Genomic DNA, 144,179 nt, shown 5'->3' with positions numbered 1-144,179 from the left:
TAGTAAATAATGACTATCCCACCAGAGTTTTTTGAGATACCAGAAAAGCTCTGCTCTAGTTAAGATTAAAGAAAAGTTAAAAGTATCTCTCCAGCAGTTTGTGCCATCCTGTTGTTAGTTAATTGTCCGTTTGCATTGTAAATGACCAGCTTGTGTGTGGTAACTGTAGACCTAAGTTCCTATTTCTCTGGGCACCTATGCCTCTGCTTTGAGTTTCAGTATCCAACTACTATCCAATTTAAATGTTTTCATAGAAGAGAATATAAATCAGAAAAGCCAAAAAGCTCACTTAAGATAATTGTTTATTTATAGACACCATTGTCCCATATTGAATGTGACACAGCAGTTTCCTTTAGTCAGAGTATATGGCATAAATCAATCTGTCTGGGTATGTTTGTGTTCTCTGATACACAATCTCTTTTAGATATCTCTGGAATGGATCAGGCATGTCCATACTGCAGCAATGCAAAACTGTGTCTAAATAACACAATCTGCCCCGGAGAACTTGGTGTTACACTGTTACTCCCTGAGCTAGTCTGTGTTTGGAGAAGTCTTTTTATTTTTTATAATAAAAGAGCTTATGCATACAAGACTGACTTTGAAAAGGCTTTAAGGATTTAGAAATACTAAGTTTAATTTTACAGGGCCAAATTAGATAAGATAAAATTATAAAGAGGTATATCACATGTACAATATAATAAATAACAATTTATAGAAAATAAAAACAACTTCAGTTTTAAAAATGAAATTTTTGTTTTTACCTCAATAAAAATGCTTGTTTTCTGTAAATACCTCATCTCTCTTTTGACAAAACTGTCTGAAACTTTAAATTGCCATGTGTAGTCTATTCCTCTGTCTAGAGGGGATTCTGACTTTGAAAGTAAAAGACCAATTGAAATTAGTGTCATGTTTCCATTGACAGGTATAGAAGGTAGATAAAAGCCAATTTTGGGGTTGCAATTCATGTGTTGCCAAAGATTCATTGTCTGAATTAGGGGCAGTGCATAGGCTTGTGAGGGACAACTATCCTTAAAGAGTGACAGAACAGTGCTCCCAGAGTGACACTTAGACAAGGTGAACAGCTCTGAAAGTCCTCTGCTTCTGGGTTCCTTCAGAGTTCTTCAAAAATTTGCTGCTTCAGTGCTCTTTTGTGTTAACCTGCTTTTTCCCCTGTAAGTCGTCTTAATATATCTAATAAAGTTAAAACATGTGAAGTGATTTTTCAGTAAATGTCTTGGGGCTAAAATCTTCAAGAATTGAATACCACTTTTCTTTAGGGCATAGTTGTGCTAGGTTGCAACAAAAATTTTTCCTTCACTTGGAATTGCCTTGGGATTCCCATCCCACAAATTAGGTGCCTACATTTTTCTTCAGAAAAGATACACAGCTCTTCTGTTCTCTTTGTGGGTTGATTCTTTCTGTTTGATTGGTGGGTTTTGTTGCTTTCTTTATTTCTTATAAAAATGCCCCTGGAGAGGAGATAATGTCAGCCATCCTCACTGAAATTGAGCAGGGCTTTCCCCCAGATGGTAGATATGCAGGTACGAGATCCTCTGGTTTTCAGGCATTAGTCCCCTCTCTTGTCACAGGAATATGTTTTCAGTAGAGGACAAGGGACTGCTCAGTGGAGAAAAAGGGAGAGATCAGGTTTAATGCCTTCTACTGAAATTCTTCCACTCACTGTGGAAACATGAAATTCCTGGGAGAAGTGGGGGTACTTGAATCTCTGGGTTGACAGAAAGGGTTTCTGTCTGCTGTGGAAAATACGGGTTTAATATTTTGATTTCTCAGGTCTACAGAAGGAATCTGGTGGCAGGCTCCTGCCAGGTCACTCTTGGATCCTCTGGCTAAAAGTGAACCTCTGTCCCATCTATTTCTGACCATGTTTTATGTAGACGCTCATTTTCTGCTGTGTTCAGAGATGAGTAACTTGGTGTCTGTGCATGAAAGAAATGTATGCTCATGGGGAAGGTAGTGTGCTGAATTACTCGAGCTGGTTGAGATAAGTGTTTTTAGACATGTTGAAAAGCAGAACTCTAATTGCCTGGAGTGCATCAGTGTGAGAAACTAGATTAATTACAGATTTTAGATAGTTCTTCTTTTGGCAGCAACTAAATATGGATTTTGAGGAAACCAGTTTTGGCATTGGAGGTTCTCTCTGCAGAGAAGAAAGTGCAAAGCAGATTTCCTGCACATTAGCTAGTGGCTCCACTCTGACTTCTGAGATAGATACAGCTGGCACATTGGAAGCTGACTCAAAAATTTTTATACAGGGCTTCCACTCTCTCCGGGAGTTTCCAAATTGGTTGCTGTTTATGGACACAGTAGAATGTGCAGCGAGTCCCATATTTTGTGAAGACCCTTGCAAAGCCACAGGAAGAAACGGGAAGGGGAAGTGGCACTTTTTAGTTTTGTTGGTGTGAGTGTTTCCTGTCAAACTTCTCTTATTGCTGCCTTTGTCTTGGGACACCAGGCTCATGCCAGTTGTGTGGGGAGCACAGAGGTGGTCTGGCACCTCCTGGAACACAGGTCCAGGGCTGTTGTTGGAAGTAACTCAGGCCTCAGCTGTGCCTCTTGCTTGCAGCCTGGTTGATCTGCACAGCTGTGTGTATGCATCCAGGGCTTATGTGCCACGCAGACGAGGTAAATAAAAAAAATCTGCAGATTCTGTCAGCCAATCTGCCAGCTGCAGAGGTAATTCAGGCATTTTAAGTTCACTTTGTAACAAAGGTGCTACGAAGCTACAAATGTTTGCAGTTGTCATGAACTAACAGTCTTTGGCGAGGCTTAAGTTCACTTCAGTACACGCTTCCATGACATTTTTCCATTCAAATTATTCCATAGAGAAATACACTGCTGGGCTATTTTAGGACTGGCTGCTAGACTCAAACTACAAAAATCATTCAATAACTAGAGCACAGTATGATGTACTCCATCCAATTAGCATTGTCATTAGCAAAATATAACCAATGAGTTCTAGAGCAATTCTGTGGGTTTTGACTGAGAAAATTCCTCCTAAACGTAAAAGCATGAATTCAGCTCAGAATATTACCACTTATTGTCTGTTAGGATAAATAAACATTAATTAAAGGTTACGTGGATATGGGCCCAAGCTGCCTGAATTTCTATACACAAATATAGACTAAAATTTTTGTTATTTTAAGAAAAACAACAAACTCTTTCTCGAGTGATTGCTTGAAACTTTAAATGTGCCCTTGTCAAACACAATTATTCCTGAAGCAGCAAAAATAAATTATTTGTAAGAAGTAATCAAACTAGTAAAAAAATCCATTAACATCGTGTAGCTTATATTTGCACAAAACACCTTAAAAGAACCCTTCCAAAAACAAATGTATTCTGCAAAAAGGAAACGGCAGAAGCATCCTGTGTTTCTCAGCAGTTCAGCAATACTCATTGCCAACACCAACATCATATACTTTCAGGACTATGTTTTTCTCATTCTTATGCTGTGCCTTTTGAGGTTACTCGTCGGGCAAACTAGTTTGGTGTCAAAGTCCTCCATACACGTTGGTGATGTGAATTTGGATGTTTTTTCTTCCTTGTTTGTCCTTGGAAAAGCAGTTGCAAAACCTTTATCAAGTTATCAGTCTCACATGTAAAGAAAGGGACATAATAAACCCTCTTTTACATCTTTTCAGGAACTGAGGAGAGCACCATAACATTCAGGTAGTAGAATAACAGTGTAAGAAATCATTTACACACAGAAATGCCTAATGGCTGAGAAGTGACAATAAAATGGTTCTGCCATGTGTGTGCTGCTTGTTTTGGTGAGAACATATTTTGAAATACTTTAAAGATCCCTCAAGGATGGATTTATTTTTAATGTTGCAAGAGTCCTCCGTGGATGCCCTTTGCACAAGAACCTGATGTATCGATGATGGGAAATCCTTGCTTCTGAGAAAGTCTTGAAAGGGCACTTAAAGTGTTTGGGTTGGGTTTTTTTTCTGTTTTGTTTTGTGAAATTAGGGTTTATGTCACATGACCTGGTGATTGTTTCTGGCAGAAAAGCAAACTTCAGAAAAGAGTTGAGCTTGCTTCATTTGCAATGGCATTTTTCCATTGTCTTGCTAGTTTAGTTCAGTTGAAATCATCCATATGGCATTGAAGTAAAAAAATAGCTAATCAGATTGGGTAATTATAACAGATCTACATTTATACTAATGCAAGTAAAATTATCACTAGTCATGAGATGGAAAAGGCCAGATGGAAAGCTCTTCAAAATTACAATTCTACATTTTTTACGTGAGTTTGGTGGGATTATTCTCAGGGCCCAATCATATAAAAATTCAATGCAAGTTTTGTTTATTCAAACTATTAGGTCGTTTATTTCACTTGGACTACAAATTAATATATTTCATTTTGGCTGCTATCTCAGAATTGAAAAAGAAATTTCACTGCGTTTATTCTTCAGTCATGTCACACTGTAGTAGATCTACTTCGATATTTTCTCTTTCTATTTAATGTTGCCTACTATAAGACTCAGGATTTTAAGAGCCTTCAAAAATTATACCCACAATATGAGGCAATTGTTTTGAGGAAAAAGAGAAAATATGTTAAGACTAATATGAACTTCTCTTCAAACTGGTAAAACTGTGTTTACTTCACAGACTAGTAATGTATTAATACCACTAATCTGGAGTTTTAGATGCCTGGGTTAAGTTGAAATTTTGTCAGTCACCAAAATTCATTGTCCCTTGGGGCAAAAATTAACCTTGCCTTCATCCTGCACCAATATTTACTTTTTAATCTATAAACCTTGATGTTTATTCACTCCTGTTAAGCCAGCGTCTGTTTAGTATCTCATAAAACATACTACTACTGACAAGAGTAAATTTAAAATCTCCTTTTTACTGAAATGCTGTGGTGAGGTGTTTTTCTGTGATGTTAAAGAATATTTGGATAGCTTATTTACAATTGCTCTCCAAGTGGATGCTACAGGTTTATAATTAGAAGCCTTCGTTAGTGATATGATTATTGTCCTGCCAGCTTTCTTTTTCTACAAGTGATGGAGCATGATGTAAAGATATCCGGAGAGGACTCTTGCTGTGCTCTACCGCTCCACGTGCCTGTCTGAGGGGCATTTTCTAAGGCCAATCTCACTTTAATGTCTACAGCCTCTGTAAGTTTTTGCAGTCTGTGGGGGCAGACACTCCTTGAAATGGAGAGATGGACCCTGAATGTGGAACTCAGATGGAACCACAGCAGCTTTGCTCTCACTCGTGGATATGGAGGGCACAGTGTGAGCTGAGCATCTCAGGCTGTCCCTAGCCTTTGGAACATCCCCTCCCTGGAGACACCATCATGAATACCCATTCTAAAACTACTAAACAAGGGCCCAAGCCTGTAAAGATTCGTATTCTTCCATCACATCTGTAAGCAGCTCTGTTCAGCCATCAGCCCTGTTGCCCTTAATTAAGTGCAATTAAAAAAAGGAGTTAATGGAAGAAGGGAACTAAGAAGGCAGTCACAGTTTAGGTTAACTGGATAAATACAACAGGAATTAAGGCATTTATAGGGATGGAAATATGAAAGAAAACTGATTGGAGACTTTTACAGGAATGTAAGTATGCTTTATTCTTTAAAGTCTTGATTCTGCTTTATCTCCTGTGGGGTCTCTCTATTAGTCTCTTAAATACAGAACAATAAAAGCTAACAAAATAATTTAACATTTTATACAGTTCCCCACCATTGTATGTTTGGTATTGTATGTTTGGGAACAAAAATCTGTCTACATAAAGCATATTTTAATGAAACATATTGTACCCATAGATATAGAAAATATTTGTTCAACCACAGATAACTCTGGAAAGGGTTTATTTTGTGACAGTAGTAATGGAAACATATGGAGCCACACTTGCAGTGTGAATCAGCTCTATCTACTCAGCCATGGATTTCCATAAAATCTGGCGCAATTTCTGCCCTTGTGAAAATTGTATTTTTATTCAGGCTGCAGGGAGGAATTCTGTTGAAATCAGGTGTAAACTTTCCATCTTTAAAATCCAAAGTGATATTTCAAAGAAGACAAGTATACATACATTTCCTGAATGGGAAAATGGAGGAAAATCAATTAAATTATCCAAAGACTCATGTGAGCACATCACCGAGAGCATTTCTTGCCCTCCAGGTATAGACTCAAAGCCACAGAACATTACTGTACTCATGTTTGCTGTTTGAAGCCCCAGCCTTGTTTTTCTCAGGTCTTGAACCATTTCTCTCCTGTTTTTAAGTTATTTCTCCTGAGATGTGAATGATTTGTGTCCTAAAGTTATTTGTACCCTAGCTGACTTTTTCACCATCACATTATTGAGAAGCATGGTAAAATGTGAAAAAACCCACACAAGCAATCTTGATCTTCTTTTAACTTTTTCTCTTTTTTCTTAAATGTTTTCTTAGTTTGATTTTTAATTTTTTATCTTTTGTTCTATCCATCTTTATATCTTTCCCCTTTTTGCTCTTGCCTTCTCTCTTGAGGCTAGCTTAACTACAGCTGTTAATAATACAAGATTTGTTCTTCTAAATATTTAAACAGGGATTCTTTCCAGTAGACAGGAGGAAGAACACTGCCTACAGGGCATGTTGTGCCAGCTCTCCTAAGACATTCCTTGTTATTTTTCAGCAGCCAGCATAATGATGTGGCTGAACAACATCAAATGAAATAAGACAAATATCCCTGTCTTGCACGCCTTTGGCTGAGTCATAGGATCCTTTTCATGACAGCAAAGGCATTTTATAAAAAATCCTTTTACTCGTTTAAAATAACATGTCTAGCTGGTGACTATCTGTACTTTTTTGATAGGTTTTTCTAAGTTTAGCTGTTTATTAATCCTTAAGGATTCTGCACATAAAGTTAAAAATTCCTTGCAGAATCAGCAAACAGAAAAAGCAGCAAAATAACAAAGTGCAAACTGCTATTTTTAAGAGGAAATGACTGCAGATATCAATGTAATTTTTTTTCAGTATTAGAAAAAATACTAATGGTATCTCCCTTAATAAAATACTTGCTTTAGTCTTTCAGTAGCTTACTTCTCTTCTGTTAAGTTACACTACTATGGGTGGACAAAAGAAAGTCCTGGGAACTTTTGAAACCTCTGTCATTTAACACATGATTAAATGATGATTAAAGGGGAAGATACATGGATTTATTCCTCATTTTAGAGCCTCCAGCTAGCATTCCAGCTCTAACCTCTTGGTTGCCTCTGTTTCTTCAATACCATGCTAAACTGGGAGCTCACCCTGCTGTGAGAGACATCTCTTGAGGTAATGTCTGTGTCCTGCTCTTGCCAGGAAGGAAGAGGAGCAAAGCACTTGCTTCCTTGTGTGCCTTGCTGTGTGCTGGGAGAGAGCTGTGTACTGCAAGGGTGACCACGTGCTGCCAGGCCTGGACAGCATTCCTTCATCCTGTCTCCATCAGAGAGATGCCTTACCCTTTCTGCTCTCCACGTTTCGTGACTCAGGATTTATTCTGGCTCATCACAGAAGACGAAGTCTCCTTTGTTTTATGACATCAAAGGGTACTTTAGACATTTCATGCCTGTTGTAATAACATTCCCCTTGCAGAAAACAGTGGAGACTTTTGTCAATGTAAGTAAGAGAAGGCTTGGGCAGTGAGTTTCCTTCTGCACTTCTGTTTTGTTGTTTTGGCCAGTTACTTTTTACTTTTCCTCTGACTGAAAATGTTCCAGACCACTGTAGTAACCTCAAAAGCTTTTTCACCACTGGGTGATACCAGTACCTGCTTTCTGTATCTGTCACTTTAAATGAGAATGTTATTTAGCAAAAAGGAAGCATGATAGCCTCTTCATTCCTGTCATTTTCCACTGATTGGATGACTGCAGTATGAAGGCCTGGAAGTGTTGCAACATCCTGGTTGCAGAAGGCTAAAGGCGACTTTGATGACTCAGTGTTTGGGGTGGACTGGACAGTGGGACTGGTGAGGACTGAGAATCATGGCTCTGGCTCAAGCCCCATTCTTTGGATGGAGTTGACTTTATATTTTGCTGTAATTAGCCCTAGGGGGATGGGATTGGGTAACACTGCCTATCTCAGCACCACTACAAGTTCTTTCCAGGTCCTGCAGAACCCTGAGGAATTTCAGTATTGATTTCTGTGGCATGTTCACATATGTCAATGATTGTTTCCAAAACTAACAAAAGGGGAGTCAGGGCAGGGAGGTGGAGGAGGAAAAGACAAGCAAGAGAGCCAGCTGAATATTACTGCCAAGATTTTCTGGAGCTATGTGACTGGGTCTGTTATCCAGGTCCCATGGCATTTGCCAGTGGGCTGTAAGAATACAGGGGTTTAATTATTAGCACTGAAGGCATACGGTTGTTGCATGACCATCTGGGAAATGTAAATGAAATACTAAAAATATATAATTTAGTACTTTTTTCTCACCATGGGGTTCTCTGACAGATATGGCTTGTATTATGGATGGGAATCAGAGCAGGCTGTGACGTCCTCAGTAAGAGAAAGACAAGAAGGAGAAAAGAATGGGAAAGTGGTGGCCATATAATTCAATGAACAGCATTTGGGTTCAGCAAAAATAGCCACATTCACTAAGGGAAGGAGGTGATAAATATCAGAAAATCTGTCTGAGTTGTCTATTTCCATTGCCACCAGCCAAGGTGAGGTCCTGAAAGGCCTATGGGGGTAGTGGCTGGAAGAACTAAGTGCCAGGCAACTGTCAGGAGTTGGACAATAGGAGAGTCCTCAGGAGCTGGAAGGAGCCCAGGAGACACAGGAGCCTGGAAGGGCTATGGGCTGCACTGGGAGAAGGTGCTGTGACAGAATTTAAACTCTGAAAGTAGTCTCACAGTCCACCCTCTCCCACCCCATTCCCTACATAAGCAGGTAGAAGCCTACTTTTTTCTGTCCTGATCTCCAGTGTGCAAAGCTTTTCTTGGCTGGATATACCTGTACATGGTCAGACCTGTTAGGCCACCTGGACTCTGGGGAGGGGTTTCTAGTGCATAGGCTTTTCTCAGTCCTTGTCACAAATCATTACATTTTGAACCTGGTGCCTTGGCACATGTCTTACCTTGGTTTGCAAAGTTCTGATAGATATGTAGTTAACACATGAAAGAGAACATGTTCAAATTTGTTTATGTAGATCTGAACAGATTTTTTTTTTTGATAAGTGAGGTACTTTTCCTGTGTCTGGAAAACTATTTTCCTCCATATCTTAGTGTCCTTTAACTATCTCAGTTTACTTTATAATTCAAATGCAGAAGCACTAGCATGCAGGCAGAAGGATGGCAGGGGAGGGAGCTTCAGGTTTTGACAGCTTCTGAAAAAATATTGATCCCTTCTAGACCATTTTTCTCATCAGAACTCACCACATACCAGTTGTGGTACCACATACCACGCCACAGCTCCCTTGCCTAGGATGTGCCTTGTTGCTACAGCAGAATTAAATGCTGCTGCCTCTGGTATAAAGACAAATTGTGGGTGTTTCAGGCTTACTTTACACAAACTTAGGTACTGTGACTGTTACCCTGCAGTGGGGCAATGAAGTATTTTGCTGCACTTGAAACTGGCTTAAGACCAGTGTCTGCATCTTATAAAAGTCAAAGCCCCCAGGATGAAGTTTGAATGACTGCAAATGATTGCATGTGGGTGAACCTTGCTAATGTGACTCCTCCCAGGAATGACTCCATCCTGGTGTACACAGGAACACAGCTTTCCTTGCTGTTGCCATCTGAAGTTCTGGGTTTCCAGGCAGAAGCACCAGAAGCCATCAAGGCCCCACCACCTTGTCCTGCTATCTCAGCCCCTTCAGCCAACAGAGCTCCCTGCTTGAAGGCCTCCCAGAAAGACTTGGTAGTGTGGTCCTCCTTTCTTCCTATTCTGTGCACTTCAAAATTATCTCCCAGCTGGAATCACTGTGTGGCAATTTAATGGACTGGCAGCTGGGAAGTGCATCTAATTCAATGTGCTTTTGTTTCCAAGATCACATCACTGCTAAATAGACTCAAGAAATAAGTAAATACTACTCCTGATAGGTCCTTGCTGCACTGCAATATTGCACATAATTTTCCTTTGTTGTCTGGCCATTTAATCTTTCTCTTACCCTTTTCCATATTAGTGCTGATCCAGCAAAACAACTCAGACTGTCAGCAAAAGGAAGCCACCATTATTTACATTAAATTTTGACCAAGTGAACACCCTGATAAACCAGGTCAGAAAGGACACAGATCCTTCTTGCTTTTTTGTTGCAGGTTCTCTTCTTTGCTGTACAGGATATTTAGAAATATGCTATTCTTTCTATGTGCAAATGACATTTTAAACATCCAGACAAGACCAAATTAATGTCTGAAATTATTTTAAGAGGAAATATTTGTTACCAGAGAGAGGAGATGGTGAAGATTTAAGTGTTACTTCTTTGTAGCCCATTGGCTGTTAATAATGTTATGGCTTATTCCAAATAACTGCAAGAAACAATAGCAAAGGTGATGAGGACTTCATAGGATGGTGAAAGAAATTGCTGAAGGAATAATAGGCCTTGTTGTGGCAAAATTAAACCCTGTAGATTTTGCAATTAAATACCTTGTGGAACTCTTTTCTTTAAACAAATAATTGCTCCATACATGCCCTGTACAAATACTCAAATGTATCCTAATTACATTTTTGTTTCCTGAATTGATTTAATTTTTTAAAAAATAAGTATTTAATCTTGTACTCTTTCATGCATGGTTACTAAACTTGTACCACATTTCCACCTCTCTTGAGCAAAACTAAGGGCGAGGATCATAGAAGGTCTGGTATCAGCTGCATAACCATGGACTTGCTTGAAGTCCCAAAATCAGTACCAATCTAGAGCACATGGTCTGAGCTGAGGGTCTTAGCTGACCTTTTACTGACAGAACCTTGATGGACAGCAGCATGTATGTAAATAGCATCCCTGCTGCCTCTTCCGTCTCTTAGGAGGGTCTGTTGTAGAGGACTAACTTGATACCAAGCTGAAAAAATCAGAACTGGACTTAGGCAAGGGTATATTTCATGATGAAGGTTTTGTCAGAGGATGTAGGACCCCACGGGAGACTGTGATAAACTGCCCCTTAAATTATATAAACATATAGCTATTGTCCATATTCAGTGGAGAATTATCTTTTTTCTTCTTGCACTCTCTTAGTGCTGGGAAAGGCTTTGGCTTTTCTTAATAAAGAAAATCTCAAGCCTCAGTAAGAGCTGGGACAGTGTGGGTTCCTGGAGGTTTCATCTTGAGGCAGTTCATGAATCCCAGGATTAGACAGGCCATAATCTGTCATTTTTCAAGGTTTCCCAGTGATTAAGGAGATCTCTGGTTGCTGAATACAAAAGACAATGGAAAAAGCAGTGGCATGCAGACTTAAATAAACAAGTATTTTAAGAGAGAGGTCAGCTAAAACCAAAGCCAGAAATCAAAAATACAGAGCATTGTGTGTGCAGTCTGTATGTATGAAAAAAGCATTTTAAGTTTTTTCTGTAATTACATAAGAATAACTTTGTTTTGATCTTCTCTTTACAGAAAACTGCCTTTTAAGGAGTGATCTAAAAAGTGCTCATTGCCATACCTGGATGAGTAGATTGCTGAACAAAAAACCCCATGTGATTAAGCTTCTTTCCACTGCACCTAACTCTGAACATCATAAATCCAAGCAATTTGGGATCACATCATCATTTGGATAAGTAAAAATTTCCTGAAGTAATTCTTGCTTTTGAAATATGTATTATTCAAATACGTTGTTGAGATTTTCTCTTTGTTCTAAAAAAATTTTTCTGATGAAATGCAGAACAGATTCAACAATAATTTCAAAGTTATTCCTTAAACTTTTCTAAGCAGAATAATTCTGAAGGGGTGATGGCAGCCAGAGCAGAAGAACCAACTGAATCAATGTTTGCTACTCGTTTGGCTTAATGAGGTCAGAGTAACCCAGTAGCATTTTTAGTCCTAAATTTATTTCTAGAATAATCCCTATATTTATTTTTCTTGACATTGCAAAATTTGCTGTACATTATATTCCTTGGTGATCAGTGATTCAGAGGGGGTACTCTTTCTAAACCCTGTGTTTCTGCTGCAGCAGGAGTTGTGTCTTTCAGGACTTTAAAGAGAGCATTGACAGTACAATAACATACATGACAGTAAATAAATATATTTCCATATATGTAGAATGCTTGTATTTTGGGTTAGTATTTTCCAGACAGTTCTCAAGGGAGAAATACTAATAAGTTTCTTAGGAGAAAAAAAAAAAAACTGATAATAAACGTAGAAAGCAGGCTGTGACTTCAGAAGATGAAGTCTTTGGCAATTATCCTCATTTAATTATACCAGTTAATGCATCACCCCTTCAGATGTTCCAACAGCATAGTTTGTGCAGCTGTTGATGAATCAGACTGAGGACATCATCAGTTTCAGAAAACATGGGGTTTTGGGAGTGTTTCTAAAAATGAGATCTGTTTGCAAGCTTTTTCACAGTGCCTTATGATATTGCTGCACAAACAGCTGTGCCAGCACAACTGAGGAGAGTGGCAAGGGGTGAGAATCAGAAATGTATGGGAAGGATATGAGTATCTTAGACTGGTGGTGAAGACAACGACTTTGTCTTTTAAAAAATAAAAGTTTGACTTTGTCCTTTAACCGCACAGTAAATTGTATGAGGCACTACAAGGTAGTATGCAGAATATAAAGAAGATCTTACAAACAAAAAGTTGTTGTACTGTCAGTTAATTTGTTATGCTCATTTTCCCTCTTCCACTTTGTAGCTGTTGTGTGTATTTAAATACATTGTTTCAACATCATTTATACCTTTGTACTTCAGCAGAAATACATCTCCCACTGATCTTTGTCCAGAGCTGGTGTTTTATTTTTGACAGCATGTCCTAGACAAGTTCTATTTGTCATTATAGACTGCTAGAAGCTTGCAAAGGTCTCATTTTTTTTCCAGTCCTTTTCTGCATCTTGATGACAGGCAGAGCTATCAGCATTCCACACTCTGGGGTAACAGGTCAGCATAGCTGCTGGTGACAACAGAAATCTGTATTTGAAAAGGAGCAGATATTAGGATCAGCCCATAAAATATTACCAGGTTTTGTGTGAGCCATTCACTCTACTGTGGCCATACAGTCTATTATTTCCTTCCTACAGCACCTCTTGTTGGATCAAGCATTACATTAATGAAAGCTGTCTTCAACAAGTAAGCCTAGAGATGTGACCCTAATACAGTGGAGGAACAATAGCACAGATTTTTAAATCCAGTTTACTATTGTAGGTGCATATATTCCTACATTAAATTGTTGCTTTTATGTACTCAGACTTGTACACAAACATAGGCAATACACTTCATTCTTACTGTATTTGCAATCCAAGTGGCTTGGGTGAAAGAAATTATGTCATATAGGGCCTGTGATAACTACATATCTGATTTCCACACCAGCTACTGAATATGTCTAATAACTGCTGCTCCCAAATTTAGATCTTGATGAACCCTCCTTAGTCATGAACTCTACCTTACTTTTCATCATGTGTGCAGAGACACAGAATATCTTTCATCCATATATATCTGTCCTCCTCACAGTTTTCTCTCCCCTCTCTTTGGCCAAATGTTAGATACTGAATTTTGTCTGGGTTATATACACAGAATAAATCTGCTAGGTCAGGAAGTTTCTCCTTTCAAATAAAAAAATGCATTATGATTCCTTTCTTTATTGCCTGAAGAAGAAGTAAGCATCATTTGGCTTCACCATAGGAGATAAGCAGCTGCAGTACTAAACTGGCCATTTTTTTCTCAGTCTGCTTATGTGCCTTATCTTTAACATGTAAAAAAATTAGCAGAATCACACCAGCTTTCCAGAATGTTTGACCTGTATATGAAGAGAGAAATACAAAGTTTCCAAAGGATATGGAAAAATCCTTTTGGGATTATTGTCTTTAAAAAAATATTAGAACCCTTCCTTAATCAAAATAAATGTTAGTTTTTGTTTTCAATCCTGTATGCATCCATAATATATAGTTTAATTACAGAAAATATCTGTTTCATGCATCCTCACAAATATTTCTGGTTTTGCTCTGGATAAAGTGTCAAGAACTCTAACAAATTGTTTTCTTTTTTTCTCTAGATAGCGTTGGACAGGTTTGTGTTTGCCTGGACTCCCTGTGTGTGGGAGGCTCAGCCACTCAGGTGGTATTTAACTTCTTGCAAGACAGGGGCCCCAACTTCTGCTTTAGATGATAGGTGTGAGCTGCTTTAAAAAATATTTTTATTTTTATGCAAAGCATTCTTTTTGTGAGTCCAGATATGTGTCAGCTTCATTCCCACACACCTCAGACACAAATTACCAGGGCAGCAAATACACATTCAAATTCCAAATATGCTTTAGTAAAGAAAAATGGTTAAGAATGTCTTATTTTCTCTTATTTTCCTTTTTTCTTTCTTTTTTTTTCTTAAAGCTAGTTAGTGCTGTATTAGGTAGGTCACTCTGGCCACATTCCCAGAATTTAACAGTGGGGGCCTTGTGGAATGCTAAACGATGTGTATAACAGCATTCAGGCTCTCTGTGAGCCAATCCGTCAAAACATTTGCTGCTTTGAAAATGTGCTCTTCAAAAAAATGGGCATATGGAACTTATTAGACTATTTGGTGGAGTTCAGGCAGCAGAGCCCAAGAGGAGCATAAAAACATCTGAGGATACAATTCTACCTTAAGGTAATAGGATCTCTAAACTGTTTTTTGCAATCAAATACATACAGAGTACAGGGGACAAACATCCTGAATAGACAACATTATTTATTCCAAGCAATCACAAGACCTTAAGTAAAGAACTTGTAATAGTAGTAAAAAAAAAATAAAAAATAGTGGTTTGATTGCAGCAATTGCTGGTGTATTTGGTTTTGTTTCCTCAGTAGAGTGTATTGATCCTTGGCTCTTTAACAGTTCGAGTTGTATTGAAGAGCTCTGAGTTCAGGCTTCACTGCAGTGGATTTCTGTGCCTCTAGTGCATTGGCAGAGAGGGTCAATCAGTCTCCTTGGAGATGAAAAAAGACAGTGCTGCAGATGGGAAACACAAATGAGCTGCCATTTTCCAGCACCTGTTTGCACCTTCTTCCAAGTGATTCCTTTTCCCTGTTGCACAGTGAGAACAGAATGACCCCAGAATGAGCAGATCTTCCTTCACAGTGCAGAATGACAAACTGAACAAGTAACTCAGATTAAATTTTGGCTTTTGCAGCCATAGCAAGAGATAACACTAGATTTTGCTGCTCCATGGGTATTCCTAGAGCAGACTATTACACGGTGTCCTTCCGTGGGGACAGTTAGAGGATGGACGGCTCTGTGCAACCCCTACACTCTCTCCCTTCCTCTCATCTGCTTTGACAGTCCTCTGACCATGAAACTGTGGCCTGTGCAGGGTATTTACACCATGCTGCTAGCTTTGATCACTCCTGCAAATAATTAAAGGGACATCCTGATCTTGTGTAGCTTCTTTCATACATTTGAGTGTTGTAGGACAGTTTAGGACCTTTGACCATCTTTTTCTGTCCCGTAAGAAGGTGGACATCTACAGTCTGAGACTGCTTTGTTGATATAGCTGTACTCAAGGAGTACAGATACATATTTCTCTTTCTGCATGACTGTAACGCAAGGAGACAAAAAGTCATGCTGAAATATTAAGAATGGATGGTTACCCTTTAAAGTAAGGTAAAGTGGTGACCTGTGTGACCTGTGCTGCTGTGGTATAGAGTGGTCTTCGTTATTGCAGTGTTTGAATCAAGAACTGAGGTGCATAGCAGGTTGTGAGTTGTGGTGCTGTTATACAGAATCTCAGAATTAAGTTCTTAGCAGGTTACCAAGTTTGTGACCTTTACAGGAGTGACGGACTATAACTCCATGCCATACTGTGCTAGCAATTCATGCAGGATCTGTGGGGAAGGATTCTAGTATTGTAAATTCTGCTTTTTTAATAACCTCTGCAATAGAGTAAATGACTCCAGGAATGTCTCTCTCAGACATGAGACATTGTAATGGATGAGGAACAGAGAGCAAGGAGGGAAAATGAAACATCTCTGCCTTCAAGCACAGCTCCCTGGAAACTTCAGTGACCCTTGTCCAACAAGCTTAATATGATACTAGGCAATATCATGAGACTCAATTTGTTATCATTGCTACCAGGAATTCAAATGGCAGTGCCCCTATCTACTCTGAAGATAAGCTGTATTTTTTTGTTATGCAAAAGTCCTTGAAATAAGATGTGTCATCCATGAGAGCTTTTTTTTTTTTTTTTTTTTTTTAACTTTATCCCTGCATTTGGAAGAGGCTGCTGAGACAGAAAGGTTTCCTGGAAACTGGACATTGCTATGTGTGGAAACCTTTGAAAAAGGAAATTGCCTGTAATGGGTTTGTGGTTGCCTCCATTACCAGGCTTCAGTGAATGAGTAAATTGAGTTAAACCCAAATATACTTCCAGATCTCTCTGCCACTGATTTTCCCACCTGAGAAAAATTAGCCCACCACATTCAGGAACTGCCTTTTCATAAAGCAGGAAGATGGCACTGGAGGAACAGCTCTGGAGCCAGGACCAAGTTTTCTCCCAGAATGCAGGCACAAAAGAAAGTAGCCCCAAAGCTGCCTGGACAGAAACTTCAGAAGTGTTGTTCCTTTGGCCTTCTGCCATTCCTTTTGAAGTCAGGGACTTCTCCCATTGTGTTTGATTTTAACAGAGTCAGAACAATTTCAACCTCTTTAAAAACATCTTACCCACTGTTTTCAGTGCATGGTTTTATTGAGTTAGAAGATTTTGGTGTTAGAAATAATTGTGGCATTTCATAAATTCAGGAGGTGGCCTCTCTGATTTCTTCATTCAGGGTGCTCTTGATTCTCTTCCTGACACAGTAAGATGCTACAGCTTGGTGCTTTAAGTTTTAGCTTTCATATTTTCCAGATTCTGTACTGCACTGGTATTTAACTCTGAACTCCATATAAAGTGTTAGCAAGTTCACTTCACAGTTTAGACAAAACAATCCTTTTCCAACCTGAGAACCAAGGTCACCATTGCAGCTTCAGGCCCAAGAAGTATAAACAACAGCAAACTGAAGAGAATAATCTGGGAAGATGGGACTTCATAACCTGTTCTTAATTAAGCTGAAATTATACAATTAAGCCCAATACATAAATGGACCAAAACTTATGTATGAAAACTTATGCTCAGAACCCATCTTGTGTCCATTTTGGGAAGAGCTCTTGTACTGCCCAAGTTGTATCCTTTAAAGGCCTTTTAATAAATATCTAATTTATTCCTTTAACCCTGTCCAGCCTCTGTTCAGGTATCCCACTGGTATTTCCTTATTCTGAATCCCACAATGGTAAAATGTAAGGAGGGACATGTGACAGAAAGACAGAAGCAGGATTACCTCCAGCAGCTGCACTGCCTACAGATCTCCTGGGGTGCCCTGGAGGATGGTCCCTTCCTTTGTGCTGTCTCCCTTCTCCTTTCTGACATGAATCACTGTGCTCACAGTGCTGTGAGAGCACTTCTGGGAAGGTTAGGCATGTAGTACTGGGTTTTGTCCTTATGGATGTGTCTCCAAGAACAAAACTGCTGTTTGCCCCTCCTCACCATGTGTGCTGACTACAGCGTACGGCTTTAGGTCTCTGCCTTATGGACAGGTTTTCTTTTTTACAGTAAATATGGGTTCATGTTCAAGGGATTTGCTTGTCACACTTCTACTTAAATTACCAAGCTTTATGAATACTTTGAACCCAAATAGGATTTTCTTAAGTCACAATGGTTTAGTACTCAAAATTCAATCCTGGAGTAACTAAACAGATGAAATGTTTGATATTGAGATCTGTCTGCATTCTATTCTGTGTTGTGAATGGTATCTATTGAGACATTAAGCTTTGTTCTGCCCAAGATATTTTATTTATATAATTTTAATTTATTTTATATTGGTATTCTGCATCTACTTCCAAAGGAATTTGTGCTGGAAAAAACAGAAAAATGAGCCATGTAAGTCCATGAGAGAGGTTATAAAATAAACATTATACCATGTGTGGGGTAACATTTTTTACTGCAAGTGGCTGCTCTCACTTTTCTGGCACTTATACACACAGCCATCTGTTTGAACACTGTTTGAAGTGGCTATATTCCAGCATTTATGTAACTTGCCTGTAGAAAGGAAATGACATCACTTAGTTTCCTGAAGAATATTACCGATGTCAGAACTGAGGAAATAAAATCTACAATAAATAGAATATGTATTTTTAAATATTTTTTCCCCTTTTGCTGTAGGACACCATTCCATACTGTTCTGCTCATCCCTTCAAAGCCCAGGAAACCCCATTCATTTCACACAGGCTTTCACACACACTGCTAGGAGTGGGCTGCAAGCCACTGTAATTTAAATGTTACATGGATGAAATGAAATCTGACAAGACAGGAATGAACTGATACAATTGAAAGCCTCCAATGTGCCTTCTTGTAAAGATGTAGGCATAAAACAACAACAGCAATTTCATAATTAAACTGGGTGAAGCTTCATTCCTTTCAAGTGACCGCAAAAGTGCAGCAGCTGTTTGTCATGCCTGGTAAAAAAGGGAGTGGAACCATTTTATAGAGGTGTGAACCATATGACAGGACCTGAGAGTCTGGCATGAATTGTGTTAGTGGAAGTTAATTTGGATATCAGGAAAGGGTTTTTTCCCAGAGGGTGGTTGGGCACTGGGACAGGCTCCCCAGGGAAGTGGTCACAGCAGGTCCAGATGCAATTCACACCAGCCTGATCCAATTCAAGGCCTGTTTGGACAGTGCTCTCAGGCACATGGTGTGACTCTTGGTGCAGGGCAGGAATTGGACTCCATAATAATTTTGGGTCTCTTTCAACTCACTGTATTCTGTGATTCTGTGATATTCGGTTTTAAATGGAAAGTTTACATTATTGGAGTCTTAATAAAGGCTGCATGTGTTCTAAGACATTTGTTTTAAATCTTTGCCAAGCTATAAAGTTTCTCAACTTTATAGTGATTTCAACTGAGCCATGTTGAGTTACATCACACAGGAGCTTCCTCCTACTCTGTCTTGCCAGGAACTTTTCAAAATTTGCCTTAGCTGAAAACTTCTGTTTTGCTGTCTGCTTTTTCTACAGTAAATTATCAAGTGAATGAAGGACTGCTCAATCACCTAGCTAGCAGCCCAAATAAAGTAGAAAAGTCTATGGCATTTTAAAGAAAGTTTTGTCTGGAGTTTGTTTTTTTTTAACATCTTTGTGTGACAGATATTGCAAAATAGACAAGTTGTATTCCTAGAAGGCCAACTTTGACTGGAAGAAGCTTTGTATCACTTTTATAATTTTTATGGTACTTCATGTCTAACAAAAGTATGGACTGATGGCAAACAAATTGAAATTTCCAGAAATTGTGTTATTATTTCCTATGCTTGACTGCTGTTTATATAAATACTTATTCAATACTATTCAGTCTGTCCCATAAATTACAGTGTAGCTGGACTTTAATCTGCCTTTATTAACAGATTTAGGCTGCCTATTCTTCACATTCCTATACTTTTGAAAGTTTTCCATAACAAAGTCATTATTTCTCTCAAAAGGAAATAAGAAGAAAAGTTGGCCAATGATGACCCTTAATAATTTATGGAATTCATATAATCTTCTAGTTTATGAGTGGCCTTGGATATTCTCCAGAATATGTTGAAATCTGAGAAGTCACTCCTATCCACTTTAAAGCAATACAAAACAGTACAAAAATATTACTAATCTTTGTGCGTCCACAGAAAAATTAAACATCCTTAATACCAAGGAAGGGATACATTTTATCTGGGGATATTGGTTAGAAAACTATGGCATGATATTATAATAACAATAGGAAAATCTAATGTAGTCAAAGAATGTGAGGAAAAAAAGGAATTTATTTCCACCTGATTATTTGTACAGATTTTCCAGGCTGAATCAATAAAATCTAAGATTAAATGCTGAATGTAATGAATTTTTTTCTTTTAATAGATTAGCTCACAGCAGGACCTGAAACCTCTGACTTAGTGAGAACTCACAAATAAAATTAATTATATGAATGACTCCCTGAATGTAGATATTTACATAGGATAACTGAACATTACTGTGAGAATATACTGAAACTTGCTATTCATTTAGACAGCAGTTGGGCAGTGTATTAAAAAGGAATACTTTTAAATCCATTAGTTAGAACAAATGTGAAAATATAGTGATTGTTACAGTGAATTTGGTCTTACAGACTCCTAGCATAGAAATACTCAGTAAAATCAGCATTCCTTGCAGATTTTCATTGTATACCTATAAACTAGCAGTAAGCCTCTTAAACCACCAAGTGTTCTAAATCCTCTGATTTTGAAAGTGTGATCATATTGTAGTCTTAAGGGAATGCCTGAAAGTATGAACTCTGGTTTAACCAAATCCCCAGAAGTGAATGGCTGGCTAAATACAAATCTCTGCATTTACTCCCAGTTATAAATATTCGTAGGTTGGCCTACTGAGTCTGAAAAAGGTAAACATGGTCAATGAAATAAGATCTAAAAATTCCTTCAAAGACACTGATGCAAATGAGTATAATCTGTAAACAGGTAGACTTTAATAAAAGTAGTGTTAATTAGAGTGAAAACTTTGCTCTTTCCCCTAATATTTACACTTTTCCCCCCTAATTGTCATTTCTTGAAAACCCACATCTTTTTCTAGTGGAAATAATTTGTGCTCAGTCAAAAGATATCTCCTGTGAGTTTTCCAGACGTTGGTTTTAGTTGTGTGCTTGATTTTTAACTGCTCTAAGTACCTGTTTTTGCTATGGAACCACAATGGTGATTCCAGCCTAAAATTGTGTAACCCACTGGGTCTCAGCACATCCATATTGGGTATCTAAGGGTATCGATGTATCTGCTTTTGTAGGCTTGGCTAATTTTACTCAATAACAGAAACAAACAAACAAACAAAAAGAAACAAACCAAAATGAATAAAAATAAACCAACCAGAAAAAACCACAAAACCCCACACACAAAAATTTAAACTAAACCAAACAAAAACCCCCTCCAAATAAACACAAACAAAACTACAACCAACCAAGCAAACAAAACCCCTCAAAAATCTGAAGACTTGCTTGAGGTCTAAAAATATATAAGTTATGAAGAAGTCAATTAGCATCTCTTGACCCCAAGAAGTTATTGTAATTAGAAATATACACATATAATATTCTTGAAATTGTTATAGTCTCTTCAGAAGAAGACTCAGAAATGTCCGAGTTTATAGAAAAAATGTAAAATATTTTTGGTTTTTAGACTTTTTCCCAAAACAAACCAGGAAGAATTGGTGTCCCTCTGGTCTAAATTACTGGTTTTAATTGCAAAAGGACACATATTTAGGATTTTCTGATCGATTCACCTCTGCTCTTATTCTTACGCTTGTGGTCACAAGCTGAACAGACACTTAAGTAAGGCTTTATTCACTCTGAATTCCCATCATGGATATGTTCAAGACATAAAAATCTATCCTACAGGAAAAAGCCTTGCTCTTAACAGTATCAGAGGAGTACTGGTAGAATGAATTAACTGTATATCTAAAAATGGGGAATAAAATATGTTAATATGGTAGAAAATATTAAACGAAAATAACATGGTGTGAGGTGCATTTCCAAGCAGCATGAGCTGCACTCCTACAGTGCTATATAATTTAGAGTTTTCTGGTAAAACATCTGTGGTGTGGAGGACTTAGTATTTGGAAATTTGGTTTAAGCGTGGGATGAAACCACTAAATGCCAAAATTTTCATGAAGGAGAAAGTGCCCTGGACTTCCAGTGCCAGTGCCAGTCCTACCTGACTAATCCAGTTGTGAGGACAACTTGCAAAACCTGCAAAACCATCCAGCTGAAGAAAACATTGTTATGGGAGGATGTTTGTGTCTGGAGGCCTTAGTTTCCTGAATGCACAGGTCCCTTCTCTGTCCATTTTGTTTGTTTACTGTGGCATGGGACAGTTGTTACAAGGCCATGGTCTGTTCTCCCTGCCTTACCATCTCTTCAATTCATCCCTTAGCACAAGGTCACCAGTCTGTCTCAGCTCTTTCTGGAGAGTCAGGGAACTTTTTTAGAAATTTGGCAGCACTAAGGCCCTGGCAAGTGCTTTGCTGGGTTTTTCTGGAGCAGATAGTGATCTGCAAGGAGTTGGGCAAACTCCTCCACTTCTTACCCTAAGGGAAGAACTCTCATGCTCTTATTTGGGTTCCCTTGGAACAGGGAGCAAACTGGGTTTGTAGCGAGCTTCATAAAATCATTTAATCATTTAGGTGAGGAAAGATGACCAAATCCATCTGTTAACACAGCGCTGCTGAGTTCACCCCTAAGCCATGTCCCTTAGCACCACATCTACTGGTCTTTTAAATATTTCCAGGGATGGTACCTCCACCACTTTTGTTGGAGCATCTTGTTCCAACACTTGACAAACCTTTGCATGAAGAAACTGTTTGCAACATCCAAAGTAAACCCACCCTGGAATAACTTGAAGCTGTTTTCCTCCTCACTACCGCCTCACTTCAGGCACTTGTAGAGAGTGACAAGGTCCTCCCTGAGCCTCCTTTTCTCCAGGCTAAACACTCCTATCACCTTCAGCTGCTCCTTATCAAACCTGTGCTCCAGACCCTTTATCAGCTCCACTGCCCTTCTCTGGACTTGCTCCAGCACCTCAATGTCTTTCTTGAATTGAGGGGCCCAGAAATGTACACAATATTGAAAGCACAACCTAACCAGTAGCCAGGATAGGGGGACAATCCCTGCCCTGCTCCTTCTGGCCACACCATTGCTTATCCAGGCCAGGTTCCTTTGGCCTTCTTGGCCACCTGGTCACACCCTGCCTCATGCTCAGCTGCTGTTCTGCTGTTGAACACCACCCCCAAACCACCCCAGAAGGCAAAGGTAACCCACTTTCTTGTTAATAAATCCCTTGAGATGTATTAGTATGAAATGACGCTGAATGATTGCTCTTTACAAATATATATATATATATATATATATATATATATATATATCTTTAGGGTATCTTTAGGGTTTCTTTTGGAACAATTTGGTTGCAAGGAAATGCAGGTATGTGGCCTTCTTGGTTGTTATCTGTAGTGATATAGTAATACAAAAAACATAAAAATAGCACTTAAGGAAATTTTTTGAAGAAAAGGAAGAAAGAAAGAAAGAAAGAAAGAAAGAAAGAAAGAAAGAAAGAAAGAAAGAAAGAAAGAAAGAAAGAAAGAAAGAAAGAAAGAAAGAAAGAAAGAAAGAAAGAAAGAAAGAAAGAAAGAAAGAAAGAAAGAAAGAAAGAAAGAAAGAAAGGTATGCAGTCACCACCTGTGGGTCCAGTGACAGGACTCAGTTGTAGCAATTTCATTGGCTGAAGTGATGGTCACTCTCTTATTGAAGTGATGGTCACTGTCTTATTGCATCAGAAGAGGGGGAACCCCATGAGGCAAAAAGTCCAATGGGATAATATATGCTCAGGTTCAGATGGGAATGCCCATGTAATTCTCCTAGTGGGGCAGGGGACGACCTTTCAGTTCTCTTGTGGAAGTCCTAAAGGATGAATCTGGGCATTCTGGGGGCCTTTGGCCTTTGGTGGTTTGAGTCTAGGACATGACAGCTGCCTCTCAAGTTGATGTAGTTAAGGAAACTATGCCCCATCAGAAAGATGAATGTTCTGAGGCCAGCCTGTGAACGTGAATATCTCCTGTGAATGTGGCCTTCCCCGGGGGCAGGATGGGAGCTTTACAGCTAAGCCTGAGTTTGTGACAGGGAAGGCAGCTGGCGCGATAAAAGGCACCATCCCTTCTCTGCATGGTCTGCCTCTTATCTGGCTTGGAGCCGCTCTTTCTCTTATGTGGACCAGAGGCTTGCCTCTACATGCCCAAAATCTCACCTCCTCCTCCTCAAGGACTGCAAACCTGGCCTCAGCAAAGTGCCCTGCCAGTTCCACAAATAGGCAAGGCTTTCCTGTTATTAACCATTAATTTTTCAGTCTCTCTGAGTCCATTTCCATCAGATGGATTTCCAGCCCCTCTTCCTTGTGTAATTTGGATACAAATAATCAGAAAAATAATCACATTGTAAAATAATCACATTGTAACAATAACAGCAATAACAAACCCCAAACAAAACAAAATGGTTGAGATTTTTCATCTTATCCCTGTGTTTGTTCTCCTTCTTCATTGACTATTTAGAAAAAAAGCAGCAAGAAAATGTGGTAAATATAAATGCAGAAAAAAGGAAGAAATTAAGAACTCTGGTAATTTTTTAGGTTCAATAGGGTTGTCCAGGAACAACATGAAGAAAGCATTTTTAAATACTTCTGAATAATTTATGCAATTTTCTTGAAATAGTGTTTCTCTGAAAAGAGTTTAGGCAGTACTTACTCCACAGAACAGTTTCTGACTTTACGCAACATCTGCTCACTTTGGCAACGCATTTTCCATTGTCAGCCTTTCAAAACCAGCAGCACTGGCTTCCCTTTTGTGCCTGATCTGGTTTTCCTAGGTCATGAGGTACAATTAAACATCCAAATGTATTGCTTTGTGAATTAAGTATATTTTAGTCTGGCAAAGCATGATCAGCTAGACACGGAAGTGCACCTTGCTGTGTTTCTAAGAGGGGTGAGGCATTTCACAGAGTTTTTTTCTGCATTTTCCAAAAGAACAGAAGTTGGCCTACACATAGGGTTGGGAAAGCATTCATGTGATGCCAAAACTTACTGCAAATTCTTATTCAACAGCTTGAATACTGCTTACAGAGTTGAAATATCCTTTACACTAACACCACAGTTCTTTCTATAAATAGCTTTCTCTTAAGCTACTGTTGACTTAACCCATTCCTACTCTTTCTGCAGCCTACGTTCAAGCCCACTTTGGGCTGTCGTTTTGGTAAACTTGACCAAATACTGCATACAGCTGGAAAAATTCACCTCAGATATTAGGGGGAGAACTGTGTGGTGGGTTATCTTTCAGTAGAATCTACTGAAAACAGTTATACAGATGTTTCTGAGGGACAAAGTGGCAGGCAATTATGACAAATGAAACTCCACAAAGACTGGCAGTGAATATTGGCCTCTCATACATATAAAACTTCCGTATCACATTGCTCTTTCCTAAGGCAAAAAAAAGTAGCGGTCTTAGTGGGGGGAAAAAAAATCCCATTTGCAGGGGTCAAATATCATTTATAAATCCCTAGAGGAAGATTGATTGTCACCTCTGGAAGTGCTAGAGTGTTTGGTGGAGCAGCACGTCCCTGTGTTCCTGCTGCCCCCAGCCCCGGCAGTGCTGGCAGCGCACACGCCAGGGCCCCTGGGCTTCACAGCACAGCCCAGAAGGGTATTTATTCTTCTGTAGGCTTCAAAAACAGGAAGTGACATTTCAAGTAATTGCAGATTTACTGTGAGCCCATGGCTGGTCCCTCTGCATTGTCTCTGCTTTCCTGTTTGAGCTTGGAGGAAGTGGCCAGAGGGATAGGGGGAAGGGAAACCTTCCTATGATGCTTCTGCAACTGCAGCCTACATTACTTAGGGGAAGAGTGACAAAAACATACTCAAACCCTTGCCAAAGGCTTGCAAGAAATATTTGACATCTAACCTTTTACAACAAGTGGGAGTTAAAGGTTAAATCACACACAGCCCAAGTGTTTAGGAAAAGGATATGTTTATGTCATCAACTTCTGTTGGGTTGTAAAGGGGCAGTGTATGACAGGAGAATGGGCTCTGGCTATCTGGGAAATACATGATGGCCACTATTTATGAACATGTAAAGGGCCAATTGGTTCTACATATTTATGTTTTCACATCCAAATGCCCATTTCTACTCAGATAGTGCAGGGTGGGCACCACTGGCTACTTGCTTTGCCTCTGTGCATCTAGACATCAATTATCCCCCGAATATTCTAATTTTCCATGTAGTATCACTTCTTTTGGGGAACTGCCACGAAAGAATCTGACTATCAGCATGGCTCTTTGCTCTCATGTAATTTATGGAGTTAAAAATGTGTTTTCTAAAATAATATATTGGTATTCTCCAAACTCAGTGATGGAAACACTGAGTTTTTGTTGTGAAGTGCCAAAAAAATTCCATAGGCTATTTCACTCTATATAATGCTAATACTTCAGTGGTTGTTTTTCAGGAAAAGTGATTTTGCTGGCCATAGCTTCTTCAAACAGCTGAAAAGTAGCTGAATTCAGGAGGATCTGCTCCATGGACTCAAAAACTCTTTTTTTCCCATTTAAATTCTAGCACTCTGTAGGAATTTAGCCAGCAAAGACTGATGACCCTCAAGAAAGAAAATCAGTCATACTCTCTTGAGACAATGAATACATTTTGTATGTTGCAGTGTTGCAGCTTTCTCTTGGTACAGATTACCCAGCCATTGGCTGGGATCTGTCTCACCTAACTTTATCAGTCCAGAACCAGTTGCATCCTCTACATACTGGAGATGCATGAGACCTGTTGGAAAAAATTTCAGCTCATATGCCTTTTTAGACAGAGAAATCACTGATTAGAAAGGGAAACTATACAAATGCCATGTACTAAATTTCTTTAGTATTTTGATAGCTAATGTTTGAGATATTTGTTAGGTAAGCAAAATCCTGTTGTAAAAATGAAATTTCTGGTAGAAATTTTCTGTATTTTGCAGAAATAAAATTAAAAATAACTTTGGGACACAAATTAAAGGTTAGTATTAATCCTCTGTGAATGTGCCCCATTCATTAAGAAAAAATGCAATACTGCATAATCATTCCAAGTACTCGGTATTATATGCCAACAAGTTGTAGCATGAATATAAACATTGTGCTGGCATGGCAAGAGTGACTTTTGGAAATTTTCCTTTTAGAATAAGCAAAGCTGCCAATATCACCTGCAGAAAAAATATTAAGTAGAACAATATATCGAATAAGTATTCCAGCATAGGCTTCCTATTCATAGTCTGTCAGGCTAGAGGTTATCGATGTTTAGTTGCCTCCAGTAGACAGTATGCCTTGAGATGCAGACATTGTGCCAATAGTCTTCATTTATAAAGTAGAAGAGCCTGGAAGTTATTCTAGGATGCTTGATTATTTTATTTTTAGATAAGTCCTTCCTCACTGGTGGTGTTGTGTTCCTTAGATCACTGTTAAAAATATTTTCTGTTAATGATTCTATTTTTCCTACAGTTAAGCAGTTGTGATTTGAGTGTCAAAGGTCAGATGTAAAGACAGAGCTCAAAGACTAGATCCAGATGCTGGACAGAAAGAATGGTCTTCACTAACTGTCTCCTATACACCATTCTTTCCCTATGATGATATCTTTCCCCTATGCCCACTGGGTCACCTCATGAGTAATGTGTTTAAGTGCATGAGTGTCAATGTCACCATGGTGTCAGTTGTCACCTTGCGGTGTTTGCAGCCACATCTTCCACAGAATGGAGGAATTTGAGGTTTTCAGACTGGTCTTTCTATTGTCTTCTCTCATACCTCTTCTGAATTTCATCTGTGCTACTTTAGCCCATTATTTTGCTGTTCCTTTCAGTAGGGAGGACTGGGGTAGGCCTTCCACTTCATACTTAAAATTTAGGAGGCTTGCGTAACAAATAAGATACAAAAACCTTCCTCCAAGCTGGACAAAGGAGTTGTGAATCTCTTGTTCCTCACCCTGGGTGGTACTTTAACCACTGGATTTATGCAGTGTAGAAGAGAGACAATTGGAAGGAGGTATTGGAAGAAAATGTTTTAAGTAATTAAGCAAAAAACAAAATTGAAAGCAGAAAACTAATGTACCTGTTGCCAGACAGAGTCACAAGTCACATAGGGAATATCTCTACCTTTTTCATTATATCACAAACTGACCCTTCAATATCCTTCATCCAGATGTTGGTGTTGTAGTTGTGGTTTTTTTTTTCTTTCCTCTCTTCAATAATCCCTTACAGCCACTCAAAGGAAATGGAAACAAGGTAAGAATGCTTGGCAAAGGACACTGCACTCTGCAGATTTGAGTCTGTGTAGACAGGCATTTAGTATCTGAGAGATGTTGGCTGGATTCAAACTATTCCTGCATGGACCATCTGGCTTCACTGGTTTCTCTGAGTTTCCTTTGCTCTGAGAGGCCTTGAAAAATATTTTATATTGCCAAGAAAGGAATTGTTAATAATCAAATAAATAATTTTTAAGTCTCAAAGAAATAATTAATAATAATAATCAAATAAATATTTTCATCTTTTGCGTTAGGTAGGTTTTCTATTTCTTTCTTTTGCACCAGGTTAAGAGAATAAACTGAATAAGATGAATTGAACTTCCTCTTCCAGTGCTCTGAGATAATGAGTGCTGTGAGATATAAAAGAGGTGACACAGGGAGCAGGGGTCCCCCCAGGCCTTTGCCTTCTCTTTGTGGAATTCCAGAAATAATCATCATGGGTCTTTGGTCAGAAAATTGTGTGCCAGAGACCTCCATATAAATGACCCCACCAGCCATGGATCTGTTGTGCATGATGATTTATTTTTAGTGGAAATATTAATTCTTGTTTACTAAATTTCATAGAGAACATACTGTCATGATTTTACTTTATTATTCAAGTAAATGTTCTATTAAATTATTAAATAACTGATGATAATGCCACATTGTCCTCAGTTTTAATTTTACAATATGTAGTTAAATGAAGATTCAGTGTAATCTAAAATGCATATGGAGGAAATTTTGTGAAATAACTTCTATATTTTTCTCCAATTCTTTCAGACTGCTACTATTTAAAAAGAGTTCTTCAGATTTTTGTAATGATGACACTTGGAACTATTATCCTAACATGCTCTATTTGGAAAAGTGAAAATAAATGTCTCTGAGAGTGCTGTCACAGCCACTTGCACAAATGTTACTCCTGAAAATAATATATTTTAGCTGAAATTTGGGGAAAAAATAATTACTATATTATTAATAATTTGCTTTTTTCAGAAGCAATTTGACATACAAAATGCTTTCTAATTTTCCTTAGTCTTGTGGTCCAATCATGCAGCCACACCTTATCATTGTGGTATAATTTTGGAGTGTCTTATAAGTGCAATTCAAGCTCTCAGTTTTGACTGGATACAGGAATCAACTGCTCTGTCCCTTGAACTGTCCCTTGACCTTAAACAACCAGGCCTTTTCCTTCCCCATGGGAATCATGTGATTGCACTCTCAGCGGATAGTTTTTACAGATTCTTTTATGGTATTTCCTATAGAGGAAAACCATCCTGTTATCTCACTTTAAAAGATTACTAATGAGCATTTTCATGCACAATTTTTTATTTTTTTTTAATAGATGTTTTCTTCCCTTTCAGCTTATCTAAAACCATATGCTTTAGAAGAAGCAAGAAAGGATCACAGATATATGTCCTCCTCCACAGGACAAATATAAACTGTGATAAATATTATAAAAAGCTGTTAATCAAGAAACCTCACTATGTTATAGAATGAGAAATAGTTAATCAGAAAACTTTTCTACCAGTACAGAAATAAGCCATAGTTTAAAGTCATCACAGAAAAGGCTCTGTAGTATCAGACAAGTGATTCCAATTGGATATAATTTTCAGGAAGGATTTATGGTTTTTGTTTGTGCAATCTCTCACAAAGACACAGCTAATATGCTTTCATAGACTCTTATATTTCTACAGTAAGATTTTCTTAAGAAAACATTCAAGGGCGTTTTCAAAGGCTCGTGAGATACAGGAAGTTCTCAGAAACAGAAGCATGATAAACTGAACACTGCTCTCAGTTACTCTGACTTGTAACTGAAGTAATCCAGAATTTAGGCTGCTGTACCTGACAAAAGGCTTTGACTCACCATCACTCACAATTGTTGTGCCATACAAAGCAGGATGCCTTATTGTTGAGAAAAAATCAGTGGCAATGTCAATTCAGATTTTGTCTCAAAAAAACCCATGGATTGTATACAGAGATGTGGTCCATTTGTCATACATAATATGTACTTTTGAATGATATCACATGTTTTACATCTTCCCTGTACTGAAAAAGAATCAACTGCATGAGTCAAATATTTCTGTAGTGAAAACAAGGGCCTCCAATAAATAAAAACTCTTTTAAGCTAATTTGTTGTTCTGAGAATATGTATTTACTACTCTTTTTTTGCTTGTGAAAGTGATTATTAAATGAACAGCTGCTGACATAAATAAGGAAATTCAAACCATTAATTCCTGACTTAGCTTTCAGATCCCCAGAGTGGAAAAATCATGAAAGAAAGTATTTCTTACAAGATTTTCCTTTGTGACATCCACAAAAGACTGCTTTCTCCTGTTTTCCCCCTGTGGATTATGATTACTTATGTTTCCAGGCATCTGACTGCAAATCCAAGATCCTAGGGCTCCTTTACAAGTTCTAAAATGAGTGACTTCATATTCTGCCTGCATACTTTTGCAATTCTTTTGCTATAGGCATTTTAATTCCATTCCAGGGAAAATGAAGGCATTTTTAACAATGGAAGTAAATTTAGCTCACCAAAACTCAGTGAAGTAATGATACAGGTGGGGTGGGACAATTTCATCAATTCAGGAAAGGTGACAGGACTCACTTGGTAAGCAAATGTGCTTTTTCCACCTACTAGTGGCAAATTCTGGAGGACCAGAAGATAAACTATAGGAACTACTTCTCTTTAAATCAGGTAATATGGGGCTTTGTATCTAGAAATTAAAATTCTGAACTAATATAAAGATAATATTCTATTACAGTATAAATTGATTTGTTATACCCCATCTGTTCACTAAAATTTTCCTTCATTTCTCAAGACACATGACTGGTAGAGTGCCTTTTCAAAAGGTAGAGGGTTGGTAGAATTTTGTGTATTTTAAAATCTAGGTAAAAACAAAAAGCTACTTTTTAATTCTAAATCCAAGGATACTTTTTTTTTTTTTTTTTTCCCCAGAGTATCCAAGGATACTTTTTTTTTTTGCAGAGTCACTGTCCGTCAGAAGGATCTTCCTTTGATACTTACATGGAATTGAAGAATTTGCCTCCTGATTAGTTCCAGCCAAAAATTCATAGCTGATTTTGAGTTTCCAATAGAAATTTAGAAAGCAATAGATGGTTCAAAAGTCATGTTTTCACAAGTCTGGAGTTCAAGCAATTTTTCCATGTGCTATAAACCTGGACAGGCTGTATCTTTCATGATGTACCATGCCCTCACATGCTCTGAACTTACTGGAAAGTCTTCTGCCCTGCCTAATTTTACAACATCTTTTGAACAAGCAAAATAAATTGAGCTTCCTCTGTCTCTTATTGTAATTCACTGAATCACTATTTCAGACCTCTCTGTTAATTTTTGAAGTTGTCAGCTTCCTTATTAAAGGAAAGTGTTGACACCAGATCTGGAAAGATTATTGCAGTGAGAGGCTCTGTAATTTCTGCATTAAATTACTTCCCTACTCTCACCTTCAGGTTTCCTGCTAATACATCTGTGAATTGCATTTAGGTTCTTGCACAGGCATCAAATTTCCAGTGTGCTTTCCAGTGTTGCTGCTTTCCAGGATACCATCTCCTACCCTAACTGTGTACCTGGCAGCTGTGTTTCTTGGTGTCTGGCACAGAATTTAGCTGTATTAAAGTGACGCTGCTGAAAGAAATATACCTTAGGAAGTCACACAGCCTAAATAACTGATAAGCTCATATTTCATTTACACCTCCAATGAATTACACTGATAAATGCTAGATATTGCTAGAATTTTTTATATTTTCATCAATAAGGATTAGTTGCATTTAAAACCACCTATTTCCTCTTCTCTGATACTTTTTCAATATATCAGCTACTCAAGTCTCTCATAAGCCGAGATGTTTTTTCATTCATTGAGTTATAACATTGAAATACTTTTCTGATGGAACAGACTTTCCTTGATTTACCTGTGGCTGCTGTTAGCTTGACTTTTTGGAAGTTCACAAAAATGCAAATTTCAGAGTGTATAAGACCATCTTTTGAACAAAAATTATGCATTTTTCAATGGAATATGAACTTACTCCAAACTCAAATTTACTCCAAGCTCAATGCAAAAGATAATAAACTTATACATTCATGTATAAATTATTCTGTTGCTGACTATCACCAGTTATAATGCTCAATAATTTAACCAAATTGATAGCTATTGGATAAACGCTTTTTTGTGTGACAAGTTCAAGTAATTCTATCCTTTTGTCGGTAATTCTAATGGTCGTGGAATTTCACTGACTTCTTTAACTTTCTCCTTCTTTTATCAGTGTTTTTAGCCAATACTATCCTTTCTAGTGGGCAAGTGTTTTCCATACCACATTCAACTCACCATTAAAAATGTCTTCATTCCTCTTAATGTTGTTTTTTATAATTACAGCCACCTTCAGAAATCATTATCAGTTTGGAGCATTTAGGAAAGCCTCGTCTGGCCAATTTCAAGTACTTTTTCCTTCTGGCATCCCAAGGAAGGTTTGAAGGATTCCTGATCAGCATTTGTTCTGGTTATTGAAATGAAGTGTATAAGTCCCAGGATTTCTGGAGGACTTCTACTAATCACCCTGGGATGTAGGAGACAATTCTTTTTTCTTCATCATTTATGAGCTGCAAAAAGAGGCAAAGAGTGCCATCATCTAAATGCTTACTAAATGGCTACAACTACAGGAGTTATATTTGGCAAGGTGCAGTTATTATAGACCTTATAGATGTTTAATATATTCTCAAGCACTAAAAATTAATTTGTCCTCTGGGTGGCCAGTTAAGAAAGAATTTCCATACATATCAGATTGGCAGAAACTTCACTGCCTGTAACATGTAGAGTCGGTGGTATAGACATTTGTGTGAAGCATGTCCAAATAACTCAAGAACTTGGTTGCTGGAAAGACCATGCTGCAGCAAAAGTAATTCCTAACTGTTCTTTATAGTTAAATATCTATTTCTGTTCAATTTTTGTCTTTTGCTTTGAGAGACTGGATCTTTTAAAGCACCCTGTATATAAATTATTCTGTAACTGTATTCTGTTTCCATATGGGGAAAGCATCATTGTAATTACATCTACTTGGTTTACTTGTATTTGTACTTGTAGAACACCAAAACTTCCTAAATTGACGGTCTGTAGCTAAATACATTTTCTCTCAATATTTTAATAAGGAACAGGATTGCTATTTTATTTCTTTAGGCTATTCAATAGTCTGTTATATTGTCTTAGCATTATCCAATTTTGTGATTTATATTTTAGTAGGTGAATTAGTATACAATCAAGGTTCTGTTTTTCTGAACCCTTTGCAGCTCTAAACCATGTAATATCCCCACTGTCTTTCCTAAATAGTCTGTAACCAATGAGTTTAATATCTGGTCACGTGAGTCATACCGCTGCAGTTGAGTCATACTAGCTAGCTCAAATTTATTTTCTTAAATTTGTATTTTGAATTTCCTGGATTCTCAGAATGATTTTAGGAGAAGATTGTTTTTCAACATATTTCAGTCCTTTTATGTTTGTTCATATGTTCTTGCAAGTTCTTATGCACAGACTACATGTTCTTTCTTTATTTACAAAGCTAGAAATAGCCCAAAAGCCACCCTTTCTACCTTCCTAGAAAAATCATCCCTGGTGTCTGTCCTTTATCGTTCTCATTTGTGTTACAGTAGAAATGACCCTGTTGCATGAGTAAGTCCAAGAGAGGATTGAATACAAGTAGGGAAGCTACACATGCCTGTGCCTGACCTCTGTATCTTTCCATTTATAGAAGGTAGTATTCATCTGATATAGAAAAGAAGCTTCCCACCTGGATATAGAGTAAGTAAAACTTCCAATTTATGCCTAAAGTAGATGAAACAGGAGCCTCTTGTGAAAACAGAATTTTGTTATAGTAACAAGGAGACAAACATCTTAAAACAGGCAGACTGATGACTCAGGATTAATAATAGTCTTTTCCCATTTGAGTTTCAGTGAAATGGAGTTCAAATGTGTGCCTGGTCATGTTTCAAATCTCATGTTATTAAATGGACGTTTTCTAATGTCCCAAATAAGAACTCAGAAATTATTATTTTTGAATAAACCAGAGGGTGAGAAGCTGACTTTATCATAGGGAGCTGGTGGAGGGCACCAATAACTGCATTTTCTTTCAGAAACCAGAAAGTGAGCAAGTTTCTTAAAATCGGTAATAACATTAGCACTTTTGCTTCAACAGAAAGTCTAGGTATGCTTTATGTTTCTTACTGATGTATAAAAATAAAAAATTATTTCTTTACTAAGCACTGAACTTCACACTTGGGATATTCTATGTACCAAAGAGGTTTGACTTTGGGAAAGAGAGACTTTCTTTCTTCCTGCTTGTAAGCGTGGTCAGTGAAATCTCTTGAGATTCTTGATTTCCTCCATAGACTCATTTCATACGGGCTGATACTGAATTCAGAACTCTTTCTAGATGTGTTATGATTGTAGGTACAAGCACTGTTGCACTGTTGCAACAGAACTTAAATTTTTCAACCAAACCTACTTACGAAGGAAATTGTCTTTGGTTTGCTACATGGTGAATCATGTATATGTTAAGAATTAAATGCATACAAAGATGAAACTTGTACTGCCCTGCAGCAGGGATTCTGAAGCTAGTGGTGAACAGAAGGAAGAGATGCTCCTGTGGTATTGTGCAGACTCTCTGCAGGCCCAGGGAGGCAGAACGTGTGTGTGTCTGTGTGGTGGGATGGCTGTGACATGTTTTGTCTTTTATGGAACATCATGCAGAAGTTCTGAAGCAGTCTAACTGAAGAATCCCAGTAGCAGCAAAACAAAAATGTGTTTCTGGTCAGCAGCACAGACCACATGCATGGTGTGTTGTTCACTCCTCCTGCATAAATGGAAAGAGGAAGGAACTGGATGTGAAAAAACACCTTGTGCATATAACAGCATTTAAGGAAGATATTTATACAATACAGAAGTACAACACTCTTCTCTGTGTATGTGTTGCTGAATGAAAAGATCTGTTATTTTCATGAGGAAGCTTTCTACGTCGTGTATTAGCTGTGAGGGAGAGAAATGTAACTCCAATGGATCACACAGACAGGATATTAGAGTTATGATCAGAGCTAGTGCTGAGGATCAAAACCTCATTGCATTATGTGCCAGAGGTACCCCAGACATTTGTACAATTGTCAAGACACCCAAAGGGTAGTAGATATGCTTCCTGTTTCCTTCTGTTAATGGAAGAGTTCATGGGAGCCCCTAGTAAGAGAGTTCAACAGTGTTTTCTTGGTCTTGGAGGGTTTTTTTGAAAGGAGATATATTGAAGGTCATCACTTCTTTCTGTGCATATGTGTTGTGACTTTAAAAGCAGGGTTTTCTGGTTTGTTTTACAAAGTAATAGCATCCTTGTAATACAGATGTAATTGCTATACACAAGCCGATATTTGTTTAACAATAATTTATTTCTTGCAGAAAGAACCCATAATTTTTAGTAAAAAAAATTATTTTAGATTTGCCCTTTTATTTGGTTGAGTAACAGTTACATTTGTCAAGACAGTAATTAAACTGTGATAACTTCATAAATCCAGCTGGACTAAGTTGTCCTTTGTATGTGAATGTTATCATGAACCTGCATGAAACTTTTCTTTCTTGATTCCAAGCTCCCTAAAAATATAAGCTAACTGTAAATACATGAGGGCACACCACTGACCCTGCCCTGCTCTTTTTTCACCAATTCCCTGAGAACCTCTTTTCCATCCAGTCAGATCCTCTCCCATGCCACTGTGTGGGCTATTGCATCCTAGCTGCAGGACTTTGCATTTCATTTCATTGAACTTAATGAGGTGAGTTTTCATCGGCTGCTCCCTCCTATCTGTCTAGATCCCACTGAGCAGAAATCTTTTCCTCCAATATCTAAACTGCTCTCCTGAATACACTGTGAGCAATGTCTGAGACTGCTCTTTATCTCACCATCCAGCCCATTAGAAAAATGCTTAACAGTATCAAATGGTAAGGAACTCAACTCCTGGCTGGACACCAGTATGTACTGCTGATCACCCCCAAAAACCTTTGGCCCCAGCAGTGCAGCCAGGTACTAACTCACTGTACTATCCACCTATTCAAACTGTATCTTGAAAGTTTGTTTGCATATTACATGAAAATATGCAGCACCGGCATATTTTAAATCCCTGCCACTCTGTTTCTGTACATCTCATACATTCATGAGAATTTTCTTAATTTGATCATTTGCTTTATGCATGAACTGTGGCAGAGAACAAGACTATGTTCACTTTCTGGTTTTATCAGATTAGTAAGGAAAGCTTGGGTTAAGTGCTTATAGACAAATCTACAGTCAGTGACTGTGATCGCTGACTTGGCTGTTGGCTGCTCACCTAAGACATAGTTAGGGCTGAAGTCAAAATTTTCAGTTGATGTATAGGCCTGTGAGATGGCACAAATTCAACGGCCAGATTTGATTCTATCAAATGCTGATTCTGTTTTGAAAAGAGACATCACTGAGGACCTGGCCTCCCTGAGCTCTGCATTTCCAGTCTTTGCTTAAGATTGCAAAACCATCCTCAATGTTATCTTTGTGGCTTACTTGCAAGAACCATCAGCTTCTTGCAGGAACATTGGAATTGCTTTAATGTCAAGCTGTCTAGACTTGAAAAAAAGTAGAAGTTTCTTTATTAGCTAACCCCCATCCTGTTAACTCAGGTGCTTAAACAGCAGAGGAACTACAAAATATGTGCAAGTTGAAATCAGACTATTATGTTCTGTGTGGATACAGGAGTCACTAAGGTGCTCTACCAAGAGGATAATAGCGTGTTTATGCAGACATAGCCATCTGCAATATGTGGGATCTCCTGAGAGCTTCTGAAGTGAAATAATCTGATTATAAAATAAAAGTATTGGACTATTCCACTAGAAATCAGTGCTGACATTACAATAATAGCTTTCTTTGTTCTAGTGTTTTGTATTAAACCAAGACTGTGGCTTGCTTATCTGTTGGCAGCTGACCTTTAAGGACAAGCCCCTGTATCTACCCACCTCTTACCTGCCCTGTAGCTTACCTGCCTGTCTACAAAGTCCAGCTGCCTCTCCTGCATATTTGGTAAACACTTCCAACTACTGATTTAGGGGATATCCAGTTTCTCAGCAGCAGACAATTGTCACCAAATGGGACATTTGAGTTCTTTGTCTATTGTGCTAACAATGGGGTGAGATTAAATTATCTGGATGCCTGCGCTCAGGGGGAGTTTAAGCATCACTACCTGTCCTTGTCTTTGCAGTGAAAAGATGCTGACCACAAAAGTGTCTGTGGAGAGTAGACAAGAAACCTTGTAACATCTGATAGCTGCATAGTTCTGTGGCAGACAAGTTGCCCTGCACGGTGTGTCTGTATCCTCCATATCCACCTTAACCTCTGTACTTCATTCTGTGATGCCTTCAAACCAGCAAGTGCCACATTGACCCGCACTTGATGTTCCTCCAGCCTTGTCTGAAGCAGTGTGTAGGGGAGGTCATGCATCCATCCGTCCTTCCCAGACCAAACACGAGTGTTTGAAGGCCAAAGATTCTCTGCAAGGCTGTTTTCTGTCTGTTTACTGGGAAGGCTAAGATATGCTACCTCTCTTCTTACTCCCTCAGTTTTGCAGCCCTTAAACTGAGAGTGGTGTAGGGGGATGCTCAGTTATCTCAAGGTTTTTGAGCATTTACCTCATTGTGTATACCTTTAGGTAAATATAACAGTTTCTGTTATTTTGGAGGTTTCTCACAGTCCCTAAATACTCTTACAAGTCTGCCAAGAGTGACACCTGTGAAATAATTAATTTAAAGATTCCAATTGCTGCAGATAGGGATAGTTTTTGTCGTATAATAAAAACACAAAGGCTCTACTATGCTTGCTGTTTTCCCAGGTGATTAAATTCAAGAGAGTGATTTATATGCAGAATGAGACAATGATTTATTAAGGATAGAAGAATTTGTGGTCAGAGTTGATAGTGCCTGAGAAATAACTAGATTATGCTAAGCTGAAAGTCGGGTGTTAACTTATTCAAGAAGTTGGATTTTGAACAATTATGTAAATATCTTGTTTCTATTTCATCTTGACATGCATTCATTTGCAGCAAAAGGAAAGCATGGGATGTGTCACCCAGATGCAGCAGTCCCATCTGTTCCATGCAAAGGGAATGCCTGAGGAAAGACCAGTGTGTTTGAGCCAGTCTTTTCCCATGTGTGTAAAGCTGTCTATGGTTTGGAAGTTTGCCTCAGCAGGTTCAGAGGGAATGTACAGGGCAGTGACCCTGTTAAAGCTGCGTATAGTAGTAGCCATTGTGAACAAATTTGTTGATGTAGTGAGGTTCAGCTCTGCAACAATGAACTATATAATGCTTATAGTGAATTCAGTCAGCTTTTTTCTTTTTTTGCCTTTTTTTTTTTTTTTTTTTTTTTTTTTTTTTAATGTGGACTCCATCACATAAGATTTCATTGATTCCTAGAAGAAATAAAGAACAGCTCTAGTCAAAAAGCTATTTATCCTGGATAGAGTATTTGTGCTGAAATAACTTACTGTTTCATACCATCTTCATTAATTTGTTCCGGATTAGCAGAAATTGCTTTAGAAGCTGTTCGTAGCAGGCTATATTGCTGAAACAGAGAAAGACAACCTACAGGCTGTGCAAAAAAAACAGAGAAGAGGTACTGATACCCTGGCTGAATGAACCAGGAGCCAGAGGGCTGGGGCTAGAGAGGCTTTACTGCTTTTCAGAGAACCACATTAAAACAAATAAACACAAGTATATGTTCAAAAAGTACCTGGCAGAGCCTCTGAAAAGCATTCCCCCTGGTTACACTGTAATAGTTATTAGGAGGTTTGGAGATTCAAACATCGGTTCTTCCTGTGGAGATTCTAGAGAAAGTCTTGGGCTTGGCACAATAGCCCATTAAGTTTCTTTTCTGTTTAATATTCTAAAATATAAGTGGCTCAGGATCTTAATTGAAAAGATTCAGCACTTGGCTCATTTGGAGTAAGTGATGGAAAGAGCTGGAGGGGATACAAGGAAAATGAGCAAATCTCAATCCATTTAGTTTTGTATAAATAAGATACAGCAACATTTCCAATCTAAGTAGTTTTTGGTTAGGGGACACTACTGTAGGTCCAGAATTAAAAATCTTGATACTGATAAATCTGTTCGATCCTCCTCAAAGCAGATTTACAGACTGTAAACTGCAGTAAAATTCCAGCAGCTGGGTTATCCGTGAGTACCCCCTGTGGGTGTCGCCAAGGAACTGCAAAAGGAGGCGCAGCCAGCGCACACATGGAAATGCATCACAAAGGAGTGCATTCCTGGAGCTTGACAGAACTCTTTGTATCCCGCAGATTCAAACGGTGCTCCCCAGGGAAGGGCTGGGAGACGGGTTTTGGCACTTTCAAGGGGCGCTGTCAAGTCACACTTCTATGTGCTTCTGCAGACAGCTCCCACTGCTGGGCTAAAACCGGGTAAACTGTGAGCCTGATGTTTCTATAGTAGCAATTAATGTATACAAAAGAATCCACGAGTGTTCAAACCTACAGACTTTTATTTGGTTGTTTTATGAATCAACTTGTTGTAATAAGAAATGAAAATATTTATTTCAGGTTGTATAGCTAATCTTTGTAGGCACTCAGAAAATGAGACTTCTTTCTGCCTCCTTTTGTACAAACCTATCTTGCCAGAGCTCCAGATGCTATTAAGTTGCTGTCCTTTAGAACATTCTGTAATTATGACACCTGTGTAATCTGAGATTATTACCTCCCTGTTTTGATCACAGTCTCTAAGAAGAATTTTATTGCTAACATGGACAAGAAAATCGCTAGGACAGATTAGTGGTGACTATAATTTTAATACAACTCCCTTCTGTATCACACACTTCTAGCATGCTCCATCTGAGAACAAAATGAAGGTAGCAGCTGCAGCAGAACTGCTGGCTGAGCTCTGTGTGGTAGGAGCCAGAGGCAAGAGGATGTGAACAGCTGAAACATTGCACAACAGGGGAACGTGGGACCTGTGGCCCAGCTGGAGCACCAGACACACAAAAAATATGGCAGGAGCTGAGGACTCAGCAGGAAGAGCCCAGGCTATGGAGTACACAGACTATGAGGGGGTAAAAGCCCAAGCAGTCCTTTGCTCAAGGCATCAACTCGAGTCATTATTTTTTAGCATCATTATTAAATCATTTGATTAAATAATTTTAAGTATTGCTGAGTCTCTGCTATGGGAACCCTGACACCTAGCCAGTAATGAAACCTGGTCTGACTGTGGGAGGGAAGTGAGTAGGGAGTGAAAGGGGCACCTCTCAGGTCACTGGGGTTGCCCACAGAGAAGTGGCCTCGGTCCCAGTAAAGCCCGTGGATGATGTGAGACCCTCAAAATGCCTCCTGGATGGTCAGGCTGGGGTGTTCCCTCAAGACTGGGAAATTAAACATGTGAAGAAACAGTACATCAACTTATTGAAAAATAATTTCAGAAGAAAGAAAATCAAATGCATTAAAGAAACAACTAGTTGCTTGAAAATTAATGGGCAGAAGCAGGGATTTATATGCTCGCTGTAGGACTAGTTCAGACACAGGTTCTGCAATTGAAATTATGTCTTCAAAGTGTTGCTTCTCAATTCATGGCAACTCTAGACAGAAAAGGAAAAATCTGGAAATATGACATGAAGACAAGAGACTTCCAGGACGAGCAAATCCAACCCCCATCAGTCATGGACAGATATATTATTTGAGAATTTTAGAGCTAGTTGGCTTGTTTCTCATTCGACTGTACAGTCCTTAGTCCCATGCCTCAGAGGGTTAGACATCTATGCAGCTCATAAAATGCTCCTGCACTTATACCTATTTCCTTACTTGCCAATTGTACTCCAGTCTGTTTTAATGGATTTTTTGGGATTTGGGTTTTTTTTATTATTATTTTCCTTTTTTTTTTTTTTTTTTTTTTTTTTTTTTTTGATTGTGGGTTTGTGGTTTGGTTTTTTTTGTTTTGTTTTGTTTTGCTTTTGGTGGGTTTGTTTTGTTTTTGGTTTTTGGTTTGGGTTTTTTTGGTTTTTTTTTGTTTTTTTTTGTTTTTTTTTTTTTTTTTTGTTTGGTTGGTTTGGTTTTCGTTTTTTTTGTTTGGTTGGTTTTGGTTTTTTTTTTAATTTAGTTGTGTGTTTTTATGGATTTTGGTGGTGGTAGTGGTGGGTGTTTATTTGGTTTTGGTTTTGTTTTGCTTTTTTTGATTGCTGCTTTTTTTCTACCTGGAAGTCCAGTTACCAGAGCAGTTTGCCACAATTCTTTTCCAAGCACAAGCACTCTACATTAAACTGTATTCAATTCAGTTTTCAGTTATCTGTTTCAAACAGTGACTTATAGGTCTTAGAACTTCTGTTATTGAGCCAGCAAAGCAGGTTATAATTTCATAATACATTGCCTGTCATTCATCAGCTCCTTGATGTTTTCAGCAGCATATTTAAACAAATATTGTTGAGGTGAAGTGGGGATGATTTTTCCCCCCTCCCTTCCTTGAAACTGTATTGGTACTTAACATCACTTTGGTATGGAAACCATCCTTCTCTCAGGTCCCACTGGTTTACTGCTGTAACATAACTGCTGTTAGAGACACCATGGAGCTTCCAAAATATTTGTGTGCTGTGTACTTTTCCTTGTCTGGATGCATACATTGGCACAGTTAGAGATTTAAAGTCTCCCTCTACCCTTTGACCTATAGGTTGCACTTACTGTCTGTACAACTATTGTTATTCCACTAGATGGTACCAAAGCCATTGCAGACACTGGGATCTGCATTTTTGTTCTGTAATTTGAGAATATCTCATTCATCTCATCATTTTAGCATTTTCCTTTTAGTCATACAGAGTAAGAGGTGTTGGAAAAACTGAGGAGGGTGTAGAACTAAATCCTAGGGAATCTGTCTGTTGTGTATGTAACAGATTGAGGGTATTGATATAGTTAGGAATGTCAGAGCTACAAAATGAAGCATTTCAGGCTGGGTAAGACTTGTACTCAGCCAGAAACAGCCAAGCTTAACGTGACCCAATGTATTCTATTTTTTTGAACTTGGGCCAAGTTCAATACTAGCTGATATTAAACTTCATAGTTTTTTATCTTAGCTGCTGAGAAAATATCAGCCACGATCACCAAGCAAACAAAACAAAACAACAAAAACAAAAACAAAAACAATTAACAAAAAACAAACAAACCAACAAACCCCCCCCCACACACACACACAAAACCAACCAAAAAAACCCCCCCAAAACCCCCAAATAAACAACCAAAAAAAAAAACCAACCAAAAAAACCCAAACAAAACCCAAACCACCATTCTTAGGAGCATAAATGCACTCTGAGGTCCTGGCATTGCACACATTTGATTTAATTTGGTAATTAGCAGATACAGTTTTATTCAAAAAAACACATAAGAGCAGTCCTTTTCTTGACAAAAATCAAACAACCAAAACATTAAACATCCTCCTTGCCCTTTAATTTGCTTAAAATATATGGCATAGATATATGAGATATGTCAGCAAATATACTTGATTCTGGATTTGGGTAACTTTAGAAAAAGTATCATCCTTACACAGAGATGAAGCAGAACTTAAATCCGTATCAGTAGTTTATGTCAACATTTCTTCCAAATATAGTCTGTTCTCCCTGTTTTGACTATCTGTGATTATGGACATGTGTCAAGACAGTTCCAGTTCTGTGACTACTTGCCCTTCAATCTGTCACTGGAATGCTGAAACACTGCCAGTGGACAATAAAGTGTCTGATTAGATCCTCTATTTATGCATAAGGCTAGCTGAAAAAAAACCCTAAACACCAACCAACCAAAAAAATCACTTTAGGAAACTAACAATACAAACAAATATTATGCAAAATACATCTTCTCAGTCCACTGAGTTGACATAACACAGGTACAAGAAGTGTAATAGATTCCAAAACTTCATACTGAGATTCTTGCCAAACTTTTTCTCATACCTTTTGATATAAACAGTCTCTACCTTGTACCCTACCGACAATGGGACCTTTCCTCACCTTCACCAATCTGGCCATTGGTCACTGCAAGGGGAAGGTTTGAAGGGGAAGATGCTTGGTCTGGTACATCTCAGCTCAAAGCTACATTAGGTGGAATTCAGTAGCTCCACAGTCACCTTCAGGGTGTTCTGTAGGCTTCTGAGGGTGCTCTGTGATGACTTTAATAATTCTACTTATCCTTTTCCCCCTACCTCACTCTGCTCTTATCTCATATTGAGACCTCTCTGTACTACTACAAAGCTTTCAGCTGACTCACATTTTTAAGTCAGTAGATCAAAGAATATTTACCATACCACAACAGAGACAGTAGTAAAATGCAGTTAAGTATTACTTAAATTAATTTATTTTCAAGCATGTTTTGTTAAGTATTACAATTTCTGAATGTATTTCATAGCCCACAGGATTTTTTTTAAATGCTGCAATTAATGATTGTATTTTTTCAGACTTGTATAGTCTTCTACAGGGCACAGACAAGCAACAAGCCTTAGACATGTGACTTTTCTTCTGCCAGTGCATCACATTGAAATATGGTTATCTGCTTAGCAATGGTACCTACAGTAAGCAGCAGCCCTTCAACATGTGGTGGTTAAAAGGATTTAAAATAAACTGGAGTACCTCTCACAGTTTTACAATGGTTTTGATAAAGTAATCTCTCTAGGCTGTTTAGTAACTTCATCCTGCTCCATGAATTCTACCTCATCTCTGTGTAAGAATGATTTTTTACCAAAAGTCAACCAAACCCAAATCCAAAGCTCCTTTTCAAGTTTGTAAATACACCTATTGTGATTATTTTTTTCCTCTAGTATGGACACATTTTCTGCACTCTAGGATATGGCTGGATTCTTTATCCTCTACCATCTGGCCCCTTTTCTCCACTGCAAATGAACCCCTTCATATAATTAGCTATATAGCCTTTGAAAATGAGTTTTGAAAACTAATTTTTCTGAAGAAGTATTTGGTTTTGTCCACCTGAGTGATTTTTAGTGCTTAGGGACTCTTACAGAGTCCCTTACTCTTACTCTTACTCTTATAGAGTAGCAATTTGGCTAAACACTATCATTCAGCCATGTAGAAATGAAGATAGAAAATAAAAATATCCTCTCAAAATTGCACAAGAAATGTAGATGAACATAATTTATTTGCCTACTTGTGATCTGGTCATAAAGCTGTGATAAAGTATTTTATCATTACACAAAAATAGCATTTTTATTTATTTATGTAGTGTAGATAAGAAAGGATTTTACATCAACAGTTAGGTGTGGATGAAAAAATAAAAAGTGTTGGTGAAGGCCAGAAATACAGCTTCTTTTTCAGATCTAAAGAAGTTTTTGCTGTGACTGCTTATCAAGTCTTATCAAATCAGAAATACCAGTCTCACTGCATTAAATGGCTAATCAGGAGAATCTGTTCACAGTGACTTTTATTATGGCAGTTAGCTCTTTATGTGCTTTTCAGAGAGGTTAATGACATCCTAGTGTAATTAGGTGCCCAACAATGAAAAGCTTAAATCACCCAAATTCGATCAGACATTAAATACTATGGCTGAGAGGTTTAGATTGTTGTAGCATTAACTAATTTGTCTAATATGACTATCCTGACTAACTATCCTGTGCTCAATTCCTTGATTGAGTTAAATGATGGTGATGTATTACTGTATTACCTTATGTTTAATTTGCTTGATTTATCTGAATGTCTTTGACATTTACAGATGGCATTGGTCTAGTACACTATTTCTCCATTTGTTTTCCCAAAAGATATGGCTTGAGAAATATTCTAATGAGTGATTTATTTCTCAGTAGACCTTCAAATGGACTCTGAGAATTAAATACTTTTCCCACCACTTCATGATTTTTTCCATTGTGAACAAGGAAAATATTTAAATTTAGTCAATTTTCCTCTTCAAGGTCAAGTCTATTTAGTCTCATCATTTTCCATCCAGAACCGACTCTTTTATGATCATGGTGAAGAGAATAGTATTAGCTTATATGCACATAATCATAAGATATTCCTGTCAGGTTTCTTGTAGTGGTTATTACAAGCCATTACAGTTACAGTTAGAGCCAGAAGAAAGCCCTTATTTTAGGTGTCTTCACATTGTCCAAATTTAACTATGTTGACAGAAGCTTTTTCCATATCTGTTCTCTGTTTTATCCTGACTTTATTTGGCAGCTGGCAGAAAGCTCTCCACTTGTTCCTGCCCTGAACCCTCATTTTGCTTGAGTGAAAGAAGGACAACCATTTACTTTTGTCTTTCTGGTCCTGTGTTAGTCAATTTATATTTGAAGGTTTTAACAAAAGGGCCCTATGATCCAATATTGGATTGTGGGGATTAGCTAGAAGTAATATGAAGGAAGATTTTATATGGCAGATGATCATGCTAGTCTATAATTTCTTTTTGGAGTCCTGTCTGGTTGTTCACACCTTGAATAACACTCAGTGAGGTAATAGTTTGTCTCAAGTGACAGTGGTTTGGTTTGAACCATGCATTCAACCTCACTTAAGATGCATGTGGGAAAGTACTGTTGCTGGACGTCTAAAAATCCATTTACTTAGCAATACAATGATGGGCATATACACATGCAAAAAGTAAGGGCTGCAAAGAAAGATGAGGGTTGAGAAATACGCTTTGTGGGCTTTATCCCAGCTTTTAAAGTGACAGAATATGAGAAATGCCTCTCACTTACTGTGTGAAATGGGAGTTAGTGAAAGCATGCTGAAACTGAGGCTTTGGATTCCTGGCCCTCTGCTGTGAGAATTGAAGTTCAGCAGGGAGGAAAGCAGAAGGCAATAATTGGAGGGTCACAGCTGAAGCCTCAGGCTGTGAACATGGACCACACAGTCCATTCCTTTGTGGTTTTTCAGGTTGTCTCCTTGGATTTTTAATCTCCAATCTGTTGTGCTTTAATTGATCTAGTAAAAGTGTTCTTTATATAGTGTATTCTTTCTGCCATCCTCTGGAGACGAGGCTTATTTATGGCAGTTTTGTTTTGGAACATTGTGTTACGTGTATTACTTTGTCTTAGGGAATGCTGGTCAAAGATGCTTAACCTTTGCCCTGGCTGCAAGTTGGGGTTTACAGTAATTCTTTATTTTATGGGAAAAAATCAGTTCACCATGTCTGATTTTCTAAATGTCAGCCTAAGTTTCCTACTCGAGGTAATTTTCTTTTAAGACAATAAGAATCGGGTGAAAACACAAAGTCAAAAATATTTTGTTGAAGTACAATTGAGAGTACTAGGCAAAATATCCAGAATAATATAAAAGTATGGAAAAAGGGTGTGATGAATATTAATAATCCAACAGCCCAGTGCTCTCTTTTCACTAACTTTATATTTTAGGTTTTTAAAACAGTTTTGAATAATCTGGTTAATTTTATTTTTCTCTTAAATCTGATGCAGAAATTAATTTCAAGTCAATTCTGCCTCCATGAGTTTCAAGAGGGAGAAAATTATTTTTAGATAGTAATTTTAAGGGCGAAAACATTTCTAGGGGCACAAAGTCTGTAATTTATATCCTCTGACACTTGCTGGTGGCTGTAGGAGAAAACTCCAGGAGAGAAAGAGGCACCCAGAGCTAGTTAATGGAGTAATATTGAAATCTTACAATCGTTTTAGTGCATAAAATAGTAATAAAATTTTGAGGCATCTGTTTCATTTTGAACTGTATGTATTGGCAGTCAAAGCATGGAGAAAATGTTTGGGGTTTACACGTATTTATGATCACTGTTTATATATTATATACAGTGTGTAGTATTTGTCTTTATTTTAACTGGTAATTTGATTCTGTGGATGATTCTTTACAATTTGTTATGGCATTGCAGAGACTGGGATGTCCTGAAGATTGTAGAGTCTCCCAGGGTGGCAAGCTGGAATCTAACCTGAGTTTGTGGTCTCTTATCCTTTTATCCACTGTGCAGCTCTGAGAAGATTCTGGTTCTATCTTCATTTGTTTCAATCACACATTTATGGATAGTGATTTTGTTACCCTTTGTCTTCACTTCTCAAGGCTGAATAAATACTGTTCTCTCCACTCCTTGTATTTTCTGTGCTTTAGCCCTTGACCATCTTAGTCCTTTACTGGGTTGATTTCTTCATATCCTTGTGTTGGAGATGATAGTCCAACATACAGTCTCTTCAATGACTTCCAGATCTTCCAGTAGATTTATACCCTAATCAATATTCCATGCAGTCATAATTTCTCCTGTAGGTACCTACAAGCTTAATATAAAATGGAACCACGTGACTGGGAGAGACTGACCACATCTGAATACTAGATAGCATAAAAGCTAGGTCACGGTCACCTTTCCTGTTTTTGGGTAAAATTAAGGTTAAATGACTGCTCTGCTTAGGAAAGGATAATCTGTTGGTTTCCTTTGGAGATGATTACAGCAGTTACTCTGCTGTGGAGTAAAAGGTGGATTATATCCATTACTTTTTCCACTAACAAGTCAATATTTGCAAGAAACATAAGTCAGTGTTGCACCCTGAGTATATTGATGATCTTGGGATTTGACATCACTGCTGCCCCTGAGCCTCTAGATTTTAATAAGGGTGGTTTTTTATCAAGTGAATAAATGTTCAGGTAATTTAGGTTCTTTCCATACTGAATGTTGACTGTGTGGTAAGGCTGAGGATTGAAATTTAGACACGTGTTCTGTAAACTGAGGTTGATCATGCCTTGATGCAAATGCCCAAATTTGATCCTCATTTCACAGCACAAGCATTTGTTGTTTACGAGAAGGGAGCCTGGAGGCCACAGATGAACAGATTGCTCAGAATGTTCCATTATGGCAAACCTCGGTGTCTTAGTAGTGATCTACATGCTTGTGGCTGGCACAGACATTTGTTTTGAAGGTGGCCATGACAGCAAACCATAAACACCTATAGATAGTGGTGTATTTTTTTAATATCTTATCCATGATAAACTGGACAAGAAATGACTGGTACAGAACAGGTGTTAGGTGCAGAGTTAAGTGTTCTCATGCCAAAAAGCAGTTAGTGCCATAACAATTTTTTGTATCAAGCAAGCTTAAGGAGAAGCTCTTTTCAGAAACAAGCACAGAATTGACGTTGGATTCATGCATAAATATTAGCTGCGTGTTTGGAGTTCTAAACCTGAATTGCATCAGAACCCTATTTTGCATTTAAGAAAATGCAAATCTAAATTTGTTATGGTTTTGTTATGAAAACAAGCAAGTCTAGTGTGAGCAAACGCTACATGCCTGCATCTGTAGACAGCTCTGAAGAAATAGATCTGTTTCACCTGGGAAGGTTATTAAATCCACATTCATATTCACAATATGGAATGAGTTTTGCAAACATTCTAAATCCAGCACATGCTTGGTGGGGGAACAGTAGAATAGAAGTGAATAGAAATATTGAAGCTTTTCCTTGTACCACAATTTTATGTTTAGAACAGTTTCTTTGTCGTGACAGGTAAAAGAATTATAAAAGAAAGGCTTCATAAACTTGGGCCTGCTCTGCTAATTGCCAAAGTTAGCCTGTCACTTCTAAGTAATTTACAAGTTCCCATATGAAAACCATCTTAGTATGAAGACTTGTTAGCAACTTATTCCTGGGTTGAAAAACAAATGCACCTACAATAACAAGGAATTTGTCCCATGAGAATCAGTAAAGAAAATATGTAAACAATCCAAGAATAGATAGACTTGATGGACAAATAGAATATCTTTTACTAACCAATAAATTAACTAGCAAGAAAGCTAGTTGAAAATTGAAATCAATTGAAGTTACACACAAGGTCTGTAAAAACTATATAAAATGAATTGTAATAAGGAAGAATGGGCTTTTCCCTGCATAAAGACAATGAAGACACGGTTAACTTACTGCAACAGTTCTTAGTGTCAGTTTTCTTTGGGATCCACACCATCATTGCTCCTTCTGAAGACTGAATGATTCTCCTTTACTGATGAGAACTCTAGATCCTGGACTAGCTGTGGCCAGGGTTACTTGTACCAAGACAGGATCAAGTGACATGTTATTCTTTTACATGCTCAGAACTGGCTCAAAACTCCTCAGCATGTAAAATCAATCAAAATGGAGTGTTGATTTGCTGGAGGGCAGGAAGGCTCCACAGAGGAATCTGGACAGGCTGGATTGATGGGCCAAGGCCTGTTGTGTGAGGTTCAGCAAGGCCAAATGCCTGCTCCTGCATTTGGGTCACAGCTCCAGACAGCACTGCAGGCTTGGGGAAGAGTGGCTGGAAAATAGCCCTGGGACAACAGGAAAGGACCTGCACGTGCTGGTTGACAGTGGCTGCACCTGTACTTGTGACCAGTGGCACCTCAAATGCTCTGTCCAGCACTGCCTTCAAGAATGGTATTGAGGTGCTGATGACATTGGGGTGCTGGTGCATGTCCAGAGAAGGCTGACCGAGATGGGAAGGGTCTGGAGCACAGGTCTGATGAGAAACAGTTGAGGAAGCTGGGGATGTTTAGCCTGGAGAAAAGGAGGCTCAAGAGGGACTTTATTACTCTCTCTACAACTCTCTGAATGGAGGGTGTAGTGAGGTGAAGGTTGGTCTCTTCTCCCAGGTAACAAATGACAAAACAAGAAGAAGTGGTCTCAAGTTGTGCCTGTAGATGTTTAGGTTGGATATCAGAAAAATTTCCTTACAGAAAGCTTTTCAGGCATTCGAACAGACTGCCTGGAAGTGATGGAGTTGGCATCCCTGAACATTAAAAAATTAGTGGATATGGCATGGAAGTACATACTTTGATGGTGAACGTAATGATAGCCTGATACTCTAGCTTGATGATCTTAAAGGTCTTTTCTAGCCTTAAGGATTCTATGATTCTGTGAGTCTACGAATCCTGTGCTTTTGCCATGGTAGATTTTGTTGAAGAGACTGAGGAGCCTGTGCAAAAGGACTGCAAAGACAGTCATTAGAGATTTGGAATATACTGAGTGATCTCAGAGGTCCATGAGAAGAAGGATAGGGATGTGTATTCTCTCTCTTTTCAGCAATTTCCTTGCTTCTACTGCTTCACTGCACACACCCCTATTCTCCCTATATTTGGCATTCACAAGTACCTCACAGCTGCCCACATTCACCCCTTCTTTCTCCAGCAGGTCATCCTACTGTTTTTGTGGACTAGAGAGGGGACTGGTCTGGGACACAACTGGAGGGAAGTCCTAGAGAATCAAGCACTCTTTTTCTACCCTTGCTTTGCAAAAGACAGCTGCTGTCTCTTCTGGGAGCTGAAAAAATGCTGCAAGTTCTGCTGTCTGGTGAAGAGAGAAGGAACAGGGACTAAGCATGTCAGCAGCTGGTCAGGCTGGACACTCAAACATTTGCATACAGAATTGTGCTGTACATTGCAGTCTGCTGTGCAAAAAAATCTCCAGCTTTGTGCCCTCATGATGAAATTGTGGTAGGGTACTGGGACAAATTAGCATAACACAACCAGACTGAAATCACAATTGTCTTGGTGGTGACTGTTTGAGAGTATGATTTAGCCAGATAAGTTGGCTTTTGAACAATATTAATTTTAAAAGCTCAAGAACAGTGTAAGAGGACTTCTTTCTAGGAAAAATCCCCACCACTCCATGATACAGTGTGGTGGTATGTGATTGAATTTTCTGAAGTTCTGTATGGTTTTTTGTTATGTTTTATATTTGTTTGAAAGTGGTTTATTGCTGACACCCCTTTCCCATACCCCCTGATGGGCTTCTCCCTGAGAGATTCTCTGTCCATCACCCTGTTATATCTGGAAGATTCGGGGCAGAAAGCCATGGGATTCATTTTGAGGACAGGGCAACTACTTTTTCCTTTGTTCTGTTAAGTTCCCCTGTTCTGGGTCACACCCTTCTTTCCTTGCTATTGGTTCTGGGTTCCCCTTTCCTGGGGAATGCCCTCTCAGGTAAAAGGGGAAACCCGAGGCCCAGACCCTGTCCTTGCACAAGGTTTGGCCAGGACAAGAATAAAGCCTGATAAAACCCAAGCAAGAGTCCACTCCTTTTCTTCCACACCATTGATCCTGCTCCAGCTTGGAATTCCAGACCTGCCAAAACCTCCATCATATCACTCACAGGGCAGAGCTAGCTGGTGGGCAGCCCTGAAGCTATGATAATATGGTTTAAACAGCAGAATTACAGAGGACTTGGGAAGGTTCTTCTTAAACAAGAAAAGGCATTTCCCATAAAAATATATAATGTAAGAGGAAGAAATATTTCATGAAACAAATAGGAAGTGGATTAAATGGAAAATTTGTCAAAATGCTAAAAGACTGCTTTTTTATTGGTAGCACAGAGTAACTTAATTTCCATAATATTAATTACTTGAAAAGGAAAACCTCTCTTTTTCTAAATAGCATCATGCAGTGATCCTTGTACCTTTTCCCTTTCTGTACAAAAGCATGATAATTCAAGCAAAAAGGATACTGAAATACAGAATGGTGTTTATTTGGATGGATGACGTGGTGCAGACATAGATGTTTGTCAGGATCAGTAGAATTTTTCTGAGCACTGTTTACCTACAGAAAAATGCAGTTTTACTTCACTAAAAGTATATATGTATTTGAATTGGGTAGTAATTTTGTCATAGCGAACACCCTGAAGTTTCAGCATTCCTGAAATATTTTTCTTTCATTTAGAATCTTGGTACCTGGCTATTGAGCAAGTTTACAACTGCTGACAAAGCTGGAAAAAGAAGTGGTTTCTCTTACCAACCTTGAACTCTAGAATGAAAAGAGTTTTAGACCAAATAAGAACATTTTAGTGATGAAAAAAAATGAAAAAGCAATAAATGGTTTACAGGGCTCATGATGCTTAATAGTGAAAGTGAGAGATATAATCAGATTTTGAACTAGTTTCAGTTCCAGCTGTCTCTGGTTTGGTTTACTAGAGAATGTTTCCTCACAAGAGCTTGCTCTAATACAGAGCGAATAAGTAGGACATTTCATATTAAAAAAAATAATAAAAATGTGCAGCAGTATATTCACTGCACATAGTGAAGATTAAACATTTAGTCAGAAAACATTGCTTGATTCTAACTTTCTTTGGAAAGAACTAACAGGCATTGGTTTGGACTTAGTAGTAAAAGTTAATTAAATGAAATGCTGATGGATATTTTTCAATGCCTTTACTAGAAATCATGACCAATAAATGAATATGCATTATTCCCTTGGGTAGCTTCAAGGCCAAGGAAATAGATTCTTATCACATCAGCAAATCTCTACTGGGTATCACTTGAACAGAAAGATGGATACACACACACACTATGTCAAATGTAACCAGAGTTAAATAAATACGTGTGAAATCTGCTGGAAAGTTTAATTAGAGTAATTCAAGTTACTAGGTGGGGGGTAAAAGTCAAAAAAGATAGGAAAATCAAAAAATGTAAGAAAACTATAGAAATGATCATGCTTAAAAAAACAACTTAGAAATCTTGATCACCAATACTAATAGAGATGAACAAGTTTACAGACTAATAAGGATAGACAGAATCTTTTAAAATAGCTCTTATTTCCGAGTCCTATAACAAGTAAAATTTTGCCTTTCTTTATAATATTTGTTGATTTTAACTAGCATAAGAGAGGTTTTGCCATGTATTTTGTACTATAAGTAAAGCTAATCTTTCAGGCTTTGAAACTCAGTTTTTAATGTCAGATTAGTTTAGTTTTCTCACACTCTTGCATCCCACTGAAAAAAAAAAAAAAGGTGCATTAAAAAACCATTTCCTTTTAAAAGAAGAGGCAATGAAAAATTGAACTTCAGAGGAAGACTTACAGAGATTCATGTGACCAACCTAGCCTTGTCTACTTTGAATTTTAGTGGACCAACCATCATTACCTTTACATTAAGGTATATAGCTAATTCAGCGCAAGCAGCTACTGTACAGTAAAGAGATGTGTATCTGATTTTGCTCTAATACTTTTGGAGTGTCTAATGTCAAGATGATCTGATTTGGGTGTTGATGCTTGCAACTTGCCTTTACTTCAGATTTTGTTTCTTCCCCCAGCTCTTTTAGTTGATGTTAACCAGATGTGAATCATATCACTTGTCTAAACAGGTAAGTGGCCACTTCTACTGACATCTGACTTGCTAAATGAATTAAATGTTCATTTAGTGTGCAGGTTACAACTTATATTGCCTTGTTTTCTTCTTATCTGCAGGGGTTTAGGCTTGCAAATCTGTGACTGAGCTATAGCTTGTATTAATTGTGAAGCTAATCTCTTGGCTTACTGATGTCATCACAAAGACAAAACCAGTTAAAGCTTCATAATTTTTCAGTTGTTCTTTCAAGGCAATGAACTATATCCCAATTTCAGTACAATGGTTATTGAGGTCATCACTGAATCTGGACACTAACATGAAAGAATCAAGTATCAGACCAGTAACCAAAGTGCAGAATCTTTTCTCCAGGGAGTGAAGTGCACCAACTGCATTTGCTTTCCAAAACAATCTGGAAAGCACATTCAGGATAATAGTGCCTTAGAACAAGCTTACAGACCTTGAATTTATTAGAATGACCATTTAAAAATATCTACTTAGTCCATAGGTCCCAATCTTTTTTTGCAGACCATAGTAAAGTGACATATTGAAAACTGTAGCTTGGTTCTCAATAATATTAGAGTAGTTTATCCCCGGGTCTAGTGCCACATATGATTTGATTCATCAGAGCAGAAAATGCTTACTTTTCCTATCCATCAGGAATACTGAGAAGATGCTTAGGTGAGGAAGTTCATACTCATGTTTCACTCTGTTCTTCGAGTTACTGTAAAGGAAGTGGTCACATCTGGGTGGGCTTTATTTGGACTGTGATGGGAACTCTGCCAGGTCACAAGATCTGTTTCTGTTAAAGATGCTGTGTTCATCTAATTCATTTCAGAGAAGTCTTTCATAATTAGCTGACTCATACACTAACATGATCCAACCCAGACGAAGGGAGGGGAGGGGAAATGGTGAAATATCTTGCAAAGCTACAGCTTTCCTCTCTGATTTCTTTATTAACTCTTGAAAGCCCTTTATTCATTACCTCTCTGGGAATGAATGAAGAAGCTAACTTTAATATTTTATTTAACTTTCTAGCATCATCATTTGTACAAGATTATAACTATTAATTGATTCATGTAGCCAAGAAAAGTTTTGCAACTGCTTTAAGTGTTTTAAGTAATGAGATGACATCAGAACAGTAGATATTGGGAGCTTGCATGATTACTTTGTTTATTTTATGACCAAGACATACAAAATTGTGGGATATGTGATGTAGACCTGCATTTTATCTCAAGATTTTACTTTAATCAAAATTCACACAAACTGAAATTATTTGAATGAATACATCAGACTTCTAAAACTAATCTGAGTAATTTGAATGTTTAGTGGGATGTCAAGTGAAAAACCTGAATTACTAGACATCTTTTATCTTCTACATAGTGTGCTCTCATTAATATACTGGTGAGTTGGGTGTCTCATCTGGTATTTCTGTTTTCAAAGACATGGCTTTAGTGTAGCTAAATCTGAAAAAAACCCAAAACAAAACAAAAAGTCCTGATTGATTTATTCTACTCAAAACTGGTGGAAGGATAAGGTACTAAGGTAAGTCCCTGGAGCATAACAGATTTATACTTCTTCACAGATCTACACTGATTTGGAAGATCTTGTTTCTCAAAGAGAGAAGTAATCTCACAGTGGGAGAGGTATGAGCAGAGATTGGCTGTCGGATTCAGGTGTAGGCACTCCAGGAAGAATGGAGAAATGTTTCATACACAGCAGTAAGACACTACAAGAACCACTGTTTTTTTAGTTGTGGTCATCATGACACCTGAATAATACAATTCATTTTTAGATTCCTGATACAATAGCCCTGATACTGAGCATAAATTAATCAATTATAATACATGCCCTACCTATGAGGCTACTAGCTAACAAGAATATATTGCACCTCTTAGTTTAAAGACATCTTGCTTTCTAGAAAGGAAATGCAAAATGGAGATATCTAAGTAGTTGAAGTACTACTGAAGTAAGAAGTAAACTGAAGGAAGCAGCAATGTTTACGGAGAAAACAGTAAGAGAAACTTTTAAATGTTGTTACTGTTAACATATTTGTAAATATTATTGTTGAGACAAACTGTATTTGACATAATTTGCAGCCTTTAGGAGAAAAGACATTGGCCTGCCTTGGGCCAAATAACTACCACATAGTTTTGTTGCTTATGGCTAAAAAAGGGGCTGAAGACCTGAGAAGGTGGAACAAACTGGAATCTACCCCACTACAGTCTTATCTTCAATCTTGATGAATTTTCTAAGGGTTCTATTTCTTGAGCAGCTCAGATTCAGTGGCTGAGAGCTAAGAAAAGGAGAGGGGATAAGTAACACAGTCATTGTAAAAAAAAAATTAAAAGCAGAACACAGAGTCCTTTGTATCACAAGACTTGTAAAAGAAACTCAAAAATGTAATTTCTAGAAGCTTAAATCTGGTAGATATGCACTTTTTCAGGGGTCATGTCATTTCTGTATATCTAAGATTGGCATTTTACTGCCTTCTATCCTACCTAAGGATTAAGTACCCCTCTTTTAAACACAAAGAGAGAAACTCCTCTTTAGCTATCTCTCATGCTGTTTGTAGCTTCTGTGTTACTTAATTTGAAGGGAGCTAAGATGAAAAGCTATTGTGCTTTTAATAACTTATTGAAGATCTTTTTCAGAAAGCCTTTTCTAACTCATGCATTGATCTACTGTGGTACCTGTGTAAGAGAAAGATACTTTCACAACACAATCTTCAAGTTGCTTCTAAGCTGAAGTATCCGGCTTGCAAAGTATTGCAAAGCCTTGTGTCAGTTTGAAGGTCCCTAGAATACTCTTCTTTAGGCAACAGACTGCAAATGACTGTCAAACCTATAGGCTTTCCAAGTAAACAGAAGAACAGGACAGCTGTCAAACAGATGTGGAACTCCCAGCCCCAAAGTTCCCAAAGCAAGTGTTCCCATTGTTTCGGTCATAATAATTGGTATATGTATCCTTTTTTAAAATTAAAAGTTAGTATTAAAAGAAGGCTAGTGCTTACAGATTTGTCCAAGGACAGACAACAGTCTTAGAGAAGACACAACAAATGTCATGTAATCAGGCATTGTTTAAAACAGCTGCTCCCATTTAGGCTTTGGAGCATCCTACATCTATTTTACACACTTTTAAAATGTAATTGTTTCCTCTATTCAGTCACAAGTAAAATTTCTGGCTTTTGTCTATACTAGTTACAGAAGAATTCAGCTTGGAATCAATGTAGTAAACCATAGGATTTTTAGAGATCTTGAGTCTAAAACTTTCCCATCTTGGATCATAAAATACTATTTTTGGATAAATTTTATTTTTTTCAGGTTCTTGACTCATAAAAATTAATCTCTTTCTCAAACCATTCTGTATTATTAGGGATATGAGAACCATACTGGACAAGAAAGTGAATTTTCTATAACTACATGTGGTCAGGTAGTGAGGTTTTAAAAAACTGTCAATTAAACCAGTATTTTAACAGAATAACAAAATTATGGAAATACAAGAGGTCTTTTGTCCAACTCCCTCTTGCTCAAAACAGGGTCAACTAGATTACATTACTCATGTCTGTGTCCTGTCAGGTTTCTAATATCTCCAAGGGTACTGTAAGTAGGAACATTCAGTGTTGGAGCCAATTCTTTGTTCTGTGGGACTTACACAAGGCAGTCTGTATTTGGTACCTCCAAGATAATATTTTTTTCTTTAACACTGCTTCCTCCCTCTAAGACACGATATGACATCATTCCTGTTGACTATTTTCCTCTGAAGGCAACCAGTTTAAAACTTATTTTTAATGTCAATTTAACACTCAATAAAAATTATGAATGGCTACCTCTTTTCCTGAGGTAGAAAATATGAGTAATTCCAGGTTTATACTCTAGTGCTAAAGGAACTCTGTAACACAGAGAAAATTTATTGACTGGGAATACATCTTCTGAAGGGTCAGTGAGGGCATCCTTTCTAATCACTGGTAAGCAGAATGCCTCAGTGACTAGTAAATCTCTGAATGTGATAGTGTTCTGATATTGATTCAGGACGTTTTGAAGAAGAACTTTCGATACCTGATCTGCTACTAATGTCTCTTGTCCTTTTTTATGGTTTTAATTTTACAGTGAAGTTCTATTACATGTGCTGGAGAGTTGCAGTTTTTGTTGAAGATGCTTGAGGAGAAGTATAGCCATGCAGTGAATATTTCATAAAAAGGTACAAGGTATTTTTTATATTTCTAACAACCATCTGTTGTCCTAGACAGATATTAGGGCGTAAAATACCACGAAATGCTCAAGGAAGTACTCCCACTCAAATACTTTCCCAAAAATACAGTTCATGCATGTCAACCAGGTAAGTGTCTATTAATTTTTTCAGCTGATATTTCAAGCAAGACTGACTGTATCTCATTTGGCTTCTATCCCATGCTGTTAAGACTCTCCTTGACAGGAGCTGAATAGTCCTATGGTCCTATAAGCCTCCTTAGGTTTGGTTTCTTTTTGTGGAAGTTGCCACCTCTCACCCCTGCTCCTTCCATGTCACAAAAAGGGATATTCATGGCCGAGCATGTAATCCATCACACATCTCCTTTTATTCTGCATTATCTGTGGTAAACTGACACATCAATGTCATGTTGCTGAATAACCCCCCCAACGTCTGTGTGAATTTTGTTCACAGATTAAGTGAGTCGGGTTAATGCACATCATCATAGTTCATGGTTTTTCCTTGCAGCCAAAATAGCCAGAGTTTTTGATGAAAGGAGATGGGTGGCTGAGTGGGATGCTGGTAGGGGATATTTCCAGTGCCAACCTTCTATGAATTCAGTTTGTGAGATTTAAAATCATAAGCATTGATAGCTGATGTGGACTCACAGGGATACTGTGGTTGCTGTAAGCAGCTCAAAAACTCCTGGGTTCATTTAATTTGCTAGCTCTTCTGGCAGGTAATTTTTCCTACTGTTCTTAGTGAGGCAGTATTCAGATTTATATGTCTAACAATTTCTCTTTGCTTTTAGGAATTACACTGTATAAAGATTACTAAATTAACTTTATTAATTAAAAATGCTAGATGAAATATTTTTTAAATAGCTATGACACAATAATCCAAATACACCAAGAGCATGGGTGGAAAAGGGTTCTATTGCATTTAATTAAATTGTATTTTCTTACAGATTTTGTTCAGTTTCTATGTCAATAATAAATATATTTAATTACTGAGTAGAAAAAACAGGCAACATTGGAGACTGTGAGAACAACAGTTTACCTTCCTTGCATTTATTTTCTTCTGCCTACAATATCAAATGTCTTCTAAAGACGAAAGCTTTACTTCTCTTACAATCAAAATACAGATTTTCATGGGACTATATGTTCTCTACAAGACCATGTGCCCAGTGAGAATATTTATAACACTGGCCTAAATTGGCTCACATCAGTGTTTTTCACTATGCTGCTTGTGGGCTGCAGTCAAATTTCATATTGGGCCATTATTTCTGGTCCCTGCTCTCTATTGAAGTCTGCATGTACATTGTGTGGGAAAAAGCAAAGTGGCACAGGTGTAAATCCTGGTCTTTGAACACACACAGTGGGTGCAAAGACATACAGCATCAAACAGCACAGAGAACTCCATTTTCTGAAATTCCAGGAGACCAGGAGGAACTGGCTTCTGAACTGCAGCATCAGTGAGACTTCACAGAGGGGATCTGTTACACAGAAATGGAGCCCCAAAGTTCTCACAGACGTTCAGCACCTGCTGAGAGAGGAACAGTAGCGGCTTTCTGTCCCTGCAGCAGGAATATGGTGACATATTTGAGAATGCAGGACTGCCAAGGTAGCAATAGTGCAGCATGGATTTCCATACATGTGCTCATGAAAAATCTCTCTTTTCTTGGTAAGCCTTGAAAAGCTTTCTTGGAGTAACTACTTTATTACTTTTGCTGAAAGAAATCTCACCTGGACTAGCTGGTATTGCTCTATTAGGTGGCTCTCCTCCAGCTGCAGTCTGTTTCTGTTTGTCTGTCTTCGATACAATCCTTTTGCTTCTTTCTCCTGGGCCTCAGGTTTTTGTTGATGAAGCTACCTTGTTTCCAAAAAGGTTTCTTGTTGGTCTGTGAACGCTTATAAAGACGGACAGAAGTCTGAAATGTAGCTAGTGATGCAAGGAAGTAGAGGCAGAGTATTCATGAATTCTGGGCTGAGCCCAGAGAGTACCTCAGATTCAGCACAGAGAAAGAGATGGGTGTGATACCTATTTACCTGTATGACCCATGATAAATGAATTTATCTCCTTCTGGAGGAGAAGAGGCTAAGAGTACTTAATCAGAAAAGGTTTTGTCTCCAGAACATTAGAATAGGTCTGAGGCAAGACTAAAACAGATTCATGAACATACAAAAAAAAAAAAAAAAAAAAAAAAAAAAAAAAAAAAAATTACACAACAAGCACTTCTAAACTCATTATAGAGGCAGAAGGATTGAATAAATTTTATTTGTTATACTTAAAAGAAAACAAACATACCAGTTAGTACACATTTAAATAAATATTTTTTCCATTAATTTGGAGTTGAATAAAACACTGTAAAATAGATTTGAATAAGCTTTAACTTTACTGAAAGAAACAGACAAAACCAATAAACAACCCAAACCAAAACCCCCAACACCCCTCCCCTTCAATTTATTACCATTTTAAGTCCCTTGTTCATATCCTTATTTACAATCTTCAGAGGGAGATTGCTTTTCCTTCATTTTTACCTATATACTCAGTCATGGCTTGGCAGCAGATGTTTGCTGTTTTTCTGAGTCAGACTTCAAAAGTTTCCCCATGAAACTAGTGTATAAATTTTCAAACAGTTGTGTGACGAGGTGAAAGCAGGGTTTGGGGGTGGTAGTCATAAACAGCTAGAATAAACAGCTAGTTCCTATTGAAATGTGTTAGTGCTTCTTGGTTTACAAGATGTTTTTTCAGCCTTCTTGTGCTCAAGAGAAGAGAAAATGAAATTACAGCTGTACAGTATTGCTGCCTGCCAGCTCCATGGAAAACATCCCCCCTTACTCTGCTGCCATTGATGCACAGCACTTGCAGTACTGTGTTTCTACAGCTTGTGTGACAAAGGAACGTGCTAGAATGAAGCTGTGCTAAGGCTGCTGTCCCTTGAGGGAGAGACAGGCTTCCTCTGGGGCTTGCACGTGCCACCTCCTGGCTTCTAGCAGGCTTGTTGGCTCCCTGTTCATTGACTTCAAGTTTAAACTCCATGTTTTGTGTTCAAGGCTTTGTCTCTACAATCTGGTTTATATCCTGGCTGAGATCACTAGAGGACAATGAGAATTATTATACTCCCTTTGACTGTAATATGACTGTATACTTTTTCAGTTACTAAAGAACTGGCCTGTTATCTTCTTTTGTTCCCAAACCATCCCATATCGCCTATGAACTTAACAATGGTGTTCTCACTGACTTTCCTATTTTTATGTCTTCTTTTATGTGTTTCATGTTGCGTGCTCCTCATGGTGGTGCAATGCATTGTAGCCATAACACTTCATCTCACCTCCAAGTGTTTCACCACTGGAAGGGCAGTTTCTGTGCCACAACCTTGCTGTGGTACTGATGGAATTCTTGCTGAAGCACTGCCCTTGGTGCACAAGTCATTGAGATGCAGTACCCAGTGCAGCAGAAATCAGTCCACAGGCAGCCCTGGTTTTGAGCTGATTTCCACTCTACTTTGTGCCATTCCCTCACTATTATCTTCTAATTTTTCTCATTGGAGGAGTCATCCTTATTTTTTTCAGACATTTTAGTAGCAAATGCATATATAGGAAAAGCATCAGAAGTATGGCATTGAACACCCATGGTTGCTGCTTTTAATACATCCTAGGATCATGCTGAGAAAGAAAAATGTTTAGATTCTACTACAGACAACTTGTCATTCTCCAAGGGTGAGAGGGAAAAGCACTCTTCTTAAATTTGTGCTCCAGCTGCCAAACCTTTTAGGTGATACAATTGTTTTCAATAAAAGGCTTGCCTAACTGAAGCCAGTGGTTTCTACTAGTCCTGCTGATCTATGCCTCAAGACTATTGCCACACGAAGAAAGAAAATTTGGGAGAAAATTGCCAGTGGTGAAGAGATGACATCCTCTCATCAGTAACTCTGGAAATCATGCAGTCTATTAAAGAAAAATTGCAGAAGAATAACTACTATGTGGTGGTAAGGAAATGCTGTAAATATTTGTCCAGAGAGTGGTGCTCTGATCTCAGGTAATGAAATGTGTTCTTGTTTGATAACTCTTCTGCCTTGGGGCTCTGGCAAATTCCTGTCTTAATCTTCAGCCTCACCTGGAGACACACCCCAGTATGTGGAGATTTGCAGTCAAGGAGTGGAATTTACTCATGAGGAAACAACTTGAAACATTCTGTTTTAAAGTGAATGCAAAAGGGTCCAAGGAGGATAGAATCTGCCTTACTATCACAGCTAAGAATCAGATGACTGACAATATGTTGCAAAGATAATCTTACTGGTTTAGTAAGAGTGGGAGTATAGTTATGAATTAGCACTGAGTTGCTCCTGCTTGTGCTGAATATTACCTTGAGAAGCTTGACAAATGTATACTATTATATATAAAATTACCTTAATTCAGCCATCTGCAATGGAAATCACAAATGGAATTCAGAGATCTGTGCAGCCCAGCTAGAAGAAATGCACTGGTTTAAAGGTAAAAATTGAAATACTTAATCAGGCAATTATTTGACTTTCTTCTATCAAGACTTGTGTGTGAAGTGTCTGTGACCTCAGAACCTTTAAATATTTTGTTTATGTTATACTCTTCCTTATATGTTTTTTTTTTATTTCCAGTTGTTGCTGCCTCAGATTTGGGCTAGTGAGCTCTTTTTAAAGGCATATTTCTTTGCTCCCTTCCTCAAGCAGGGTTTCTGGAAAATTCATAGTGTTGCCAAAATATTCAAAAATGTTTGAAATAGCTACATTGAATTTCATGAGTAATTTGATAGCACTTTTTCTGAATTACAACAGAACAATGGTCAGAATCCCATGTGTGTTCTTTAAAATGGAAAGGCCTGATTTTCAAGGTAAGTGAGAATAAGAGCTCTTTTCCTGCCTTGAAACAGTCGTGAAAGTAAGGCTTTGTTCAGGGCTTAATACTTGAAAAGGGTCTAATCTGTACTTCAAAATTAGCTGTTGCTATTTATGGGGTTGTAGCCCTCAAATACTGTACCTTGCTGGACTCAGGTACGTGCCAGTGACAAGGTGCTGTGTACTGGTTTTCTGCTTAGAAACTGCTATTTCCGAAGACTTGTTTTAAATTTTGACTCAGGTTTTATTTGAGACAGCTGGTGGGAGTGTGTTTTTGTAGGAACTGTCCTATTATTGTAGGAACTGTACTTTTCTTTTTGATCCTAACTTCTGCTTGTAGGCAGGAGATCCTGTTCCATGAAAGAGACAAAGATGTTTAACTGAGCTGTGATACTTGGATAGAACACAGAACACAGAACTGAGAATCTTATGGCTTTGACATTTGTTCTTTCTCAGAAGAAATACCCATGACAGCTGTAATTTTTTCCTGATCCCACCATTTTGCCTGATTCCTCAACTAGTTGAGCCTACTGCATTACATGACAATGCTGGAACATGGGTTTAAGGTCTAAAACAATTGATGAACTGACTCATAACACTAATTGTTTTAGGTCTGAAGTAATGTTCTCTCGTGCTATAATGACGATGACTCAACACAGTTTGTCCATGGAGAGGATAAACTTTTACCCTTTAGAGAGTTTTCCATACTTATCTCCTATTTCTTGATTTTAGTACAATGATACAAAAGACAAGTAATTTAACTGCGTGTTAGAGTTTATGGTTTTCTTCTTATCCATCTATCAAGGCAGAAAGCAAAAGAAAACATAATGAGCAAATCAAGTGCGGGTGTTCGAGCTGCTTTTCCTGGGTAGCCCTTTCACTGAACTCACATTTAAGGACACAGCTTGGTACCTTTCCCATCTTGTGGGTCTTGGCCTCAGGCAGAAGCATGGAGATGGTGAGGGAGAAAGGAGGACTTCCATGTGAGTTTAAACTCGGATTTTATTTCACCCAGAGGGTTGCCCACATAAAAAGTGAGCTTTTTCCCTCCCAGGTCTCAGCTTAAGTACTGGGGTAGTGGAAAAGGCAGGGGACAATCTAGAACCAACCCTCAAAGGGAGGGGGAGTTACCCAGAACAAGGGAACAATTAGTAGAACATCCCACACATAAAAAAGGGAGGGGATGGCATGGACTCTGCCAATCACCCTGGTCCCCTACCAGAACTTTCTAGCCATCTGGGCAGGGTTGCAGGGTGATAGACAGGACCCATAACCCGGGAAAAACCAAAAGGAGTTTTAACATGGGTGTACAGGGACAAACCATTATAAAACAAGTAACAGAAGCATGCAAAATTTTGGTAAAGCCAAAACGCACCATAACACATCAGAAATGGTGGCCCTAATCCTAGGAGCACCTTGCATTTTCATACTGGGAATTCACATTAAAACACTCAGATTGCCAGCATCCTTAGATCTAATCAGATACCAATCCGATCTGCAGCAAAACATTATCTCATGTTTAATAGGTATGGTCCTTCCTAGCTTGTCTCTCCAGCTAGCTCTGCTTTTCAGATACCATACAAACGAGTTATTCCTTTGGGTCCGGATTTCAGACAGAGACGTGACCTTGCTTGGAAGAACGGAGTGGCTCACACTTGGTGGTAATTAGGAAGGTGTTTATTCAGGGCGAAGGCCCAGGTTGTCAGAGCATGAGTGTGAGTGCCTATTTTTGGCTCTTACTCGCCCTTAAGTACAGGGGTGTTACTGAGAGAAATGAGGGGGAGGATTTAGGTACAAGGGGGAGTGACATTGCCATTTTGGGGCCAAAGGGGTGTGGGGATACCTGAAACCTTGGCTGAGCATCTGGTTTAGCCAGGGCCATCAAATACCGAGGTGTGTCTATAGGTAAGATACAATAGGCGATATAATAGACTGGGACAGGGCTATTAAGGAGATACAATGGAGAGGGAGAGGCCTATTGAGAAATTTAAGGGCAGAGATTAAGGAAAGGAGGGTGGGGGTAGGAATGAACCATTACAGGAACTGAATAACAAAAATCATACAGAACTTTAGAAAACCCAAAATGCACATTGCAACAATAGGTAGCCAAATCCAGCCCTCATTCTCTCTCCTTTCAGTGAACCAGCGATCTTAACTATAGACCACTTGTTGTGTCATCTAGGAAGGGGGAAAAGCAACTTTAGGTTAGAGAAAGACTGGAGAGTAGCATTAATCATACTTGTCATTGCTTTTCTTATTGGGGGGTTTTAGATGTGTCAGGTGATATTTAGCACTTCATTTTTAAGAAGGACAGCAGCTCCTGCAAGTCTTTTCTTCCACAGTGCAACCCAAGGCCTTGGTTTGCTCCTTGTGGCTCAGGGTAAAGAAACAGCACCTTGTATCTGGCATGAGATGGACAGTGTTTTTCCTAAAATTCTTGCCCGGGACTCAACCTAAGACTACAGACCATTCTCCTAGCTCCTTTGAAAATCTTAAAATCTGTGAGAGCTTTATCACTGAAACTTAATGTTGGGCTTCTTTCTGCCTTCTAACTAGTACAGTGCACTTAGTACTTGTTTCTGGTATGAGTTCTTCCTTGCCCCTAAAGGATAGGACCAGGACTGAGTCTTTACACTACAAGAAGGAAATCCTTCGCCCTAATCTAATTGTTCTGATGGAAGAATACTGAAAACCTGGAGAAATACAGATGGACATCCCCAGAGGATTTTGTTTTCAAAAACTTCCTTCTACAACTTTTGCTAGAGTAATTCTTTACTATATAAAATGGCCTTTAAGAATTTAAAACTGTGGTGTAATTTCTTTTACAGTTTCCTGAGTTCTTGACAAGAAAATCAGTTTTCCCATTTCCTTTTCTTTTTGCTTGCTGATAAATGTATGTTGTGTAGTGTCAGATACAGCTTTATCACCATACTGCTCTCCCAGTGGTCTCCTCACTTTGGTTACCCTTAGGTGCTCCTGACACCTGCTGATGTTTCCCTGCAACTCCCAGCTAAACTTTTCCCACCTGTAGCCTTGTCAGAACAAGATGCTTGTGGACTATGCATATTAAAGGCCAAGTCTGCCTCTGGCATCTAAAGGTGAGCCCCATTTTATACTCTTCCCTGCCTCTGCCATCCTTTGGAGCACAGTGTCTCTCTAACTAATGTTTAGACTGCTGAAGTACCGGGAATATTATTTTTTCTCAGCACAGAAGACAGCAGGCTGAGCCCCTGAAGTGCCTCCAAGAGGCAGCTGCCAATACACAGAATTCTGTTGGTAGCTATTGTGATAAATAAGTTGTAATGAAAAACCAGGTGATGATGACTGTGAAGATACACCTGTGATGCCATCTGAAAGAAAAGAATGAGTACAAAGAGTCTGCAGCAAATACAGCTCGGCAGAATGAGCAGGACAAGCAATACTGGGGCACAAACAGCCTTGGCATGCATTCAAGGGGAATAACTGTACTTGGATTGGTTTCTGATATAGACACAATTCAGTGGCATGAAAGTGTTGGGGCATAATTATAGTCTGTGTATTATTAACTAAAGCCTTGTAGTATAAAATCTATTTTGCCTATAAATTTTCTAGTATTGGGATATATTTCTCATAATTTTGTCTCCAGCTAACATTAATTTCATGTACCTCTCTGCCCATGTTATCTTTCAGACAGACAGAGATATCAACATGGATTTGTTTTAACACAAAATGCATTGTATTGCTTGAACACAACAAAAAATTAATTTGGGAAATTTCTATTTTGATTATTTTTCTATAATATCTCCAGCTCATCTTTCAGTTACTTTGTACATTTTGTAATGTTATAGCATCAATCTTACATTCTGTTGTACAGCATTTAAATATGTTCATTAAAGGAAGCAGAAAAAGTTAAACTTCCTTTCATCTGAGCTGCCGCAATTTCCCACAGGGTGCACTTGATTTGGCATGTCTGCTTCTGCATTGTTGGATAATTCCCTTTCACACTTAACCCACAATACCCACCAACTGCAATTTCATGGGGATTAGAGGACACTTCCATAGAGTATGTAGGATGCAATTGGAGTTATTCCATGGTTAGCAGGGAACCTCAAGGCATCAGCCTGGCTCAGAATTAGCATTTAGCAATTTGTTGTACTGACTCACCTGTCCCTGATCTTCATTTTGTGCTGTATACACAGGTGGTCCAGACCCTGTGACAAAGATAAGTGCTAGCAACATTTGCCTTGTTTTTCCATCTTGATCATTTACAAAAGAATTGTGGTTCTTTCCCTTAAGCTAATGTGGAGAAATCCAGGAGTAGAGACAAAACACATTTATTTCTGATAATCTGTTGGGAGTCTCTTATCTTTTTATTTCCCTTTGAACTAAACAGAAAGCATAACTAGTGACCAGTGTAGTTACTTTTCATAGTACACCATAGAGTGTATAGAGTGCTCTGTGCTTTGTAACCAAAACAGGCTCTTGCTTCAAATCAGACAAATATGATAGGAGTAACTAAAAAACAAACAAACAAACAAACGAAAAATCACCAAAAAAACCCCCAAAAAACCAAAACAGTGCAGAACAACATGAAGCTGAAAGGAAAACCTTGCAGAAACATGCTTAACACAGTCTTCCCAGGATTACTAGATTACTACACATGCTGCACTTCTGATTACTCAGTGTTCAGACCTGTTTTTCTCCAGAAAAACCATTATAGTTTGTTGCCAGCTGTGGTTCTGTGGTTCTGGGATGTGCACAACACATAGAAAGCCAACTGAATTTTGACAGGCTATGAAAGGGCACACAGATGATTAAAAATTTGGTTTGCTACAAATCCATTTCCCCCATTTAGTGTATTTTTAATATGTTTGCCTTGGTTTGCTCCCCTTCATTATCTCTCTTACTAAGTATTACCACTTTTCCCAAATAGATTAAAATACAGATGTAGGAAAGTTCAAAACCACCAAACAGCTGCTTCACCAAATCATCTCCCTCAAGATAATAGCTCTCAATTAACAATAATGAATGCTATATACATTTAGCATTCAAACCGTCTGACTTGGCTACTTCTGCCCTTTGCAACTTTTAAAAGTGAGAATTTGTAACATACCCGCAAGATTTATGAATTCTGCTTTCTGGTAGAATTATGGAAGAAACCAAGGTTCATAAACCAAGGTACCATAAGAGTGATATCATGTCTTTAGAAAGAAAAACATTATGTGAAAGCTGCTGCCTAATAGTAATAATAATAAAAATGACAATATTTAAAATAATTTAAATCTCTTTAATAATATACTAACTTAAAATGTGTTTGATATATGTAAGTATTGAAAACCTGGAATTCATAGTGGGAATTCTAATTTTGAAAATATCAAAACTGAGATTTCACTTCCTCTGCACTGTAACATGAAAAATAAGAGTAATTGTGATGAGTTTCTATTGCAGTGAATTCTGGAACACATAAAAAAATCACAGCCACCTAGCTCTTCACCAAAAGTGGTAAGAAGCACATTCAGACTGGTTACTTTTCCCCCCAAAGATGAAAAAATACAAAAGTAATCACATTCTCTTTATGGGGTGCATGGTCCATAAAATTTAGTTTGAGTGCTGAGGGAATTAATGTTTATTCTTCAGCCTCTTTCTAGTGCTTCAAATTACCTTTTTTTATTTTTGCCAATGTACAAGTATGCTCATGCTCTGGGGAATTTTAAATACTTAGCTCACCTAGAAACATTATAATTCTGATATACATAATTAACTTGCAGGTGTATAAAATTCTAATTATTGTAGTTATCCTTGAAAAAAATCACTCTTTTGTTTTTGTAGACTATTATACGCTTTGTGCAATTGTCCAAAATACATCAGAAAAGTGATGCAGAGAGAGATGCCAGATGTCCAAGGAGTGGAACTGTTCGGGAGTGAAAAAAAGTCAGTTTGGGTCAAACACCTGGCACACCTAATCTGTGTGGGACATTATTTAGTACTGAGTATTTTGTTTCGAGTAGAGATATTCCATCCATTCTGATTTAGAAATCCATGAGAAATGGAAAGAAGTAATTAGTTGAATAAGCTGAAAAATATTAGTGAAAATAAAATAAACAGCAAAAGCAATAGCAATCTAGTCTGGGCTAATACATAATTGTTTGCTTTTCAGTGCATTAAAACTCTTCCAAGTTCTGGGTTTATTTGACAGATTTCTAAAGCAGTCAACCTGACTTCTGGGTTTTATTTTACCACTTGATTGGCATAAGTTAATTTGGAAGTCACAGGAAGGTTCAACGTTCAATGGTCCAGTTCTGCTTTTGTGAAGTCAGTGGTGTGGGCACAATACAAAGTCAGCATGGAGAATTCCAGAAAGTACAGTTTCAACTGGGCACTGCCTCCCTCTTAAGCTTTTAAACTTCTTCTTTGTCAGCATTTGAGGTTATGCCTATGCACCTAAGAGTGCAGTAATAGAAAAATTGGCCTTTGTGGGTGTTCCTGGAAAAAGCAAGTGTCCTGCCTACTGATCTGAGCTGGCATTCTTACCTGTGCCTCTCTATGTGTATGCCTCATGCTATTTATAACTCTCATGTGTAACTTCGCAGAGGACTGAAACAAATCCATGAAAATTCTATGGATGGCACATTTGTCTGGACATGGTTTTAATTACATCTTAATAAAATTTGTATTAGAAAAAATATTCTCTGACTTCAATTCTTATAGCAGGTTTTATTATGATTAAAGTACAAAAAATGGGCCATGTTTTTAAACTTGGTTGTATGTGGAGATAAATTCATAATCAGTGTGATTAGGCTACTAGAAGTAATGATTGGTTGAAATATTACAGATGTTCACAGAAATATCAGTCATCAGGACCCTTAGTGGTTTTATTTGTCTTCCCAAGGGAAAGAAAAAATTCCCAAGAGTGGTCTGGAGCATGCAGAGCTGCCAAATGTGCAATGTCTGATGACAGATCTTTAAATTCTACAGGGGATTATAAATGAAAATAAAATGATACTCAGTGAAACTGCCTTAATCCACCAGCCCCAAAGATCTGTGACACTGCAACCTTGTCCAGGCCAGTTTAATGGCACAAAGTGAGCAAAACATTTCTGGACAGGTCTCCTGTAGATCTTCAACAGCAAGTGGTGTGGTTGGGACTGCTGGGCAGGGCACCTGTTGTGAAAGCCACAATGCAGGTAAGGGACAAAGGGGGCACAGTAAATTATCTTGGGTGAGGGATAACAGCTAAAAGAAAGTAAATCTTTGTGAATCTGTGGGTATTTAAGAAAACCTATAAAGGTGTTCTATATTGAACATCTTGTTTATTGAATTGTGGCTAAAGAGAGAATGAAGTGGTAGATGAGCTTGAAAAAGGTGCTTAAAGAGTGGTTAAACATCTTTTGCTACTTCTTCCCTCATGACCTCACACACTTTTCTATTTTTGTTGAATGAATAACCTGCCTCAAGACATTGAATTTAATGACAAAACCCATGCAGCTGATAACAGGATCAGGATTTTATTCCTGGAATGTTTCCTGTGCTAATACTGTTTACACTTTCCAGGGAAATAAGACCTCAAAAGATCCTTATAGAAATCTTGACAACTCTCACCTGTGTTTCCTTCTCTCTTTCTTCTGTGTTAACCCACTAACTGAGTTCAACAGAGATGTTGAGTCAGAGATGAGGACTTCAGCAGTCATCAGAACCCACTGCTTTCATCAGGTTGTATCATGGTTATAAATGCAGCCTTGAAGTTACCAGGTTCTTGAACATGTTATCAGGTTCTTGAATATTTTCTTCTGTTGTTCAAAGACCAGTGCAGGGTTTCCTAGACTTGGATTCAAGACTGGCCTCTTAGCTTATTTCTGTGGCAGTAAGAATGCAAGAAGTGGTAATATTCCATCTGTGTTTTCCAAAATGCGCCCCCAGAATGCTATTACTGTGGTCTGAGTACCAAAAAGTACAGAAAATTGATGAGAAAGGCATAGAATGAGAAGATAATTCTGTGGCAGAAGAGAAATCTGACATCTCATGTAAATGGGAAGGTTGCACTGACTTCCTAAGAGCTTTTTTTCAAGTAGGTTTCTTTTGAAGAATATTTAAATGTTGACTGAGATTTGTTTGGCTGTGGTATTTGTTATTTATCTGAAAGGGTATATGTCTACAGCTGAGAATCACCAGGTGCCAAACCCTTATCAAATGGAAACACTGATGTGATGGTACACAGGAAAGACTCTCCATAATTGCTATCCTAAGGTGTAGAGGATAGAGCCTGTTAATGACATTCATTTAGCATAATCTCTTTCAATTTTTCAAGTGACTGAGTTTTCTGCTTAGAAGCTGCTAATTCCCAAGACTTATTTTGAATTTTGACTCAGGTTTTATTTGAGACAGCTAGTGGGAGTGTGTATATTATTGTAGGAACTGTACTTTTCTTTTTGATCCTAACTTCTACTGCTGCTATTTTCTCCAATAAAGTAGCAAAGAGATGAATTTAGCAAAAGGTCATCAACTGACAGAACCAAATGACCCTTTATCTAAGCAGATTCAGCAGTAAAAATGTTTGGGGAACATCTGTAGAAGCCCAGAAGATTAGAAAGTAATGTGTATGTCACTGATAGCTGGGTGGCAGCTTGGTCCTGACCAAGGGTTTTTGGTAAGCACATGCTGTGAAAATGAACAGGGATCAGGAGAAGAGACCATGTAGGTCTCTGCAGGAGGTAGGGCAGCATTTTTTGGGACAAGTGTCCTTGCCCTGGCTCCTGGAGATAGGCACCAAACCCAGCACAGCAGGAAGGAGGCCAAGAAGTGGGCATGGACTGTAGTGGGTATCAAGACCACCAAAGCCTCTGATCCATATCCAGAAAGGTCTGAAAGAATGAACTGCGCATGAGAACTGATTTGCATACAAAGAGAGAAAATTACCTCTAAGGTGGGGAAAATTTATGTGTAAAAAAACACCCCCAACCAATCTGGGTCACAGGACACCCCATCAGCTGGATCAGCTCTGGAGCCAGGACTGGCAATCTCTCTCTTTCTCCCATTCTTCCTTTTCTTCTCTCTCCAGCTCTTTAATCCATCTCTCTCTCTTCCCTTTCACGCTATCATTTTGTTCAAAGCCCACCTCTGTGTGCTTGGGCAAGGAGATCAGAGGCTGATTATGCCAGTGCCCATGCTCAGTGTGTCATTTACTGATAAAACTTTGTAAGATTTTGCAGAACCTCTGATTTCTTCATTCCTTTTTATCACCAGCATCAATGAATCTTGGGTTGTCTTCCCCTTCAGGATGGGGCACCACAACATTATAGCATATTTCACTCAAGCCACCAATCTATTAAAGAAAACCTTGCTGCAAGACCACAATAAAAGAAGAGGAAATAGTGTAGTAATTTAGATGTTGCAATGTATTTTCACATTGTCCTCAACCCTTTAATGAAAGGTTTCTAGAGCACTACACGCCCAGCTGACACGATCAAATTCAACAGGAAGAACCATTGCTTAAAGAAGAGTTGCATATTATGACCAGATGGGCCACTACTGCATCAACAAATGTCTTAATAACACTCTGCTGGGTTCATCCTCTTTCATTCAGGAAAAGAATGAGCAGAGTAGGTAGGTAATGTATTCCTTAGAGTGTCGCATTTGGAAGAATATGATTGAAAGTACACATATTTTCATTTGCCAGAAACAGAAGGAGTTCTCTGGGGAAGATCTGAGTTTATTCTGAATTGTTTCTGACTTTACTCTTCCATGCTAATCTATTAAATAACTTCCTATACCTGGAGGCATATATTGTCAGACACTGATGTACAGGTGCCTTTTTTTTTCTTTTCCCTTTTGATTTGATAGTGATTAATTTATGACTGAAAATTAAGTTCCTTTATTTTGTTTTGGAATTTCCGATGAAGTGAAATTTTTTATCTCCCCAGGAAGCTATTAGAATCCTTAATTACTCTGACAATTAGCCTGCTACATTTAATGTCAAAGTCCAGCTAATTTATCCTCAGTTTGTCTCTGAGTTTGGTCTTCAGTGACAAGTTTCCATGCTTATACTTCTCACTAGATTAATGAATTGTTCATGACATTTGATTATAACTGCAACACTTTGTTCTTTCAGAAAAACTAACTGTAATATCAAGCATTAAGTCTACTTTATTTTCTGTAGCATATTCAGTCTCATGTAGTCTACAGTGACAACTTGAAATTCAGGCACATAACAAGATTTATTTTAAAGTCTATAAAATCAGTCCTTTTTATCCTCAGCTGAGCTTTTTCCTCTCACATGCACTGATCCAACAGATTTCTCTTCAGCAGAGCCTTCCTCCTCTTCTGTAACTTAATAATTGTTGCAGGCACTAGTTTTACATTATTTAAACCAAGTATTTTACATTATTTAAACCAAGTAATTGTGAAGAAAAGTGAATGAGAACAGCAGAAGGACAAGAAAACTTTCTTCAGCTTGGAGTCTCTTTTGTTACCAGTAACAGTGTGTTCTAGTGCTCCAATGGTGTAAAACTGTGCAAGTCCCAACAAAGTGCTCTTTATCATTGTAAGATAATAGTTTCTTACATTTTATATGCATTCTTTGCTGGACTGTGTTGCCTGTGAGGTCCTTGATATATCTAGAAAATCTTGTCCCAAAATACAAAACTGTTTTCCCTGCGAACTAGCCCACACACAGTCAATGACCATAAACCCACACAGAGCCTGCCGTACTGAGTAATATGAATCTCACATTCCAATATTAATTACTCACACCTCTCCAGCATCCTTACCTACCTTTGTGAGGGTTAGAAAAATCTCATACATGGAGCAAAAGGCTGGCAACCAGGAGGTGATAACTTGATTCTGTAGGTAAACCATTGTGATCAAAGCTTTTCTGTACATTTCAATGAGCATGTGTGTTACCATATACCAGTGTGATTATCATAAAGTGGTTGCAATATTGGGAGTTGCATAATAGATTAACCACAGCAGCAATGGGAGTTGCTTTCATGCAGAACAGGGGAGACTGATCATGTTAATATCTTCCATGATAGGTGATAGCAGTAAGGTGGCTACCACGAGAATTTCTTCCCTGTGATGACTACAACCTGCTCTGCAGCATGATGGTGAGATGCATTCCCTAAAATCCCAATACCCTATATAGAAACTGTCTTGTAAAGTTTGAAAAATCAATGAAAGTCATAGGTAACTTGGAGTAGAAAAAATTGTATTTCTTTCCATTTGCTCCCCCGTGACTTGAATGCTATTTTTTTTTATTTTAAAACTTGTGAATGTATCCAGTTAACAAGCTTTTAGACTACAGTGTGGAAGCCAGGGTGGATGAAGCACAGAAAATATTTTTTCTCTCTTCCCAATACTGGTGTCCCTGTTCTTGTTGAAAGACAATAAAGTCAATTTTTAGATCCAAGTTGCTTCTTGGAAAGCAAACACATTGCATAAAATCTATAAGATTTGAAATTTCTTTGTTATAATTGATATGACTACTTGCTGATTGAAGTGTACTATTCTATTTACTTTTTTTAAAATATGAATTTAAAAGATCTATTATTTAATGCAAGAGGGATTAGAGAAATAAAATTTTAAAGATTGTTGAAGTCTTAAGGCATTGTGTATAAAGGAAAACAATTAGGCACTGAATAAGAGTTCTGGCAAGCATTTCCTATCGTGAAGGTTGTGATTTACTTTGCCTCCGTTTTCAGTTTTATTCCCTCCTAACTTTATTTCATTTAAAAGGAGCAGCAGACTCCTGAGGCAATAGTTTCAAATGCAGCTGTTCAGTCCTGCCATAGCACCCATTAGTCTGAATGACGCAGAACAGAAGTTATAACAAACAGATAATTATTTTGTATTGTAAAATAAAATTAATCTATATTCAGACTATGATGTGGCAATTAACTTGAAGGAAATAAAGAAATGCCTATTGAAATTGCATTTCAGTTTGTAGCATGTGAGGTAAAAAGAAATCCACACACAGGTCTGTTTTCTACAAACTATAGGATGCAGAGAGCAATTAGATACGCTTGATAAACCAAAGCTATCATTCTCATTAGCTGATGTGAATAATTGTGATTTAAAAGATCTAGCAATTAGGAAGTTTGGTGTTATGAATTGTTAGACAAGACTCATGCCAAATTCTTGTGTTTATAAAGCAAAAGCCAAACTCCTTCCTTGCAGGTAGGAGGCATGGCCTATGGGACAGGATGCAGTCTGACATTTCAGCAGGAGGCAGTCAGTCAGAACACACACCTGAGAGCAAAGTCTAGAAAAGTATGTTACCTTTATTTTTATTGACCTCTAAGGAACAAGACTTTGTGGATTTTTTTGTCTTTTTTTCTTCCATATTGCCTTTTGTCTTCCAGAACTAAAAAACACAATCTTCCATCTCAGTAAGGTGCCAGTTGTCTTGGGGTAATGATACTGTGCCCTTAAACTCTGACAGTGCTTAATTGCAGGCCTAAAGACCATCCTGATTACAGGATAGTTGCAGATGGAAATTTGTAAGTTCTGACTGTAGCTTAAAGGATACAGATGGCTAAGGTACAGTAACTTGTTAACCTTTGAGATAATTTGTGTGTTGAACTTCTGGATTTTCAAAACAGTCTGGAATTTTAATGGAAGTGATATATGAAATTCCCTAGATTGATCTGAGGAGGGATAGTGGACTGCGGGGTATTTTCCCCCCATACAACAGTGTGAAAAGCAGCTTTACTTACATTAGCTTCTCTTGTCCTAAGAGAATGGAGACGTTTGACTTGACACATTACTGTGTGGAATAGTTTGCAGGATGACATCCTGGTGGCAAAGCAAACTTGTGGAGCTGCTGAATGAATTCTTCTGACCTGTATCCTGTTAATCTCGTTCCAAGACTCCTTCCTTATGTTTTTGCACAGTGGTTTGCACTTCGGCAAGTAGAGAAAAACATTATTGGGTTGTAGCTTAACATTACTAGCAGTGCACCCATCTTTAGGAAGACAAGCTTTTATTGGCAGAAGCATTTTTATTTACATCCATGCTATTAATAAAATTCTGATTATCATTGGAGAGCCACAGTGTCTGTAGTCACCTAAAAACATTCCCATTCCATATTTGCTTGTCAGTGGCATCTACTTTGATGTCTATCAGCCATCTTTCTGAAACTGCTTGTTTGGCATGTTAAGAATATTGCATAGTGTTATTTTTAACCAGAATGTTATGCAGCACCAAGTCAAGCAGCTAATTGTAACTGCAAGCATGTTGCCTCTCTGTTATACCTCCATCAAACATGCAATCTGATTCGTGCAAGCAGTTTTGTTTGACAAGATCCAATTTCTATAGCATGATGTTAACAAGTATTAATTATATTCCCATCCTTTCATCTTTTATCTCTTGCATTCCACGTTAACTCATCTCCTGCTTCACCTGGATTAATTGAATGATAAGTATTTAGGTCATTTCCCTGCTGTTGTCAATAATTGATAGGTAACTGTCAACTTGTCCCTAAGATATGCATGAAAGTAGTATTAGTGTGATATTCTTGTCTATCTCTTTCAGGATTCTTGAATGGAAGTCCTCGTAATTTTTTAAAAACATATGCAAAGATGATGCTGAATACAGCATCCTCCTTAATAACCCATGAGCAGAACAGGACTTTGTTTTCTTTCATGTACATTGGTGGTTTTTAAACACACTAAGATACAAAAAATCCACAGAGTAAATATAAGCTGCTCTGTTTTGTGCTCATAATTTTGGTTCAGTGTACTGAACTGTCATTCATTGTACTAATCTATTTGCCATTATAGAGTAGACACACCCCAGATAGAAGTACTTTTGGACAAACACGAACACACAGTGACTGATCATGTGTGTCTCCAAATGTCAGTCTGCTAGCACCTCTGGTCAATGCCATAATCTGAATGTTAGCTCTTTGGCACTCAAAACAGTAAAAGAGGCCATGAAAATTTTAATCTAGGTGTTATAAGGCTCTTTGTCCTTGAAATGAACTTTGTTTTAAACTTTCTGTCTCAGTATTTGTAGTTCTGTATCTTTTTAATTGACAAAAGATATGTTGTCTCCTCTCCAGGTGCCTGAGCCTTCTGGTGCGTCCAAATAATGTATTTTTAAGTGTTATTATTCCTTTGCCTTTTGTTATATCCTGTTTAAGATTGGCACTATCAGGATAAATCATAGACTTAAATAATAGAATTTTATTGATTAAACTGCAATTGAGTGTTAGAATAAAGGAAAATGAGGATAAATGGTGAGATTTAGCTGCTAGATTGAGTTACCAGAAGTGTTCTGGACATTGCCTTATCACATTATGAAACCTTGGAAAACTTGATATAAATAAAACCTGATTTTCCTGGCAGAATTATCAACAAAGAACAACACAGTGATTTGCTCAGCCTGGTTGATCAGATTTAGGAGTTCTACTCTAGCAAATGAAAGCTAAAGGGAATATTTTTTTCTAATACGTATCCTTTCATTATATTTTCCTGTCAGAATATCAGTTTAACTCTGTTGCATTCTTTAGTGCAAGATTTGTTAGCTGACAGCTTGTACTGCCATTTCTAGCAGGGGCAACCTGTAGAGCTGTGCAATCCACAAGGTTTTTCTGGGTAACTCACAGTTCTTTTCCCAGGTTTACAGTCCTGGTCTTTTTGGAGAAGAAATTCTGAATGGAAAAGGAGAGCCAGATTATGCTTTCTGTTTTGCTATTATGTGTAGCCCTCTGGCTCTTGGTAAGCTGCCAATGGTGGATGTCTGTTTTTTCTTGCCTTAGCAGGTACCGGGACTTTTTAATGTAGATGGGGAGGTCTTAAAAGTCCTTCTTGTGTGAGTCAGGGCCACTCAGCTAGACATAAACTCAGTGGGAGCCTCATGGTCAGCAGAGAACATTGTCCTACCAGAATTTCAGGTTTATTCAGAGATTTTTATTCAGCTTCAGCCATAATAAAAACAAGCAAGAAGAGTGTACCTCCTGCACTTTTTCCTCCAGAAACTTAGTCTGTAAACAGAACAAATCATCAGTCTGCAAGCTGTCTTACTCTCTCTTGGTAGTGCCTATGACCTAGTTTCTAGTCAACAAATCCCTGCCTGTTTCTTCATTCCACTGCTCTGGCCAGGCGAAATAAGCCTGGATGGAAGAACAGAACTGCCTTCTTGTATTTCCATGGAAGTGTTTCTAAATGAGACAGTAACATATAATTCAAATCTACATTTGAAATCGACTTCCATGTAAGTGTTAAGTTGCCGAAGGTATATCCACATGAAGCTTTAAGACCTGCTTCTGTATCAGACTTTCTTGCTTCCATTTAATGTCCTAGCTGGTAGTCAGGGCTACTAATAGCTTACCTCAAGCATTTTATTGTTTCAGTTCCCCAGATCCAAAGAACAATCCCAGAAATTCTCAGTAATGTTTAAAAATAGTAATTTGTGTAGCTAAGTTTGGTTGGGTGGGGTTTTTATTTATTTCATTCTTTGGCTGGTTTTTGTTATAGCTCAAAAGTAGTAGCGAATAATATATTCAAGACTCCCTAAACTTACACAAATTTGAAATTTATCCTTAGAAACAGCATGTGAATCTATCCTTATCTAAGCATCTGCTCGAAAATCTTTTAGAATTTTGCCAATATCTGAATTCTCTTTACTTCAGTTCAGGAGTCAGAATAGGTCTCCTAGGCATTATTTTAAACAAAAGCCAAACTGAGTAATTTATTTAGAGATAAGCTGGACAGTTTCTCTATCACATTGCCATGAAGATTGACATGTTTGCTTACTCCTGACTGACCTAGGAGATGTGAAAAACTGCCAGCCATCTATGTAGGCTTGATTTCTCTTTTCTCTGTTTCCATTTAGTTTGTTCTTGTAATTGTGAGTTCTTTATAGTGTATTGACATCATAAGCTAGGTCAGGAACACCCTCATATTAAGAATTGTACAGGCTAAAAAATGCATCTATCTGTAGCCATAAATGCTATTTTTCCACATCAGCAATAGTGTCAAGGGTCTGAAATAGCTCTCAGCACAAACCAAATTTATTTCTTAAACATAGCTCATGTTATCTTAACATTTACTCAGAATTTCCACTGCTTTAGAAACTCTTGTGTATGTTCTTAAGGCCTTCTCTTCCATGTAGACCCAATCATTCACTTTCTGGCAGCAATATGAACAGAAGTTTTATATTAAATTAACCATCAACATTCTCCACTGATGTGGATTAAACTTTTTCTATCTTTTACAACAGGTAAGGGCTGACTTAGCCAGTTAATCAGAAAGTTCAGATTTTTTTTATTTCTGTAATTTTACTGTAAATTATTTTTCTTAATTTAGATGAAAATTTACTGTATTGTTAATGCGAGAAGTGAGATAAAAAGCTCACTTTCTTAAATAAATCCTCAACATTGTGATGAACCCTCATAATATCGCTAACACCTAAAAATGGCAGTGCAATTTTAACTGCTCTGTGATGGTCTTAAACTCCACATGTTTCCAGTTTTAGTAAAAGCAAATAAAATCCTCATTTATTAATTTAACAACCAATATTAATGTACTTTGTTCTTGTGTATGAGACCCCAGTCTCTGTCTACTTTTATCCTGGTTTATGCAAACTTAACTTTGAAGACAGGTGTTTAATTCTTCTTAAGTATGATTTCCAATTGTTCCCTCTAGAAATATTTTTTATTTAATAATAGCTCTGCAAATAGACAGAGGAACAGTAGAACTGAAAAGGAGGGATCATTTAGTGAATTCTGCTTATGACAAAAAAAGGCAGCAAAGAACTAACAGTACTCCCTTTGTTATCATCCACAGGAGTAAAAGCAATACTAAGGCTGAGTTTTGGGACCATGGACAACAATGAATCACATGGATCTCCTAGATGGGCCAGGCCTGAAATATTGTTTATGTCTTATCCATTTAAAAAAAAAAAAAAAAAAAAAAAAAAAAAAAAAAAAAAAAAAATCTTTGAAAACTGTAGACTTACAACTATTACCCTGTATCAAAGTCAGTACTTTAGTTTCCACAGTAAACTGAATTTCATTACATCTGAACACCTTTGGAATAAACAACCCTTCCCACTCTTCTTACCCAGCCAGGAGTGAAAGAGATAATTATTCTGGCCTCAAAATTATTTGTTCAAATATGGAATGAAGTGGAGCTTATCTGCTGCCTCTAACATAAATGGGAATTCCTTGATCATATAATCTCTACAGTGGACTTGTTTAGTGAAGTATTATTTTTTTAAACTACTTTGGGAAGTGGGAATAATACAAAATTCAACTTTAGTAGAGCAAAAGTTGAATCTTTATGCTTATAGCCAAAATATGGGCCATTTTAATAACAACTTTGAAACATAATTCAGTTTAGACTGATCTATCTATGCTATACTATTACATACCATGGTTTGTGGAAATTGTAACACAGCACAACACAATATCTCTGGAAATTTATGTTTCCCTTATATTTGGAAAAAAATTTCACTTTTTGGCTTTCAAGATAAAACCTCAGGATCATACATCTCTGAAAGTCTTATTTAAAGATGGTGTTGTTAATGAAGTGCTTTGCCATGAAGTTTTACCCATCTGAAGAACCAATTGAAGGAGTAGAAATATCCTTTCTTCTTCTAGAAGTCAATCCAAGAAGCAATGCTGGGGTAAAATGTAAATAAAATAAAAGAGTAGATAGTAAGTTTAGAGAGCTGAACATTGCTTGAAAAAACAGAAAACAAGGCAAATTTTGTGAGTGAAGAACGGTGCAGCACCAGGCCTTCCATCTCTTCTGAAATCAGCTTTACACAGAAATGTACAAAAAATGTGGCTTCTGGTGGGTATCTTCAATACATTTCTTACAAGGAAGGGAAATTTTACAAAGTCAAGATTATGGTTTAGAATACAGTCTTTCTGAGATGGTTACCTTTAATCCTACACTTCAGTTTATTATGATGAGAAATGGCCTTGGATTTTGTCCTCTGCTGAAAAATACATCCTTGAAGTATTGACATGACCACAGTGTGTTGCAGCAATGTTTATTCTGTTCCAACAACTGCTAAAAGTCACAAAGGAATGAAATCCCTTGAAAAAGATGTCCCATGTTTGCATAGTAAAGAAACCCAAACAAAATAAAAAAGGAAGCAGTTGATACCACAAAACCTGAATATCAAATCATATGAATTTACACAGCTTTTCAATTTCTTTATGATCAAAGTTGCCTTATCCCTCTGGGAAAAAACACTCCAGAAGTTGAAATTATAGTTTTCAGGGTAGAAAATACAAATGTACATGAAAAATGTAGTATGCTGATTTTTCAAAAATACTTTTTTTCCCCCCTCTCTCTATGCCTGACAGTTGAAGTTACATGAGAAAATATACTATCATTATGAGGTAGTATATTATACTATATATAGTAGGTATTATATGGAGTTATAGTGTGTCAAGAGATAAAAAAACCTGGGTTTAGCTGACTGGAGGGCTAATTTGGCACCTATTAGAACTGAAATTTCTCCTTCCTCATCTCTTCATTTTTAAAGCCATAGCCTTAATTGATTACTTTTATGTCTGCATATACTTGTAATTAATTTAAATCTGCTCATAACAGATATTTCATTTAGTCTAGTTCCAAAAGGCAAAAATTATTTACATAAATAAATTCTCCCTTTGAGACTTCTTTATCTCCTTTTTATGCTTTTACTTAGAAGAAAATACATTGCTGAAGACTTTTTTGATACTAATTTTTTTTTTCTGGCTTTTATTGTATCTATATGTATACCTCCCAGATGCCCAGCACCCTGAACAAAATCAGACCGTCTGTCTCCAGAGCTCAATATACTCTCTACAAACATAAATATCAGATGTTCCATGTTTTTAGTGTGAACACACTCTTCTTCAAGTTGGCAGAGTAGCATTTTCACCTCCATGTAGTGGGATTTTAATTTTTTTTTGTTACAGCCAGACATAATTATGTTAATGAAATATCCTCAGGGAATGTACTATTTCAAACAGAACATCTAGATAAGGTATTTTTGTGTTTTATTATTATCCTAGGTCAGTGGTTTTTAGAGCTCATCTTACAGTCAGAGTACCTACAGGTTTCAACATATTCCTTAGCTCAGAACCAAGTAACCAAGAATGTTAATTGAAATAATAAAGGGATTATTACATGTTTCATGGATTATTCTTTTTAATATTTAAAATACAAGAAGCCTTAAACTCACCTCAGTGTAGACCTACTTTTTTTTCTTTTATAATCTGAAAGACCTGCTTCTGGGCTATTTTCCTCTATATTCTCATGGTAGTGTGTTGTTTTTTTTTTTTTTTTTTTTTTTTTTTTTTTTTTTTTTGTTTTTTTTTTTTTTTTTTTTTTTTTGTTTTTTTTGTTTTTTTTTTTTTTGTTTTTTTTGTTTTGTTTTGTTTTGTTTTTTTTGACATAAATATATTTATAGTATGGGTTCACAAAAATAAGGTTGATATGGGAGCACTGGATCCAAACACACTTGAATAGTAGAGATCTAAACCTACACCTGCCTCTCTCCAACCAAGATGTGTAACCCCAAGTATCCCCTGCAGAAGAGTTGTTCTCTTCCTCCTCAGAACCCAGCACACCAAATCCCAAATTAGTGATGCATATCATCTGCTATTTCCTAGAGGGCATCTCTGGGCTGCTCCCTGTAAGCACACTGAATTGCCTAACTTTTCTATATAGCCAAAAAAGTGATAGTACCTTCAGAGTACATATCATAACATGGAAATAAAGAGCTTACTCTCCTAATAAAAGGCTTTCATTCAGGCCAGTAACCTCTGCTTAGATTCAGATTTTCTAAGTTTGGAGCTTAAACAAGGCCCCATTATAACATAATTCCACCACCAAAAAACCTGTGAATGCCATTTAAAGGCCTTTAAATTTTATTCTACATGAATTCAACATGGTGAATCAGACATCCATTTGCTGCTAGTCCTTCAAACTGCTCAGAGAGCCAGCAATGCCACTCCTGTTGCATATTACTGGAGTGGAGACAAACCACACCAGTACTGCTGTAGCCTCATGGCTGTGAATGCAGTGCATCTCCTGGAAAATCCATTCATGGTGCAAGAACATTTTTCTGTAATAGCTAATATTTTCCCATTATTCCAAGAAAATTTTTACTGTGTTATTTTTATTCATTCCCAAACCCAAGAAAATTTAAACACTCCTTCTACTGTGCTGATACACACTCATGCCATCACAAGTTAGAAAACAAGAACTTACATGTCTTTGGTAGCAGCAATCTCTCTTACACTATTTGTATCACAGCCTCCTTCAGCGTTAATGAAGTAACAGAGTTAAGATTGCTGCTCACTGTAGAACTGAATAAAGATATTCCAGCTGTTATGAGGTGACACTACATCAGCCATCAAAGGTAAGGAAGCCCCTTGGCTTGGGTTTCATAAAACACATTCAGGGAACAGGGGGAACACAATTGCCTGTAAAGGATTAGATTACATCAGGTCACCTGTGACCCAATTTACTGCTTAAGTTGCAATCCTAGTACTCAATTCCTGATAAACATGTTCTAATAGTACATCAGCACCATTTTGTGTGGTGTATGAAAGGAGATTGTTGTAAGGAAAGAGTGTTGTACAGAGCAGTAATTTCAGTGATGAGTGTGCACAATTCTGAAGTAAAGGAAACAAGTACTACTTTTAGTATCTTCCAAACGAATATCAATAAACATATATTTTTAATTATATTCTTGTGGCTTTCATTAGCTTTGCCTCTTTTAGCTGATGACCACAAAAAAAGAAAACTATGAAAAAAAAAAAGCAGAATATTTTACAGAAGGAAAGAGAGTTTTTTCCTGTAAAATTCGCATTAAGGGTAGGTAGTTCATTATTTCATTTTCATCAGTTTAAATGCAGACAAAATTCATCATGTCTAAAGAGTAATGGAGTAAATACTATACCATCTGCTTACAGTAGATGGAGATCATTTGGCATGGGTTTATTTCAGTTTTATATGATTTTGGCTTTGATCTGAACTGGGCTATTTTGCTTCTGTTGTGATATTCATGCTAACTTTTATAGTGATGGAAAGGACAGCCAAAAAAAAATCATAAAGCTGTTAATTCTCCAGTCACATCAGTCCAAACCTGCATTAACATGACTTCTTTATCCTGTTGTCCTCTTACAGTTACTCCCTGTACAAGATGGGACTGTGTAGGCATTGAAGGAGGAACTGGTTCTGTGCACTGTTGGCATAGCCTTCTTGCTTCCAAAGCCCTCCAGCACTTTCTGCTTCCAAATTCTTTGCATTTTACCAGGTATATATAAATATCACTCTTCTGTTTAATAAAAGAAAATTAGCTCAGTTCCAAACCTCAAAGACACATTAGTCTATGAAAACACTGCAAGAATGAGGTATGTATTTTCTTTCATCTTAAGAGTATCCACTAATTTCCTAAATAACATGTCCAATAATGACAAGTTGCCATCCCTAGTGCACCGCCAGAGGCAATTGTCAAACATGGACTAAGAGCACAACAGACTAAAGAAGAAATCAGGAATTTCTAAAAGTAGTCAGATAACAGCAGCAACGTTTGGTTTTGGAGAACAGAGCATTTACAACCCTCAGAAACAGCCACAGCACATGTGGAGATTGTTGTAAAAGGCTGTTTTGATTTGACATAGGCTTGATGACTGCAGAAGAACATTTCAAATAGTCTGAAACAAACTTGCTATGTCCAGTAACTTGTGCCCAGACACCTCTGCACTTTAAAGGTATTAAGAGAGCTTCCATATTGACTGGTTAATGGGACTGCTCAAACTTGCCTCCAGATGAGGTAATATTTACCTGTATTTAATTGTGTAACACCTTTCTTCTGCCACTGTGTAGTTCTGTGACCATATGGCTGAGCACCTAGCAGCTATTTATAACAAGAAAAAGACTTGTCTTTATTTTGGATGAGATCCAAAACTATCCTAGTGGGCTACGAGGCTGTAGTGTGGCCTAACATATAGACTACTGGCTTCAGACTGAAGAAGTCAGTGTCAGGTTTTGACTGAAATATATATTTTGGAACATTTAGGAGAAATATGTTAATCATCATGAGTGCTATCTTTAAGAGTCAAAGAATTATTAGAGCAGATAAAGGGTAGAGTTTCCTTCCCTTATCTTTTCCAGTACTGACCCTTTTGGAATCTTTTTGGATCAAATGTGCAGAAGGAAAACTCAGTGCCATCAATTTTTCTTCATTGTCTAGTTTTGGTTATGTCTTGTCCTGCTCTCTGAACTTCATAAAGGTTTTCTTACAGAATATGCTCCTAAGAAGTAACAATTTTGTACTCATAGTCTCATCTGGTTGTAAGTACAGGCTTGGCTGGTGGAGGTTTCCATTCTTACACAGGCACCCTCTCCTGCTGTACACCATCAAACACCTTTGAAAGCCCGTGCATTGTCAGAAGAGACGCAGGGTAAATCCATTTCATAGATGATGGGGAACTGGGTGGGTCAAAAGCAGACCTTATTGTCACCAGTACTAAACAGGACAGGTGTGTTGCTGGAGGAAGTTTGGAAAAGAAATTCATAAAGCTCAAGATAAAACAATAGTAAGGAGAAAGGAATGAGGTATTTTTTTACTTATTGGTTTTAGGTGGCTGCCCTGCCAGAATCTGGTGCTAATTTTACCTAATATTAGTTCTGTTGCAATCGCAGGATCATTGTTAGCATAGTAAATGTGAGTACATGGTATCTACTGCAACTTCTATGCAACAATAAGATTGAGTTGACTGCTGAATACTGTGGCAAAAAGAATGTGCAGAGAAATGAAGAGAATATTGTCTTTTCTTGACAGCACATTTAAGACATAATAATGTATAATAAATAATATTGCCTATCTTTCATTAAGTGTTCTTCCTCATATGAACAAAGCTGCTCATGTACATAAATAAATCAGTTCCTTAACTGGTAGAAACACAGGAGGCTTGTGTTTGCTCTAAAAGTAACAAGCTGAAAATTGGGAATAACTAAATTTGGTTAATCTGAAGCTGACATACACACTTTCAACCATCAGTGCACCCAACAAACAGACTGTTCAGTAAGAAACTATCAGGTTGTCAGAAGCATTAGCAGCAGTATTTATAAAGGCATAGGAAGGTACTCATAATGTGTTTGCTTTTTAATTATGTATTCTCTAGAAATCCACTTCTGGAGGCTCTCCAGTTTGATCCACTACAGCTGTTTGCAGGACTTGGTGTGGGGCAAATGAGAGTGCCAATGCATCTCTTTCAGTTTGGAAATACAGCATCTGTTCTTCAGACCTGGTTCTACATAAATGTGAAATTTAGCTTCTAGTCACAATTTACAACCTCCTATAATAGATATGACTGTGAGAACATAATTCTGCTACCCTCATTATGGATAATCATGTCCATGTAAGACCATGAGAAAATGGCCACAAACTTAAAAACAATTGAGAAAATGTATCGAGTAAAAAAAAAACCCTCAAGGGGCTTTTTTATCTGTCTTAGTTTACCATCTGAAAATTAAATATAAAGTGCCTGTGTGTTCAGTTAGATATTACTGAATTCGGTCATATTGGCAAAATAGATGAGTCTGTGTTTACCATTGTTTGACTTTTCATCATGTTCTCATGTTTGACTCCAGAGGTGCTTTTTTATCTGGAATGATATTTGATGAGATTGCACTAGGAATGAGGAGTGGCACAGAGGAGAAGCTGGGTAGTGCCTGAAATTTTTGTATCTACAAAGTTTGCTTAACTTCAGACTGTGTTGCTAATGATTAACCAATCCCTCTTTTCTTTCTCAGATCCAATATTTTTGTTGCACAATTGTCAGATCTTTTCTCTTGATTTTAGTTATTTCCTTTGTGTTTTCTTCCTTGTCTCATGTTATTTCTTGTCTTCTACTTTCAATGGTCATCTTTACTGGATGGTTTTTCCCACTCCCAGAAATGAGCCAAGAGTAAATCATTAAGAGCTGGTTGAGTATGTAGGCATAAAAGGTGGTGCCCTATTAGGTCCTCTGATGTTCTGGATCATAATTGTGAATTAAGTTAAAAAAAATTAAAAAGATACTAAAAAGATTGAATTTATATAATATACAATTTGCATAATACAATATCCATAATACGATATTTTGTCCTCAGTATTGGACTGGAATTAATTCAAATTAAATCATTAGATTAAATAAAAAATAATCCATCCTTGCACATGCATTCTTAAAAATCTCATATTTGTGGGGTATATTACCCAGCTAAAGATCTGGACCAAAAGCAGACTTATTGATGACTCATAACTGGTATAAGGAGGATTCATTTTGTATCAGGAGGGGCCCAGAATAGTTTGTCTGTTTTCAGGCAGGTGGATTTGTACTCCGGCATGTTCTGACATTTCTTTTGCTGCAAAATTAGCTGTTGAATTATAAACTGAAAATAATATATTATCTAAAATCTAAACCACAAGTTAGGACTAATTATAAAACTTCCTTCTTACATTGTAATTCTCATGTTGAGGTGACTTTTCTCTTCCTTTAAAGTATCAAAGTATAGTACACATGTTTCGTGTAACAGATGTTTTCCAAATTATTGTAGTACCAGGACTTTTAAGATTGGAAGTCTGGGACGTCAATGTGTTCACAAGATAATATTTAGGCATTCTTTTTCTGGCATATTTGTCAGATAGGTTTCAGGAGAGTATCAGCATCACAAAGAACTGCAATTTCACATTCTTAATTAGTGAATATGAAAGATCAAAGACAACCTGCAGAAGCAGATTAGAGGGCTATGTAGCATGGCGAGAAAGACAATTACCTACACTTTTACTCAGACAAGACAACAGAACTCTGAAATAGAATTTCCCCACTGCTATGCTGGCATTCTTGTAAATGCTTATCAAACCTCAAAATTTTCGGTTTCATTTGGGTGAGATGTGGATTATGTTTTTATGTCTACAAGTAATCTCTATCTTGTGTTTTTCTACCTTTCACTTGTATGAAAAATATAGTCTAGAGCAAGATCTCATGTGAGTAGCAGTCAGAAGGATCATGCCCTTAACATCTCTCTCACCTGTAGCTGAGATGCTTTATGTTTTCATCTTTATCAACATAAATAACTTTCACATGCAATGAATTCCCTTAAAATGCATGTGAAGTTCAATGGCATACGTCAAGTATCTGTCCTTTTTCCTTTATCTCCCATTTTACATCATGTATTTTAGTTGAAAAAATGAAACTTTTAAAATGGATTTTGCTTATGAATTCCTGGAAAATAGTGATAATATAAACCAAACAGGAAGTACTTATTAAAAACAACACAATTTGGTATTTCTGCATGTAGGAAACATAACTTTCTTTCTAGATTTATTAGCTGTTGGCCTTCATTTGATGTTAAGTGATTTTCTAAATAAACAGTGTAACAACCATTGAAACTGGATCATAATTCCCCTCATATAATGCATTGCTATCATTAAAAATCATGCCCTGCAGTAAATTTCATATTGCCAACACCAGATCATGATCCAGTCATGGATTTGGCAGGGTTTGGCTCTGTCTTTCGTGTGTCTGTTTATACCAGTATCTGTATGAACAGATTAAATCATGTCAAGGATAGGATAGAGTGTGACAGCTGGGTAGAATGTGTACTGAAATAAGTATTTTGAGCAACTAGCTTATGGAAATGAAGACCTGTTTGTTTTATTTGGGCTGATGTGATCAGTGCAGATGGGGATTTTTTCTGAAATTGAGGAATTCTTGCAGCTTTCAGCTTTGCTTTCCTTTCAGCCTTGAAACAGTCTAACAAATATAGCTGGGGAATTAAATATCAGGATTCCCTAAATTTCCAAGAAACTGAACTTGATGTCCCAGCATGTCCTGTCCAGGCTTGTATGTTTCTAGTCTGAGCAGAACAGACTGTGTTCTTCTGAGTCTCTATACATCTGCCTTTCACATCTGAGTTGAATAATGTATACTTAGTAATTCTTGGCAGGTTCCAGAGAAGGGAATAAATGCAAAAGCTAGGATTGCATTAGCACCATCGTTAGGCTTTCATGGCTGTTTGTCTTTCACCATAGAATCACAGAATCACAGAAATAGAATGTTGAGATTGAAGGGGTCTTACAGATCACCCACTTCCATCCTCCCTACCATGGGCTAGGTCATCTTTCACTGGACCAGGTTGTTCAGGGTCCTATAACTTGGCCTTTTATAAAAAATTTACATCTTTTTTCAACAAAAATATTCCAAAATACTCCATCGTCGCTAACACCACAGGGAAATTTTAATGAGATCATTAACAGTGTATTAACTAGATTCCTGTCATATCTTTTAGGTCGATACATGCTTAAACAGCAGAATATTGGTGATTGGTTATGCTGGGCTGTTATTCTGTCAATGGAGGACCCACTAGTTAAAGCATGTAATGTAAATATGATAGGCAGCTTTTTTAGGATGATAGTAGTCTTCCTCAAAGTCTGTGAGGCTGAATGGTTTACTTTACTGGAGATAGGAGGAAGACAACACTCATAGTTTTCTTACCTATCACTGTATGAATCTCTTAATTGGAAAAGGAGATGAAAATTACCAAAAGCAATGAACCAGTGGTAGTGGTAGAAGATACTGCCTAATAAAAATTAAAAATTATATATATATATATATATATATATATATATATATATATATATAATTCTGAATACTGTAGACCAATAGAAGAGATTAGCTGCTTTTCTGGATATCTGGTTTAGCCTGGGAGAAATGGCTATGCTGAAGAATAATTGAATGTAGATGTGTCTTGTTCTAGAAAGAGGGGAAACAGAAATAATGTGTGACTTCCCATCATAATGTGTTTTATTAAATGGGAGTTAAAGAGCTGAGTTCAGAAGTCAGAGAAAACATCTGATAATGTCAACATCTCCCACTGAGTTAGTCACCACATGCTTCCTTTATACTCAGTTGAGGGACAGATAACACTCCTGGTGCTTAAGTCATGCTACCCTAGAGCAGATGTCTAGAAATAGGTCAGCTGAATCACCCCACCTGGGAGCTGTGGACAGCTATCTCAGAAGTCATAATCTATGTTGCAGACATCTCAAATCAGTGAGATGAATCCCAGCCTTCAGGTCTCTGCTCCAGCTCAGAGTCTTGCACAAACAGTTATCTGCTTGGGCAGTTTCTGTTGTTCATCTGATCTGGCATGACATGAAACAAGCAGCTTGAGACATGAAATGAAATGCCCTGCAAAACTGTGTGTGTTGGAAAGCTCTGCAGTTTGAATAGAGTGCAAGTGAATATGCAGAGGGCTTGGAATACAGAAACCAATCTTTGGCATTACTGATACCACTATGGACTGAAATTACATTTCTAGTGAGGGACTAAGAAAATTTGTGGACTTTATTATGGATTCCTATTTATAAGTTTTGCTGGCATTTCATTAGCTCCATGGTAGATCCAGCTATGACTCTGGGACACTTGAGTAGATCCTGAGTACTTTACTGAGTACTGAGTATAAGTACTTTAATATAATACCTCCACTGCAGTAATAGTTTCAAGTCTGAGACTTGGCAACGTGTGTTCACAATTTTTCTTATGGAAAGAGCTTTCAATGCAGAAATTTCTGCTTCAACGTCCCTGAGTCCAAATGTCTGTATGTCTGTGCAATGATTATGCAAAGATGGAAACCTCACTGAACATGATGGTTGCTAACTCACTGCAATGCCAATTTACTCTGCTAAAAGAAGCCTAATAGGTCTAAAGCATGGGTTGGTTTTCTGAAACAATTCCCACGTATCTACAGCAGTAAACCAACCTGATGTTGTTGGATACATGCAAATAGAATACAAGATTCAATACCCGAATTTTCACCCTACTGTGTCAATTGCCACTGAAACAAATCTATTAACACTAAGTCTATATAAGAAGGTCTGCTGTGAGGCATACAGATGGAGGAGACAGATGGTTCTGGCTCTTAAAGCTTAAAGTTGGCATAACCTATGTTATTAGTGCTGCTGTATGTGTGACACTGGGGATGAAAAACCTGTTTATCTAAACTAGGAAATAGGAATAGTGGAAACCCTCACAATGGGATAGTTGAGCAAGCATTGTCTGCTTACATAAGAACAGATGGTGGGAGCAATTGAACTCCATGAAGGTGAATATTTGATGAGATGGAAAAGCATGTTTCAGCACACTGTTAACTAATTCCCAGCTTGAGCAATAGCTGATGAGCATCACACCTGGAAAACATCTTCCAATAAATTCAGGGGCTTTAATCAGCCTGTTCTGGGTGCCATGACAAGGCACTGAATCAGTCTGTTTATTCCCTGGTGTGCTGATTCTTTTGCTTCAATGGAGGTGTCATAACTGCCCCAGAACTGTTTCAGTTTTGTCTTACTTTTTTTTTGAAGCTATCTGAGTTGTAAGCTTTGGTTCAAGTAGATTACATGGATTTTAGTTTCATTAAGTAATGTCTGAGTTATAGTGTTTTCCCTTTCCCCAGGTACTTCCTATTATTTTTAAATCCACTTACTCATTTGCCCATTAACTTAGAAGTCATATTGTTTTGTCTAGGAGCTAAGAAACAACAGAAATAAGAAAACAGACGGTATATAATAAGGCTGAAATAAATAACATTTTATCTCTGCTTAAGATTCATTTTGATAAATGCCTGTCTATAAGTATGGGTCTGGACGGCTGTTTGATGTTTGCATTGCAAGTAGAGTGGAAGTGAATGTATTTCCAGGTCATTCAACACATAGCATGTTGTTACTTTTGTTAGTCTAAGAGCAAAACTAGTGTTTTGTTGGTCTGAAGAGGGGACTATTTGGCATTAATTGATGACATAAATATCCTTACAATGTATTCAGGAAATACATTTCAGCTCTTTGAAGAGGCATGCTGAAGAGCCTGCATGAAGCAGCACCTACAGCAAGCGTGTTCCACTTTAAACAGGATAGATTTTTCCATGCAGGAGGAGCAGCCTGAACCTGGCCTTGAGCTGATAGAAATATGCCACTACATTACTGCAACTGAGTATAAAGGGAAAAACATTATCAAAATGGTGTCATCTTCATTGGTTAAGGGCATATTGATGCTTAATTCAGATATGTACATCCACATATGTACATATGTACAATCCTGGATACCAAATGGGTCTGGATACCAGACCCATTTGGTATCTAGGATTCAGTTTGGAAAGGATTAAAAAGAAATTTCTTCTCAGTATGCATAGCCACAGCTTGGTCTCACCATCATCCCAAGTAAGTAGTGTTTTGTGTTTCTACAGAATTTCAAGTTATGTGACAGTCCCATGGTATCTAATTGATGTTACAGAGGTCTGGATGATAACAACCCAGTTTTGATTGTGATTCCTGTAAGTTTGGTGAATCAATATATTAGTGCCATAATAACGTGAAAGAAGCCAAAACATCACTCAGGTTCATTCTTTGGCGTAGCTGTTAGTGTTTCACTGGCATTCATAAGAGAATATCTACAGTCAGTAACTCTGAAGAAGATAGTATTTAAATAATGTCATTTGGGACAGAAATCTCTGTCAAAATATGACATTTCTGTGTACATTTCTAATGGAATTCAAATTGACACTTTAATTTTTCAAACTGTATTTATTGTCAGCCTTTGACTGCAGTATCTTAAATCCAAAATCCATAGGCCTTAATCTTTGCCTTTGAAAGGATGTTTTCATAAAAAATAAGAGGATTTTAAGCAGTTATGTTTGCAAAGTAGAAGTTTGAAAATATTATGTAAGAAAGATGTTAAAAAGGGATAAACTTCAAATTTAAAATAACATATAGATCATTATTTTAGGATGTCTGGCTTGTAATTGTAAGATATGTGCAACAGATGGTACAGGTAGAAAGAAGTATTTTATCCAACGTTGTAGTTTACATTGCTGATAGTTACATTGCAGACTTTAACAGAGTTATCAGCACACCAAACCAAGTATTTATAACTTTAGGGGAAAGTCTCAGGTCTTCCTTATGAGGTGAAGATTAAATATGATAACTTTTACAATCACTTTATTTTTCTTTTCTGCAAAGTACTGTATTGTAATAGTTACCCTCTTAGTCCTATTCAGCTAGGACTCATGAGTATACTGGCTCTTAAAATCTCAAAATTATTTCCATGGGGATATTAGTAATGATGAATGATTTTGAAAAATGTTGTGATAATCTCTAGAATAGAAAGAAATTTTTGTTTAGTAAAAAAAAAATACTTGTAATTTAATTCTGTGTAATGCCCTACTCTTGTTGGAGAAAGAGGAGATTTTGGCCTTATGAATGTATGTCTTTCATCAGATTGCACCTCGCACAATTTTACAGTATTGCTGGAGTTAAGGTGAAGTTTCAGCTCTGTAACAGAACAGCATTTTTCCAGTCAGATAGATATCTTTGAAAGTAAGGGTTACTATTTTAATGTATTTTGGTATCTTTTGTTCTATTCAGTATAAGAAGAAGCATGAGGTTTTTTCTTTCATATGAGCAGGCTTTCTAACTTCTCAGCCAAAGAAACCGTCATTATGACTGCAGTGTGGTTTCTTTCATACTATGCCAATAAGAACAATGAAGAGTATACATGGTCATAAACAATTTTCTTATCAGTAATTCTTAGCATTTTTAATTACCATGGATCTTCAAGAGTTCCAAGTTGAGAATGAATAGGACTGCTCTCATTTTGAAAAAAAACAAGCAGATCAAAAGTGGGTTATATGAATATAAGCAAAATAAACCAACTGTGTTTCTGATGTTTGCCACGAGATGTTTTACACTACCATGACATTTAAACATGACAGTGATAACTGAGAGACATGGGTTTAGGTGTGGCTATCTTTATAGAAGCAATTTATACACATCAGAGAGGAGACAAAATGTCCAATATATTTTTAGGCTGTACTTTCTAAACAGATGTTGAAATAAAGGCTAGACTGCTTTGGAGTAAGAAACAATGCAAACATGACCATGTTAACATACAGCTGTCATTGTGATAATTCTAAAATCATCACCTGTACAACTAAAATATCACCCTGAGTTCTGAATGCACAAGTCATAAATATTTTAAAAGAACATTTGTTGCAGATGTCCTATGTCTCTATGGTCTTTTTCAAGTAGTGACTGAACTGAAAATAAAACGTGACTGTAAAATGTGCCAACAAGAACACTTTGGCCTGCTGACTATTTGCGTCTTTTCAGAAGTGTGACCTACAATTAAAGCAAGATGGAACATGGAACTGGGTCCTTGGCAGCACTTCCCATCAAATCAAGTTTAACAAGATCTCTTCTGTTGTGACTACTCTTTCAAACCCCTGTACTTCTCATGCAAGAAACCTTACTGACTCCACTGATTGCAGTTTTATTCATGTTCCACCAATGTTTGGTGGAAACATTGTTCAGTTTTGAAAATTCTTATTTAAAATTACTTTTGAGAAGTATAAAATTAGTGTAGATATGCACAACGTATGGAACTGATATTCATTTTCTGTATTCATGGTTTTTCATGGTTTTTCATCTAATACAATATCCAGTATGCCAGCACGTATCCATGGTAAGAGCTACATGGTGGAAAGTTTCCCTTTCTTTTTACCTTTCTATAAGGAAGTACTACATGTGTACTTCCTATTTCCAGTTGTACAAAATATATTTATGATTATTATTTCTGATCAGTAATTTTGCATTACTCTTGGAGATGATATTTCAGATAATGCACTGTATGTTTTGCCTCCAAAGCTTGGGAACACTTACCATGTTTTTTACAAAATAAAATAAAATCTTTCACATTGTAACCTTTGTTAAAAGCTGAGAAATCAGAAAACTATACTTAAATCTTCTCTAATTATTATTATTATAATTAATGATAATAATAATTCTATTCTAAATCTCTAGAAGTGAGAAAATTTGTTTGTTTTTCTGAAACATTGTACAAAAAACTTCACTTTTTTGGGGACAAATATGTAAAAAATCTAGCATCTTTTCGTTCTCTGCTTTTCAGGTAAGATAACATAACAAACAATAACATTCCAAAATTTCCACAGAAAACACACTTGATAATTATTTTTATAATTTTAAATGTAATGTAGTTTAAATACGGTTTCAGTGATATTAGGGATTTTTAAGGGTGGAAGTAACTCAGGGAAATGCCAGGAAAAAATATCTTCTCATTTTTGACTGAGGATTTTTGAATCACCAAGTCAGTGTGATTTGATAGTCTATGACATGATTCTCCTTAGAATGAAGAGCCCAATGATTCTGATCCAAAGGGCACTGGTAGTTCACACCAAAGCCTAGGTTGTGAAAATGAGCCTTGAAATGCTTGTACTTCATTTTCTTTGGGCATTTCATGTAACTGGATGCTGGAACAGGTCATTAAACAGATTAATGCTCATTTTACAAGTAACTACTATAATGACTCTTCTGAAAATTACTTTGGAGTTATGATAGAACCCAAATTTTTCTAAGTAGTGAATGAGTGGGAACCAGTCACAGAAGTAAACACGATATGGTTAAACTATGTGATATTGCTTGGGTCCATGCAGTATGGCTCTTGCCACGGTGTATATCTGTGTTGAAGATTTGGAAATAAGAAGTTTAGCTAAAATCACAATTTTGATACTGCCTTAGAGAACAATTGAAGATTTTTAGGTGCTACCAAAAACAATCCTAACCAAGTCCATTAATAATCATGTCTGCTTACTCAGCAGCATCTGAATTTCAAGTTCTTGAATTCGAATTATTTTTATTTGTACCTCTATTGGATTCACAGCTTTAATCAGCATGTCAGGCTGCTGTTGGATTTCCTTCTGACCTCCTGACTGCCTGCTCTTTATTTGATATCTCTCCACTTGCTGTTCAACATGATTCCAGCAGCTCGTTCACCTCTCCTATCTCGGTGTAACCTACCTGGCCCTTCCTGAATCCCAAGACACACTTCCTTTTCAAATGACACTTCCTTTTGTTCATCCATTTAGTCTTTAAAATGTTGATGGTGTTCTATCTGAAGATGCTCTACAGAAAAAGAAGAGAATATTTCTCAGGGTACATGAGAAAACTTTGGTCTTCCTCGCTTTTCTTAATCCAAAATCTTCATAAGATTGGTTGAGAATGTTTAAGGAGTATTTTGACCTGTGCAATTCTCAAAACCATTTTCAGAATTTTTCAAGTCAGTTACATGCATGGCAGAGCAAGAAATTGTTTCATTATGGGTTTGTAGCAATAAAAATGAAGCATTTCTTTTGTCAACTATAAATTAAACTTAACAAATATTTCATAGCCTTCCTACCAAGGTCAAGACTGACAATAACACACACTTGTGAGAATCAAAATCTTTAAAGATAAAAAATCTGATTTATTTTTTTTCTTCTGCTTGTTGAGAAACCAACAGAAGAAAAAGGCAAAGACAGGATTTTAAGGGATTCTCTCTCAACTGAAAGGAAATGAAAGATAATAACTTCTCTATTGTTGTTTAATATGGCATAGCAAACTATAATAATAATAACAATGAATAATTACTTGGAAATGATGAAGAAATAAGAGAAAAACCCAGAATTAAGATTTTTCCCATGGAATCCTTAGTTTTATTTTGGTGCAGATGCAGACTTACTGAATGTATTACAGTATTAAAAGTCTTTCAACTCCTGTTGAGTATTAATCAAGCACACAAGAAATTTATTACAGTTGTCAAAATGACCATCTCCAGGAATGCGTGGATATGCCACCTGATCAAAGACCTTTATTTATGAAAGGATTCCAGGTGGTATGATATGAATTCAGTCACGTTCAACATTTCCACCAAAAATTTGAAAGCAACAGTAAAATTATCATTCAAAAATTTTTCCAGAATTTTTATAAGTTCAGGCAAATTGTGTATGAAAACAGTTGCCTAATAATGAAGACCTATTAAGAATGCCTTGTCTCATAAAGCTAAATGCTATGTTAGTCATTTGGAGTCAAGGACATTTCATGCTTTCCTGAGTTTCACCCAGGTTCCACATCTCTCAGCCTCTCTCTCCTTGTCTCCATGTAAAAACCCAAGAATTCTGTAGATTTTATATTCTAGCACCTTTTAGTGTTACTTAGGCATTTGAATTGGTGCCTTCATCCACTTATCCAGAAAACAGGACTGAAGAAAACAGGACTATGCACAAAAGAACCTTGCTCCTTTTTCTTTGCCCAAAGAAGCTGAGAGGAGCCTTATACTCCTGGCTTTTGCAATGGTGAATACGTGTTCTGGTAGAGCAAGACTGCAAGGCCAGCTAAGGAACCTTATTGTAACTGTGTTTATGTGAATTGAGATCCTTTAGTGGCTTACAATTTCTTGAATATCCATGCGGTTTCAGAGAAACAAGCAAATCTCTCTTGAATAACATCTAGCAATTTCCTTAGAAGTCTTTTTACAGGCAAGGATTTTTCACGGAAGAGCTGCCCATCTTTTTTTAGCAAGAGGAAGACATATCCTTTCCTGTCTCACTCAATGTTTCATGAGTGAAACTTTGCCAAAATATTTATCATAGATATGGGAAATTTCAGTCCCCGGGGGTGAAGTTTTGCAAGTATGCAAGGAGTGAAAACCAATATTTTACTAGAAAAGGAAGTCTCAAGCAGTCATAATCTCATAAGAGATTAGCAAAAACAATTTCCTGAAGCTGTCCTTGAGCCAGTAAGTGATCAGGATGTTAGACAGACAAAATCACTGTGAACAACTTGCAATATACAGTCCTTTTTTTTTTCATTTGGCTTAGTGGAAGAGTATTTCCATTTGCCACGTACTGTCTCATGTTCAATTTTTGAACCTTTTCCTTCTCTCCTTGTGGTTAGCCTTGGACAGGTGTGTGAAACCACCAGTGCTCAGGCATCTTCACGGCACAACAGTGCTCTTCCCAGCCAGGCATTACCAGGACCATGACCAGACATGTCCTTACTCTATGTACCAGTTCCTACTGAATTCTGAATCAGGCTTGAGGTCTGTGTGTTCTCATTTAAAGCCTTCCCAAGCCTGAGACAAAGATGTTTTGGAGTGAAAACCATATCCAGCTGTGCACCTGTTGCACAAAGAAAGAGGCAAGTCCTTACCTGGTATTCTTAGGGGTTCCTCTGATTCCTGAGCATCTCTGGGCACACATTCCAGCTTCCACTCTGATTCCATGAAGCATTACTCTGACCTTGTGTTTTCTGTTGTAAACACATAGCAACATGCATGCTAAACAAACAAACAAACAAATGAAAACCACTTTGTGTCCCCTCCTTCTTCCCCTGAGGAAAAAGAAAAAAACAAACAATATATGACAGATATTAGTCATGTTGCTAAGTGCATGAGTAAAAACACTAAGATGATATGGAAATGACCATGATTAAAAAGAAATAAAATCATAGAATAATTGAGCTGGCAGGAGGTGTCAGGAGAAGTTTTGAATGTATTGTGATCCCCTTAAAAGGGGGGATGAAAATTCCCGTAAAATCCTGTTGAAATCTCCTTAAATGCTGAATTTTATTGTGTTAAAAGAAGTCTGAGCTATCCACAAAAAAAAAAAAAAAAAAAAAAAAAAAAAAAAAAAAAAAAAAAAAAAAAGGGAGGGGGAGAATTACTATAGTAACTTTATCATAAATAAAGAAAAACTAAAAGAAGGAAAAAACTGACACTTTAGAGAAAAGTACCATTTAAAGGAAGTACAGTTGTTTAAATGCCAGAAAACATAAATCCTAGGTTGTGGGTGGCTATAGGTCAGATATGTTAGGGACAAATGTCAGAGACTGCTGCAAGCTTTGCTTATCCAACACTTCAAACAAACTGTGTGTTTTTAAATAGCTTTCTAAAAGGCTTTGTTAGTGCTCTGATTCATTTGTGGAGATGCCTTGAGGAGACCAGTGAAATTGCATCCTCAAAGTGTCAGCTCAGCCTTAACATATAGGCAGCTGAGTTGTGAGCTCTCATTTGAAAATTGCAGGGAGGTATTTTGAGGCAAGCCAAAACGGGTGATTGGGTTTTCTCTAAGAGACTTCACGGTAAACTAAGATGCTGCTTTGCAAAGGGCCAGAGAGCAGTGAGCTGCTTTGTGCTGTACCCACCCCAAACCATGGTCACAGTCGGAGGCCCTCAGGGATGATTTTAGCACCCGCACTTGGACTGCTTAGAACCAACCAGTGACAACCAGTGATGGCATGCAGGGGGGCCTGGCTAAAAACAATGCTGTAATGAATTAAACCTTTGGTCTTAGCTGAGTCTGATTGTCTTGCTGTATCACCTATGTTCGTGATGAAACTGGTGGAACATGTGGCCTGTGCTTAAAACTTTGCTTCGTGGGAATATTGTTCTGATGGCAAATAATGCAGAGAACTATGCCTATCCTGGGAATTGGTTTGACTAACCCTTTTGCCAGTGTAAACCACATCTCTGCTGGAAACAGTGTGAGAGAAAAGCATACTCTGTCTTCAACCAAAGTCAGGACAGCAAACCAATGTCAGTGATGGATTGCTGGTATTTGTTGAATACTTTTGTTATTTGTTTGTTTTCTTAATTACTCGAATTGAAAACACTCTTTTTTGATAGGTCTAATTGATCAATTAATCACTTTCTGCTGTAGACACAAAAAAAAATCTGGTAATGTATATGAGAGAGATGTGTCAGTGTTACTTAAGGCTGATTGATTTAATGTACTGCTGATTATACAAGATCATAAAACACTTTAGATTGCAAGTGATATTGTAATGACCATCTGGTCTGACAACCCTACAATCAACTAGGACATCTTAACAACCAGGTTGCTCAGAGCCCTGTCTGGACTGATCTTGGATGTTTCCAATGATGGGACATTCACAGTTTCTCTGGGCAACCTGTTCCAGTTCCTCACTACCCTCACAACGAAGAATTTCTTCCTGATATCTAATCCAAGAGGAGGATCATGTTGGTAGGTGATGGAGCTGGTCTGCTATGTTTAACTCAGCTTGGGATGCAAGGTGATGCCTTGCAGGTCAGAAAAGGGATGCTACAGTAATTTTTGTTTTCAGTTTGGACAAGAGAATATGGTTGGGCAAACCAGAATGACTGTTTTGGTTTGTGCTTACAGGATCTTGGTCAGGAAGAGAAGAGCAGTGTGACCTCATGTGCCAGGTTAGGGTATGAGGCTCAGGCTGCAGGTAGGAATTTGGGGCTCTGCTGCTCTGGTAGAGCTTCTCCAGGGAGGAAGGTGAGCTGTGGTCAGCACAGGAATGCCGAGTCTGTGAAGAGCTCATGAGTGAGATTTCAACCCTGTTTCTTCCCACTGCTGAATGGGCAACATAAGGAAATGTTTTGGCATGGAGTGTGACTGTAGTGTTTGCTCTGCCTTGGCTTTGTGGTGGCTGGTTTATAGTCTGTCTGTGACATCCTGTCAGAGAAGGCAGGAGCTGGGCAGCCCTCAAGGTCTGTTTTTCATAGTATGAAGGCAGGGGATATTAGAAATATCTTCCATGCCACGGAGTCAGGCTGCAGAAAGAGGATTGTGTCTCCCAAGTGGGTGACAGTGCTGTAGGGCCAGTGACTCCTTCTGAGAAATGTCATCTCCCTTCAGATCTGAAACACAGTGCTGCTGGTTAATGATCTCTGTAGTAACCATATTGATGGTTAAATTTTTAAAAAGTGGGAAATTTGATAACACATGAAAATTACAGTAATGGGGATGAGATTTTTATCAATTGCATTTTACACAAGGTTTCTACATTTAGATATTCTTTCAATATGTAAACTTCACAGCTGTAAATGTAGATTAATTGCCCTCCTATTTTGATAACTCCAAGTTTTTGTAGTCTTAATGTCTATGGTTTCAAAACTGATTTATTTTCTGAGAGCCCTGACCCTTTGCACCCAAAAGGACACACATTCCAGCTTTTTAAGAGGCATCAAACTTTTCTTTCCAGCAGAAATTTCTCCCTTCTTTTGAGAATGAATTAACTTCTGAAGCTTGGCATATTCTGGGGTGGATTGCATATCTTCAGTATTTCAGTCTTTCAGCTGCTGTGTTCAATGCAGAGATATCAGGTGGTCTCTGGGTCAATAGTTCTGTTTTTCAATGAACATGGGTTTCAGAGTAAGTAATAAAGATCTGGTTAGTCAAAAAATCTCAAGAGCCCTTGTGAAGACACATGCAAAGCATTAACTCTTTACTACAATGTGCTTTAACAACAGCAAATGACAAAAAACAGGAGAAGTTTCTGAAGTGGTTAATTTTAGTATCAGAACACTTACACTAAAAATCTCTATAATGTTACTAAAATTCAAATTCCTAGAACATTGCTTCCAATTACATTTTATAGCTATCTAGTGTGATCACACATATACACGGCTGTCTGTTTCCTTGTTGTTTCAGAGTGTGCCCTGCCAAATACTGAAATGTTTAGTTAAGCCCTAATGTTCCAATAATTGCTCTTTACTTCTTGATGCTGAACCCTGTGGTTAGAAGTTGCAACATCATAATAGGCAGTAATTTGTTTCTCTTAATTCTCTGGGAATGGATTTCCATGCTAGAAGGGGAAAATAGTTATTGAAGGGGTATCTCTGTGAAGGAGAGAGAAGAATGAAAAGACATGAATAATGCTTGAAATAGTTAACAAATTGTCTGTAGTGATATATTTTGGCACAAATCCATGCCTGTGGAAATCAGCTCTTATTGATATTCCTCTAAGACTGGGAAGAGGGTTCTAAACTTCCCATGCCTTGAACTGTCTGTAATATGAGAGAATCCTCTCTGTGTTTTCCATCTCTCTGTGAATGAATGTGTGCCAGAAATTTAGACAGATACAACTACTGGGCTGGAAACCTGTGGATTTTAGTGTAGGTAGACAGAAAAGGGAATGACTCAGTCTGGTGCCTTCATGCTACCTTTCCATTCAGCTCTGTATGAATTCTGTCTGGTCTTCATGGTTTATCCCCTGTTTCTTCCTTTACTACAACTTTGATAGGCAGCATTGAAGTGAGTGATGGTGGTGTAAAGCAAGACATCAGACAGTCATGTGGTGTCATACATACTGTGTTTGGTGCAATAGGGTTAATGTTGGCCAGAAGAGAACTGAGAAATACCCTGAAAACCCAAATCTCACAGGAAATTCTTTCTTTTCCAAAGTAGACTGCTTACAAATACTATCAGAAACAGAAAGCTCTTTTTCTCTCCAATACAAGAAAAGAAGGAAATTCTGATCTCCTGATATCTGGAAAAACTTGCTCATGTCACCTGCTGCAGCTTAGATTCTTCAACATTTCCAGCTGAATTCATTGGCAGAACACAAAAGGTGGTCCCACATGAGCAGTGAACATCCCACCAGTAGAAAACTGTAGAAAAAGCCAACATTATGAAAAATGTGTCTTTCTGTGTCACAGACTTTTTTCTCCTGCACTCACTTGGAGAAGGTGAAGAAAGCAAAGAAAGTGAAGAGCCTTTTAACCATGATCCCATGCAGCTGTGGCTGCAAAAGTTTGCCAAGTATGTTTATTACTCTTTTGTTACCTCCACTGTGAACTTCCAAAAAACATAAATTCTTCACTCCTCGGAGTCTGGCACATTTGGCAGGACCTACTTGGGAAGACAAGACTGGGGACTTGGTTGCCTAGGTAATGATTCTCTGCAGAAAGCCTTGTCTGTTTCTGTTTGTGGCTGAAGCCACTCTTTGTATAAACATTCGACCTCCAAGTTTTTCACAAAACAAAACAAAACAAAACAAAACAAAAAAAAAAAAAAAAAAAAAAAAAAAAAAAAAAAAACAAAACAAAAAAAAAAAAACACAAAACAAAACAAAAAAACCAAAACCAAAACCAAAAAAAACAAAAACAAAAACAAAAACAAAAACAAAAAACACACAAAAAACCAACAAAACAAAACCAACCAACCAACCAAACAAAAAAACCCCCAAAAAACACCACAGTGTTACAGTGTTTTTTCAGTATAGTGGATGGGATAGGATTTTAAAAAAAGGGGGGAAGGAAAAGGTGAGGACATTTTTTCTTGTATCAGAATTGAGTTGCAAAATTTTTCATGCATTCAAATCAGCCTGTTTTCCAGAAAGGAAATAAATGTAGACAAGTAAGGCTAGTGTGCATCTAGGCCATATTCACATGTAGTAGTTCTTGGTTTCTTTGTATAGAATGCTTGAAAAATGACTCAAAGGCAATGTATACAAAATACAAAAACCAGTTGGAACCAATGGATATGTTTCAGTATGAATCAGTGAGTCAGCAGGCTTGAGAACTGGGAATAATTTCTGGTGTGAAACAGCAGACCTCAAGTCATTGGACCAAAAGATTGTAATGAGAATAAACTGCAAGAACTTCTGTAGTTTTGTATCCAAGCAATGTGAAATAGCCAAGAGAGAGAATTGCAGCATGGGGCACAGGGAACACCCTTTGTAATCAAATTATAATCCATGGTTTTCATTGTTAGATAATTACAGGCAAAATCACGGCTGCTTCCAGCAGCCTAGGCTGGAAAGGAAATAATTCAATTGAGCTACAACGGTTTGTCCCCGACAATCCTAGTAAATTTCTATTTTAATACAATGTAGTTTTAGCATTTCCCTTGAAGTCATACTCAAGATGATTGTTCCTTTCAAAGGTTTTTCAAATTTAAAACTTTCTGCTAAATTCAGTGCTTTACATGCTCCTTTGGACAATAGGGTAAAAAAAGAAAAGACAGTTAATAGTCTTAATTGTAACAAAGTACTTTTTTTTTTAATTCCTTAACTAGTTTATCAACTCCTATATTAGAATACTATTAAAAGAGAATACAATTACCAGAAAACAGCAAATATTCCAGCACTTTCAGCTTCTGAAATTGATTTTGTTGGAAAAAAAATCCCAGTGATTCTAAAGGCAGCTATTGCTCTTTGCTTGTAACCTGGATGGTTACTTAATGGTCAGCTCTGCGGATCTGAGTCAGTAGAATATGTTTGGAAGGGTTCTGAAAAATCTTGTTACATTGCATGCCTTCAAAGGGCAGTGAGAGATGATGCAATGTCTTCAACAGATCACAGAGCAACAAGGTGATTAAATCAGCATGGCAAGTTTCACAGCAGTCTGAGTTGATAGCAGTGCATCTTGAAATGCTAGAATCCCATGGGGATAAACTATTTGAGTCATACTCCTAATGTATTACAGACAGGAGTTCCCAAGAATTATTTCTCCCAGGCCCATTTTCTCTCCAGATCTGAGCTTAGTTTGTACCTAATGGATGAATTACAAAGTGTGCTGCTAACTGCCAAATAAGTAATGGACTCTGCTATTCTGAAGGCTGGCCCTGAAGAAAACACATCTCATTATGGTGAGATTTTAATCAGGGGACTGACAGCAAGATTTTAACTACAATTTTGCTAATATATACTCTGTAGTTTCTGTTGATGTACAAAATACTGGAGCAGGCATCAATCCAATCAGTTTTCTAAGTGCAAACTTTAAAGAAAAAATACTGGGGGAGTTATGGGGATTTATTTATTTGTTTGTTTGTTGAGGGGGTTTGTGTGTGGTTGGTTTTATTTTTATACAGCACTTTCTTAAGGATATTAATAAATAATGTTCTTCATTTGTCAGTGTTAACTGTGGATAGACAATTTTCCTATTGAGTTACATGGCCCTGTCATGGGTAACACACATGGTAGTACATAGTGGAATAATTAATGTAGTTAATAATAGGATGACTACAATCTAACTGGGAATGGGATAGGGTAGGAACAGCAAAGCACCTATTTCCAGGGTAATTTATGTGTAATCAAGCATTTGGGCAGTAACTCTCTACTCTGTCCATCACTGATGTTAGCAGTAAGTTTGATATGACTCTCTGTGGTTTGTAAAAGCAGAAGTCAGAATCGTTGGCTGTTATGTAATCTGACCTGTGTAAACTCTGTGGAGAACAACATTCCTCAGTGTCTTAGTAAACCTTTCTTAAATTAAAAAAAAAATAAAAATAAATCCACTCCTTACTTTGCTTTGATAGGTTTAAGCTTTAAAACAATAATTATAAAAACACCTTGTTGTTAATTGTTTTAAGCAGAAACACTTTATCTTCTGCTTATTAGGACACAAGGAGAGCAGGAACTCTCTTAGGAAAGCCTGGGAAAGTTGACCTGGCAATACGCCCTGATGCTCAAGTAATAACGGGATTTGCTGGGCTAGTAGGGTGGGGAGCAAATTCCAGTAAGAAGTAACAAAAATATTTCTTATGAGGAAACTGGTTGTCTCAATGACTGAATGACCCCATGCTTGTCTGGCTTGTGCTGAGTTCAGACCTCGTGTGTTACATGTCCATAACAGTTTCCCTTTCAAATAACTCTTGTGTGAAACATCCAATGTTCGTTGTCTTGTCAAAGGCAATTTTGTTCTTTTAAACATTTTTGAGCCCTACTGTTCTTCTTGGATGTCTGTGAGATAATTAAAAGTAAATAAATTTAAAAATATTCTAGTCCTGAATCAATAGCATTAAAGAAACATTCAGAGACCCCTCACTAGTGTTTCAGACTCCTGGTGTGTTTCTGTTATCATTCTATGCCCATTACATTTCTACAGATGATATTTGCCTTTGGCTGCTACTAAAATTGAAGTACCTTCGTAACTTTTCACTCTTCTTCCCATGTATTATGCCACCAAAGTTCATAAGAAGATTCTTTCTTCTCCCTATGTCCAAATTGATATATGTTCCAACTCTGAGCTTCAGATCTGCTTCAACAGAAGGAGGAAGCTTCAACAGGTTCTGTTCTCTGAGCCGGTCTTCATGATTTTATACTGAATGTACTCACCTTGTTGAGTCTGAGCTGAGAGAATCATCCCTTTTTCTCTGTAGAAACAGGATTGATAATGATCACATTTCCCCTTTTGGGTTTTTTCTTTAAAGCTGAAGAATGTTTCTGCTTAACGTTCAGTGAAAGCCCGACTGAAATTTGATTTTTCGATATTTACGCTTCCCATAAATGTAACTTTTAGTCATTAGTCTCCTCCTACATATCACATAACAAGGTTGAAGTTTGTTATATTGAAGTTAAAGTGAGATGCTTCCTCTAAAGTAAATGTTACCTTTACCGTTCTGTGAGATTTAACCCTTATGCTTCTGAGTGCTGAGTTGCTCTCCATCAAATCATAAACTGATAAATTGCCAGAAAAATAGTTATTGCCAAATGGATGTGTTAATGTGTTCCCCCATTCAGTGTCTGGGTGAAAAGAGTTTACATGAGCCGAGGATGGGAGCTCGCAGCAAGGACAGATGCATTGATGAAGCTGCAAAGGCAAAGAATCTGGCCAGTACTATCACCCTGTGAACTAAATCTTTAACCTCTGATGTCAATGGAAGAACTTCTTTTCACCTACTGTATGAAACCCTAACACAAATCTCCTAAAACCTTTTTACCATAGCTGGTTGTGTGACTGGAGTAGGAGGAGATACAGACTTGGAAAAAAACCAGCCTTCCACTGACAGAATTTGCCGTTTATCTGCTGTAGAATGACTTTTTCCTTAAAAATGTTCTGTATGAGTAAACATGCACAAACTGCTTTCAATTCCTTGCCCTTTTTGAACTCCCTTGGGTTTGTGTAATTGACCTTCTTCTTTCCATCTTTGTGGTCACATCATTCTGTAATCATCAGCAACATCTGCATCTTCATCATATCAGCCATCACACTGCTGACAGGGCTTTTATTGTGGAATAAAGACATACTTCTTCCTAGGCATGTCAGAATGAAAATTATCTACTTTGCTATGACCTGTCAAGCATTTTTATTCAGCCTTTATTTTTTCTGACATCTGTAAACAGCAATGACTCTTATTGACTCCAAAGTCTTGACACCAGACAAAATAAACCACACCATATCTCTGCTTTGGCAAGTGTGTGGGAAGGCAGCCCTTTGATCTCTGTTCTGTCAGTGTAAATAATGCTGGTCCTTGTTTACAGTGAATAGTGTTTGTCCTGGTGTGCTCACAACAGAACCTGTCAGTGGGAACAGAAATGTCAAGGAAGTGGCACTTGACAGGAGGTGCCTGACATCCCTTGTCAAATACCATGCTGAGGGCAAGGCTTAGGTTTATCTAAAGATGAGTTAGGTGAAAGATTTGCTCAAATCTGTGTCTGTTTGTTAATGGAAGGCTGGCACTGAGTGCACTGAAGCTGCAGTTACATTTTGTCTTCTGGATGGCAGTGACAGCCTTTGCTGCAGGAGCAGAGGAGCAGCAGTACACACCAGGGTTCCATTTCTTCAGGCTCTGCAGGAGTGGACCTTCAAGAAGCCGTCTGGAAACAAGCGTCTGAAGTATGAATAACAAAATTGTGATTAACTGAGCTGAGATCTGTGCTATGGAGAGGGTAGTGACACAATGGGGAGTCTCGGCTTCTCCTATAGGGCAGCAAACATTGAAGAAGAGGAGGGAACGTTCACTCAGATCTGACCTAGAAATTATTTTATTGCACTCTAATCAGTAAATTTAGGTATATAAAATATTTAATAAGTACATATTTTTTTGGTGGTCAATACCCGACTATTTACTGCATTGTAAACTTGAGATTTAAATGTTATAATATTTACTCTACACATTTAAAATGCGATATACATTCATAAAATGTCATTTACCAACCCATTGACATCTGGTGTCATGTAAGGGATCTCGGCCTTTGGACATAGTCATGAGTAGTGTCTGCTCATGAGGAGATCTCTGCCATGCAGTCAGGTCAACAGGGCCTCATGGTGCGGGCATATATGGCATAAAGTGCTTGATTTGTAATAAGATTTTCTGCTGTGTTAATGTCTTTTTTTTTTTTTTTTTTTTTTTTTTTTTTTTTTTTTTTTTTTTTTTGTGCTACATTGTTGGTGGTAACCTCACACAATAGGATGGATTTTGATCTAGCCTAATTGCTGAACATCTGCCTGGGCCAAAGTGGAGTTAGTTCAGGCAGGAGTGCATCCATCACAGCTAATGAAGAAGATAGAGGAGGCAGTGAAGCCAATTCCCCTTTCTCATGCTACTTCTTCCAACTTCTTGTTGCTTCTCACAGCTGAAGAATAATCTTCAGATATGTCAACAAGCTTACAACGAAGAAATGCACTTCACATCACCCATGTGAGTACATTGCAGGGCTTCACAAGACAGGAGGTTTTGAAAACAAAAAAAAAGTCAGTCTTTAAACCAATTATTCATATTAAGGAAACTTCCTTCCCTGAACTCATAGATACAGGTTTCTCTTGGCCATAAATTGCTGGAAAACTGGAGGATATATAAAGGACAGGGGTATTCCTTTTTCTTCCTTGAAGTATTTAATCTTACCCACTCTTCACCAGATGGAATGAAACAGCTCTGGCCTCTTTCAGTCTCATAATGTGGAAGTCCCCAAGCCTAGTTCTCCAAAGACAAGCAACTGGTGATGATGAACTAACGAAGTGATAAAGAGCGGAGAATGAAAATTGTGCCCTTGAGCTAAGGGAGATTTTTGTTTGTGCCTTCTGCAGCTGAAAGCTCTGACCACAAGACAGCCTGTCCTGCAGTGCTCCTCTCTGTGCCTTTAGACTTCCTGTAGTAAATCCACATCTCTTCCCCAACAGATTAAATGATCTGTGCCTTGGATCAGAAAAAGTTTTTAGGATACTGCCTCTTCTAATTCTTCCTTCCCACAGGGATCTGGTAGGAATTTTGTTCCTAGATGCTGTTTGAGAATCTGGACTGAAGAGAGTAATAGATGCACAGTTCTGTTCAGCCTTACCAGTGCCCAAAAGCCTGGTTCAGTATTTGCTGATCCCTGCAAGAAAATTTTCATTGAGCTTGTGAGCTCCCAGTGAGGTTCTGTGTTCATAGATATACTGGTACACAATAGCAATGAGAAAATGTTGCTTGGTTCCTAATCATGGAAGTTTATTGTGTACCAGATTTTTGTTCATTTAATTGCGTCACAATTCTCAGCCATATTTTTTTCCCCACTGATATATGTAACTATTAAACATATTAAGGACATTGGCTTTCATTGTTCTAGTAATGACACTCTTTCATGTTTTAGAGAGCATTGCAAAAACGGGGAAAAAGGAGGTGTACAGAAAAAGTTGAGACCCTGTTTTAATATCCTATTATGTAAAAGAACAGAATAAGTAAATCAATACCAAGTATTGAAGAAGTACTTTTAAATGTGTGGCTACAGGGAGTGTTAAACACTTCCTATAATTGCTTCAATTAAAGATAGATGATAAAATACTACTTTTGTATATTGATCAGGATGCTTTTTCCCATCTTTTAGGTGTGTAGTTTAGAAAACATTTCTGTTTTTCTCTTGCCCTGTTGAACGAGCCTATTTTTAATAGCTCATCCAGTTGCTGGAAAAGTTATTGTTTTTTCCTCATACCAGAGATTAGTAATGTAGTCTGAGAGATCAGAGGGATCAAATGAGCACATTAAATAAAAATCTTGTTCTCATTCTGATATCCTGCTAAGTAGAAAATAGATGAGTGAAAGAAAGCATTAGGGAAATTAAAAATCACTTAAAAGCACATTTCTCTTAACTAGGAGATTTTCCTCAGATTCCTTGGAGATATTGGCTGCTCTCTCTGGCTCTGATTCAGAAAAGCATTCCTGCTCAAGTGCTTAAGGACACACTTATCTCCTCTTGAATCTGATGGTGCTGGAGTCTGGGGAGGTCTTTGTCTGCACTTGAAATGGACGGTACAGCGTGGGACTACACGAAAATGTTCTGCCTTCTGGGTCTCTGCACGTTTTATCAAACATGGGAAAAAAGCTTTGTGGAAGTAGACCCACAGAGCTCTGATTGCCCACATCACTTTATCTTTCACTTCAACGTGCCTTAGGTGTGTTACTAACATGCATTCTCAAGTGAAGATGCAAAGCTGGAATGATTCAGCTTTGATCAGAATGATTAGAAGATTTATCTGAAGGATGACCTTTGTTTGGAATATTGTTTCCTTAATCAAGCAGCCTGCTGATTTTTTTGTGCCAATTAAAGAAATTTCAGACGAGGTCTATGACAATGATTTCCCTTCCAGTGTGTTGGTATTTTGTAAACCTCCCCAGCCCCACCCAGGTTCACACCAGGTTCAAGTGTCATCAGTGTAGTTTACATGTGGTCAGCACAAGGACATTGCTCATCGTTTGCCCCTCTTGGAGTAATGTTCTCACTGATGGTTTTAAATGAACATTCACTGCAGTCCACTTTGTAAGGAAGACAGTCATACAAGGAGTGCTGTGCAAATCATTGATTTCTTTGGCATGTCTGTTGAGCTAAAATTTCAACAGGAAAGTTTGCAAGTTTCTTTTACTGTTTCTGATACACTCCTAACTGATACTAGCCAGGATACTTGTAGATCCAAACAAACAGGTTAGGGCAGAGCAGGTTCTAACGTATTGTTTTAAATAGCTGTCAGTATTTCCTGAAGGAATAGGTGGGATTCATAAAACTGCTCCTTTGGGTTTTGTACTCCTAAGCCACATCTCAAAAAGCTTCAGTCTGTCTCTACAGACATCTAAGCATATGTTTTAAATTTCCAGATTTTCTTTAAAAGTCACACACACTATAATACAATTCTCAATACCAAATACAATTTGGAAAAAATATTTCAAAAATTAAAGCAGTAAGTCCTGAAATTTTAATTTGTTTCCATGCTTCTACTTTATTATTCAAGTCTCCTGCTTAATAATGTAAATTCTTTAGACTCCTCTGTGTAAATTGAGTAAATAGAATGTTTATTGCATATCCTCTAGGAGGTAAGTTTGGCATAATGCAGCATTTTACACAGCCTGCTTTCCACTTTTCTTTTAATTTAGCTGAACTTGCTGACTACACATGAGCTGTCACTCACAGCACAGTGTTAGAATCAAACCCAAGATAAAAGCTTCTAAAATCCTAAAAATGTTAAAAATAAGAGTGTTTTAGATGCTTTTATAAATAATAGCCAATTTTTTAGTTCAGCTTGTATTTCTCAGGAAGTGTTACACCAGCTCTCCTGCTTCAGATGGATATGTTGTACTATTTACTGTGTAACGGGGTCCCATACAAACTTGTTGCTTCTGCCAGTTTTAAGGCAGTACTACAAGTATTACACTTGAGTAAATAAGGTAGCATTTAATTTTGTGTATTGAAGGAGAAGAAGAAAAAATTATTGCAAGATAAAGCAGATATCAGTTTCTCAAAAAACACCAGGAAAGAAGAAGTAAAAATTCTTATGAAAGTAAAAGCTAAACCAGTAAAACTCAGAAAAGGCTCAGCAAAAAATAAGAACAGCAATGATTTTTTTTTGAGAAGTCAGCAACTCTACTCCTGTCTTCCACTGTGGGGTATAAGACCAACACTGGAACAGAAGTTGGAATATCTGCAGGAATAATTTTGCATTTTCTTTATCTCCATTGTTACAAGATATTATTAGGAAAACTTGTCTGTCAAAGATTAAATAACAAAATTATTATAAACTGAGAAACTTTGAAATTGAAAAATTCCTAAAAGGGAAAGTTGCAAACAGAATTTGTTTTTTCATTTTATACAATATATTGCCCCTAAAAATTCTAAGAACAATATTTTCAGGTGATTTATTGTCTACACCATGCAGTTGTCATCATAGATTTCCATACAAGATACTCATGAAGTAGATCAAATTCAGAGTTGCCTGATAAAGTACTTGAATGGCACAGGTTCTCCTTCTCCCAACTAGAGTTTAGCAGTGAACTGCCTGCTCAAAACTGTACAATAAACTGTGCTCAAGAACTGTGATCATTAACCAGAGAGCAAACAATGGAGGGAATGTGGCGCTCTGCACTAGTCTGATGGGTTCAGAAATTAGAATTATTTTAAGCAAGATAGAAAGGTCTATCCAGTGAGATATTCTGCAACTGGAGGAAAAAAGAGAAAATAATATTCATTTAGTACATGATTGAAGGCATATTTTTTATTTAAAGTTTATTTAAATTTTTGTATGCGGAATATTGAAGTACACTCACTGCAAGGTTTTCTCTCTCCTATTAAAAAAAAAAAGTTTTTTTAAAAAGAGAAAACAATTAAAACAAAACAAAACAAACAAACAAAACCCCCAAAAAACCACAAACAAACAAACAAACAAAACAGAAACAAACCAAAGGTATTTCCAGGGGAAATACAATTGTATAGAAGAAATTGATAAAAGCTTCCCAGAAAACACTCCTCTGGGATGTTACTCTTAATTTCTTAATTTCCAGTACATCTTAGAACAGCATGGAATTTCCAAAGAAGGGGAATAAAAATGCTAGTGTTGCATCAAACTCTGGGACAGGTAAACAGGCCAGCCAGGATAATTAGAGGCTACAAGATAACGAGTAATATAACCTTATACAACAAAAAAGAATTATGTCATTCCACCAATCTGTGCAGAATTGTGGAGTAAAGATACTGCAAAACAAATGTAATTTCTTCTGCTTTAATGGATGCTTTGATTGATAACAAAGATGTAACCCTGAACCTCTGAAAAGTATCTGATACAGTAGTCTGCAACATCTACTTATGTTTGTTGTTTTCTAGTTTCTTAGTGTAGGTAGATTAAGAATTGGATTATAATTGATCTTAACACTTGAATATGACTCAGTGAGGAGTCACAATTTCATTTGGTGTTTTAACCCTGTGTTATATTAATATCCTATAGGAGAAAAATGATATTGTTAGTGCTGCTACTGACAAAAGGGGCTGATGACATCAAGATTGAGGCATGAGGAAGAAGAAGATGGATGGTGGAGGGTGTTGTACATTGATATATAACTGATTGAAAAATAAAAGTTACTGAAGCTACTTAGAAAAATGTCTTCTGGTGAAAGCAAGAGGAAAAAAAAGCAAGGAGAAGAGAAAAAAAAAGGTGTGGGTCTAACTTCGGACAGTACCTACCAAGATAGAATAACCACAAATAATTTTATATGCACCTTACAAACAATTTCAGATATCTTTGGTATTTGCTTGAACTTTTAATGTTTCATTGTTGCAATCCACTAAAGATATTTTTTTGCAATCTCTTAATTTACAGATGTCTGGCAGTCAGTGAGTGTTTTTCCCAGGCAAGACAAGATTACTGATCACTTCTCTGGAAATACCCAAGGACAAAATGTGAAACTTAACTTCTATGATACTCCTAGAACATTGATAATTATTGATCACATAAAAATGTAAAAGGATAACTTAAGTAAAAAACACTTTCCACTGAAATAATTCTTGTGTAATGAAGAGTTCAAGCATGGATTTACTTAACCAATGGATGTCACTGTTGTTCCATTGCATGTCAGATCCAGTAAATTTCTGCCAGTACTGGAAAAGGCCATCTGTGCTGAAATAAAACAGAGGTGAACAGAAGCTGCAGGTAGGATATTCTGCTGATAGCAACGCGGATATAGTTTAAGATAGGGCTTAGAAGAATTTACCTCATCAAGCATAAAATTTATACTGTTTCTTCAGGAAAGATTTTGTGCTTCTATCAAAGCGTTGACTGCATATAAAAGTTGTAAGATGGATGTCTGAGAACAGGACTAACAGGGGAGGAAAGAAGTCCTTACAATACATCCCAGGAAAGTGTGTATTTTCTCAGAAGCAAGAGAATGTTGACAGTCTTACACTGACAGGTTCACAGGAAAGAAAATCATGACAACCCAGTTGCTGATGAATTTAGCCCTACCAAACAAACATAATAGGGTGGTGAGAATAATGATGTTAGTAACTAATTATACAATAGAGAAGATCAGGCAGCATCAGGTCCAGCAGTCAGTACCAAAGACAAAACCTAGAAGGAAATAGATTTTTTTTTATTTTGCTTTTATGAGGAACATAAACTTTTTTTTATGTTAAAATCTACTAGGGAGACAAATTTGAAATCAAGCAAAAAATTTAGGAGGAGGAAGAGGAAACTGTGGACTTATAGGAGCTGAGGGGAGGAAAAATCAGAGCAGTCAAGTCACTCTTTCTACCTCTTACTATCTAATATCCTCACCAATATATTTCAGTAAGTTACAACTGCATCTTGGGTATAAGAGTATGAGTACATGCAGTCTCTGTCCATGCACATGGCACCACAAGACTTCAGTATCCTTGTCTGTACTGTCTGTCAGCATGAGAACAAAACTTCTCCCATTCCCTAAAGTGCTGGGACAATGCTGGCTGGCATAGGCCAAAATTGTATCAAGAGCTCTGCTAACAATTACAGCAGATATGTGTCTGGGCCTGACTCTTTAATCCTGGCCAGGAGTAGGTTTTTTGGATAAATGGATACATTAAGGCAAATGAGGTCAACAGCCTATTAAAGAGTCATGCTAGGCCTGGCCCAGGGTACAGTTTGGTCATGTCCAAAGCAAGACTTGAACTTGCACTTGTACAAACTGCTATGAACATACTTGGCCACTCTGCCCTTGAAATGCAGCGGAAAACCCCAGGAAACTCATTTTTCCTGGTTAGTGCAGGAAAAATCTTCTGGAAAAAATTCTAGAAGAACTCTGAAAGGAACTAGGCTAAGGACTGCACAACAAAGTATTTCAGCAAAGTCTCTAAAGAATATGCTGTTTTCTAGGTCCTGGCTAGACTCTGGAATGCCACAGGGTGCCATTCTATATAGAGGCACCAGAGAAACTGCTGCACTTTTTCTCAGACAGGGATGGGAAAACCTCCTTGGACCATCTCTCTCCTTTGTCTTAATGATGACAGGCTCTCTGCAAGACCCTGTAGGTTAGTTCTCCCTTAGCACTGTGATGGCCATGTCCATGAGGACTTGCTGTATGGCATCCTAGATGGGAGGATGGAATCCATGCCTCCCCGAATTCAGGTTTCAGTGATGCACCCTTTGCCTACAGCACTGGCCAGCAGGGCCTTACTTGCCCTGTGGTCCCAGGAGTTATGGCTGGGAAGTGATAGCAGTCTCCTGGCTGTGTACATCTAGCACAGAGAAAAACAGGGAGGCCATGATGCTCTTCTGCAGAGTGCAAGGGACACAGGACTGGCTTTAGCATGCCACAGAGAAAACCTGCAGAAAGATGTTTTTGAATCTCATGGTTATGAGGGAATGTGATCTTCCCTGCTGAGTATTGCCTTTCCTTTCTGGCTTCTTTCTGGTTCCTTTCCTGAAAGGGAAAGGGCTGCATGAAAGAAACAATATTGTTCCTATGAGATAGTGTTGCAGATCTGCTCATCTCATCACTGAGTTGTTGGTAGTATTTGCTTTTCCCAGGTACCAGCCTCTCAGGTTTAGGTTTGACGAAGATTATTGAAGATTATTGTTTTGCTACTGTGCTTTGGAACATATAGACTATCCTCAAGGAGAGATTTGTGTGCGAATACATACATATAAGCTTCAAGCAGATAGAAGATTTAGAAATTAAATGGTGCTTGATTTCTGGAAACAGCCCCCTTTGCTTGTGCTGAATTGGAGACTGCAAAAAAGGGGGAGAGTGACAGGGTTGTTCTTGTTCACTCATTATGAAAGTGTGGTTTCTATTTCCTACCTGAGCACCTGAATTAGGACAGCACCCTTTTGTGCTGTCCTGTGGGAGGAAGCCAGCACTAAAACTGAGTGAGGGAAGCAACCAAATTACCACCGTGTCTTACAGAGGCCCCATTTTCCCCAGAGACCCATTGCCAAGCACTGTTTTGATCAGACCTGCTGAGCTGAGGTAAGGTCTAATGGCTGAGCTGTGGCTTGAAGTGGTTATGTGCTATGCTGAGAAGTCATAAACAGCTCTTATGTAAATGGTTTATGAGGGAGTGGGGAACCTTTAGCCATGTCAGAAGCAGATCTGAGCTGATAACTTCATACCACACTGTTCTCACAGATCATTTTGTTTCATAGAACAACAACAAAACAAGCTTTCCCTCCCTTCCCCCAGCTGAGTGCAGGGGTGGTAGGTTCTGTTGGCCTCCAGGGACAAGGGAGATATGGGAGATATTCACACGCAGCTGAAGGCTTGAACTCAACAGGCTGAACAGGGAGGTCTGGTCATAGACCTGGTGTCACAAAGCAAATCAATGCAATCCCTGGTGTAGGATCTGCGTTTGATGTAGATGTAATAGTGGCTAAAACTGTCCTATCCTATTCAAGAGACTTAAGTCTGTTGCTACTAGTTTCTAGCACTTTTACTAGATTCTAACTGATAGCAAAAGCAGAAAGACATCTTATGAAAAAAATACAAATAATGCAATTACTTTCTTGTTTAGCTTGTGCTATATGCAGTTTTATAAGGGAAAAGAGAGAATTCTGCTCTTGCCTAACATACTGGGCAGGTTAAAAGATCAAGACAGAACTGAAGGCTTATAGAGCATAGAAACATGAAAGTCTCAGTCTTCTCAGGAATTCTTTTATAAATCTTATTTTTTTGCTTTTCAAACCTATTTTCTAACATGGCTTACTTGTATAAATTTCATTCCATTGCTTATAATACAAGACTAAGTTTATATGGTGACATAGCTGTGGGAACTAAAATAGCTTCTTAAAAGTTAACTTTAGAAAACTCGAATTGTTTATTTGTGAAAAGTCCTTTGGCAAACTCTTCAGGGAGGTAATGAACTCAATGACTTCCCATACAGGAGTCACAACTTGAGAAGTATTAAGGTAGGCTATTTTTTTCTTTTAAGTTTGAAATTAACCTGTTATGGTTCTATACTTTTTTTTTCTGTAGTCTCAAAAACTTGCATTTTGTTACGAAAAATGGTGTGACCACAATATTCTAATCTTTTTCTTGGTACCATGGTAGGAATGAATCAAAAACTCATCGAATGCATTAGGTATTCCAGACTTCCTCCCTCCCCTCCTCCGTCTTTTTGTTCAAAAGCACACATATAACTCATAACTGGTCCAGAAGGAAGAATGCAGTAAGAACTTGAATAGAAAAATATTCCTGTTCAAAATAATACCCCAACTAAAGACTGCAAATGCTTCTGCTGAACACTGGCACATTGAGCAAACTGAGAACTGTTGGGTTAGAAATCCTCTTGATGGATAAAGTTAAGAGTGAGTCTCAGATAAGTGTTTCCAGCAGAGAAAATTTTATATTACTAATTGAGCCTCTCATTTATTTCAATGATCATTATTTTCAATATGAGTATAGCCTCCTTGTTCTGTACATACCAGTATTTTACTTCCTCTCTGTATTCAGTTTCTGGGTTCTTTATATTTTTCTTTTTGGACACTTTTCTTTGTCATCTGCCAAATAATTTTTATTGTCTCTTCTTTTTCCTCCCTTCAGATTCCAGTAGAAGTGCAGACGACAACTAGTTCTGTTTATTGAACAGAAAGATTAGGAATCTGAACTGATGATTTATTCTCATGAATGATGTCTCCAGACCAGCTAAATTAGGACATTAGCTGATGTTGGCACCTTGGCCTGGCGAAGGAATACAGATGATCCCTGCACTGCCTGCACACACAGATATCCTAAAAAATTCTTCCAAAACTCCCAATTACATCAGCTTTTGATGTTTGTTGTTTGACTACAGAAACTAAATACATCTGCAACCTCAATTTATTTGATTCAGACTAATTTAGTCTAAAATGTCTGGCCTTCTAGAAAATGCTACTTGCCGTGGGTAAAAATGGCACTGTAAAAAATAAAGAAACTCTGCAGCATGGTAAATTCTGAGACGCGCTTTACTGATGTGAATATGTTCCATTGCAAAAGCTTGAAAACCTGCTAATAAGCTATTGAAAATTCAGGCAGAAGATCTTATTCCAAATGTCTGGAACAATTTTTTTTCCTAAAAATACTGTTTCTAGATGAGCACATTCAGCATGTCAGACATAGTCCAGACATGGAAATGTATCTTCCTTCAAGTCAAACCATAAATCATGATGTGTTAGGGCCCAGACCCAAAAGCCTAGAAGATATCTTGGCAATTTATTTTGAGTTCCCAGATACAGGTAGCAATGGATTTATCCAGGGCTTTAGCTGTCCCCCCACAGCAACAGCCATTGCAATGGGCAGCAGGAGGCATTGGCACTTAGAGCTGTGTACTCATGGCATAGCACACCTTTCATACAGAGATTAGAGCTCTACCATCTACCTCCCATTTGAAAATCTACATATTCAATATATTTATGTTATAATATTGTTCTACAGCCAATTGCTGTAGAAACTGAGAATGTAATGAATGCATAATGCTAGTGCAACTTACCAGTACATAGTGACTTTTCATTTTCCCCCTCACTTCTCTCCATATTTTCTTAGTGTAGCTTATTCTTTTTCCATGTCTTTCATCATGTCACAGTGTCTGCCAAACTCACTGTTGATTGCCTCTCAGTGGCAGATTTTCTGCTGACAATGCCAAATGCAGAGATGATCCTCTCTCAGGAGACCACTACTGCCCTTGACAGTTTTACAGTTCATGATAAGCAGAGCTGCCATTGGCAGCTTCTTGTCCCAAGCAGAGAGCTGGAGAGGACACACGAAAAAGGGCTTTGTTCAGCTCTCACACTTCCTGCTACCTAAGGAGCCAACAGGGCAAACTTTGCTCTGTTAGTCCTCAGCACATGGAAAAGACTTAACTCTGTAGGATCCATTTTTTGAGTAAGGAGCCACCTAAATGAGCTATTGACAAAATGCTGAACTAGCTTGGTGCTTAGCTCCAGGGGAACTTGTGTCTTTGGTATCTTAACCACTTCAGAGCCAGCAACCACTTTACTCCAAAAGGCAAGGAGCTGGAATGTCTCCCTGGAAGCAGAAGCTGCCCTTTGTCTGTTGTTTCTTACTGAGGAGCTGCAAGCATTGGTCTGGTGGATATTCTGGCATTTTCTTGGATGTTCTCACTAAAGCACCATCCTTTCCTTGCATAGAACAGTTGTCATTATCCTGGACGACTGAGTCCATCAGTCTACAGCCAAATATGTAGTGAAAGGTCTGGAAGTTACTTAGATTGAAATCTCCTGAAACCTCTCTGAGTTCTCTAAACATGGGATTGGTAGCATTGGTAGGAATTGGAGGATGGGGGTAATATTTCAATTTCTATGCAATTCAAGTAAAGCACAACACCTTTTTTTTTTTCACTAAGAAGAAAGTCCCCAAATGAGCTATAAGAAGTTCTGGAAATGCCTGGTAAATCTTACTGGTGTCTCCTTGGAGCTTTTCATAGTTCCTCATTTAGGATTACCATAGAGAAGTTATAATATTTTTCACATCAATTGCATAGCTACTGTTACTACTAGTACTAATAGGAGTAGTAATTTAGATACACTGTAGAGACCAACTTTACGGCTATTCTAAAAGCCTATACAGCAATATGCACAGCACACGACTTGAAATTGATATCCAAATATGTGTTGCAGTTATTTTGCCTGTGTAAGTTTTACAGGTAAAGAGTGGAGGTGCATAGGGTTTGGAGAGAGTCCCTTCCCTACTAGGGGTCCCTTCTCTAACAAGAGTTAGCTAGGGTTAGACTAAGAGGACCTCTGCAAGCTACTGCTGACTTCAGCTGGGGCTGCCAGTCCTCAGGGGATGCTGGGGCCCTGCTCTGCCACTATCAAATAATTATCTCTGGAGCCAGACTTTATGTCAAGGGTCATGTGCTGCCAAGATGAGTATCTGTTCTCTTCATTAGTTTGGAACAGATTCCATAGAATGAACTGGTACACAGCTGACATTTTCTGAGTGAACTACATGAAATTAAACACTTGATAAAAGCTTCTTTCTGCTCTTTCTTGCTACCCTTGCCCTTCCTGTATTCTAATCCATACTTTACTTTTTTCCTTAGTCTCTCTGTTTGCTTACTTAAACTTTTCTTGGAAATTTTCCACCAAAATTAATTGAAAAATTAGCAGAATATGCAAAAGATTTCTCCTCTGTTTCTTTGAAAGGAGCCTTTCTCTCAAGTCCCTCTTGTTTTGATCACACTGTAGTCAAAAGTACTGCCAGCCCCTGTTCAGAATTTTAAAAGAAATTAAATGAGGGGGTTGGGAGTATTTTACATCTTTTTCCCACTTAATAAGTTTTTCTTACACATTTGAGGAGCAAAATGTTCAAAGAACTAACATTTGCCTGGCTTTCTTGACTTTCTCAAATAATAAATTTCTTTTCAAAGTGGACGTTTGATTTTTTTCAAATTCACAATAAATTACCTGTATCCTTTGAAGTCTCTAAAAATAGAATAATCTGGAGCTTTACTTTTCATGCACATTTTTGTACCTATGAACTAAAGCAATTTTGGTGGGTTTGGAAGTTTTATTTACCCACCATTGCCATCCCCCGCCAGCCACCCGAAGTCAGAGTTGGGTATGGAACCCTTAGATTGATGAAAAGTGTAATCACTTTTAGCATGGAACACTTATGCTCTATACTTTCACACCAGAGCATGGAGAGATGGAAAGTTTGTGACTTAGTTCCCCTCAAGTTTTGAGGATATTTCTCACTGCTCAACTAGATTTTCATTTGAGATAGAAAATGGATGCAACTGTAGAGAATAGGGATCAGAGATTATCTGGCATCAGACCTTTTTTTAACTTTCTGTTTCTTAAAAAATCTTTTTAAGGCAAAGTATTTTGTGCATGTCCCTATGTTAAGGTCTTAGCCTGAAAGAGGCAAGAGGTGAGGCGCTCTACTTTCAAGGTGTACAAGTTCAAAATCCCTGATATCCATGAGACACATGAACCTGGGTCTCCAAAGCATGTGAATCACTTAATCACCGTGGCATTTGATGCACAGGGAAGGGGTTCTTCCCTAACCTATTGCTTTACATTGTGTTGCATCAAACAAGTTTGCCAGACCAACTCTCCCAGCGCCAAATAAGCAGATTAATTCTCATTTTCTCTAACTACATCAAAGTTTGTGTCTAAGATAGAGACCTATCTGTTTAGAATTTATTTATTCTTCATTGTGTGTGCACCAGACAGCAGCAGAAAGTGAGGGGAAATGGGGCTGACCAACGTTCCTTTTCAGCTGTGAAGCCTAATTACCTATTTGACTGTGTTAGTAAGAGTGTAGCCAGCAGGTGGTGAGGTGATTATTCCTACTCATTCAGTAGTCCCAAGGCTGCATAGGGTGTATTAGCCAAAGTTTTAGGCCATGAATATTTGCTGAATATTTGGCTGAATGGCATAAATATCTGCCAAGAAAATTTAGTGACAATCTGGAGAAAGTCTAGCAGAGAGACATCAGGGTTTGGAGCATGATCTACAGGGAGAAGCTCAGGAAGTAAGGTTTGCTTAGCCTGGGAGACAGAGGGCACAGTCAGAGCTGAAGTGATCCTCTCTGTTTTACTGCCTGATTGAGTACATAAAAAAGATGGAGCCAAAATCTCAACATGCACAGCTATTGGCCAAGGAGAAATAGTCATAAATTGAAACAAGGGCATCCCATATGGATATATAGGAAAGATTCTTCCCTCGCAGATGTGTACCAGGTTGCCACGAAGGCTATGAGAAGTTCACTTTTGGGGACTTTTAAAATGCAGCAGGACTTAAAGCAACTTCATCTACCTTTGAAGCTGAGCCTAGTTTGATATGGGGGTTCAATGAGATGACCTCAAGCCTCCATTTTTACCTACATTATTCCAGTACTTTTATCAAGGAAAGTTGTGTTTGTGAAGTTAGGTGGTTTTTGAGATGGCCATTCCTTAATAAGTGCTTATCACAGACATTCGGACAGGTGTTTGGGCACCAAAGTCTAGCTGTATGTCTAGCCTCCCCAGACTGGGGTTTCTTGACTATTTGACATTTATAAATGAAAACTGCACTGCTTACTTTCCAGTATCATCAAATTTACTTTGGATTAAGAGGCTGTGGGGTCCTGGTAACAGCACCCAACCATCTACAGGTCAAACAAGCTGGATTTACTATTTAAACACGGGTTACTCCCCACAGCATTTCCACTCTTTCTGCACTTTGGATGCGGAGCCTGTCCTGATTAATGCACAAGGGTTGTGGGTGCTGCAGGTGTGTTGAGCCATGCTATGCACTGAATGCACCTGGCTGTCCAAGAGTGTAGCAACACTGGTCAGTTATTAAATAGTGATCCCTGAATATGGGCCTCTCTGTTGGTACTCCAAAGAGAGAGAGCTGCAGACCAAAAACCTTGTAGTTAATGTAATTCTGAAGCAGTGCCTGAACGGGGATTTGTTAACATCTGTTGTGTGCAGCAGGCACAGTATTCCTGGAATTTACCTTCTTTGTAGGCACTTTCAAGCACTTTTAACTCCAGAAATAGGATATACCTTTGCAAATGGTGCTCAGTCCCAGTTAAATGTCTAATGGAGTAAATCCAGTGATCAGACAAGACCATCAGGCCAAGTAACCTGGCGTCTTGGATAGAAGAAGCATATGCTTCCATTCATTCATTCTCTTATACTCAAGGCTGTGTAATTTTGATGTAGTTTTTAGGGGTGAGAAGGGGGTAAAACATGTACTCATGTTGGCTCAGACACTGAAGTATGCATTAACATTTTTATTACTTCCAAGCAAAAAAATATTAAAAACTATTGATGAATTAATGATTTATTATGTTACATTAGTTATAATTAAGTTCATATTAATAGTCTTATTCATTATGAGTTGATGAATTCAGATGAGGTATGATTGCCTGAGAAGCTCATACCACAGTAACCCATAAAATTATTTATTCCAGGTTTTTACAGTTTAATATTCCCAAGAAGCTATTTTGTGGTTTTATTTCTAAAATAAAACACATGCTTTTCTTCATTGCAATTTCACTCTTAACTGGGAAGAATTAATGACCTGATATGCTAAACCTTACACTTGCTGCTTTTTTTTGTTTATTTGTTTCTTTTCAAATAGTTCATAAACTGAGTAAAGAATTACTTCTTGGCCTAGTGCCATATGACTTTAGGAAAAGTTTTTAATATATTGGTATTAAGTAAACCTTTACTGTATTGGTATACAGTTTTTAATGTATTGGTATTAAGTAAACCTTTATAATTACAAAAGCAAACAGCAGCAACTTTTCTGCTATGTTAATTCACTTCTCGTCATTTCTGAATCTGGATTTTTGTCTTAATTGAGCTCAGTTCGTTGATTGATGCATCAGGACTGAAATAATTGCATCTATTGGAAAGAGGTGTCAGCTGAAAACTTAATGTGTCTGTCTATATGTACATATAGTAGAGGACACAAAACATTACATAGGCTAGTGCCATGACATAAAAGATATTTAAGACTACCAGCTCTCTGTCCTGTTTCAAGTTTAAGGGTTTGTGTCTGTTTCCATTACTGTCCAGCTTCGGTGTCTTGGCTGAGTTCCTCAGTGTTATTCATAATCATTTGTTCTCTGGCCTTCATATAGGACTGCATTTTGCTGACGTTGCCAGCATTGTCTGTTATTGAGATCTATCAAAACTTCATTGTTACAATACCTTCATCTTAGCTTAATTGCAACTTGGCCAAATATAGTCTTTTGGGCTACAATTTACCATGAAATGATATCAGGCTCATTTAATTTCTTTTTCCAAAAAGTTTCAGCCAAAACAGTTTAGCCATTTCCAAGAAAATGATGGAGAAAATACATTGTGTTGCAATGTTAAAACAACCCTGGCAACCTTTTATTTGAGTAAATATGTACTGTTCCATACTTTGGAGAAAAGGTTTGAAATTTGTTCAGAGTACTGTGGCCTTTCTGTCAGGAAAGTGTGCCTTCCTGTCCCCGTGAATATTTTTGACGTAATATATTGGAAACTCTGAATTTATATGTAAAGAAATTTTATAATTTTTTTGCACTAGGCATCTAAAATCAACCTAAATGACAGTCTGTCAAAATTTTTACAGCTCTGGCATGTAAAGTTTCACTAAACTACTTTGTATATCTAGAAATTACCTGCCCACACAGCAACATTTCAACTCTGCTGTTTCTTGTGTACAAGGTCAGTAAAGGGAAGAATATTATTTCAGAGAGGAGGTAGACACAAAGATTAAAGATTAAAGAGAAGTTGGAATAAGATAGACAATATCAAGATGGAAACAGGTTAAAAATAGTCTTTCGGAGTGATTTGTAGGAGAGTCAGCATATACAATAAAAACTGCATTGAAATCCCAGGAAAGAATGCAAAGAAAGAAAGCTTCTAAGACATTCCAAGAAACTGTTCCCTTCCTGAACCACAAGCCTAAGTGCAAGAGGGATTAATTTAAAACATTTTGCAGTCAACATTTTGTAATTTTGCCACTTTCAAGACAATGTTTCATATCAAACCTGGTTTCTGAGTCTGTGTATTGTTTCTGAGAGGACCAGTGAGTTACAGAGCTCTGTTTTATTTGCTGTCCACAACTCATCTGGGCTCAGTATAGGATGTAATCATGGAACAACTGAGGTTGGAGGTCATCTCAGCCAAGTGCTCAATCGGGTTGCCCAGGACAATGTTAAGATTTTTTTTTTAAGACCTAAAAGAAGGAAGATTCTACAATTCCTAGTTGGAAAAAAAAAAAAATAAATGTTTCCTCAAGTTCAGAAAGAGATTCCTGAATATTACCTAGCTTTTCTGGCCCTGCCTCCCTCTAAGGCCTTACCCTATGTGACCCAATCAAGCAGATCTTTGAAGCAGCTAAAATCTATTCTCATGAACTCCAGGACTGTGGTCCTTCTCCTTCCTGTTCAGTATCTCATGGTCACTTCAGCCTTCCCATACTCTAATGAGCCTTTATTTTATGAATTCCAATTGAATCCCTCTTTTCATTGGTTTCTCCACTACTTGGGTCAGGAAGTGGTCACAGATGATCTTCAGGCGCCTCCTGAATTGCTTATGCCAGGCTGTGATGTCCCTCCAGCTGACAGTGGTGTAGCTCTAGTTCCCCATGAAGACAAGGGCTTGTGAATGTGAGGCTACTTCCAGCTATCTGTAGAAGATTGCATCCATGATTTTCCTGAGCAGGTAGCCTATAGCAGACACCCAGTGCCACGTTGCTCATACATGTCTGTTCTTTAATCCTTACCCATCAATGTTGCATGCCCACCCAGTGCTCTGTGCACTCCTGCTGTTCTCTCCCATAAAGAGAAACTCCCCTGCTTCCTCTTGCCAGACTGTCCATCCAAGAGCCTGCACCTTGCCATTGCACCACTTGTTGTGGGTAAGTCATGCCACTATTTCTGCAATATCACACAGATCTCAAATTCCTCCTGTTTATCCTCCAGACTGCATGCATTAGCATACAAGCTCTTGAGAGAGACACCCCAGCTGCTGATATCTTTAAAAGTCTCTGAGGCTTCCCCATGATAGTGTATTGGAGGCACTTCCTTGCCTACATGCAGGAGTTTGAGGTGACTTCACTTATGTCTTGTTTTCGTTATATGTTCTCTGTCTCTTGCGCCATCCTAGGCTCTGTGCTTGTAAATTCTGTTCATCACTGGCTCTCAGGACTGCTGGTAGTTCCCTTCTCGTCTTCTTTAATTTTAAGTGCTTACTGGCTCAGTAAAACAAATGTTTCATTGTTTACAGGAGCATTTACTTAAGTCACTTTTAATTTTGAGTGCTGAGCTCTACAACCTTAATGGGTTTTTCTTGCTATATGAAATTAATTTTCAGAAGCCTTAGAAATGGAATGTTTTGTACACAATTAAGTAAAGAGGAAGAAGCATTAATGTTTGTTTACGTGACAGACAGAGTACCAGGAAGGGAGTAGAAAACTTTGTACTGCAGTTCTGCTAGTGTAACAGATATATTATTATGTTTCAGGGGTTGTTGTCCAAAACTTCTTAAAATTGCATTTTTAAAATTTACACTTCTCATGTTTGTGAGACCCGAAGGAAAATGACTGTTCTGCTCAGATATAGTAATGTCTCACAACCGTTGTGATTCTAAAGTGTTCCTACAGGGTGCAGGGAGTAGGACTTCTGATACTCTCTTGGGACCAACACAGGATTTGGAATCCCATCCACTCTTCTTTCTGGCATTGATAAACATGGTCACTTGTGATTATTTGGCCCAAATGTTTTTTCTACCTCCATCCTTTTTTTTTTTTTTTTTTTTTTTTTTTTTTTTTTTTTTTTTTTAAATTACATTTATTGTCAGGCTATAGGTATAATTTGACTTTCTCCCATATCAGCCTTTACTCACCTAAGCAGTAGACTAACATAAATACCATTCGAACACAGAAAATGCATGTTCAGATGCAACTGTTTGTTGTGCTTATACAATTTCTCTGAAAATACAAAAAAGAAATGCAATCTTAAAGTTCTTGATTTGAAGAAATGGTTCTTTTTTACAGATTCTAAGTCAGATGAGAAGTATTGGAAGAAAGTATAGAGTATTTTATTGAGTGGCCTAAAGAACACCAGCAGTGAGAACAGCCTGAGAGAACCTGGCATAGCTTTGGTTTCTCAGCTGGGAGGGTAAGGAACAATCTTATAACAGCCAACTTGAGGATGTGTTATAAAGAAAATGGAGCTGGAGTATTCTGAGGGGACTGGCAGAATAAAAAAGACAGTGACCACACATTCCATGTTGGGAGGTTGGCTGCTAGGAAAAAGGAAGGTGGTGCATCTCTGAAGGGAATTGTGCACAGGGCCAAGCAAATTCCACTCTTGAGTCTGTCATGGCTTTGCCCAGCCAAGTTTCAAAAACCCCCAGTCTGGTATTTTTCAGAGACCAACTTCAAGCAATTTGTCCTGGATGGGATCCAGAGGTCCCTTCCAGCCAACACTTCTATAATTCTTGTGTATATCTGTGAGCTTCTGCTTTACATCTTCTTGATTTTTGACATGTGTAAGGCCAGAATGTCAAAGTTATTTAGATGCTTAACTTCTGCTGAACTCAATGTGTGGTATCGAGGCTCCTGTTTTCATAGGAAAGTAGAAGAATAAATTTGTAAGATATTCTTTTCTTCATCTTAATTCAGTTAAACTTAATTCTGTATACTTGCTGCTCAGGATCCAACTAGTAAGGAAAGGGAGAACCTGGTGCTGACCCTCATGAGGAAATGGCTGTAAAAATGTATCATGGAGTCAGACATGGGCTATGCAGTGACTTGGAAAATGTCCACATGAAATTAGTTGTGACTGATGCACATTTTCTAGTTAAATTAAGTGGAAAGTAGTAATGAGAGATTACTAATTTTCAGCAATTTTCAGCTAAATTTTCAGCAATTTCTATTGCATGAGATTTGGAGATGAATATTTCTTTATTTTTCTTTGAAACATGGAAAAAATTGCTTACCTTTCCTTGCTTTCTTCTTTCCCCTGGGAAAGAAGAGAATTATGCAATAGCAGTGAAAGGAAGAATTCTTTAAGAGAACTGACTTTCTTCTATCTCTTTTCCAAAGCCCATATATTGTTGAGGAGTTTGTCTGTTCAAGTTTGAATGTGTCTGAATGGGAGTATAGAAAGCAGCCCAAGGTTGGTAACTTCCAGCAGCCTAAAACATTCACTAGAGAGGTTTAGGGTTTGCAAAGAACTGGACAGACATAGCCAGATAACTTCTGGTAAATCAGTTGCGGTGTGGGAACATAGGGATCCAAAAGTGGCCAGAGATCCAGATACAAAAATTTGTGGACTGCACAGAGTATTCTCAGACTTTAAACAGTGAAAGAATTGTTTTGATTGGGAACCTTCCTATCCTTTAAGATGAAGACTCTAAAAGTTTCTTTTATTTATCTGTGTTCTCTTATCTTCATATATTTGTGGGGTGTTCTTTGGAGGCCCAGTTTTAGATTACTCATCTTTTTAGTTTTAAATGTCCTCTCACTACTGTAGAATCAAAAGACTTGTCTAGTTTGAAATTTCATTGAGGTCTTCAGTGATGGCCAACTGATATCAGCAGAGCAAGTTGCTTACCATAAATATTAAGATAGTAGATTTTTTTCAAAAATATTTCTCATGGCACAAAATTTATTCTTATTCAAGTTGCAATGAGATTCTAGGCCAGGGTAGGGCAGCTAAAAGTGAAATCAAGTTATTTAAAATGTTTTTGTTTGCTAAGCTATAACTCATTTTTACGGGCAATGAGTCCTTGCCTATTTTTAATATTGGGAAAATAGGGGTTTTTTTAAGCAATGATAATAGGCGTGCAACTAAAGCATCAGAAATGTGGATGGGAACAGCACACTTTTTGAAGCATATCCCAAGGTTACATTTATGTCCATTATGAGGAAAAATACAAGTTGGGATGGAATAAAGAAACTTCAATAAGTGCATGGCAGTTTTTCATTTCTTGGCAGAAAATCCAACTACTTGTTGCTCAAAAGCTGGGGTCAAACCAGGAACCTCTATCCCTAGAGGACACATTGCTTGCACTTGGTTCCCAGGATAGTTTTGCCAGGTTTCCCAATCTCCAAAACTGGCATGAAACACTAACACCATCTTCAAAATTGCTAAATTGGAAGCAGATATTTTCTTGTATAGAATTCATATGTGTTAACTTATACATATACTCACTTTGTGTATTTGAGGAGAAAAGCTGGTATTACTTAAATATCTGTTAATAACAATTTGTTTTCCTCTGCTCTATTCATAATCATGATCAGGTTTGATAATTTTCTTGTGATTAAATTTTGAAAACTAATAGTTTATTAGCATACTGTCTAAAAGGGCTCAACAATTTGATTGTGATTGCTATTCTGTCTCATTCAATTTGAATTACAAAATTACTGACTTGGTATTTATATAAACCAATTTCTACTGTCCTTTTGCTTTAATGCTTCCAAGAAATCAAAATAAAGTTATGGTCAAAGGGGAGAAAAAAAAGGTGGCCTGCTACACCACCTTTCACTGTTCCGAAGCAAAAGATTTCCTCAAAACTGATGTTTAGTAAGACTGTAGGTCCAGTAAGTAACAGACTAAATTATGAACCTTAAGAAAAAAATCTTGTTAGAGACCAAGAATAGTCTTCAATTCAAATATAAAATAGTAAAAGATCCCTCTTATAAAAGTAAATTTAGGAGAGTTGAGAGCAAATGACATCAAAAAGATTGATATCTGTTTTCTGTTGTCAATTCCCTGTTAGTTGTCTTCAGAAATCTTACATTTCCTTGTGTGACAGAGAAACATACATACTTAAGGGTGACTTTAGATTTTGTTACTGATATTTTATAAACTCTATTATTTGCAAAGGACTTTTTGCAAAATCTGTGTAAAAGGGACACTAGAAAAATTATTCACTGGATAGAGTTCCACAATATGATGTGGTCTTTAAGATGGGAGTATGTTGGGGAAATCTGCTAATCATAAAAATCAGGGCTAGAGGGGACTTCAGGACTTCATTAAATTATCTATCTGCCACAAGGCAGGATCAACTGTACAAAAATTATTTCTGAGAGATGTCCTTAAAAACTCTCAAAGAGTGACTCAATAATCTTCTGCACAACCCGTTCCAAAGTTTCTGTCTCCTTACTGTTAGAAAGACAGACTATCATGGCTTTGATTTGTTTTGTTGTTTTGTATTTTTAATTTTTTTTTCACTCTGCTTTCCTATCATGGCAAGTTTAGGAAATATTCATTTTATCCCGTTTTTAGAGTTAATCAAAGTACACTCAGTTCCAAATGAGTGTATTGTAACTCTGTTACAATAACAGGATCCATTAACAGGAGCAACAATTCTAAAGCATGGATAATTCTGCTACACTGACTTATAAGAAGGTAGGTTATAGAATTATCTGTAAACTGAAGAAATATAATCTAAAATCAGTGGTAGAGACTGTTTTCTTCCACTTTTTTCCCATGCACACCACTTCCAGGCACCATATTGGGTTAACTTTGTTCTTGTATAAGTTGAGAAATCTTCTATCACTGAATTTTTGGAAACAAGTTCTAAGTAAAAAAGCATGTATCTTCATTTTTTTTTATTTTTAACTGGTTTTGGGATCACCAATGACAGACTCCTGTAGCAAGGTTAAATCATCAAATGTTGTACAATTCAGGGTTTTACTTCTAGATACTCTATGGCATTTGGAAGTTATGTAATTGCTAAATTTGCTAAGACAAGCAGCATACCACATCTGCCATGAAACATTAATATGCCTGCCTAAACAACAACAAAACCAACGCATTATTTTGGTGTGAGCTAAATAACACAGGTTTGGAAAGCCTTGAGCGCATCCTTCCACGCAAGGAGCAATTTAAATGAAGGATGGGAAAGTTTTTTGTATGTCTGAGATGACTCAACTCTTTGTGTAGCTTTTTAATAACTTTGACTTATTTTTGCTTTACTTTGTTAACAGAAAGACAAGACTTTCATCTGCTACGATAATTTAACAATGGACTTAATTTTTTTAAACTTCATTAATAATATTCAGGCATATAATCTCCAACAATAAATTTCTTCTTGGAGGAAGTGGGAAGTCATCTCTGTAGCATTCCTTAGTAGAATTAGAGGTCAGAGGATGAAGAAATAAAGGTATCACATGATGCATAATGTAAATGCAAACTAAGGCCCCTCAGCTAAATGTAAATAGCCAGCAGGTTGTCTTTTCCAACAAACAGTTTTGTCAAAATAAGGCTAATACCTTCCTAAGTGTTTTTCTTGCTCTTTTTGTTGGTTTTGGGAAACCATGAGTTCAGCTGTAGGAGCTTTAGTGTCTAAACTTGCTACAAGTGTACTGTACTGTGAAGAGTTGCATTCCAAGTTTTCAGTCACGCAAAAAAAGAAAAAAGTTCCAGTATCTCTTTCAAGGTCAGATTGCGTTCATCACTGAGAGCAGATAATCAGACACAGTTAATACTAAGACAATTTGATGGGACTAAAAGACTCAGATACTTAACATATGAGACCTGGGGGCACCAAAGCCCGGATCTTCTGATCTACTTGCATCACGAATCTAACCCAAGGGGCATCTTGAGTCCTGAGATTCTTACCTTCTTTCCATGATAAATTTTTCAAGGGATTTATGGTCTGCTTCTGGGCAGGCCAGAATGGTTCAAATCTTGACAGGTCTTTACTTCCTCTTGAGTATTTAACACATACCTTGTCTCCCTGTATTTCATATGGAAGGATTTCTGCCCTTTACCTCCCTCTTAGATGCATCAGAACCCAATAACTCAGCTTGGTGTGATTGCTGGGTGTCACCAGTACTCCGTTGTGCTCACTTCCCACTTTTCACATTCTGCTCTGTTGGTTACAGCCTTCACCCAAAGGCCCAGGGAGGGAACATGGCCCAATGGCTGGAGCTGGGAGTCAACAGGAAGGCCATGAAAATACAGATGAAATATAAGAGGGAATCTGAAGCTTTTGTGGACTCCTTTTAACATGAAGTGTGCTGATCTTAAAGTGATCTTAAAGGACCTTTGAGTCTGTGAGAACATCTTTAGCAGCTAGTACAGATATGCAGTTTTGGAAATCCTGGAGTTGTCTATAAGTACATGGCCCAACCATGAAAAGTACAGTGGCTCTTAGGAAGGAGTTACTGAGTAGTCACTGGTTTTCTTAATGGAACTATTTGAGTACAAAACTTATAAACTCTTCTCTGGGGTGCAGTTATCCTCAAAAAGTTGCTTAACCTTAAAGCAGACCTTTCAGAAGATACAAAAATAGTCACCCTCTGTGTAGAAAGTGGTAAATACTAGGAAAAGTATGGTGCTTCCTAAAGACTTGTCTCTTATATGAGATGTGGGCAGACTGTGGGAGAGAAGGTTGAAGTAACTCAAAGAACTCCTGTGGGAGATTCCTGTGTTTTGGGCTGTCAATGCAATCACTGCTATGATAAACGGCTCAAATTCTTACTTTATCTGTATCCAGAAAGACATGTCTAACCAAATGTCATTACTGCAGGTCATCTTTCCACTGATTAATATTTTCTCTAAGTTCTCAAGTGAACAGTGAGGTTTTTTGTGTGTTCTTTTTTAAAATTATATCTGTCATGTCAAGGTTAAAGAGTTGGGGGTAAATAAACATAATGTTGATATTAGGCAGAACAACTAATCTAGAGTGAAGCTGATTTATATGTTCTGAGTTTTAAAATACTGGAAATTCTCAAGCAGAGATCAAGGCTGTGATAGCACAGTTGCACTATGTGGCATGAAAGAAAAAAATCTTCAAGCTAATGTAAAGAATTTTCTTACTGGTTTGTTAACAGTCAGCATTTCAACAAGTCTCCTGAAAGTCAAGCTCATCCTCAATGTAGTGCCGTCATAAATTATGGAATTTCAGGACATATGAATCAGGCCAAATATAGTTATCTCTGATAGTCCACTGTATTTTCACTTGATTTCTCTCATGAAAGGTAAAGGGAAAGCAGTTGCCAAGTTTGCAGTAGATTTATCCTTTGTTGAAAGCAATGGGAACTCATTTTCAGAGTCTCTTTGGAATTTGGAGAATTCTTTTTTTACTTTTAAGTGAAAAGTTCAGCAAAACCTCATGATCTCAACTACATCTTTCATATCAGAGGAAGAAGGCAGACTAACACAATAGTTATGAATATTTCTATTTCATAGAATGTTAAGGCCTAGTAAGCACTTTAAAGTTCATCTAGTCCCAACCTCCCTTTCCATGTGCAAGGACACATCCCACTAGAATAGGTTGCTCAAGGCCTTATCCAGCCTGGCCTTGAACACTGGCAGGGTTGGTAACCTACAGCTTTCCTGGGCAACCTGTTTCACAACACTCATAGTAAAGAATTTATTCCTTATATCTAACCTAAATTTCCCTTCTTTTAGTGTGTACCCATTACTCCTTGTCCTACTGCTACATTTCCTGATGAAGAGATCTTCTCCTGTATTCCCCCTTCAGATTCTGGCAGGTTGCCATGAGGTTTCCACACAACCTTCCTTCTCCAGGCTGAACAGCCACAACTTTCTCAGCCTGAAAGGAGGAGGTACTCCAGTCCTCTTATCAGCTTTGTGACCTCCTCTGGACTTGCTCCAGCAATTCCATGTCCCTCTTATGCTGGGAACACCAGAGTTTGATGCAGTGCTCCCAGTGAGATCTCACAAGAGCGAAGGAAAGGGGTAAAATCCCCTCCCTTAACCTGCTGGCCACACTTCTTTGGATGCAGCCCAGTATTTCCTTGGCTTTCTGGGCTGGGAGCACTCACTGCTGGCTCATGGTAGGTTTTTTAATCAGCCACCACCCCCAAGTTGTTCCCCACAGGGCTGCTCTCAATCACTTCTCTGCCCAACTTGTGCGTGTATCTTGGATTACCATGATCAAGTGATAGGATCTTGCACTTAGACTTGCTGAACTTCATGAGGTTTGCATAGTGGCATCTCTCAGGCCTGTCAAGATCATGCTGGATCCCTGTTATAACTGTTATTCCTGACCAGACTGAATTCTATCTGGGGCTTGGCTTCCTTAGATTTATCCCTAGCTTCCCATGCAATTTCCCTGTGTTCCTCACAGGCTACCTGTCCTTTCCAGCTTCTGATTTGTTTTTTCCTCGGAGTTTACTCAACAGTTTCTTATCCATCCATGGAGGCCTCCTGGCATTTTTGCCCAATTTCCTCCTTTTTGGGATGCATCGAGCTTGGAGGGATGATCCTTCAAATTCAGCCATCATTCTTGGGCCTCTCTGCCTTCTAGGGCTCTGTCCTATAGAACTCTACAAAGCACATCCTTTAAAAGGCCAAAGTCTGCTCTCCTGAAGTCCCAAGCAGGAACTTTGCTGTGTGCCCTATTCACTGCCCTGAGAATCTCCAGTTCCCCTATCTCATGGTCACTGCAGCCAAGGCTGCCTTGGAGCATTGCATTCCCACCAGCTCCTTCTGTTGGTGAGCACAGGGTCCAGCATGGCACCTCTCCTTGCTGGCTCCTCTATCACTTCTCTGAGGAAATTGCAGTTGACACATTCAAGGAAACCCAGGTTGGTTTGTGCTATACTGTGTTTTCCCTCTAGCGGATATTGGAGTGGCTTAAATCCCTCATGAGAAGGAGTTGGGAGGCAGCTCCTATCAGCCAACAAAGGGCTTCATCAGCTTCATCCACCTGCCTTGAGTGTAGCAGATTCCCACTCTATCATACTGTGTCCCTTCCCTCCCCTTAATCTTGACTCACAAGCTGTGGGCTGGCTCTTCACCCTTCCCAGGCACAGTTCCATCCTTTTCAGCTTATCATTGACATAGAGGGCTACACCCCCTCCTCATCTCCCTAGTCTGTCTTTCCTAAAAAGCCTAAAACCTTCCATTCCAGTACCCTAGTTATAGGGGCCACCCCATCATTTCTCTGTCATGCCAATGATACCATTACTCACAAGGTGTGTGCATGTCTCCACTTCCTCCTATTTGTTCACCATAATATGTGCAGTTCACAGACTGCTGCTCTCTGTCACTCTGTGGCATCCACATGGAACACTAATAGTGGGTACTAATCAGTGGAATTAATTAGGCTTGGCATCTTCTCAGTAATATCTCTCACCTGGGCTTCCAGAACACACCTCCTTTGAAACATACATCCTTGACAGATGACTGCCTCTGTACCTCCTAAAGTAGAACAACTCACTGGGTTAGTTGTTAATTTCTTTAATTATGGTACAAATGGTTGGGCTGCCTGAGTTATGGCTGTTCTTCCAGTGTACAGCCTGCCATTCTGGGTAGGGATATCCAGCTAGGTGGGAATATCCAAATTTGGAGGAAGCCCCTTCCTTTTATTAGTTCCTTTGCTCTTCATTTTCAGCTCTTTTCCTGCAGACTTGCTTTCCAGAATATCAGTTCCTATTTCCTATTCAGCAAGACTCCTGCGGCAGGGCTTTGCACTCCCTCTTCTATGAGGCTTCCATCAGCCTTTTCTCCAGCCCTTCAAGTTCCCTCTGGATGGCAGCAGGACCTTCCAGTATAGCAGCCACTCTGCTCACTCTTACGAAGAGAAACACGAAAACTCAGTGTTATGGATGTTTTCAAGTTGGTTCATGCTTTGTCTCATGCAGTTCCCTGGAGCTGTGTCACCCTCATCTTAGCATTTCTTTAACTGATTTCTTCTTATAGAAGGTGATAAAAATACCTTAGATTTCCACATATATGAATTTGAAACTACTAGTTTGTTTCCTTCCTCTCCTCTTTTTAAACTGGATGAAGATAAGGATAGGGGTTTTTTTGTTGTTGTTGTTGTTTTTCTATAGCTTTTTCCTGGACAAGAATATATTATAAATAAACACAATTTTAAAATAGCATTTTAAAGCATCCTTAGAACAGACTAAGTAAAGGAGCGCTGTGTTCATTATCCTCTTCCCTCACACAAGGGACACAAATGTGACAACCACATATGCTTGATCTTTTTTCTCTCTAGAAGAGGAAATAATTTGGTGTCATATCAAACCGACAAAGGACATCTGGAGCAATACAGCTTCAAGATACGAGAGCCAGGGATAAAACATCTGGCTGTTTTCACAAATGTTTGTTCATTTTTATAAACAAATAAATTATGAGGCTTTATTAAGCTTTTTGTAATTGGTAAATATTTTAGAGATATAGCGGCCGAATTGACTTGCAATGGTTTTCTACAATGAAAGATCAGGCATAAACTTTATAAAAACATGGGTAACATCAATTACTTTATGAGCTTTTTTCTCTATCAAAAATGACTACCATTTTGTGTTTTGGTTGGTTATTTGTCTACACTATTTTATAATCAGCCTGATATTTTTGATTGAAAAGATTGTCATTACTTGTATGTGAACACTTAATGTGTTCATGTCTCCACATTTCAATAGCTGATGAGCTTACCTTTGAACAAATAATTTTGGGGACAACTTCAGAAAGAATTGCAAACAAACACAAAATTTACCCAGAATTGCTAAGGTAAGACCACATGGTGAATGGTTTCTAAGCTGATGTGTGATCTGTCAGAGTGGCTTTTTAAGCTTATGTACTCAGCTCTGCTGCATTCTCTCCGGACTTCACTGCCAGCTCAGCAGCATCATCTTCCTGCTCAAACCATCTTACCACCTAGCATACTGTTTAGATTTGCTCTGCTTATTCTCATTTATCTAGAAGGCTAAGTTATTTCCGTTTCCTTTCAACTTAAAATCTTAATAGCCTTTTATGGCTAATCAAGTGTTTCTCATTGGAATAATGAATAATTTAGGCAACACCAGTTTTGAAGTAAGTCACAGAAATGTAACATTTACAGTCCTGCTCCAGGTGTCTTGTGCTATTGTAGGCAGTTGTAAGGAAGTTTGTCTGAGGGCTTCCATGGCAACCAGAAAAAATAACTCCCTGTGAATGAAGTCACTGTTGTTCCTTTAAACCTAAATGTAAATATTTATAACTAAAGATATCTAGGTATCATCTGCAGCTAGGTATAAAGAAATTAAGGAGAAAACAGAGAAATGAAGATGAAAGCAGAGAATCTCTGCAACATTTTTGGAATAGATAATCCATAAAGATGAAATTTCATTGGATCAGAGAAATTTTGATATCTATATAGTATGTCATAATATATTTCAGATGAAACAAAAATATTTTTTGAAATGGATTAAAGTTTATCATACTATTTAGGTTGTGTTGGGGCAAGACAAAAATTATTTTCACAATTAAATATTTTGAGTTTAGACAGAACTTTTTTTTTGTTAGATTTGTTCCAAATATGCATTATGATGCATATTTGAAAATTCATCAAGAGCCCTGTGGCAGCCTGAAATTTTGAAACTAAAATGTGGTTGTTTGCAGGGGGTTTTTAAATTTTGGTGTCATTTCAAAGCAGTCACATGTCTAGAACTCAAATGCCTATGGAATATTTCCTCCAAAGTAATCCTACTAAAAAGTCTTACCAGCAATATTTTAAGGAGATGTTGTTGAACAGGTTTGCAGCAGCTTCTTATGAAATAATGTGTTTTGAAATAGTGTCACAGAAGATGTAGTGTTGTGTAGTTGTAGTAGTACAGATGTTGTGTCAGTATTGTGTTGTATGTGTGTAATATGGCATGAGAGTCATCAACTATCATACTTCACTTTATAGATCCATCCTGCCATAATGTAGTTATGGCCTTCATAGAAAACATGCAAATATTTTTATATTGAATTTTTCATTGCTGTATTCATAGCATGTTTGCCTTATCCAACGCCAATAAACTGAAGTGATTTTTGTGGACCTTATGTACTGTAAAAAAGAGAAAGCTGACATTGACTCCTTTGAGCTGTGGTTTAGAAACATGATTTTTTCTCAATTCCTAACAAGTAAACAAAATATTCCTTTTATAAATGCTATTTAATTTGCTTTTATTGCGCCTGTCACTCAATTACTTCAGAGAAAATTACAGGTTTTCAATATGATTTGAGAATAGTGGTTTCCAAAAGATTTTTTTTTCAATGTATTCTAGCCTAGTAAATTTCTAATGTTCTTGGGAAGATCATCCTTCTACAAACAGCCCAATGGAATGGAGCCTAAGGGTTCATCCAGGGTTCAGATGCTTCATTAACACCAGGCAGGAAATGAGCAGGTTAGACTTTAGAACAATATTGCTGTGCAAATAGCAGGAATTTATTTGCTGACTAATATCTGATCTCTGATTCATCAGAGATCAGCCTCACTTACAATTAACATTGTTGTCATTCGAGACAGCTGGAAGCACTGTAAACACCAGCAGTAAACATTTCATTTATTTGCTAGGTAGTCAGGACAGGGTATTGAGGCCTGAGAATAGTACAGATGAAAGACTGGATAGATAAGATAAAAGAGGAGTGGGGGTAGGAGGACAGAAAGAAGATTATAGAAGTCACATAATAGCCATGTCACTGCAGTGTTAATGTATTTTTAATTAAGGTGTAACCATTCTGTGATATCTGATCAGGATTGAGACATCTTTCTGTCTCAATGTGAGTATTCCCATGATTTCTTCAGATTTGCACTTTCAGTAGCCCTGTCCAGGTACACCATTTACTAATGAAAATTAGTTACTGAATCAGCATCTTCACTTTTTTGCTAGGCTCTGGGCAAAAGGACTTTATAGGCCCTGATCTTAGAACAGTTGGATGGGAGGCAGAAGCATCAATCTCAAGAAATATGTAGTAAGTAAGAGATTTGTGGCAGAGAAAACTTCATATGAGATCAAGATAAATTTGACCTAAAGGCTTTTCTCTCCCTTGTCCTGTAAAATGTTTCATCTGACCTGCACATTAAAATATATTTACACATTCATGCACAGTAATAATTTTATTTAGGAATAACTTTTTCTGTAAGAATCGATGGGAGTTCACAATCATCACTTGCTCAAGTATAAAGTATGACAATTTAACAAACAGGAAAAACTGTATTCATTTCTTATTTCTATGTGGGGTTTTTTTACAGATCCATTGATAATTAATGTCAGCTTGATAGAATGCACTTATTAGTCTAAAATTAAGTCTAGAGTGACATCAAAAATATTTTAATCTTTTTATTCTTGTTGTACCATAATGTGTTTCTGACTGTTCTGGTGTTCAGAATAAATTCAGTGACCTATACAGACTTTAAAGGTGTTTGAGTGTCTGGACATCAGTGAGTTGATGTTAGCTAGAAGGACCCACTACAATCCTTCCACTTATCTATGAATGACTCTTAATACTTTTATGGTCTGGAGTGCAGACCATATGCACACTTTTATGGTTTACAATTATTCTACAATTTTATTCTACTAGAATAAAACATTACATTAATACCAATAAAGATTTATCTGTGCAAGGTGACCTTAATCAAATGTGGATAGAGATAGTTTTATTGCTCCAAGTATCCTACGTTCCAAATTTTAAGATTAAGTGGAAGGGATTTGGGCAATACAAAATAAGGGTCTAATTTTGGAAAACTGTGACATATGAGAGGAACCTGGATATTCTAGTGACTATTCAGCTGAATGTGTCCTTCTCCCCCCAAAAAAGCTGTGATCAGTTGGAAAAATACGGTCCTGAAAGGTGTGAACAGGAATCATAAAAGCCATAGATATTTCTTCTGTATTTGGCTGTTGTAGTACATAATTTGTGAATGTGTCCAGTTTAAGTATCAGTGTAAGAGACTACCAATCAACAAAGAAAAACCATCATAATAAGAATGATGGAATTGGAAAACACATTTCCTATGAAAATGTTGAACAAGTTCTGCCCCTTACCTGTTAAAAATGTTGAACAATGAATAGTGGACTAGTACATGTTTATAAATATTTGATTCTGGAACATGAATTTTGTGAAGGACAGCTTTTAATTCCATTAGATTCAAAATTCAAGACATGGAAAATTTTATCTTGACATTTAAAGAGGAAAAAAAATGTTTTGTAATCCAGTGATTACTTAGCCTTTTTAGGCTAAGTAATCATTGGAAGACCTTGCCAGTGGTACTTGTGTACCTTCGGCAATCAAGATTAGATATCCTTGGAGGAGGGGGAACAAGAAGGGCTGAAAACTTGATTAAATATAAGAAAAGCACTGTGCAAGAGATCTGATTTATACAGTGTTCACTTCTGGTGTTTTCTATGATTGTTGTGTATCATACAAGGGTGATCTACATAATTACTTGTACTATGTACAATACTAAGTCAGGCTTGATTTACCTTTCTATTGTAGATTATTTTTATAACTATAAAATTGTGCTCCAGTAGATTTTCTAAGTGTTTATTCCACTCATAATACCACTTCCCATGGTGAATGTTACAACTGGAGGAAGCCATCCCAAAAGTCAGTAAATGTGTTTATGAACAGTGGTCAATGAGGTAACCAAGAGAAGTAAGGTCCAAAGAAGTGGAAAAGTTAATTTCCCCAATTACTATGGCACATTCTAAACTGATTTTTAAGGTAGGGTTTAAAAACATGTGACAAAGCTGTATTTCTAATGGGAGCTATTTACCACATACATTATTCTTCAGTCATATAATAAAGTTTGTATGTAGCTATTGGAAAGATAGGATACAGTAGGAACATTCTTTCCTATGCAAACCCTAGGGACGATTTTAGTTACTAGGGTATTTTCACTAACTGTAAAAAGCCTCAACTGCCATACATGAAGGTGATGAAAATGAACAATACTGAACAAGAAATATTTGCTATTTTTTTTCTGTTTCACACGGCATCAGACATAAACTCCTGGGAAAATTGTTTGTCAAGTTTCTGCCCAGATTTATTTTGCCAGAAGCTGTAGGTTTTAGTCACTGATGACTGATAGTAACACTTTATTTCTTTGCTCACCAGTATTTCAGCACCCCAAGAGTTCATGCATGGGAAGAACCTAATAAAAGCAAGCAAATCAACAAATAAATAGATCTGACTACTCAAAACTTATACAAAATGAAGTAAGCACTCACCAGCTGTGAGAATTTAGAAAGCTGATTTATTCTCAAAACAAGTAGAATTAATAGGAGTGACTATGCTCAACATGTTAATTTGGAAGAGGAAAGGAAGTATAGTTATTATATCCCAGAGACTTTATCATTAAGGTCCGTATTCTCTCATCCATTAATTTCAAGACATGCATTGCCTTGGGTTTAGCAAATCCTCAGTATGCTAACTGTGGCAAATCTTGGAAGAGTGAAAACATGTCCTAGACATGTGATTCAAGAAGCTGAAGGTAAAATTCTCCAGTGGCATTAAGATACTTTATTATTTTGTAGAAATTATTCTAGTTTATCCTGCCCTCCTAAGTATACAAATACCAACCTCATAAATAAAGCTGCTGTATCTTTGAAGGCTGTCTGTACTTGTGTTCCAATGCTTGTGTTTAAGTATCAGTTTCAGTGTTTAAGTATCTTACACCTGGTACATCCTGGTTTTAAATATCTGTGTGATATGTGGCCATCCATGTGCCTCTGGCTTTAGTTCTGGCACAGTTGTAACTACTTAGTTGAACACCTACAAAATCTGCCCCAGAGATGAGTTTTGTCTTTGTTGCCATCACGTTGTGTGATTTCTGTGCTGCTCCAGGAATTTCTTGCGTTGTTCTCCTTGCTGTTGATTTTTACTGGGTCAGAGAGGAAGCAGCCCTTAGGAGCTCTGATGGAGAAGGTGATTTTGGACAATAAGATCCTATAGAGTCATATTTCAGCTGAGTAGGCTCTGGTAATGCTGATGAGAGAAATTTATGTTCTGTGCTTAGTTCCTACAAAATGATGTCATGGTAATTCTATTCACTGAAGAAAGTAAGGGTGAAAGAATGGTCTGTTTAATAATAAGTTTTTAAAGGAGGTCAACGGGATAAACAAAAAAAGCTGGAATATATACTCCCTCAAAATTCCTGTGAGTGAATAGGAGAGAAAAATTAATGAGGGGGAAAAACTGTCAGCCACTAGGGCAGACTGATCTCAGTACCTGATGAGGTTTTGGAAGAGGAAGAAACTATCTGCATGCAGCCATTGCACTCAGGAAAGATACTATCAATGTTTATAAATACATTAAGGGAAAGTGAAAAGGCAACAGAGCCAGGTTTTTTCCAGTGAGACACAGTGACAGAAAGAGAGGTAACATTCAGGAGTCATCTGGACGTGGTCCTGGGCAGCCTTCACAGGGTGGCCTTCCGGAGCATGAGGTTGGACCAGGTGATCTCCATGCATCCCCTCCACCTTCAGCCATTCTGTAACTCTCTGAAAAGGCAACAGATACCTATACTTTCTGGCACGAGTAACAGCAAGGGTGGAGAATGAAAAGAGCCACAGACAATATTTTTCTGATTTGGCATACGCCTATAAGTTCCAAAATCTCCACAGGGCCCAAGTCATAGGGCAGTGGCAAGGAAGGGATTCTTGTTATTTTATGCTTGAACCCTAGAGAGTAAATTCAAACACATAGCAGGACAAGGTTTCTCCCCAACAGGTCTGTCAGGGCTGCAGCAATACAAGCTGCTATAGCCATTTTCTCCTGTGTGAGAACAGCGCAAAGGAACTGAAATAATGGGCATTTTTCTGGAGACACACCAACCATCTCAGAAGGCATGGTACTGGTTTCAGTCAAGAATATCCTCTGTCTGAGAGAGACAGACAGACATGCTTTCTTGGCTGTTCTTGGGCTAGAACAATCTGACTCTAGTTATGAGCATAAATGGTTACTTAAATTTCACGAACTGCCCATTTTGCTGCTGAAAAATACTTCATTTTGTGACAATTACACAGCACAAAGGAAACAAAAACATTGGCGGTGTAATTTCTCTTTTACCTAAGTTAGTGGGAGGAGACCAGACCCTTTAGGCCAGCTATTCCAGTGTGAGAAAATTGTCCTCTCTTCCAAAAGCTGGCAGATGTTTCAGTCCAGCCTGTCTACCTTGTGGCTTCCCCAGGCTGCCATATTGACTCATTTTTGGTCTTCATTCTTCTGAGAATAAATTGGATTATTTGGTCTTTTCTCATTATCCTCACTGTATCTGCAGTGCAGCTGCCTACTTGCTGTTCATTCTCCTTAAATACAGTCCTACCTTGGGATCACATTTTCCTCAGGGCAATTTCTTGTTTGTCTCTGTGGACGAGGAGGAAATGCCTGTATGAAGCTTAGAGGGCTTTGCTTCAAATGTTTGAATTCCTGCAGCTGTCTGCTCATGTTCCTGAAGTACTACAGGAAAGCTATGCCTGCCTTTGGCAGGTCTGTGATAGCCACAAGGGCTTGTTTCCAGTGTCCACTCTGACTTTGGGTTCAGGCTGACACAGAGACAGATGTGCAGCAAAGCTCTGAATCAGTGCAGGCAAATATGAGTGGGTCTGTTTTGTAAACAACCACCATTTCATGCTTAAACAATTCAGAAGGCAAATGGGACAATATGAGGCAGGTTCAAAGAGTAAAGCTATCAAGATGCCCATTTATAATTTGACAACTATAGCCTTAATGATTTAATAATCACAGCAGAAATCAGGGAAGGAGCTGGAAGTAGCAGAAAAGGTTTCACAGCACACAGCAGGAACAGAAACCTCAGGAAGCCAAAAGCAGAACTCATGCACATACTGCAAAATACAGAGGAGTTTTCAACTCCTCTAAAACAGGGAAGTTTAGCTGCCAAGGGAAGAGATTTAGCCCATTACTTGAGTGGAAAACATTCATTACCATAGAACCCAAGATGAAATAATTGATGTATGAGTTCACAGAATTGATCAAAGTGCTTTGCAAGATTGAATGACCCTCTTCAAAGACTGAGCAGATGTTTTTCTGCACTTGACAGATATTTCTTTGACCAGTTCCCCTTGCAGAGTTTGGGGAGGATTTTATTGCCCCAGAAGTCACTACTTTTCTTTTAATGTTATTACACTCAAGAACCAACATCTTAGGTAGTTTAATTGTGCGGTAAGAATATTTGCTATATAAGACGGGACAACATAATAAATTCTGCCTTTATATGCTGACACAAGGTAAAATTCTGGAAGTTAGCTGTGATGTAACTAAAATTCTTGTTTATTGATGTAACTAAAATTCTTGAATATTATCAAAAGACAGGGAGTAACTAGACAAGATAAACCCCTTTGATTTTATGGGTTCTTGGTTATAGAATGATCCTAGAGAAGTTATTGAAAATAATAACCAATGTAAAGTTCTAAGTGCCAAAATCAGTAAGTCAGTGAGAACAATACCTCTGTGTTATACAGAATGAGTGGTTGGCACTGCAAAGCAGCTATGTTGGAACTTCTGCTTTAAGTGCCAGAAAGCCAAGCTTTTAAAAGGGTGCATGGATAGTTAGTATTATTCAGAAAGTTACTGGCCAGGGAGTAATACATGCAAAAGGCCAAGAGTACAGCCTAGCATCTTCTTTCTACCACAAACTCCATGTGGAAAAGCAACTTTCCTTACAAAACAACCAAAAGAAATGCTCTGCAGCTATGTTTAGATAACAAATGCCCTTGTTTTTCCCATGACTTTCAACCCTACAGAATCCCATCTTCTCCCTGATATCATTAATTACAGAGTTTAGACTTGTCTTGCTTTTCCTGGACTATTTTCAAGATATAATTTTGTTTTATATTATTCCTTCCTGACCTATTTCTTCTGCATTGTAAACTCTTATGTTAGTTTAATTAAACTTGCTTGGGGGTAATGATTTTTTGTTTTTAAATATGAGCATGCTGAATCTGTGGTTCCCCTAGGCTGCTGCTAATTTATATTAACATCCCCCACCCACCCCAAAGAAAAAAAACTCAATAAAAACAAAAACCACCAAAAAAAAAAAAAAAAAAAAAAAAAATCAAACTACATATTTTGTAGTTCCTCTGCTATTTAAGCACCTGAGTTAACAGGGTTAGCTAATAAAGAAACTTCTACTTTTTTTCAAGTGTAGACACCCTGACATTAAAGCAATTCCAGTGCTCCTGCAAGAAGCTGATGGTTCTTGCAAGTAAGCCACAAAGATAACATTGAGGACGGTGTTTTCAGGGAGTTTCTGTTTTTTAGAAGATTTCAAAAATGAGTCATTGTGGTTACCTGAAATCCAAATACATATATCTGACTTGCAAAAAAAAACCATTTCTGAATGCCTCTGCCACAAATTAAGTCTTCATTAACTAATTTAAATTCTAAAAAAATCCTAAAAAGATCCAAGGCCCTCTCTACCCCCAGACCCTCAAACACCATCATCTTAATCCCTTTCCTGATCAAATAATAAAAACAGCATCAAAATACTGGGTTTATGTATCTGGAAGTGTTATGAGGTTTATGGTTCTGAAAGATGTCAGTGTAGTGTACAGTGAGGGCAATGCATGGTCCACCAGGCCTCAAGGCATTCCTGGATTATATTTTTCTTTCATAACATAGAGATGCAACATGATTGGAGTTGTATGGAGCTGAGAGAGGCAGCCTGGCAAACAATCCAGGTGATCATACTATCAACACTACTTTTTCTTTTGCCAAACTGCAGTTTGAAACAGCCATTGTTCTGGGGATTCAGGAGCTGCTGCTTCTACCAGGTACCTCTCTTGGAATGCTGCTGCTTCCAGTCTTGCCTTGTGGCACCCAGGAGCTGATGTACTGTAATGAGTTGCCTGTGTTTGTACTGACTAAACTTATATGTGGGCCAGGTCTCGGACAACAGAGCACTAAAGCAAGAGCAGCAGTTGGAGAATGTACGCCTTATTGTAGAGTGGAAAGTAAACAAAGTTTATGCAGCTACTCCCAGCTATAAATATAGTTTCAGGAAAACATATAAAGTCTTAAACATTATATTTGTATATCAGTTATAAAATCTAAACTAACTCCTAAAAGAGGAGAAGAGAGTTTCACAAATGTTAGCAGAGAAAAGGACTCATTCACTGTCTGCTGTGTTCAGCAAGCCTGGATAGTGTGCTTGTTTCAGCCACCCTGTGTGTCTCTGGGTGTCCCTGGCACACTGCAGAAGTATTTCTATAGTGTGAGAAGGATTACTAAAATTCAGTTAACAAATACATCAATACCTGGCTTGGTATACAGCTGGGGGAAAACTATGCAAACCACTTCTTCCTTTTTTTCCCCTCATGAATGGCTGTCTCCATTCAAATCCCCAGCAGTCTG

This window comes from Zosterops lateralis, assembly GCF_965231275.1.
Source record: "Zosterops lateralis genome assembly, chromosome: Z".
Classification (NCBI taxonomy): Eukaryota; Metazoa; Chordata; class Aves; order Passeriformes; family Zosteropidae; genus Zosterops; species Zosterops lateralis.
This window is presented reverse-complemented; position numbering follows the sequence as displayed.